The sequence below is a fragment of the Rattus norvegicus genome, chromosome 4 (assembly GCF_021556685.1).
Source record: "Rattus norvegicus strain SHRSP/BbbUtx chromosome 4, alternate assembly SHRSP_T2T, whole genome shotgun sequence".
NCBI lineage: Eukaryota > Metazoa > Chordata > Mammalia > Rodentia > Muridae > Rattus > Rattus norvegicus.
In genome coordinates, this window is record NC_141537.1 from 57,597,286 (window position 1) to 57,741,464 (window position 144,179).

A 144,179-nucleotide genomic window follows, 5' to 3' on the forward strand; every position below is an offset into this window, starting at 1 on the left:
AATTAAATCACCGCCCCATTGTTTTTCCTCAGCTAATGAGAATGGCTCGCACGTAATGGAAGGTTTGCTATGGCTTGCTCAGTGTTGTTAAGCTGTTTGTGAAGATTATCTGATTTAGTCTTCAAACGTGACCATTTTTCTGTGAGCCTCAGAAAGACTCAGGAACATGTCTGAGATGGTGCAGCTCTCAATGGAGGCACCAGGACCCTGAGGTCTTAAGGTAGGTTTGACGAGACTTTGAAGGGAGTCTCAGGGAGTTGTGTAGATTATTTTGGACTGTGGCCATTCTTGTGGGGGAGGCTGGAAGTTGAGGCTGGAAGAGCTGTCCTGTGCAGGGTAGCACCAGTCCCTTTGATAAGGAATTCTGAACTGAGTATTACACAGGCTAAGCACGAACTGCATGTATTCACTCTCTGCTTTGACTGTGAACGCTACTGGCTGCTTCCAGTTTCTGACACCTTAACTTCCCCAGAATGACGAGCTAAATCAACCCTTTCTTGTATAAGTTGCTTTTGTCATTTTGTCAAGGCAACTGGAAAGGAAACTAGAACAGGAACTAATCCCAGGGCTATGCTATCTCCAAATCTTAACTCTTGACCTACCAGCCTATACTACTGCCTACCCTGCACAGGCCCCAATCCAAGTCAGATATGTTTTTATTTCATTTACCTTCTTGAATTAGCTTTTGTTTTCATTTCAGAGTATGCACTTGCCTTGTTTTATCTAAAGAAGCAGGACAAAACTCTAGACCCTCTGAAATGCCTAGTGTCTCAGAGGCCTCCATCACAGAACCCCTCTGCAATGCTAACGCCACCACTAAAGTCTGTGCAATATGTAACACCACCATTATGTTCTGTAAGTCACTTGAAAAGGCAAGTGACCCTTGATATGAACATGAACTTCCCTTTGTTCTGTGAGACAGTGTCTTACAGGGTACTCCAGACTAGCCTGGAACTATGCAGGTCAAAACCACCCTGATTTTTGGTACTTGAAATAACATTATAGAAATAATAAAACTCAATGAAACTGAACAAAATACTCTGCCATAAAATCCATTTGTGTTGATGTTTGCTTAATAGTCCATGTTTGAAATAATGTCTAATGTCAAGCCCCCTAAAAATCCAGCTGGAAGTGGTTAATTGTTACTATGTGTTACTAGATGTTACTATGTGTTACTAGACGTTATTATGTGTTACTAGATGTTACTATGTGTTACCAGACGTTATTATGTGTTACTAGATGTTACTATGTGTTACTAGACGTTATTATGTGTTACTAGATGTTACTATGTGTTACTAGATGTTACTATGTGTTACTAGACGTTATTATGTGTTACCAGACGTTATTATGTGTTACTAGATGTTACTATGTGTTACTAGATGTTACTATGTGTTACTAGACGTTATTATGTGTTACTAGATGTTACTATGTGTTAACTTCACTTTCCTGCACTGCCCACCTGTTGATGCTGTTTTAGCAGCCGTTTATTCAGCCATCAAAGTGTAGAAATACTGTAAATCCACGTGAAATGCTACATACCTCGTTGTTAAAATGTGCACAGCTCATTTTAACATACGAATGGATCTATGAATCTAGTTAGATATTTAAATGTTAGCTTAATCATGAAGCAATCTTTGGGGTTCTTGAAAATGATTACATGACTATAATCTAATATGGCAGGGTGGCATGACGTGTCATGAGAACTGGTCAAGAATCCCACAGAATAGACAAAATAATTTTTTTTTTCAGAGTAGGGAAGCAAAGGAGCAGGCAGCAGGATGTGGAGTCCCGTCTTCCTGCTCCCTTGCCGGTGCTGAAGAAAATGCCAGGGCCACATCACATAGCCGAGGCATGATTGAAAAGGGCCAGGAAAGATCTAGACACTTAGGGGACACTGGGGATGTAGATGTGTATGTGACGGCCTTGTTAATGTGAGCTAGGGAGACCGTCCCACTCAGCCACTGGGATAGACTACTTTTCCATAGAGAACCTTTTTATCAAGCTTCTTCAACAGAAGGAAGAAATGAGCCTAGAAAAGTCCCTGGATTTGTATTTCTCTGGGGTGTCAGCCAATATTTTTAGCTTGTCCTTGCTTCAAAGAGAAACAACTTCAACTCCAGATGTATCAAAAAGGGCACAGACAGCAACTTGGAGGGATTCCCAGTGGCCATAGCTAAGACAATGTAAATAACAAGAAGGAAGAGGGGGGAGAAATGGATCATAGCCCATGGACTAAAATACCCCACTACTTAGAACAACCAAGCACACGAACCTTCCTTATAGTAGATCTCCAAGGGATACACGTGAGGGATAAAGAATGATTGAAACAGAGACTCAGTTTGGCAAAGGATACAAAATACAGTGTTTTGGACAAGCTTCTCTGTTAAAGCCTTAAGTTTGTGGATGAAAGTTTGATGAGAGACAAGACAATTTCAGAGCCCCAAAGTATCTCCCCATAAGATGAGTATTAATTACAGTAGAGAAGAGAGTAACTTTCTGATACCTCCCTAAGGAGTGGCTGAGATTAACACCCACAGCGAAATGGAATAAATGTAACCACATGGCTGTCAGTATGATGCCTGGATTTTCATTTGTGTGGCATTCTTACCAAAAATACTATATAACCTAAACCAAGCACGAACTCAGATCAGAGCACGAACTCAGATCAGAGCACCAACTGAGTGTTGTTCTTTTTGAGAACTGATCAACACTCTTCAACCATGCCAAAGCCAATGAAGCCAGAGAAATGGCCTAGGTTTAAAAAAGAAAAATCCAGGACGTGTGATTAAAATGTAACATGGCGGGGTTGAGGATTTAGCTCAGTGGTAGAGCACTTGCCTAGCAAGCGCAAGGCCCTGGGTTCGGTCCCTGGCTCTGGAGGGGAAAAAAAAAAAAAAACGCAACATGGAAACCTGGATTAGCTTCAGACCAGAAAGGTATTGCTAGAACAGTTAATATGGTTATATCATTTAATAGTACTAATCGCAATATTAATTTCTTGACTTTTACCATTGTACCACTTTGGCATAAGGTACAAACTGTTGAGAAGCTGGAAGAAGGACTTGCAAGTGGACTTTGTAGTTAAAAACATTGTTTTATAAGTGTATAGCTGTTTTTAAAGTATAACAATTGTTGTCAGATCCTAGAAAATTTACAAGAAATTCTAGTAACTAAAATATCCCTTTTCTCGTTGGAAATTAGAAAAATATCAATTTTCACAATTGTACATTCACCTCCATTAATTTTAGTTTTGAAATATTCCCCTTTTTCGTAATATTTTAGAAAATGCCAGTTTTTATAATCACATATTTATGTCAATAATAAAGTTTTTCTTTAATTTTACTCTCAAAGCAATTTTAAATCTGAGCTTACTTTATACACACTTACAAAATAAAGAAAAAAAGGAGGGGACATGAATTCTTGCCACTGAGGAATATGGTGTCCTTTCGTTTTTAAGTGTCCCTGACAACAGCTTCCTTAGGGCAACATGCCAGTCTCATGGATGTTCATGACCTCATTGACTCTTCTATATCCAAATGTTCCCCATCTTACAGACGAGGTATAGCTGATATTCCCATCCCACTGACTCCACTAGTCTAGAAAATCCTTTCTTAAATGTGACCAGAGATAGCTAGCAACTCGACCCACGAGCCTTTTCTTAGCCACCCTGCTCCTCCCCATACAGCAGCCTTCGACCAGGAGCTGGGCATCTGCTCTGCTCTTTTCAAAACTGAGCCATCAATTCTCGGGTCATATGTTTCCCACCTCATCTTGTGTGTTATTTTGAGAATAACCTGAGTCCTCATGCTGTTCATTCGTAACTATTTCTTTGTCTTTCTCTAAAGATAGCATTACTATAATGCCTCTATCATTTAAATATAAAACATATTGCCTAATTACACATATTCCCCATCTTGTTTCATTTTATTCAAATAAACCCATGGATGTCAGTCTGTCGATACTGACGTTAGTAATAGCCAATCCAAACCCAAGTAAAACCAAGCTAGCCGTGCCCACGGATTCCACTGAGCAGCCCTGTAGGTCACATGACTGCTCTTGTTCTACAGGTGACCGTTACAAAGGAAATCTCTTTCTTGTAAAATAGTCATCGGACCTCAAGTTCCACCTCTTAGTCAGTAGCTGACTTCCAAGTGTCCTTTCAGTTTTACAGTTCTGCTATTACAGCATCTTGAATGAGTCAGCATTTGGAGATTTTTTTTAACAGCAAACCACACTGAACTTTGAATTAGGTTTGTTTGGGTTTTTTTTTTGTTTTTTTTTTTGTTTTTTTTTTTTTTTTTTTTGCCTGTATTATGGTGTTCAACTGAAGCTTTCTTCAAATCAGAATTCTCCTAGTTCTTGCCCATCTCTCTCGCTACCGGACCATGGGCCTGTGGCAGGCAAGGATGTGCCCTGTTCCCATCTCACCCTTTCCAGCCTGTAATGTCTCCGAGACGATAGACACATCTCACTGCATCAGAATAAAGTACAGGACTTGAGGACCTTACAGTCTTAAAAGGCTCATTTATGGGATGAATTTCCCGGATTGTACCAATACAATTTGAGGTAGACCCCACCAAACCAATTTAACCAGCAGTTTCCTTGCTAATAGAAAGAAAGAGCAGTGCACCGTATCCAATTTCAAATTAACCCTTGAAAAATGCTTTACGAGGTCTCAGAGAAGCTTTCATTAAAAAATGTTAGTAACCACCTTACTTTGATTTTCTTGAGGAGGAGAGAGAAAGAGACAAAGGCACAAATAAATAAGGGGATAGAAGCCGCTTCTGGCCAGAACATTGGAAATCCAGAACCTACAGATTGCATAAACCTGCGGTCACATAGGTTGACCTAGAGGCTAAGAGCCGTTGGTTCTAAGTTCTTGTTTCCAGACACTGACATAAGGAGGTCAGCCTCCGTGCCTTGAGGCTTTGGTAGAGCAATGTGTGGCAGTGCATGCAGAAGTGAGACAGGTCTGTGTGGGGTTCTGTTCTGCTCAAGGTCTTTACATTTGTACTCCAAGAGCATCATTTCTTCCTTCTGTTATAAGAAGGAAAGTGCACGAATACCAATGTTAAATTTAGCTGCCATCAGTGCATTCAAGACTGGCTAAAGCCATATGTTAGTTATTTAAATCAAGCAGGAGGCAATAAAAGCATTCAGCACTTTGTTAATGAAGTGGCTTATTCGGGTATCCCAATGGTTTGTGCAAAGATGTGCTGGCCCCGCTGTCACAAAGCAGGGTTCTTCGACCCTGGCACATGGTTTAAGAAGGATGCTGGCCAATTAGTGCATTAAACATATTCTACTTTTCCTTTTTTAAATTTAAGAATTCTGCTTCTGGGAATATGAGATAGACATACATTTCCCCCATTCCTCCAAAAAGAGCTATGAAAAAAATCCAGAAGTTATTTATGGAATGAACACAAGAAACCTCTAAAAGGTCAAGAGATGAAGCATGCTTCTTCGGAGAATTTTGAAACCACATTCCATTACAAGAGTCTCCTCACAGAATCTGCCCTTACATAGTAACTTGATGTGTCTTAGTTATGCCCAGATAACAGACTTGGGAAATGACTCTTCATCAAATAAATCAATAGAAAGGCTTTCACCCTCACAATCCCACTTTCTAATCTCTCCTACAGTCTTGAACAAAATCAAAACAACCTCAAAAGCACCTGAGTGGTAGTTGAGTCATGGTCCCAATTAGTTACACGTCCCCAGTGTGGCCTGATCACTGCTCTATTCAGAGCAGTCTCAGAACAGCTTTTGGTTTGTCACAAGTTTAGATGTTAGCACTATATGGAAGATGCATTAAAGATTTGTTATATAACTGGCATTCTTACATACAAGGAAAGGTTAATGCTCTCTCTCGCTCTCTCTCTCTCTCCTCTCTCTCTCTCTCTCTCTCTCTCTCTGTGTGTGTGTGTGTGTGTGTAAACCATTGTGCATAAATGGTTTATTTCCATAAATAAACAGAAATAAAACTTGTAGAAATCATAGCTAAAATATTGTAGGCTTTCTGCTACCTTGTTCTTAATCTCCATGTTTTTAGAAAGATTAATGTGGACTCGAAGCAGACCTTGGTGCGGCACAGCAGGATTTCCTGTACCTTCTCTGCAATTACAGGTAATAATGAGGTCCCTAGGCTGGTGTGGAGGTGGCCTAGCAGAGGATGCCGCTTAGCTGTGTGAGTTGGTGGAGAAGTGGGAGAGAATGAACAAAGGAGCGAGAGTGTATAGGACGGAAGCAGAGCAAAGTTTCCACAAACAGAGGCTAACAGTGAGGCAACTTTCAAGTGTTGGTCCTTCTGCAAGGATATGGTAAGAAGGCTATTAAACCACACCGTTCTCCTCTCTGAAGAACAGCGGGCAGTGTGGCTTCTGATGGGGAAGAAGAAAATCAAAGGTCCCAAGCTTCCCGCTGCCTGCACAGTCCTCTTGGTATAGTTAATGTGAGCCTTGCTGAGCCGCGGGCACTGTAAGGAGCCCTGTCTATTTCTGCTGATGCCTATTCCTCCATGGGCCTCTCGCCCTGCTCATTCCTGTGAGGAAAGACAGCCTGCTTCTTCTGACCATAGCCGTCCTTACGAAGCTGTTTCTTCTACGCCAATGGTCAAACTGTAGGACTTGGTGAACGTAAAGACGATGTGGGAAATGGGGACTAGAGATTATCGAGGGACTTTGTGCAAATCCATCCCACTTTGAATCAGCTCTGGTGAGCTACGGCACACAAGGGCCCCGTGGCAGTAAATACACAAGTCAATGGTGCCCATGATTTAAATAGTAAGTGTCCTCTTCCTCTTCGGTGTGACACACTGTTGTGCAGTGGGCCCTGGGGCACACACACCTTCTGTGGACTGCCCCCATGGGTAAAAGCCATAGAGGGAAAGGAGTTGAAGTTCTCTGGGAGCCTGGGGGAAGAAGAAAACTGGGTCTTGGCTGCCATTACAGACATCAGCTCTAGGGAAGCTGCCTTAGCAGTCCCCCCACCATCATAGATGCATCAACTGACCCTCAAAACAGAGACAGATTAGAAATGGGTCAAAGGTCGCAATACTTGATGTCTCTAAGATATCTAGGGAAGCTTTGAAAGCAGCTAAACATTGGGAGCCAGCAAAAACTGTGGTTCCAGGTAAGGCGACTAATCTGCTAAAGTCAGTTAGATACTTGGCTACCTTAAGAATGCTTCCTCAGAACTGGATCTGGTAGTACATACCTTTAACCACTCAGAAGGGAGAAGCAGGCAAATCTCCATGAGTCCAAGACCAGCCTAGTCTCCGTATTATGCTTCCAGCCAGTCACCGCTACATAGCAAAACAATGCCTCAAAAAAACAAACAAACAAACAAACAAACAAAACCACCCAAAATCAACAGCAACGGCAGCAACAACAACAAGACAGACAATGTTTCAAAAAAGAAAAAACAAAAAAAAGCCCTCAACTGATTATCAGGAATGTTCTCCTTCTTCCTGTATGGGGGAGTGGGAAGGTCTCTCAAAATACAGCCATCATCACCTGGGTTCCTGGGTAAACCATTAAAATGGACACACCCCTGCTTCCCCACCCCAGCTTATTGACTGATGGCCTTCACCTATATAACAAGGAATTCGAAGGAAGTGTAGTAATAGTAGCATTTCAAGTCGCCCTTTCCATCCGCTAGCACACGGAATGCAGTTTCATTCATGACGTACTAATGCAGCTTCAGCTGCTGCGTTTTAGCTGCCACTGTTGTCTCCGCCCACTTCCACATCTCCTCTACGTCCGAGTGTGGTATGGTGATGGTGTGCTGAAGAGATTATTAGGGTCTTAGCACCCCCAACGTTAAAATACAACCACACTCCCAGCCAAGAAACATACATTGCAGCCCGAAGAGACCTTAGAAATGGCCTAGTAGCTTGAGACCTTCCTACTCAGGTATGGTGGTAGGCGATCGAGAGGCTGAGGCAAAGGGACCGTGGATGCTCAGCCAGGCTGGACTACAGAGAGAGACTCTACTTATAAGGTTTCTTTCTTTGCTGTTGGTTATGGAACTTGAGAGTTGAAAGAGAACTTAAAGGAAGTAGCCCTCGGTCTGCTGTTGCTTGCACTTCTCAGCTGACTCTTGTCCTGATCTTCCACTCAGCTTTCATATAACGAACGGCTGGAGCCAAAGTTTAACGAGTGTTTATTTCGTAGGCTTCTCCCCGCTCTCTACCTGTATCTCCACGAGTTCCTTGACACACCGGCAAGCTGATTTCAACACAATATTTACATCGTCTAGGGATTCTGATCAATACCTTATTTCAACTTAAGGTTCACAAGCCCCAAGCATTCTATAAGTTTATCATTATTACATTAATAAACATGATGTAACTGTTGGAATGAAAGTTGTATTTTCTGGCTTTTAAAGCCTCTAACTAGGTGTTTTAATTAATATAGATTATTGGATGGCTTTAAAATATTCAGTATGTTGGGGCTGGGGATTTAGCTCAGTGGTAGAGCGCTTACCTAGGAAGCGCAAGGCCCTGGGTTCGGTCCCCAGCTCCAAAAAAAAGAACCAAAAAAAAAAAATTCAGTATGTTATGCTAACATTGTCTTAAGTGTGCTGCACTTACATAGTTCAGCTAATATCCTTAGTAGTTGTGCGGTGGATTTTGAGGGGAAGGTAAAAGGGTCAGATCCTGAGGGCTGAGGCAGCTGAGAAGGGGCCTGTATCTCCACAGCTTGGTTCAGATGGGTATAGGCATGTTTATCATCCCCAGCCCGGGGTGATGGCTTGGTTTTTAGTAGGTGACTAACGGCAGCTGCAATGGTTCCATTGATCTCCTGCTCACACTCTCCTTAGCCTATTCTTTACTTCTTAATAACAGTCCTTTTCTCCTTTCTCAGGAAGAATCGATTTTTCAGTTTAGCCCTTCTGATTCACAGAAGAAAGAATATGAAGATTGTTCCCTTTAGAAGATGGAAGATCACAAGGCACATGTGGAATTAGATCCTCACTTTTAATATGACATCCTTTCTGGAAAAATCAACGCGGCTTAGGAAAGAAGGCACGCGCCCCTTACTGTTATTGCAAACGCAACTCACAGTTCTAAGTCGTGGAGATATGTATCTAAGTTAACTTTATTCAAATTGAAAAGAAGGATGGTAATAAAGTTATTTCAGAGAGAGAGAGAGAAACATGGAACCCTTGGGGGACTTTTGCTGCTAAGTATACTCATGGTGGCTTTACAGCTTTCCCCAGTGCAGGAAGGACAACAATGAATACAGCATAATAAAACAAGGGTGGTGACAGTGATGGTGGCAGCAGCTCCCTCACCATGTGCCAAGAACAGGTATGAGGTCTTCATGTGACTTCCTTCATTCCTTAAGGAAACTGAGATCAATACAGTGCTTCTCCACTTGTGATGGGGATACACCCTAATAACCCATTGTAAAGTGAAGATGCCATAAGTTGAAAACCCACTCTACAGGCTGGTTCTGTGTGTCAACTTGACACAAGCTGGAGTTGAAGAGAAAGGAGCCTTTCTCGAGGAAATGCCTCCATGAGACCCAGCTGTAAGGCATTTTCTCAATTAGTAATTAAGGGTGGGAGGGCCCATTGTGGGTGGTGCCATCCCTGGGCTGGTGATCTTGGGTTCTATAAAAAAGCAAGCTGAGCAAGCCAGGGGAAGCAAGCCAGTAAGAAGCATCCCTCCATGGCCTCTGCAGCAGCTCCTGCTTCCTGACATGCTTGAGTTCCTATCCTGACTTCCTTTGGTGATGAACAGCAATGTGGAAAGTGTAAGCTGAATAAACCCTTTCCTCCCCAACCTGCTTCTTGGTCGTGATGTTTGTGCAGGAGTAGAAACCCTGAGTAAGGCAGCCACTAAATATATCTACCCTCCCAAACATGTAGACTTAGGAACACAGGTCGTTGTAGGGGAACAGTTGCTTATCTTTGCAACTGCCTGGGAATAGCAGTTTGCTGTCGCTGCCTGGGAGAACCAGAGCACATCAACACATGCTGGGAGCTCAGAGGTAGGTCAAAGTTCAGAGCTCGATGGCTCAACTTCATAAGACCGAAAAACTGTAATTTAGACCAAGAACAACTGAGTTATGGTGACTAAGGTCCCCTGAAACAGGAGTTAAATGGTCTAAGGGACAGCCACGAAGCTGAGACTCTAGACAGCTAGAACTGGACAGTGCTGCGGAGTACGCTGCATGTCCAGGAGTCGAGCGCCACAAGCAAAACTCAGAAGAGAGGGCCAGGGCTCAGCAAATGTAGCGATGTCCCTAGACACATGAAACTCCCAAGTGCTCATGTGTTCTCCAACCTTGCGTTATGGAACCTTTAAAGTACAGAAAAGTTGGGAAATACTGCAGCGTACCCCTGAATTCTCCCAGGTTTCTCATTCCTTATCTGACAGTAGTTTACATGACTTACAACATTTTTTTCTTTTTCTTTCTCTGCAGTGAGTATTAGCTTCAATTTGCTCCTCTTCCATGGTTTCCACTACGTTCATGCTGAGGCAAAATTCAGGTCAAGTGGTGTATCATTAATAGTCCTTAGTTCATGAATAAGATTCATACAGAGTAGCACAGCCCCCAAAGAAATGGGCCTCGAGAAATGAGGACAGACAGGACTCAAGCCATTAAAACCCAAGGTTGTCTTCTCTCTGTTCTCTGAAGCAGCATCTTTCTCATGACTAACTCAAGACCAAGGTGCTCCGTGACAAAACTTCCTGGGCTCATGCAACACACACACACACACACACACACCCCACATACACATACATATACACACACAAACACACATATACACACACATACACACACAAACACACATACACACACACCCCACATACACATACATGCACACACACATACACATATATACACACATATTCATACTCTCACACACATGCATATACACACAAACACATATACACACATACACAAACACACACATACACATACACACACACACAAACACACATATACACACATACACAAACACACACATACACACATACACAAATACACACATACACACATACACAAATACACACATACACAAACACACATACAAAACATACACAAACACACACATACACAAACAAACACATACACATACACACACACACACATCTACTCACCCCAAATACTGTGCATACCATCAAGCAAAGTTCAGTGTTTATTTCTAGCTCTTTAATCTTTTTGATAATAACTTTATATACAGTAGAGCATAAACTAAGACATTTATTATGTATTGACAAATGTATATACCTGTCTAATTGAAACCCCAAACAAGTTATGGAACACCCTCATTTCAGAAAGTTCCTTTCGGCTACTCTACAGCAAAGGTTCTCAACCTCTCTTTGCCTCTCTGGCAAAACTCTACCTCCCAAAATATTTACTCTACAATTCATAACAGTAGCACAATTACAGTTATGAAGTAGCAACAGAAATGATCTTATGGTTAGGGGTCACCACAACATGAGGAAGTGCATTTTAGGACCACAGCGTTGGGAAGGCTGAGAACCATTGCTCAACAGCCAACCTACTGACCCCATGTGAGAGGAAAACGCTCTTCTGGGTTTTTCACTGTATGCTAATTTTACATATCAAAAATTTTGCTGAGATGGAGTCATGCATTGCAAAACTTTTTCGTGTGAGGTTGATTTTATATCACACAGTGTTTTGAGATTGATCCATGTTTGGTGGGTATCATCCCTGACTTATTTCTTTTTATTGCCAGTGGTTGTCTACTACATGTATTACCGCAGTTGCCCATTCTCCTCTCGATGCCTGGGTGGTTTCCACTAGTTTTAGCCATTATGAATAAAGCTGATGTGAATATACTCGTTAAAGTCCTAACATAGGCAAATGCCTTGATTTCCTTTAAGCAATTACCTGGAAATAAAATTTCTAAGACATCAATGTTTTTATATTTATAAAATTAATATACTGATGTAATATAAATGTATATGTTGAATTAATATTTAATTTTATAAGGAACATTTTAGAAAAAAATTTTAAATTATTATCACACTTTTGCAGAGAGCACAGCCAGTGAGCTATGAATCATTGGACAATTGGGATGTCCACCTGATATCTGCCTTTTGAATATGCTCCATTTATCGACACAAACATTCCTTATAATGCCATGCTATTATAAACGTTACGGTATGCTCAGTTGAATAGGCTGTTATCCATACAGAGGAGCTTACAAACTCAATCTGCATTCACTGTGAGGTCCTTCAGATGTCACTTTGTCGGTCCCAGAAGGTGTTTGAGCACCTTGGGCACACAGGCGTTATGCATGAACTCAGCCATGGTGCCAGAAGCCACACAGTGCCAGTCTCAAAGTCCCTGTGCTGATAGGCTTCAGCACAGATGTCTTGGGAAAATGACAGTACAACTCTAAGGGCCTTCTCCAAAGTTCCAGTTTCTGTATTATTCCAACGGGCATTAGTTTTGTGCTATGCTATCAGGGTTCACTGACATAGCAATGCCAACCTTGGGGTTTGTTTGCTAGCATATCGAAGCCTGCCTTAGGCTTGGTTCATATCAGATCTGCCTTGTGCAAGCCTTACATTTTCCAAGCCACACAAAATGTGTGTGCGTGTGTGCGTGCGTGCGTGCGTGCGTGTTGGCATGTGCCCACAGAGGTCAGAAAGGGCCATCAGTTCCTCCAGAGCTGGAGTTACAGGGAGTTGTGAGCCACCTGACATGGGTGCTAAAAATTGAAGGCCCAAAGTCTAGAAAAGCTTTGTGCTGGTTAGTTTTTCCTCATTTTGGCAAAAGCTACAGTCATCAGAGAGGAGGGAACCTCAATTGAGAAAATGCCTTCATAAAATCAAGCTATAGGCAAGCCTGTAGGGCATTTTCTTAATTAGTGATTGATGAGGGAGGACCCAGCCGGCTGTGGGCGTGGCCACTCCTGGGCTGCCAGAGTAGCCAGAAAAGATGGAGTCCTCAGATAAATCTGAGGATTTATCTGATTTATCTGAAACTTGGGGTGTGAATATATCCTCTTCAGACACCTGCTAACCCTACTAACAAAAACCGGCTCAGGGCGTTCAGCTAATCATTTGCCAAAAATGTAATGTCTACACAGCGACAGTTATGAAAGCCATCACCTGTGAAGTTGCTAACTGTTTATCCCTTTTGGTTCAGGAATGGCGTCGAAGTAAAACTGCAAATTTAAGATTTCTAATTTAAGGGACCTTCGTAAGTCAGCTCAAAATTAGTAAACTAGTCATTAAGCACCGGCGGGTAAAATCTGGGCTTTATTTATTTTTTTAACCTCACAAACAAGCAATAAAGCTGCTTATAGAGGAAGCTGAGGAGGAGGCAGGCTTCACGCTGAATGAAAGCTGAAATCTGACTTACGTGTCCCTTAAAGAGGCCACCCAGACCAATTGTGATATTTGGAGCTTCAAGTCTGCGGCTGCATTCGGTTTGGGGCTGACTTTTCACTAACATTTGGTTCCTACTGCTGCTAGAGCTAATTACCACAAAGCTAGTGAGTCGGAACAGCACGAATTCCGATGGTTCACTCAGGAAATCTGAAGGTTCGTTAGGCAAAAATCAAGATGTCAGCGGGATGATTCCTCCAAGAGTCTCTACTTTCTCCCTCCCCTCCCCTCCCCCTTCCCCTCCCCCTCCCTCTCCCCCTCCCCCCTCCCCCCTCCCTCCCTCTCTCCCCCTCCCCTCTGTCTTCCCTCCCCAGCTCTCTTTTCTCTTCCTTCTTTTCCCAGCTTCTGCAGCCTGTCCACACCAAGGAGGGCATTACAGAGACCTCTGATTCTCCTGCCTCCTCTTTGGATCTCAGGCACCCTTATGATTACGCGGAAACCACCCGGATAATCCAGCATGCTCTCCCACTTCAGGAAGCTTTTTCGACTCCTAATGACATTCTGCTCTACTCAGATCAGAGCCCTGCTCAGCCTCCTTTGGGTAATCCCTGCTCCAAGACTCTGCCAAGGCAAAGGTTGCCTTGCTTATCACGGAGAGGGAGCGGAGGCTGTCAGGAAATGGGGGATGGGGAGCGAGATTAAGTCTCTATCAGGAAAGCCAGCTTCAGAGAAAAAGAACACTGCTGTTCAAATGTTGCTGTTCCCCAGGGAATGAACAAGCAAAATGCTGCTAGACCCTTACTAGGTACACGGGGTCAGAAGGATGATGTTGATCCATAAACTGTTACTAGTATGAAGTGGAAAAGCACAAAAATTCTGTACATTTTAGAAAGTTTTGTATCTGTTCGATGGGTTGAGTTTCGCCCGTTGAGTGTTAACATTTCAAATGTGGGATGTTTTGTTTATGTCCCCTTTTTGTCTTCCTAATAATTCCTTTTTTTTTAATTCTCTAATGTGTTAGTTTATGGCACCTTGAAATTAATATAAAACTAATATTGTGGCTTCTCAGCTCCCTCCCCCAGGAAACCCCGAGCTACAGGAGAGTGTTGGGCTCCTAAAGGAACAATCTGGCGGAAGATCTAAAGATAATCAAGGAGAGAAAAATCAACTCTGAATATCTGCCGGCCCCAGCGGTCCCCAAACCAGTTCACTACACTGCCTGTCCACTATGAACCTTCATGGTCCCTTTCTGCTCATTTTCCAACCCTCAGCTTTGGAAGGGAAACCCTGGCACACCTTTCTGCAGCTCAGAGGAGACTCAGCTTCAAGTTGAGACTGGAGTTTCCGTTATGACAGTAAAACAAGACATTATTTACTTGGGAATGTACTGTGTGGTTTTAAATGCATTGAGAGATTTTTGTTTTGCCATTGTATAACAATAAGCAATGTTTCATAGGGTATGAAACCCAAGTTTTCATACAGGAACAGGGAAGGAACAAGCCTCCATGGAGCCATTTTAAAAGGAATAGTTGAATATCGCAGTAGAAACTGCTCTATGATTTCCTACCTCAGGTGCCGATTACACTATGTAACTCTTAGAGATGAGGCAGGGCTCCTTAGAAAAGACACCAGCGAGCTCTGAGGCAGGCTTCCCCAACCTTGGGTTATTGGTACATTGGACTAGCTAGGTCTTCACTGTGCAGAACTTTCTTTTCCTGTCCTGTGATTACAGAGCAGTAGTCGATAAGACCCCTCACCTCCAACCCATCCCACTCCCACCTCATCACAACCAGCCCAAACGATCTCCAGACACTGCTCGGCTCGCACACCCAGAGTTGAAAACCCCTCTTATAAGGAAAGCAGTCCCCGCCGCGCAATGCCTAATCCTGATGCATTCCTGCAAAGATCCAAACCATCCGAAACTCCGCTTTTGAGTACATTTATTGCTCATCCCATACCCTTTAAATTGAGAGTCCTCTGGTGGGGGAAAGACGGGCCATCACTAGTCGCTAATAATCAGCATCATCAAGAACGGTATCCGGGTTTGTCGGTCTCTTACAGCATCTCAGTTATTAACCCACGGGTCATCAGAGGCCAAAAGGTCACCAGAGGAACAAAGATTTTGGGGCAGCCTGTTGGTTCCTTCATTACCAAAACATACTTTGAGCCCATGTTCTCTCCAGTCCCCAATACCATTCTCTTTCAATGATCCGACCCTCACCGTATATGGCAGTAAGCATTTGGCGGTCTTCCTGTGTCTGTTTTATGCCCTGAAAACTCATCCTCTGCATTATTTTAGTTATCTTTTTCCTAAAATCTTACAAGGTCCATCACTAAAGATAAAATAATCCACAATTTTGCACCGTACTTAGGCCCGGCACTCCATCCATTCTATGTCATTTCTGTGCCCAGACTCGCTGCCCCTTTCTCTTAGTCCCACCCTTTCATTTACTATCAGAGCCCCTATTCAACGTGCAGTGAACACACACTTTGGAAGCTCCTCTGTGGGTCCCTCAGCAATAGTTACATTCTCCTTCCACACTGCTGACAGCAGGACATGTCCTTACGCTAGCTGGCACTTACCTCTGGGGTTTCTGGAACCGGGTGCTTACGGACTTTGTATCCACAAGCCCATGATCCCATAGAAGGTAGAGATGATGTTTTGTGGCTCTCCTGAATAGCTTAGGACTGGCGCATAGGGCCAAGGCCCTCGGCCCCTGCATCCCTGCCTCCCTTATCCTCACGCCGTGGTTTGCTTTCAGGCCCCCCTCTCCCCCGGGCCATGCAGGTTCTATCTATCAGGCTCTACCTCGTCACGTTATCTTCCACTTCCAACCCCCTTGTGAGGTCTTCTCTGACGTTTGTAATGTTTTTCCTTTCTCCTCCTGGAACTCCGTCCCTGCAAATTCTTCTCGTTTTCTCTTTCAAATAAAGGATACTTCTCTCTCTCTCTTTTTTAATATTTATTTAAGTTTTTCATAATTTCAAATGAGTGTCATATTTATATTGCACTCTTCCCTCTCTCCACTCTAAATCCTCCAGCGAGCCCCAACTCCCTCTCAAGTTCATGACCTTTTCTTCTTTAATATATGCATAGATATTTGTACATGTATGTATATATACACATATACTTACATATAAAAATACAACCTGCTGGGGTTGGGGATTTAGCTCAGTGGTAGAGCGCTTGCCTAGCAAGTGCAAGGCCCTGGGTTTGGTCCCCAGCTCCGAAAAAAAAGAAAAAAGAAAAAAAATACAACCTGCTTAGTCCAGTAGCGCTGTGCCAATGTCTGTGTGTTTAGGACGGGACACTTTGGGTTGGATAATGTATGAGGGATCTTACTCCTCAAGAAGAAGGATTCCCCCTCTTCGAAGTAACCACTAACTGCCTGTTGTCTTCATCTAGGTGCGCGACCTTGTGAGATTTTCTCCATCCGTGTTGGCATATCGCTTGGTGCTGTCGTTGTGCAGGTCCTGTTTAGGTCCCACATTGTTGGGATTTCATGAGCGTTGCTTTGCTGTCATATGTACCTTGCAGCAGACTTCCTGGGCCCCTGGCTCTTACAATCCTCCACCCCCTCTTCTACAATGTCCCCTGGGTCTTCAGTGTTGGGATGGTATTGTAGATTTACCAACTGGTGTTGGGCACTCCAGGACTGACCGTTCTCTGCATTTTGACCAGTTGTAGTTTTCTATAATGGTGTCCCACTTGCCGCAAAAAAAGAGGCTTCATTGATGAGGAATGGGAGCTACAGCCCTCTGTGGGTACAAGGTAAGTATTTAGAACGCAGTTAGATGTTATGCTGGTTTAGGAAAGTGGCAGTACTAGACTCTCCTCTAGGATCCGTGACCTCACCAGCCATAGATAGTTGGAGAGATTTACAGTATCAATAATAAGTTTTCTCCTATTGAGATGACCTTAAGTCCATTTACCTTGGTTAGTTCCAAGATAAAAATGCCACTGGGAGGCAAACTGAGGGCACTGGCCTATACTGTTGGGGAGTCTTTTGTATTCCCCTGACTGACTTAACAAAGTTAGTACTAGGATTTTCACTAGTCTGTTTCATTTAGATAGGCTGTGACTCTTGGGGAGGGTAGTGTCACCTCGAGTGGTATAGTCTCATTTAAACTGTGTATACACACACGCCAATGTGTTTATACATACTTTAGGTAAACAGAAAGTGCATTTTCCCGAAACATGCCCTGGCTTGCAGACCCAGAGAAGCTGCTCCCTCTGTCTTGCTTTTTCAAGGTATCGAGCGAGCACTTCTTTTTGTACCGTTTTGTCATCGCTAAAGGCCTTATACCACTTTACAATGATATAGAAGATGTATTATTTGCTTAGCTTTCTTTTTCTTAAGATTTATTTATTGATTTTATGTACATGAGTACACTGTTGCTCTCTTCAGAAACATCAGAAGAAGGCATCCCATGACAGATGGTTGTGAGCCACCGTGTGGTTGCCGGGAATTGAACTTAGGACCTCTGGAAGAACAATCAGTGCTCTTAACCCCAAGCCATCTCTCCAGCCACTCACTTAATTTTCTAAACAAAACCTAATTCTGAACTTTCCATTTACTTGTATAGTATTTTTCTTTTTAGGAAAAAACTAAAATTAATCATGTTCTGGGAACCCTGTTAAAATACAAAACAACCCTGGAAGCTCCTGCAGTCATGTAATTTATTGTCCAATTCATGAGCTATCTCAAACCAAAGGCTCGTGCACTTCATTCTAAGCTTTGAGGGCCCATCAGGCAGTGTCATGAAACACAGGATTCTCCTTCAAGTAACACCCATGACGACCTTCCTTGGATGCTCGCAGGCTTCCCAGTATAGGTTAGGATTGCAGTCTCACTCCAAGTGTCTACAGAGTCTGGCTCTAGAGTGAAATGCAGACTTACACACCCCATGTCCAGATGCTCTCAGTTACAAACCAACCAATACAAGAAGGGTGACAGGTGTGATCAAACTACATTGTGATGTATGACACGTTCAAATGAATTCTTTACACACACACATGCACACATATGTATGTATATAAGGACATACATGTAAGGGAAGAGGTTGAGGAAGACACTCTTAACTCAACCTGTGGCCTCCACACCTGCACGGACAGTTGCACCCACAAATGCACAAGTATGAATACTACATAAATAGATAAAATATGTCCTATTAGGCAGGAGGAGGCAGTGCCCACCTTTAATCTCAGCACCAGGAGACAGAGACAGGTGGATCTCTGTGAGGTAAGCCCAATCTATATAGTGAGTTCTAGAACAGCCAGAGCTTTAAAGATCCTGCCCCCACCCCCAAAGTCCTATTTATCTATGCCTCATAATTAAGTAGGAAGCTACATTTAAACTTAGAATTCCTGAACTTCTCAGAGTCTTAGGCTGGAATACAGTAGCCTGGTCCCTAACTCGTGGCTTCATATGCATATTCCCCTTGAGAAGCCTCACGGGCAGGGCAGAACAAGGCTCCAACCTGCAAAATCAAAACATGACCAAGCTCAGCAGATAGCTCTTTTTCACACACACACACACACACACACACACACACACACACACACAATTTTGCCTGCATATATGCCTCGTATCACATATATGCCTGGGATCTGGTGCCTACAGAAAGCAGAAGACCTGGAGTTAGTTTTAAGGCGCTGTGTGGGGGCTGAAAATGAAACCACACTCCCCCGGAGGAGCGGGCAATGCTCTTAACCGCTGAGCTCTCTCTTCTACCCCAATAGATTGCTCTCTTTAGCCTCACATTGGGTTGACGAGTTCTTCTGGATAGGCTGGAAGGTGGTGGGTGCTATTAGGGAACACTTCATTGTGGGTGGCAGGAGCCCACAGCGTAGTCTAAAGAGGGCTCGGGTTGCAGGGGGGAGAGTTCCTCTTGAGCGACATCTTCACACCGTCACCAAAGGGCCTCGATGATGCCCTATACACTTGGGATCCAAAGCATGGGCCTCCCTTGTCTGCAGGCAAGGCAGGAACTCCTCAGTCGGTGTACATCCCACATAAGTTTTTTCTGCGTGTTTTACACCACTGAGAGTTCACTACGTTTTGAGTTACTTAGTTGATAAAGCAAACCATTGTTTTTCAAAACCGTACAAAAACTACAAACAAGGCCGAGCGATGCCAGCTCTGTGGCTTAAGGATGCTTCTGTTCTCCCAGAGGACCGGAGCTCGGCTCCCAACCCCACCTCAGGCAGCTCACACCCACCTGTAATTCCCCTTCGGGGATCCAGTGCTTCCTTCCAGCCTCCACAGGCACCTGCACACAGGTGAGGCACTGACACAGACACACACATACGAGTAAAGAGACAAATTTTAAAAACTCCTAACGTCTTACTAAAATAAAGTGTTGTGTATGAAAAAGTTTGAAGTATGTATTTTAAAACAAACTTTCCTCTTGTAGTGCAGAACTTCTAAAGGGCTTGTCTAAAAAAAAAAAAAAAAAGCAGCCCGTGAGCCTCCAGCTCTGCAATGAGTTGCTACTTTCCAAGTTTAAGTGGTATGTGTGCATATCAATATATTTATTGGCCCTAGACGTCTGAGAATACTATCAGTGAAACCAAACAAAAATCACTGTTCTCAATCAGAGTAGTTCTGGAATATGACAAAGAACTTCTGAGCAGTTTAAGGAACAGCGAGCGCAGTTGGGCTAAAAGAGCAGAAGGAAGACTCACGCAGGGTCACGCGTGAGGTCAAGGGTCGGGTCAAGCAGCACAAGACCACGCCTGAGGACTGAGCAGCATAGACACCAGCAACCAGAGTTCAGGGAGGCCCCTCTGTATTCTGCTGCTACTGAGATGAACTTTACCCCACATCTCCACTTCTTTACGCTTTGAGGAAATGCAAGCGTCACAGGAATAAACAGAAGCGGGTGCAGAAGAGTAACAGCCGAGCTCTGCCCCAAAGAAGAAGTGTTTCTTTAAATAATGACATTATGGGCAGTTTTTATTTTCTTTATGGACATTAATTATATTTTTTAAAAAGCATTTTAAAACTACTTTGGCCAAGTCTAAGAGAAAAGTTTTCTAATAAAGTTTGAGACAACATCCATATTAAAAATCTTCAATTCTTCCTGAGTTCATAAATTTGAATGGAAATTTTCTAATTATTACATGACCTTTTAAATTTCATATTACTTGATGGTTGCTGACACCATAAACAATTTCAAGGTCTTTCTTGGCTTTTATATGAGTGACTTGAACAGTGAAGAAAGCTATGTCAGTAAATTACAGGGAGTAGTGATATCTCAGAACTCTGCTGTCATTAATTGGAGATGACACTAGCCTGCGAGGGGAAATGTGTCTTCCGAGGAAGAATTCTATGGTGCTTGTACGCTGCTCCAGAATAAATCATCTCACAGTTAATCTTACTTCTTACAAATAAAATTGGCTCTTTATTAAAAATAGCAACATAAATATTAATAAACTTACTTTTTATTAAAGAAAGCAGGATTAACAGGGGAAAAGACTCCAAACACTATTGTAAATTACACAGTTAAAAATGAAATAGAGACAGCTACTATAATAGTAAGAGGCTACAAAACAAAGTGGTGCCCAGAGGTAAGCTATGGTTTTATGTCCTATTATTAAATAAGAAATTTTAAGATGATCTAAGTCAGCAATTACAAAGAAACATTTGTAAAACAACTAGGCATGAAAAATAAGGAGAGATAAATAATTATATTGATATGAACAGAAAAACTAGAGATTAAAAAAATACTTAAGTATTGATTTCTTAAAGAGACTGGCAAGACTAGTTAAAAAAAATACAACTAAAAAGTTCAGAAATAAGAAAAACACTACAATCACAGATACAGAGAAAAATATTTTTAATTATAAGATAAATATATGCAGAAATCTAACAGTTTTAAATTCTATGAAAATGCATGACTTTTTTTTAAAAAATATAATTTTAAAGTTGCTATTCAAGAAGTATGGTTGCCTATATAGGACAAAACCACAGAAGTTTTCAAATTTTTCAGAGGATTACCTTTTATCTTATAAACAGTGTTATGGGGGTTTTCTCTACCCCATCGAGGAAGGGACAGCTTCTACAGCACTAATTTATATCATAAAAACAATAGAGAGATTCTCCCTTCTGAAGCTAAGAAAGAATATAAAAATATGAGATTACAATCTAGTCTTTTTCATGAATATAGGTGTAATAACCCCATTTAAAATGTAGGAGTTGGATTTAACATTATTATACTTTAAAATGGGGGCAAGTCCACCATGACTGCAGACTGTATCTTATGCAGAAAGAGCCCGGTGTTAGGAAATCTTTTAATAATAATAATAACAATTTGTGATATTAGGAATTGTATATTATGGTTATAGACAACAAAATAAACTATATGACAAATCTCCAGATGTCTAGAATGTTTAATGTAATTCAACATGGAATTCCAAAACTGTTTGGTAAAATTGAACCAGAAAACCATGTCCTTTGCCTGAAGGTCTGTATTTCAGTTCCGTAGTTAATATTAAAATCTGATAGGATACTGATGTAGGCATTCCTAAAAAGTCAGGAATCAGAGCAAAGCTATTATCGTCACATATTTGATGAGGTATAAGCACAGCAAAAGAAACAAGAAATTAGCATGAATTTTGCTTAAAGTGATTGGCTATGTAGAAAAGATAGGGATTAATGAGTGTTCTGAAAAGTTATTAGACGAAAAAAATCAAGTGACCCTGCAAGGAACAGCTTTTATAAAAACTCTTAGAAATGGAAAAATGGTCACAGTCAAATAGCAACAAAATGTAAAATATGACCAATAAGTTTGCAACACATTAAAAAAAAAAAAAAGAAAACCTGAATGATACGCAGGGTGTCATCGGTGACCCTGATGCATGGCAAGTGCCTCAGGAGGAGGAGTACACACTTCACAACTATTTCTCAAACAGCCATAACCTTAAAGCAACCCTAAACAAAACAGCAGACTTCCTTTTGGACTTTACCAAAACAGAACTAAAGCTTATTGAGGAGAGCAAACGCAAAACCAGCCAAAAGCCAAAAACATGTTTCTAAAAGTAAGAGCAGTATTATTTCATTGTAAACAGACAATAAAGCAGCCAATGGCATGACAACAGTTCAAATAACAGGCGTCAAGAACAACAAGCACGTAATGAATCCAGAAACCATTCTAGGTGTAAGATTTAATATCTGATAAATGCGAAATATTCAAAACAGTAGAAAAAAAGAAAATTTTCAGTAAGTGATGACATAACAACTAAATAAATACTTAGGCCCTTAATCACATCTATACCAAAAATAAATTCCATTTAGAGAAAATATTTAAATCTAAAACATTAAAATGAAAGGAAACAAATACGCACGTTAACACTGACATGGAGACCTTTTTAAATATATCACCGGGTGCAGATTCATAGAGGGTATTTATTGTTGTGAAAATAGAGTATTTCTGTACATCATAAACATTAATTAAACTGGCACATATTGGGGTTGAGGCAGAAATGTCTGCAACAAACAGAATAAACAAATGATTAGTGGTTTTAATATAGAAACAGCTTTTACAATGTCAATAGAAAGTGAATCCCCAACAGAGAAATCAGCATATGTAACCATGTATTCCTTCAACAGACATTTACTGTGCACCTACTATGCACCAAACCTGCTATGGACAGAGAATGAGGTGTTAAAATGGGGATAAGACAGACTCAATGAATAAGATTACAACTCAAGAACTGGGAGAGGCAACGATTGGGAGGTCACGACTACTTCAACATGGCACTCCAGGCAGGCCTCTCTCACAACTCTGCACCCATCTAGAAGAGATACTATGATGGAGGAGAGAGAGGGTGGCCGTGAAAAGCAGCTTAGAAATAGTAGCATTTAGCAACCTCCTGAGGTACAGAAAAGATCTTGCTTGGCATGTTGCATTGACACACAAGGTAAACAGTAAGCGGGTAACAGCAGAGGCCGTTAGAGAACTGGAAAAGGGTCAGATGGTGCAGGGCTTTGTGAGCCATGGTAAGGGGTTTCAATTTTACTCTATCAGCAATAATTTATTTCATTTAATGGGAGAGAAAGGTCACTATTACCAGGTTATAAAAAAGATACTAGAGTAGGTCAAGAGTGGTGCCTGAGAGAACAGGCATGACTAGCTGATGGAAGTCAAGTGAGAAAAAATGTTGGTCATGGCGCTGAATTTGGAAGGAGGTAAATTAAAGATAATACTAAGTCAGGCATGATTGTACACACCTGTAATTCCAGGGCTTGGGAGGCAGAAGCAGACAGATCGCTACAAACTCAAAGTTAACCTGTTCTACAGAGTGAGTTCCATGCCAACCAGGGCTATGGGCTATGTAGAGATCCTTTCTAAAAAAAAAAAAAAAAAAAAAAAAAAAAAAAAAAAAAAAAAAAAAAAAAGCATACTGCTTTGTAAGAAACTAGTCACAAAAGAAGCCAAGATGGCCCCCAGACTTCTGACTATAGAAACTGGCTAAATGGTGATACCCTTTACTGCAACTGACTACTTAAGAGATGGGGGGAGAATGATGGTACAGAAGAGAAAAAGAGGAGAACTTGAAGTTATTCAAAAAGCAAGAGGGAGTGAGACCCACAGCGCTGAGAGAAGGGGCTTCTTTCAGTCACAAAATAGAAGATCAGTTCCGAAGCTGAGGAGCTCTGTCTGCAACTCTGATTTCTCAGGGAAATATAAAAACAAAGCAGACATTCTGGGGAGACACATGCATAGAAACACTAGGTCTAGAAGCAGTGCAGGACTGAGACGACCACAGGAAAACCACCAATTTAGGATATGCAATAATGTGTTGGAAGTAGAACAGGTTGGTTGGTTTCATGATTTTCTTAAAGGAAATGGTCATGACTTTATTACAGTCAGGCTAAAGCAAGACAGAAGTTATCTACACCCAAGGTTGGATTTTCTGCTAGGAAAATAACGTAGAAGAAACCAAGGTTTGAGAGTGCTGAGAGAATTCATTTCGAGGCATGCTATAATGGGCTGTGGAATCTGGGCTAGTCAAGGAACTACATCCAAGACAAGACCTGCTCAACAGTAGAAAAATGAGGTCAACGAACAAAAACTCAGTATATGGGAAGGTGGTGGTCAGAGACTGGAATGCCTGATGTGTCCGTTAGGGTCCTAGCAGCAGACACCAAGACAAAGGTCACTGTGCAGCAGTTGTGTTGAGGGGACACCTGAGAAAGACAAAAGAAAGCAAGAGGGGAGAAAAGAGCCTTCATGCCGTAACGCAGGTTTGAGGTACCTATGAAAGGCAAGAGGAGCTACAGACTGAAGCCAGCAGTCCAAAGAAAGCTTCAGCCAAGGGTTGAACACCCCAAAAGAGTTCATCGAGGGACAATGTATGTCACATGAATGGGCCACCATGGCTACTTTGGCTGTGTTCAGTCACTGGGATAAGCCCAAGAGAAGTCAGACCTCAAAGTAAAGCCAAGGGCGGAGGGCCTGGGAAAACAAGAGGGACTCAGCCAACCAGCCTTCCTGGAGCAGATATGAAAAGGCACATTCCTGTGATCACTAGTGACATTATTCTAGAGACGATCCAGTTTCTAAGGATGATAGGCTAAGGTCCTTGGAAACAAGGACTGAATCCACAGGGAGGAAAGGCTATTGGAGCTGAAGTTACAGGAAGGGGAAAGCCTAACATTTGAGTTCAATTACAGATGTGCATGATACAACTCTGGGTTTGTTAGCCACCCCAGAGAATTTGGACAATTAAAATCTTCTGGCAGATGGGAGTGGGAAGTGGAGCTTGCTGAGAACTTAATGAAGAAAACGAAGCTGGCTTTGAAGAACTAATTATGGAAAGAATCTGAGTGGGAACAGAGTCGTTACTAGAAATAGGGAAACAGAATCTTGTGAGGTGAGGTTGTCAAAGAAGCCAGGATTTTGCACGCAGGCTGAAGAAACGCGCTGCACGGAGCAAGGCGTCCGGAGAGGCAGGGCAGGCTGCGGCAGCGGGGGCCGGCTGAGGAGCTCCGACCGGGGAAGACGCCAAGGCGGCCGTGGATGCAGGGTCTGCAGACGACCTGGGCGCCCGAGGTACGGCAGTGCGCGCGGCCGCGGGGGCGCGCGGCGGCGTCACGGGGCGGCCGACCTGCCGAGGGCGCGCGCCGCGTGCTGGCGCTCCCTGGCGGCGCCGCGGAGCTTGGCGCGGCAGCTGGAGGCGGCCTGGCGCGTGGTGACGGCGCCCGCGGGCGGGCGCAGGATGGCGGCGCTGCGGGGCGATGGCTTCGCCAGGCTTCGGCCCGCACGGGCGCAGCGTACCCCAGGGAGGAAAGACAAAGACACGCCGGTTAGCAACGGGCGGGAACCGTGCAGCCCGGGGCCGAGGCACCGCGTCCCCCCCCCGCACCCACCAGGTAAAGCTGCGCCCAGAAGCCCGGCATCCCGCGGCACTCCACAACAGGCAGGGTTGCAGGCATCAAACCCAAAGTTAGCTGATAACCCGACCCAGGAAGTCTTGTTTAAAATGTTCCCTTAACGCATAACTATGAGTGCAAATAAAATTTCAAAGAGTGATCAATGCAACATAATAAAAAAATGGGAAAAGAAGAGGAAGAAATATTGGAAATGTCCATCTCCAGTCATAAAGTATTATAATTTTATAGTGCAAACTAACTTGCTAATAAAATGTTGTGAGATATAGTTTAACAATAGGAAAAGGTAGTCAAAGAAAAACTCCATTTCACCGGCATTTGTAGGGTGTAAGGGTAATGTACTTCCATATTCAGACAACATAAATTTATAAAATGATGGAGGAAAACCACAATAGTGTGGTATTGTTACCTGTGGGCACTGCAGATAATCTTTATTTTCATTTTGTTTGTAACTCCCAAATGTATACAATAAATGCATTCCACTATTAAAACGTTAGTGATTTTTAAATTTTATCCCACTTATGAGATTATAAAAATAAAGTTATATAGGGCAGCAAAGTGGTAGGCATAGAGATTTAAAGGATTTGGTCCCCTGGGGTAGCTTATCTTTATTCTAAACTCTGTATAAATCACAGTATTACAGAGGATTTCATCCCTTAAAACTTTGAACAGTGAATCAAAACCACTATCTTTTGTAAAATTATACTTGAGAAAAATAAAAGTTTTCTGGGCTTTTGCAAAGTTAATTTCAACTTGTAATTTCCATAGACTCGGAACATGGTTTGCTAAAATCAGAAAGACCTACCATGCTTTTAGAACAAACATTTTAGTGAATGCCAGTGTTTCAGTTTCAGCAATGATCCCTGTATCTGAAAGCATTCAAACTGAGAAAAACTAAAATATTACTTTGGTCTTTCAGTTATAATGAATGCATTTTTTTTTTCCAGAGCTGGGGACCGAACCCAGGGCCTTGTGCTTCCTAGGTAAGCGCTCTACCACTGAGCTAAATCCCCAGCCCCATGAATGCATTTTAAATTTTAAGTTAATACTCAGAGAATCTATTTTGCTAAGTTATTCCAGGAATCTGCACATGGGACAATAACATAGACAAGTGCCAGGGCTTTGTTATTAGATAGAAAATCCACTGTAATGTAAGTCTCGGTGGTCAGATGGCTTTTATTCAGTAATAAACAAATCAAAGATTGGGTGTTTGTGGGAATGTGCCTTGTTGCTTAAGTTGATAACATCATTAATCATACCACACTGCCAGTTTCCTGCCTTCTGAAGGTTTTGGAAAGAATCATCATATCCAGAGGTACAACGTTAAAAAAAAATATCACATGCCAGAAATAAAATTTACAAAGTGAACAAATCCTAAGAAACCAAACACTTGTTAACTTACTTCTTGAGCAAAATAAAGGCTGTAGGAGCTTTTGTTAAAAACACCAACTCTTAAAAAGTCTAACCATCATCAAGTGATTCAAGTTAGTTACCTTTTAATCTTTAAGGAATGTTTCCTGTATGTATATATTCCAGGGCATGTGAAGGTTGAATAACAACTTATGGGAGTTGCTTCTCTCCGGCCACCACTGGGCTCGGAGGACTGAACTCAGGCTGTCAGGCTCAGTAGCAAGCACCTTTATCCAGAGCCATCTTGCCAGGCCTGGTTTCAATTTAATATTTTGGAATGTGCATTATGACTTAGGGGCCTTCCTTAGACAATTAAATAACATAAGGTTCCTCTCTCTGAGAAGGACCATCTAGAAAATTGCTTTCCCACTCTTAGGATGAGTCAGAGCCCCAGGCTAACCCGAATCCGTGTCACTGCACACGGGCCAGGGCCTTGCTTCTCACAGTTTTCAAATGTGCTTTTTCATTTCCTGTCATCCCTCTGCCCAGACACATAAAAGCATCCCACCGTCTGCACACTAGATGGGTAAGTAGTTGTTAACCTTTGAGGAGAGCCAAAGACTCGTCCGAGACTCTGCCTAAAGATGTGGTCACCTTCCAGAGCTTGTGCAGAACCAGCCTAGAAGCTGACTTCCTGAACGTAAACATGTAAGGACAAACATGCCTCCCCTGCATTGCCACTTTTCTTAAGTAGATAGCTGATGCTTCCTGGGGCAGAGGCTGGGGGTACCCTGCAAATTACAAAGTTTTAACTGCTCGGTAGTAACTCTTGATGAGATTTGATTTATTAATTAAATCTGATCCGGCCTTTATCACAGCAAAATGTCCTTCATCTTTTTTTTTCTTTTTAATATGAGGAATTTATTGCTCCTAGTTCTAGAGTCTGGAGGTCTGAAAGTTGTGTGGGAAGGCACAGTTCATTCAGAAGCCACCAAAGAAGGAAACTCTCCTGCCTCTTTCTCCTCTGGCAAGTTAGTCATGCAGGCTTTCCTAGGTTGCAGTGGCCTACTCCATTTTTACCTCTTTTTCCCCATGGGGTTTCCTTGTGTGGCTCTCTCTCTCACATAATGTTTTCTCATAAAGGCTTCAGTCACACTGGATGAGAAATTATACACCCCATCAGGTACCCATTTTCACACAAAATACTTTCAAAACCTTGTTGGCCAATATGTCCTTCATCTTTATAGTCCATTGGGCCATTCTCTCTGAGGCAACAAGTCCACACAATGTTTTTGCAAGGTGACACCAAATTCCTCCAAGACTCATATTAGAATATATGCACATTATATCCTCTCCCATCAAGTTCAAATAAGCATGCTGCTAAGTCAGAAATTTTCTGTGTGGTACAGAGAAAATGTATTCTGTCCTGTTTTTTCGGCAACTCCTCTGGGAAAGACAGTGGCTGCTGCTGATATGCAAAGTAATGAGGTCCAATAATGTGCGCAGTCCTTTGCTCAACAAACCGGAACCCCATGCTATGTGCCCGATATCACAGGTGCACCATCTGCCTTCCCTTTGCAGCTATGTCTTCTCCCTTCCATTGGAGTAGTTATGTAAGTGGGACTGAAGGCTAGAGCAGAGATAAGCGTATCTGAAAATGCCCACAGTCTTTCTGATTCCCACAGGTCTGAGATGGATTTATTTACTGATACTAAATACTAAACAGCACGGAAACAGGTATCAGAAGTTGCGTGCTAAAGAAAAGCATCACCACCGCCTGCTTTTTCCGAGGTATTGAAAGGCCATGTTTTCTTTCATGGACCATATTTTAGAAAGTTGAGCTAAAATATTTAACTCTAATTTCCTTTTAAAAAGAAAACAAACAAAAACAACTGTTTCCCATGTGTGTTCTTCTTACCACTTAACTCATTAAAAAGGTTTCCCCCTCCAACCAACCATCCCAGTTCTTATTCTACACACACACACACACACACACACACACACACACTTTCTGATTGCTGGAGTCTGAAATGACCTGCTCTTCTTCTGCTCTGTTTCTGTTCTCCCTCTGAGACCATTGCACACTGATGGGTAGTTTTGCAAGGTCGGGGACAGTCTATAGTGACCTCTCCACCATTTCCCACTCTGACAAGCCCACCCTGAAGAAGGGTGGGGAGAACACTACAGCGTTTGTCACTGACAGGCTGACTGGCTGACTCCTGAATCATCTTCTGTGTATTCACATTCATACAGCCAGTTCTCATTTGCCCATTGTGTTTGTCACATCAGCAATGGCATTGCTGCCTGCTGGATTAAGCAACATTGTGCCTCTACTCTTCATTTTCAATCATAATCTCCCAATACTAGGCCAACTCTCTACTAGAACACACTGCCACCATTTTAAAAATAACTTCCCACTGAATAAGAGAGGATTCAAGCAAGGCTTGAAATAAAAATGAGCACAGTTAGCTGGGGAAGTCACAAGTAGCATCTACTCAAATACGACACAAATCGAATACATTATGAAGTCAAGCGTGACGTTAAGACCACGTATCCCAACAAATTAATATTACAGATGGGAGACACTGGAGAATATAGTATTTGGATACAAGAAACTAAAATTTTAAAATAACAAATATCTTAAATATAAAATGTAAAATAATGAAGAATGAAATATTGCCTTAATTCAGGTAGTCAACATTAAGGATAAGTTAAGGAAGCAAGTGAAAAGAATGAGAATGAAAATTGCTCGTGCTCTCTCTCTCTCTCTCTCTCTGTGTGTGTGTGTGTGTGTGTGTGTGTGTGTGTGTGTGTGTGCTCTTCCATCCTGCAGGTAACAAAGGGAGGTAGACCCAGTGGTGCTTGGGACATTGGTAGTCACCATTCACTTGCATGGTGACAGGCACCAAGCTAAGTGTTTTGATATACATTACCTCAATTTTTTTTTTATTAAACTAAGTTTTGTAAAACTCTGGTTTGGGGGCTGGTGAGATGGCTTCCAGAGGTCCTGAGTTCAAATCCCAGCAACTACATGGTGGCTCACAACCATCTGTAGTGGGATCCAGTACCCTTTCCTGGTGTGTCTGAAGACAGCAACAGTGTAATATAATAAATACATCTTTTTAAAAACAAAACAGAACTCTGGTTTTTAAACACACCGTGCCCAGCGAGGTCTGCACCTCCGTACGTAAAGAATTCAGGAAAACAGAAGTATTCATTGTGCGTGGCCTAGTGTGCTGGAAGGTTTGCCGGAGTAACAGTCGTGTTCCTGTGAAAAGACGTAGCACTAGGCTGACTGGTGACTGAGACCCTCGGCTTACACTACCAATCGTTATTTACCTGAAGACCAACTCCATGAGGTGGAATGCATACCCAACACTGCTTGTGTAACCAAGAACCTACGTCTGCACAGCCCAGGGGCCTACGGTAAAATCAAAGCAAAGCAAAGCAGAGCCCTGTGGCAATAAAATGGCTCCTGGTGTCACTCTGCTCTACTCAGACCCGGCTGGGCCATCTCAGGGCAGCTTCCCCCTAATGCAGTGGAGCAAGTACAGAGAGCACAGCCAGACTTACACAGAGAGGCAGAACCCTCAGTCCTAATGGGATGACTCTTTCCAGTCTCTCCCTAGGGGCTCGGGGCTCGGGGCTCGGGCCCCCTCTAAAGTACACATGGGCTCAGACTGAGGCAGCGTGCACAGGGCCTACTTGGGTCTGAATCAGATGGGGTCCTAGAGCTGAAAGGAGAAGCAGGTACATGCCTGATTCCGGAAGATGTCTCCAACTGATAGTCACTTGCAAATGAAAATTTAGTTTTTTGCCAAGGGAGTCTCACTGGGCAAACTATCTTTCAGGGTAGGCTGTGTGCCCAACAGAGAACAACTCAGAGGCCTCTCTGAAGGTATCTGGTCTCAATGTCATAGCAGGGGGGTTTCTCTCCTTCCGTTTTTTATTTCACTCTTCATTTTTTTTCTCCCTTTTTACCCTGCGGGTTTCATACATATTGTGGCTTCTAGCACTGTATTTTTATGGGACTCCTGAGTGTGCAGATGAGGGGGTCTCTACATCTGTATCTGTATTTTTGTGCCTTCTCTTGGGTTCTTTTCCTTGTTTGTTTCTTCTGTCAGATTCCAGTGTACTGTTTTTATTTTTATCTTATTTTATTATATCTTGTTTTATTATTATCCCTCCTTATAAGCCATTTTGTTTTCCAATGAGAGACAGAAAGGGGGTGGATCTGGATAGAAGAGGAATTGGGAGAAACTGCAAGGAGTAGAGAGGAGAAACTATAATCAGAATATATGAACAAAATCTGGTTTCAATAAATGGAAAAGTATTTTTTTAAAGGAAAAGAAAAGAAACTCTGATTGTAATTTGCTCTCCCACGTTTGCCTACCTGGGGAAAATGTATAGACTAGGAGAAGCCACTCTACCTCGACTTCCCAATGTAAACTGAAGAAGTGGCACTGGGCATTCACACACAGTGAATAGTACTTGTGAGGCTAGAGGAGCCCACACCGGATGGCCTGTGAAGGCTGTGTTAGGATTCCCAGCAGCCATAGGAGGCTGGAAATAAGAGGATCCCTGGAGCTCCCCAGCTAGGCCAGCCAGCTAGCCCACCACTCCAGCCAGTGATAACTCCAAATTGAGGGAAAATCCCTCTAAACAACAAAGTGGAGAGCAGTTTGGACAAACAGGCAGTGTCAACCTCCATCTTCCACATACGTGCTTCCACATAAACATATCCACACAAATACCTGCATTTACCTCCCGAAAACGCACGCACGAACGCACACACACACACACACACACACACACACACACACACACACACACACACACACACACACACACGGCTTAGTATTTATAGTAGGGTTGCTTCTCACTGGCCCTAAGAGTGACCGTTTGTACATTACCACTTAGACTATTATAAAAATCTAAAAGGAAATGAATTTCCTTAAAACTCCTGTCATTTCCTTCTCAGTTTTTGTTCTGTTGTTATTTTGTTCTGAACAGGGCCTAAATTACTTTAAGCAAGTGCTGCACCACTAAGATGCACCCCCTGCTTTCTGCTTTCTTTTCTTCTTTAAAAAGAAAAGCAAATGTTCTAATTTCTCTCTTTGGTAACTAGCAGTAATTGCTGCTGTGTAAATTTCTCTAAATAATTTTTAACATCAGCATGATTCATTAAGAAATATCAATGTCCATGGACGTTTCTCTCTAAAAGAAATGTGAACAGTATACTATATTAAACAGAAGGTTATTCCATATGATATACAGGAAATAGGGATTATTTTAAAAATCTGCCCATTTGGGTTAACAAAAAGCAGTTGCCTAAGTGATACATACGTAGAAGTTCCTGGATGAAAACATAAAAATACCTGGATTCTACAACTTTGATATATTATTGAAGACACTTTTTAAAGATACCAAAACCATGAATGATATGCTGCAATTTGCATTAGGGTAACGTATAAATGTATATGATTGCATATACATAAAACAGCCCAAGTGTCTTAAAAGCCCAAGACACTGGTAACTGCCTACCTCTAGGGAAGTCCAAAAGAAAAGGGGATGTAGTAGAGAGAAAACTAGAAGACCACAGCACCACGTTCTGCAAACAATCCTTATGAGACAGCTTTGTTCAGTTCCTCAGTGACTACACATGACCTGGCCAATCGTTTTTCTCCATTTTGAAAGGCAGTTACACTAAGTCTCTCCATCTCCATTTCAACAGAATTATGGCTCAACAGGTGTAAATAAAAAGCCAGCTGGCAAAAGAAAACCATAAGCCCTGCACTGTAGCAGCTGACATCGCAGTTATTTACACTTCTGCCTGCAGGTTTCATGAAGGCTGTGAACAGCAGTGTCATCAAGAATTTGGAACAAAATCCAGGTTTCCAAGCTTGACAGAGTTTCTCGTCTTTCTGTTCTGTACCAAGCGCGATTCTAGTTAACAACCAAACTACTGCCTCCCATACACATCCCAATAAATGAACAAATCTCAGATGGACACACAGAGAAGGAACGCAGACTTCTAAGACAGTGTAAAAGTAGATCCTGAAATAAGAAAATGCTGAAATGAACCCTTTGATTTCCATATCCCCAAGAGAAAACAGCAAAAGAGAAAAGGATACAGAGAGGCCAAGAGGAATGGCATATAAAGAAACCAAAGCTCAGCTGGCTCCTTACAGGACAAGGGAAATGGAACAGGCCTAGTGACTTGTTCACTGATAACCTCATATGCCATTGCGTTAAACCGATTAAAAGCCTTGGTCTTCAAGGGCTAGATTTGATTCAGGAGAACAGAAAAATTAATATGAATGCAGTATCACAAAGAATAAAAGTGAAAATGAGTAGAAAGGGTGGATGTTGAAACCTCACTGGAGGAAGAAGTCTCTGTGGGCTAGAACCACCAGGGATAGATTTACAGAGGGCAGGCTCTAAAGTCTGTATGACCAGAAAAGGGACAGTGAGGAGATCAACAGGAATCTCTTTGAGTTGGAGGGTGACGATGAAAGAAGGCAGTTAGTTGGTAAGGTCGGCTTTTATGGCTTGCTTCTAAGTAGTAAGTCCATTAGAAATGCTCAAAATTATTTTTTTGAACACTGAGTTGCCAAACCTTCTTTAGAGAATGAGATACACGGCAAGGAGGGCATGCTGCTAATACGTCCAGACTGACTGGCGGAAGAAATGGCTGACAGGCACTTGCTGCTCTTCCAGACTATCTGAGTTTGGGGCCCAGGGCTGCACACATTGAGCAGCTAGCTCACAGCCACCTGCAGCCCCAATTCCAGAGCATTCTACACCATCCAGCCTCTGCGGATAGGTGCATGCATGTGTGCCTGAGCACATACACCTAAATACAAATAAACTTATACCTAAATACAAATAAACTTATACCTAAAAACAAATAAACCATTTTTAAAGGAGCTGGGTGAGTAGGCTCAACGACAAGATCAGCATGCACCTAGATGCAACCTTTTTTGTAGGCAGGGTCCTGGGAATGAGAAAGGTTATTGTTACACAGAACATCTGGCAACCATTCCCAGTGTTTTCTTGCAGGTACCTCATATCATTTCCTGTCACAACCTTCAAACTCAGAAATCAGCTCCACCCAAAAAGCACAAAACCAGGAAATAAGGGAGCCAGCTTTCCTTTAGAATTATGCCCTGGGCCTGCTGAATGAAATAAACTCTGAGTTTTTACAAGAAAGTCATCTAAATTAAGATAAGAGGGAAAGCATCTTTGTAATCTACTGATTAATCTTTGTAATGGGTGAGCTATTATTGATAACATACTGATAAGTCTTGCAACATCTTTTCAAGCAAAATCTCTCTCTTGAATGTTGGCATATAGGCAAGAAAGAACAACATGTATGAAAATTCCATTAAACAAGTAAGGTCTTAAGTCAGAGAAAACATTCTAAAATTCTACTCTGTCTTTATTATTCACACACCTAAGTGTGCTAGCACACATATAACCCTCTCCTAGTGCTATGCCGGAGTATGGGTTGCTTTGTGGAAAACTACATGTTGGGACAGAATCCGTGTTTACAAAATTAAAAATAAATGTTTAAAACACTAGTAAAAGCTAATCGTTATACTACGATTCTGTGACGCAGCAGTCTGTTTTGTATTGTTTGATGGGAAGGCAGATCTTCTAATATTTAGTGATTTGTTCACAGTTAAAACATAAGAGGAAAGAAACTATTTTTAAGAAATTTGAACAAAAAATGATAAAGCCCGCCCCATTCATCTATAGATCCTGTAAGAACAAAGGCATAGCTTACTCTATCTCCTTCTAATTCACGTCTGTCAGCATTCTATTGTTGAGCTTAAGCTGTAGGGTCAGACTTGTCCAAACTTTACTGAGAGGACACGTGGTCTCCTGGGAATTCTTCCCTTTAAAATCAGATTTTAAAAGACAGTCCCCAAAAGTGGACAGCTCAAAGGGTATGCAGACTTACATTTCTGTACTGAATGTGTGGGCTCAATGATAAGTAGTGCTGACCTCCTAAAAGCTGCCTGGTGAGCCTTCCTGAGGACACCTCGGTGTACAGTAAACAAGTGTCTCCACATCTCAGGACAAAGCATTCATCTGAACCCTGGTGATGGCTCAGATCCGAAGTCAAAGCAAGTTCTATTGCTAGGTTCTTCCTTCGGGCAGGTAAAACAATGAAAGAGCAGTGAAGTTCAGAAGAATGTATATAACAATGTTCTAACATGGGATCTCATAAAACTACAAAGCTTCTGTAAGGCAAAGGACACTGTGGTTAGGACAAAACGGCAACCAACAGACTGGGAAAAGATCTTTACCAATCCTACAACTGATAGAGGGCTCATATCCAAAACATACAAAGAACTCACAAAGTTAGACAGCAAGGAGACAAATAATCCTATTAAAAATGGGGTTCAGAGCTAAAGAAAGAACTCACATCTGAGGAATGCCGAATGGCTGAGAAGAACCAAAAGAAATGTTCAACATCTTTAGTCATAAGGGAAATGCAAATCAAAACAACCCTGAGATTTCACCTCACACCAGTGAGAATGGCTAAGATAAAAAACTCAGGTGACAGCAGATGCTGGCGAGGGTGCGGAGAAAGAGGAACACTCCTCCATTGTTGGTGGGATTGCAGACTGGTACAACCATTCTGGAAATCAGTCTGGAGGTTCCTCAGAAAATTGGACATTGAACTGCCTGAGGATCCAGCTATACCTCTCTTGGGCATATACCCAAAAGATGCTCCAACATATAAAAAAGACATGTGCTCCACTATGTTCATCGCAGCCTTATTTATAGTAGCCAGAAGCTGGAAAGAACCCAGATGCCCTTCAACAGAGGAATGGATACAGAAAATGTGGTACATCTACACAATGGAATATTACTCAGCTATCAAAAACAATGACTTTATGAAATTCGTAGGCAAATGGTTGGAACTGGAAAATATCATCCTGAGTGAGCTAACCCAATCACAGAAATACACACATGGTATGCACTCATTGATAAGTGGCTATTAGCCCAAATGCTTGAATTACCCTAGATGCCTAGAACAAATGAAACTCAAGACGGATGATCAAAATGTGAATGCTTCAGTCCTTCTTTAAAAGGGGAACAAGAATACCCTTGGCAGGGAATAGAGAGGCAAAGATTAAAACAGAGGCAGAAGGAACACCCATTCAGAGCCTGCCCCACATGTGGCCCATACATATACAGCCACCAAACTAGATAAGATGGATGAAGCAAAGAAGCGCAGGCTGACAGGAACCGGATGTAGATCTCTCCTGAGAGACACAGTCAGAATACGGCAAATACATAGGCGAATGCCATCATTAAACCACTGAACTGAGAATGGGACCCCCGTTGAAGGAATCAGATAAAGGACTAGAAGAGCTGAAGGGGCTCGAGACCCCTTATGAACAACAATGCCAAGCAACCAGAGCTGCCAGGGACTAAGCCACTACCCAAAGACTATACATGGACTGACCCTGGTGACCCTGGACTCTGACCTCATAGGTAGCAATGAATATCCTAGTAAGATCACCAGTGGAAGGGGAAGCCCTGGGTCCTGCTAAGACTGAACCCCCAGTGAACTAGATTGTTGGGGGGGAGGGTGGTAATGGGGGGAGGATGGGGAGGGGAACAGCAATATAGAAGGGGAGGGGAAGGAGCTAGGGGGATGTTGGCCCGGAAACCGGGAAAGGGAATAACAATTGAAATGTAAGTAAGAAATACCCAATTTAATAAAGATGGAGGAAAAAAAAGTATATAAAAAAAGAATTCACCAGCCCAAAAGCTGCAGCTCTGAAACCTAAAACTAACACACTTAAATCATGTGGCCTTTAATAGCATCTTTTCTCCCTTATACTCTGGCTAAGGATGCTTAATTAAGTTAATCACATGGACTATACCCTACTTTTTAGGGTATATTGACTTTTTATGTATGGTGTATGTCGTACGTGAACATGAGTGTATAGGGGCATGTGCCCATTCATGCCCATGCAGTGACCAGAGGAGGACATCAAGCATCTCCCTCGGTTGCTATATCAGCTAGACTGGCTGGCAGCTTCTGGAATGAATCTAGCTATCTCCAAGATCCTGGGGTTACAGGTACATTCAGCTGCTCCCAGCTTTGCCTGCATGGGTGCTGAGATTCAAATTTAGGTCCCTGTGCCCTGGCCCCTACTTTATGCTGTCTGAATTAAAACACAGGCCATTCCTGTCTGGTCAGAGGCATAGCGACTGTTCAAAAAGAATGCCTTCACTTCGAAACTATGGGACTCAACAAAAGAAAATCCTGTTCACTCCAAGAACACTAACAAATTGTTTTGTCCAAAAATAAAATATTTATCTTTAAAAGATTGATGTGTTAGGGCTAGAGTGATGGCTCAGTGATTAAGAGCACTGATTGTTCTTCCAAAGTTCCTGAGTTCAATTCCCAGCAACCACATGGTGGCTCACCACCATCTGTAATGGGATCTGATGCCCTCTTCTGGTGTGTCTGAAGACAGCTACATAAAATACATAAAATAAATAATTCTCTAAAAATCAAAAAAACAAAAAGAAAAGATGTCTTTTAAATTATCACAGATTTATCTCAGATGCTTTCTGAGTAAGTAAAACACATCAATGAAGTCCCATTTCCTCATGTTATTACAACTCATGTGCCACTTCTGAGGTAATATCAAATGCTCTGTTACTTAAGGAGAGGCAAAGCCACAGAAAACCAGTGCAAGCCAGACACCATTTCTCAAATGCGCCATTGAAATAGAAACATAAAACCTAGGCATTACCCTAAATTACCAAATAAACCAAAAGAGTGCAAGAAGTAGTAGTTACATTGACTCTATCGTTCTGTCTGGTGACTGCTTTAAACCCTGTGGCTTCCACATCTGCATCAATACTAACAGTTCTTAAATGGCTACCAAGGGCAGTTTTTCTCCTGACTGCTGAACCTGAATGTTCTTCTCCTGTTGAGTATTTCTACTTAGATGTGGGGCGAGCACCTCAAACTCAACACATCTAAAAGTTAATTCATTCACTCTCCTTCTCCTCAATTCCCTACCTTGGAGAATTCTGCCCAACTAGAATGCCTGAAACTGGAATTATTCATTTCTTATCTCCATTGTCCAGAAAATTCTACTCCTGAAATTGTGTTGGCAGCCTTCTCTAGTCTTATGATATCATGTAAATTCTGCCATTTACATGAATTTCAGCTCTGTCACTCTTACAAGCTGATGTTGGTTCCTAATTAATTTTTCCACCATTCACACCTTTTTACTCCATATATGTCTCCTCAGAAACATATGAGAAAACCCATTTAAAATTCTTCAGTGGTTACTCCTAATCTTGAAAATATAATTCAAAGTATTTACTGGGTCCACTGTCTAATCTCATACTCCTTCCCTTAATCTAATGTTTCTAGTCTCTGAATCTATCTGGGAATTTTTTGTGCCTAACTTTCAAAACTCAAGGATGAACTTAGGAATTAGAAGTGGCTTGCCCCCCCTGTGTGCCTTAAGAACACACCTCTGTGTCCTTACAGTGCACTCCTCCCACAACAGTTGAAAGCAAACCTGTTTCCTAGCACCCAAGCCACGCACACACAAAGCTGAGCTCAAATGTCTATAGAATGGATGATACAGAACAGTATGCAGATGAGTGACAGAACAGCGGGAGCTGCAGAACGCATAGTCCATGAAGTTCTTAGGCATTTGATAGCTGAACAAGTGCTATGTGGGGGTTGGGGGATATTTAATCAAGACATATTAATATAATACCAGCATGGGAAAGACTGAGGCAGGAGGATTTGTGTTCAAGTCACACAGTAAGTTCCACACTTGTCTGAGCTATATTACAAGACCTTGTCTAAAAATCAACATAAAAACGTTTAATTCACTTATGACTGAAATACTAACTTCTCCACTGTTATTTTAACATTTCTTTCATTTTCTACTCATTAAAGTTTAAACACATTTTTAATCTCTAAAAGGGACATAAATACCAAACTTCAGATACAACTTGTCTCACAAGTAACAAACTCTTTCATTAATATGTGATACAAAAGTGTGATTCAGTCAGGAATCTGGGCTAATGGGCCTAGCAAACACCTGCTTGACTACATGCCTAGGACACCACCCATGCACCACCCTACAACCCCCACTGTCCTGCAGTCATATTGGTAAACTTCCTCTCACGCATCACAGCCCCAAACAAAACTCGGTTTTGGTTTTACTTCCAGGTCTTTTGATGTATTCACTATAGAAGTAGACAGTTTCATAGTCTTGAAATAACTAAATGATCTGTGCTGATAAGAATTTAAAAGAACTCAATTTCACTGGAGTTGATGACAGGAAGCTAAAGGATCTAAGGCTATGACACATGACAGGAAGGTCACACATTTTTAAACATGTAACAGGCATACTGATCCAAAATTCTGAAGTCTGAAACTTTTTGAATGCCAATGACAACACAAATAGGAAATTCCCAACCTGACCTTGTATGGTAGCTCATAATCAAGTGCAGCCACATTAAAGATACTAAGTAAAACCTTCAGACTGTATGTGGAGTGTCTACAAAACAAAAATGAACTTCACTTTTCATGTTAGATCTTATCAGGTATCCTATTAGTTTATATGTAAATATCCGAAATTCAAAACCATCCCAAATCTGAGATAATTCAGGTCTCAAGCAGTTCAGACAAGACATAACCTGTCCATAGGGTTAGCTGCCACCACCAGAAACTACAGTCTATACACAAGGAGACAGCCCAGCCCAGACACCTTTACCCAGTTTCAGATTTCCATAGGCAATTCAAGTTCATATTCTGGCTGAACAACCACCCACTAACATAACCCAAGAACCCGGCCTCACAGAACTCCTTTAAGAACCAAACTCCTCTTGTACTTTGAAAGTAAGAATTGTCATAAAAGCCATGTAACCCAAGTATGCAAATGTGTTTTGAGTCTAAATTAAGTCATAAATACAGATTAACAGTGAGAGTCTCTCAATAAAGAAATGGCCATGGAATATTTCTAGAGAAGTTTTAGAGAACACTAAACTGACAGACTCTACTCAAAACTCATTTCCTAAGCAAATACTATTTACTGGTTACATATTGTGTAGTGGATGCTGTGCTGGGCATGAAGACACAGGACAAATGGATATGCTTCTCTTAAATGGTCTTCCTAGTTAGGGAGACCTCACCATAAAATAACACTGAAATAACTGCTAAAAGGGAAAAAATGTAAAGTGGGACTGATATCCTGAAGGGACAGCGACAACTGCCATGGAGACAGGGAGAGCAGGTCCTCAGTAGAGATGGGAGGTAATACAAGGGAAACTTCAAATGAGTCTACAGTTCCTTGTATGAGTGTGAGTGACTCAGGCTTTCCACTCCAGAAAGCCTCTTGCTCCACCTGAGGTGACCCACCATGTAAGCACAAAATGGTTGGTTAAGACGGTTATCACCTTCATCACTATGCTGCTGCAGACATGACACAGGTGATCTAAGTCAAGAGAGGACAGAGGTCAGGAAAGGTAGGGCAGAACTGAAATGGTAGGGGCTGAAAGAAGAGGGCAGGCTAAGAGAAGAATGAGATGCTGGTTTTCAGGTAGGAAGAAGACAGGCAACTCTCATTGCTAAGGTGAATAATCAGGAAGAATATCTTTGTAAGAAAAATATAAAACTAAATAATGTCCTAAAGGGAAGAAAATTTAAAACATGTCTTATTGACAAGCAACATTTAAGCTGATTCTTGAAAAATGAGTAAATTAGTCACATAATGAACATAGGAAATCAGCTCTGGCAACAGCATGGAGGAAAGGGAGGAAAGCGAGGGAACAAGGTTGGTTAAAAGACTGTTACGAAAGGGAATGTTAGAGACAAGATCTATACTGAAATACTAATGGAAGCAATAGCAGGAGTCAAACATGAAACTTTCAGAAGGAGGATACACACTGATCAGCAAGAGTGTAGGGAAAATATCAAGATACTTTCCACAATTCTGATTAGCCAGGTAACTGGAAGGGCATATATGAGAACTATTCAACAGGGAATACAGAAAAGAAAGGTGAGTTGGAAAGGATGATAATTTATTGAAAAGATGAGTTGCATTTTATAAAATTCAGTGGGTATGCATTAAAGGTCAATTAAAATTTATCAAAGATCATTAAAAGCATATTTGTACAATATGCAATTAGTTACAGAGCAATAGTCAATATAGCACTTCTGTAAGTTTGAAATTGCAAGCACTACTTAATAGCAATGTCACAACTGTGAGACCCACACAGAGAATATAGGTACAAGCCATAGTAACAGACCTAAATAGCAACTCATGATTAAAGGCTATGCTCATTAGACAATGAACCCAAAGCCAGGATAGACTGTGGACTACTGGTAAACCTGAAACTGATGTCCTGTTCTGTTCCTCCCTTCTTTTAACAATCTCCTATAGCACAAAGCACTGGCAGCACTTGCCTATAAGTTGTTCTTATAGCCACAGCCTAATGTTCACCAGGAAAAAGGAGTGGAGAAGATGGGTAGAAAAAGAGAGGGATAGGGAAAAGAGAGATAGAGGAATGGAGGGAGTGCTTCCCTGAATTTCATGACTTAGAACTATACATTGTTGAATAAGATACTAACAGTTAAGAAACTATTAAACTATTAAATGGTTCTGCCAAAAAAGGCATCAAGCTCCAATACAAATTAAAGGCCCATAAAATAACGGTTTGCTCTAACTTAATAAACTGCTGTGTATCTTGGCTTTATCTTAGATGTTACATCTGACTTTACATTAAACAGTTAGAGTAATGCCCCCTCAAAAGGCCACAAACAACATATGGCCAAGCAAGATAACCAGAAACTAGGTGCTAGAAAGTCCTTCAGCAGTTACTTGATACCAACTTCACTGATCACTACAAGAGTCACTGGTGTTCTTGGACTCTTAAATGAGGGGAAGAAGAGCAAGTATATTAGGCACCTGACTTTCCCGGAGTAACCACATGGCAGGACCAGCAGAGAAAACCTGCCCAAAGACTACTACACGACAGACACGCCAGCAAGCTCTGACGCCTAGCATGAAAGAGAAATTTGCTCAAATATACCCAATTCAGTTAATCATATTTTCCCTTAAGAGCCTGAACCTAAGCTACATGGGGGAAGGAAAGCAGATAAAAGTAACAGGAAAGGCAGGGAGTATAATTGATGGAAGTAGTCTCCAACTATATTGAGAAGACAGTGAGATATCTTTTTAAAGTAGTCTTAAAAGAGCTAGAAGAGAAACAATACATCTTGTCGCCAAGACAGCAATACCCAATCACTAGAGTTGCCTCGATTTCCCCCTTAGATTTCATATCGCCTACCTAGTGAAAATCTAGTGAAGCCAAAGTGATGGGATTTCCACAAGGCCTGGCCACTTCTGTCTCCCTTACGTTCCTCACATAAAACTTTCAGAAAAACCTCCTCCGCCTACCAGATACAAGTTAAACAAAATTATGTATTTGCAACCAAAAAAGGGGGGGGGGGGATGAAAGATCCTAACAGCTGCTTTTTGAGCACATGTACTCACACACCAACTTTTAGATACTAGACAAGCTAGGTGGTAGCCAGCAATCCAAGCCTTCTCATTCTCAAACTATTTTATAGTATCTGTGGTTTAGGTATAATGTTAACGAACCCTAGTTACCTAGCCTAGAGAGAGGAGCTCAGAAAGAATGATAAACCTTAAAAGTTAACAACTTAGGTCTGAGGAAAGGAGTAAAGAGCCTATTGTGAGGACCTGGATTTGGATCCCCAGCATCTACATAAAAAGTTAGGCATGGGAGCCTGTGTATGCAACTCTCGTACAGGGATGGGAATTTGGGAAAAACAGGTAGATTCCTCCAAGCTAGCTTCAGTCTAAACAAGCAGTAAGAGCCAGCTTCTGTGAAATACCTGTCCGAAACATAAAAGTAGAAGGCAATCATGCAGGACACCTGACGTCAACCTCTGGACTGCATATGTATGTGCACAAGTAGGTACACACATATCTGTGTGCACACATGTGCACACACAAAAATTAACTCTTCATTACAAATTCCATACTTCAATATTAACAAGAGCACCAGAGTCTTTATAAGAAACAAACTGATCTCGTTTAAAAGCTCCTCATTCTGTGTGTGCATAAATGTTTGTGTGACGGGCTGGGGATTTAGCTCAGTGGTAGAGCGCTTACCTAGGAAGCACAAGGCCCTGGGTTCGGTCCCCAGCTCCGAAAAAAAGAAAAGAAAAAAAAAATAAATGTTTGTGTGACAATTTTTGTGGTAAATGAACTGACTTTCTTAGCATTCCATTGAATAAATGTTGATTAGTCAAGGTGGTCATGCCCAGAAATGACAATTGGAAAATATGAAGATGCTTTATGAAAAAGTGGCGACCCGCTGGCCTATCTCACACCCTGAACCTTGCCCACAGAAAAGATAATCATCAGACATTCTCAACATGAACCCATGGATGCCCAGTGGGCAGCATACCACAGAACTCCATATATTAATAAGCAAAAAAAAAAAAAAGAAGGAAACAATTCTCCTACAGAGACTCCTATTTCTCTAAGTATCTCTAAATAAAAAAATTAGAGAAAGCTTTCCCTAAATCCCCCAACTCTCACCTGACCCTGTAATTCAATTTCTTGTGCAACTGTGCCTACTGCTTCATTCCTATTTCTCTTAGAGGTATTCCTTCCTTTTCTAGTCCCATCCTAAATCAAAGCTACCAGTCAAAGTTAACACATAGATTTGAGTTCAGGGCTACCAAGGCACCTTACTAGCCAACAAGAATCTCAATTATTTCTTAAAAACATTTGTACAGCTGAGAACGTCCAACTGAAAGATATGATTCTGTTTCTCACAGCTAATATATTTTCAGCATATTCTCAAATAAAAGGGATCAAAGTTCCTTATTCAAAACCCTAATCATAAGGAAAATTATACTCTTAAGGTTATTTCTTACATAGTAATATCTCATCTGATCATAACATTATTAGATATTCTAAAAGTGTTATCAGACTATACAGAACAGTAAAGGCAGAAGGCTCAAGCATCCAAACAGGGCTTTTGGAGTTTTTGAGAGGTAGATAACTTAACCATATCCTTCCATCACTTAAACATTACTTCACTTGCCAGAAATATGCCTCAGGTACTAGACACAAGCATTTGAGTACCAGATCATCATGAGGGGCATAAGGCTGTAATCTCAGCACCCAGGAGGCTGAGGGGTGGGACCATCTTGAGTCCAAGTTCATCCTAAACTATATATATAGCAAGTTTCAGGCCACTCTAAGGTACATAGTGAGACCCTATCAAAAGAGAAGGGGCTAAAAATGCCATTCAGTTGTAGAGCACCTGCTTAGTATTCATAAAGTCCTGGACTCAATCTCAGCACCACCACAAAAAAATAACAAAAGCAGCCACATTTCTTTAAGATTTCAATGGTTCACCCAGGTCCACAGAGATGCAAACTCAAACAACAAAAGTTCCAAGGCCAAAAAACAAGATCAAGAATGGTCAAGTTTGTAAGCAAACTCTCCCGGCAGGTAATTTTAACCGCAGGACCTTAGCTGAAATTTGGAGGGCTGCCATTACTGACTACTACTGAACAGGCTTCTGATGGGTGCCATTTCTTTATCTCTCTGTAACGTGTCCATCAGACACTCCCAATTCAGGCAGAGTACTCCTGAAGATTCTATTCTGTCCACAAGAGAATGCCTTCAAATAGTCGTTTTTAAAAATCCAACAATGTTTTTCAATTAGTATTTGTTCCATGTCAGTATTTTGCATATGACCAAAAATATTTGTGTGTCAGAACAGATGCCAACAAGATTTTTGAAACAGATGGATGGTTATGGGGGAGGGCCATAAAAACAAAGCTTAATTTACAATGAACATTCTTTTCTGAAACTCCCTAGTATCTTTTTAAGAGCAATGAGAAACAGTAACTTTAAGAAAGATAAGCTGCTAACATCTGATTAGAGGATAATTGATAGCAAATATGTTGTTACTCTAATTAAGTACAAAAGCAACAGAACTGGTGTGCAACAAAGTTCTTTTCCATCTAAATTTAATTTAGTAGTAATAATAAAGTTCTCATCTGCTTGTGCCATTCAAGTCTTCTCTAAAACCGATTATATCTAACATTTATAATAACATGCCAGGCACTGTTCAATCTGTTTTAATCTTCTGCTCAGGGGGGAAAAACCCATGAAGTAAAATAAACTGGTCCAATTTCATAGGTGAAATAACTAAAGTAGAAAATGTTGAGTGATTTGCAGAGCTCACATGGGAAGTGATTTGTGGATCCAAAATTTTAACAGCTAGTCTAGTTCCAGACCATCATACGCTACCAGTAAGATAACTATGTAGTGAACTGTACTGCATTTGATGAAATGTGCAAGCATGAAAGTTGGGTTGACTAAGAGTATATACACTTTCTTAGTAGTCATGTGGTTTGAAAATGTTTCTGAACTTCCCCAGGCTTCAGTTTCCTTTCTGTACACTAGCACTAATGAAGAAGCAGGTATTACTCCCTAGGTCTATCGGTAGGGCTTAGAGGCACGCAGTGTTAGCAGAGTGCCTGGCATCCAAGTACTGCATCCATACTGTTAGCTATCACTAGGACTTCTCTTTATTTTCATAAACTCCTCTCAGAGGCAGTAAGCAAAATCAGCAATATTGACATAAGAGAGAGAGAGAGAGAGAGAGAGAGAGAGAGAGAGAGAAGCAGATACAGTAACACACACCTGCACTCCCAACACTAGGGAGGCTAAGATAGGGACTGTGAATGTGAGGCCAGCATGAGCTACAAGGCAAACCTTAGGGGCTTAGATATACAGGAGAATGAGTTAAGTTCTCAAGACACAATCAGTCCCAACATCAAAAATATACAGTCAAACCAACTGGCTACAGAATAAACAAACACCAAAACTTCTATTTGGGCTTTCTTCCTAACCAGATGCACAAATGGTTTCTACATTTCCCTTTGCTTCTGAATACAGAGTATCAAAAGTAAGCAAAGAAGCCAGATAACACTCCTCCCAAATCCAGTTGAAAATAATGAAGATTCAGAAGAAAAAGGGCTGCATGCTCTTATTTCTCCAAATATTTTTACTCTCTGGGACTAGTGATCACTTTTAATCAAACTGAAGAGAAAAGACAGACAGGGTGAGAGCTAGAAGCTAGGAAAAATGATACAGACACAAATTAGATGGATGAATTAGAAAGGGAAATTACTAGTTAGTAAGTTTAAGGAAAGCACGTCTTATTCTACAGTTTGCCATGTGCCTAGTGCCTCAGAACCAATCAATGGGCTGCTTTTAAGATTGCCTATCTTTACATTTTAGCTTATAAAACCAGGATGTATAAAGAAAAGCACAGAGCATGGGAGTATTTTTGTCTAAGAGCAAAACCAACATTATTCTATGTATCCTATGTATACTATGTAGAGTTGGCTTCAGATCAACTTTTATAACTATGGCTAAATCATAATCCTCATAATGGACTATGAATTCCATTAGAGAAGTAACTTTGACAACTTCAAAAGAAGGATCTAAACTATTCCTGTGGGCCACTGCAGGAAACCCAGCAGCCTAATTCCTGTGTGTGTGTGTGTGTGTGTGTGTGTGTGTGTGTGTGTGTGTGTAGTCATATACCAATACGATAAGTCTCTGCTTTACAATATAAAGTCATAGCAAACCACATAGCTTTCCGCTACTACATCCATACTTTTAAAGCATAGTAGAATTTATTGCCTAGAAATATATTTTTTAAGTGTAAAGGTACTTTTCAACACCAAAGCAGCCTGTGCAAACCAAAACCTCAGTTTCATACAAGCAAAACTATGTTAAAATTTAATAAATAATTTGTTTTCCAAGAGGTTCTTCTTAAAGTAAAGGATGAACAACAAATCCACCTGTGTATTTATTCCATTGTCAGTCTGTACATTCTGATGAACTCTTGTCTACTCTCAGCCAGATCTCCCCATCCAGTTCTCACCTGTACTATCCAATCCAAACAAGCTGAGGTATAAACTCTATCTGCTACTGTTTCTGTTCTGGCACCACACTTAGGAAGAGAAGGTGTCTTTAGGAAAGAAGATAAGTTATTAAGAAATTTTATTTTAAAATTTCATAAAGATATATTTCTCTTTTCTGAAGTCTTGACTACAAAAGAGGCACAGGAACTCATTACTTTCAGCTTTACAGTGGGAGTCAAATATTATCTAAAGTGTTCATTTAATTTCTCCTGCCTCTGCTTCCTGAGTGCTCGGTTATAGACATGTGCTATTATATCTGCTTAGAAAAAAAAAAAAAAAAAACGCTGGATTAAATAGTACCTAAAGTGGATATAATTTTATAATCAAGGACAGATCTAAATATAAATTACCAGTTTCAGATGGCTATCAGAAAGTCATATGAACATTTGTTCGTACAGACTGTGTGCAGAAAAGTTTCAGCACAATAAAGGTCAAAAAGGAACAAAAAGACCAAATACTTTCAAATACCCTTGGTTTGTTCTAAACCAATCCCAGTTTAGTCTCTGTCATGTCTACTATGACAAAATGCTACCACCTGGGTGCTTCTAATTCAGGCGAGTTATGACACAGCATTCTCTTTTCTATAATGGCCTAGACAAACATCTTTTGAGGAGGACATAGGAACATGTGTTTTCTTCTTATTAGGTCCTGTTCTGTGGCACAAGAATGATTAAGGAGGAGACGTACTGTGAATAGTCCTGTGAAGCCTATGAGTGGAGAGAAGGGATCTGGTGTTCTCTTCCCTCCTTCAACATCAAGCTATCTTTCTTACTTTCCTACAATAATTAACAAGCAAAACAGACTGGATTCGGTCAAGAGGATATATTGTGTATAGGAATGCGCAAAAAGATAACACTTTGAAAATGTCAAAAATACAGGTTTAATAATGTGCAACTAATGAAGATGGTTTATAAATTAAATGCCACCTACTACACATTTGGTCCCTAAATATATTATGCTATTAGTCATTAACGTTAGACCTATAAGTACAAATTTTCCATCTGTGGAAAAGTAATCTGTTTTAAATTAAAGAGAAATCATTACTTCTTAAAAATAAAACTATCAGAATATAATTCAAGTGTAGCTGCTCAGTCACTGAGTAAGTTTGATAATAAAACATTTAAGTTTCAACCAATGTACCTGTGTTGAAGCACATTTAGCTGAAATAACTTTTAGTCTGGTTTATTTCATCACATATAGTACATTTTTCCAACATAAACATGTACATTCAATATAGAACATTTCCAGCAACAATTACAGTCTTTCTAAATTCCTTTCACAGTATATTTTAGTGCAAAGCACTGAGAAGGATAAATGTTTTTCTACCTATAGAAGCATTTTATTATGACCTTCTAGATCTTCGACATTTAAAAATTTATACAAAAAGGACACAGATGGACAGGGTCCATTTTAAGTACAGCTGTGAACCTATATAAAAACATGGTATATTTTCTGCGGTACCTTTTAAAATAATTTGACACAAATTACTAAAAAATAAAATATTCCCTAAAAGTACAAAATATTAATACACAAAAACCTGTCCAAAATTTCATAAAGATAGATGTATTTCTTTTTTTCCTAAAATCTTGATTACAAAAGATGGACAAGAATTCATTATTTTCAGCTTTACAATAGGAATCAAATGTTATCTAAAGTGGTCATTTAAAATTTTTGCTTGGGAGAAAAAAATTAAGATGGGCACCCCTATCTTCCTTTTCCAGCAACATTGAAAGAAATAAAATAGAAACATAAGCAGTGGTTGCACGTGGATTGTCTGCATCTATAAAACACCAGGAAACTATTTATTACCTTCATATAAACAGTAGTAAATGTGTTCTTTAAAAAAATAGGAACTGAGAAGTAAGCTTGCATCTATCATTAAAGTGCTTTGTATAAAATTTAAAGAAAAATAGGGGAATGTTTAATTTTCATAAAAACGTTTACAAATGATAAATGTAATAATGATCTATGCATAAGATGAACTGGAACTTTTTGTAGTATATACTTTAGAATAAAACTTTCAAACATTTAAGTGCTAAAGAAAAACTCAATTTAAATGAATTCAAAATAATTATAAATATTCAGTAGGCTACTAAATATTCATAATGTATTGATACTAATTTGTCTTTTGATCCTACTAACATACTTTCTACAAAAATCATATTTTTCTATACAATCTAGATAAAATTTTGCATGTAGAGCGAAATAAACTTAAACCACTAAAAATACGAAGTTTATATCAGTTGAAAACTATTATTTCCTTCAGGTTGTTGATCATTTCAATCAACATTATTTGGAAAGTGAAATTCCCAACACTTTTGTAGAAACTGTAGACCATATGTTCAAGGTCTATGAAGACAATGTATAATATCACAGCTACTCGAAAGTGCTGGAATGGGCATTGTCTCAGAAACTGGTTAGATGGTTATTGTTTTAGTCAGAAATCAGCAGTTACAGTTGAAATTTTATGAAAATGTTCTTTTTTTTTCCTCATAGTACCATGTGAAGACGTTTAGTGGTTCTAACAACTTAAAGTCTTTCCACAAAAATGAACTCCAAACCTTTTCGTACATCACTTGAAGTTATCTGAGGAGAAATAGGAATAAATGAACACTTTTGAGTTTACCAATAAAACCTTGTCTTAAAATTACACAACAGAAATGACTTCTAAAGGATGGGTTCATCTTAAGTTTTCCACACAAGTAAAAACAGTGTGATAATAAAACCACTTCACATTGACATACTAAGCACTCACACTAAGAACTTTACTTTAGAGGCTGTACCTCAAACTTACATAATAGTAGGGCCATTAAATGTCTAATCACAAGGGGCACAGGTGCTGCAAGCACTTACGAACAACATATAGAGGGTCTGCTCCCTACTTTACATCATAGTTTATAGTATTTAATTTGCTCCAAAATTTCTGAGGGACTTTGCTTTCCTTTTGTTCACAATATCCCCCTACACACACACACACACACACACACACACACACACACACACACACACCACCACTTACTGAATAATACTAACTACGTTGAAATGATCACTTATAAGTTTATTAAACAGAAAGGGAAACAAGAATATATGTACCTAAAAAATCCTTTCCTATAGATCAAAACTTAAAAACTCACTAACATATACCCCCCCCCCAAAATAAAAATCAAACTTGTGTTTACTAACTTTCGCCCTTCCTCTGGAAGCAATGTGCTAAAAGTAAATAATAAATGTTAATTTTTCTATATTCCATCTGGGGATTTTTTTCTAAGTACTACACCTTATTTAACCATTAAAAATTTTTACAGTAATGACAATGCCTTAAAATGTTTTTCCTATAAATATCTCCTTCATAAAGTCATTCTAATATATTTAACTTTCCTACAATACATTAGAATAAGTAGACTAAATAAAATTAGTAGACTAAGTCAAATTAAACCTGGGCAAGTTAGTTAAACATGAGATTTCTATGTAAACATAGACCAAAATAACTGTATATATTTTCCAACATTAAAACAAAGACAAAAGCTCTGACCCTGTGTCATCTCCCTATAGCTACATTGCATTGTCCTGTGGAAGGCAAGTTCTAAAATCAACTTTTGTTCCCAAGCTACTGGAATAAAGGTCATAGAGATAAAGGCAATAACCATCCCTCTTGCAGATCCTACTGTTATATCATTTATGGAAGAAAAATATGTTAAAATGGAACCAGCTATAAATTATGGCCAAATGACTTTGTTTAGTTCCATGAGGGGGAGGGGAACAAAACTCTGTAATGTTCCTCACCAGACAAGAGCCTTAGATCTTGTACTTCGGCCTTTGGTTTTGTTTCCTTCAGGTGAAGTGGTAGCATTTGCCTTATGAGTTTTCTTATGATGTTCAAGGTAAGTCTTTTTGGCAAATGCCTTTCCACATTTATTGCATCTGTGAAGAGAAAAGTTTTTTGTGACTTTCACTTCAATACCGACGTCAGCTACTTCATACTTTTTACTAGGAGAATTGGAAGTGCCATCGTGTTTTGAATCATTATGTTTTGCTTCATCCCTTGAAGGGCCTCTTTTCGCCACTTTGTTTAGAACAAAATCAATTGGCTTTTTTATAGCTCTGATCTCTAAACTGGCTGTTATTTTCCCAAGGTAACGAGATGACTTTTTATGAACCACAGTTATATGTCTTATCACATCACGTTTCCGACGAGTTTCATAAGTGCAGAGAGGACACTTATAGAACTTGACATAAATGTTATTTCCATCTGTGTGCAACTCAATGTGTTTAGTCAAGTTCTGCTTGGAAGTAAACTGGCGTTTACAGAGTTTACAGTAAAGTTGCTTAAAGTCAAAGCCAGCTGAAAGTTTTGGTTTCCTGGTTTTTTGCTGGCCACCTGCAGCTGAAGGACTAGCTGATTTAGGGCTTTCAGAGTCCTGTTTAACTTTATTTTTCTGTGTTGCCGGTGTGTTCTTTTTTTCATTTGAATGATTTGTTCCCTTTAGTTCATTCTGTGGAGAATGGGTAATGGAAGGGGGCGAAGACTCTACAGAATCTCCTGGCTCGACTTTAACTTTTACTTCTGAACTGTTGGCAGTATTATTAGGGCCTTTCTCTCTTTTAGAGTTTGCTCCAGAAAGAGTTATCTTGTGAACAATTTGCATATGTCTCTTAAGCATTATTTGTGAACTGTATTTCCTCTTGCAAAGGAGGCATTTGCATGCAGTTAAATTGTATTCAGCCTTTGAAGACTTTTGTTTTCGAGTCTTAAAAGATTTTTTAGGAGAAGCGGAATCCAGGAACAAAGGTTGCCCAGGCTTTGTCGCTATATCAGGAGTAATTGAATCCCTCCTCAGTCCTCTGTGAACTTCATCAAAATGCCTCCTTACATTCGCTTTTGTAGCAAATGATTTACAACAAACTGGACAACTCCTACTTAATGAAACTAGAGCACTCTTACTGCGTCCTTTGGAAGACTGGTTTGGAGTCTTCCGGGTCTCGATGTATTTTTTTAGTTCCTCCATCTTTTTCTTGTGTACTTTTCGAATATGACGACGTACACCTCGTCTAGAATTGAATTCTTTTCTACAAAGACAACATATCAACTGGTGGCCAAGGTCAGAGCTGTCAGATGTCTCCAGGTCAGCCTGTGATTCCTGAGGCTGCTCCTCGGTGGGGGCTGTGGCTTCATCGGCAACAGTCTCCACAGGAGGAGGCTCTATGGCCTCCTCCACCTCTGTGTCTGCCTCGGGCACTGCTTTCGGCTGTTCTGAGCTTGTCTCCTGTATTTGAACTTCAGTTTGTTCAGGGGTACTGCTCGACTCTGTCACTTCAGCAGGATTATCAGTCCTTGAAATATATTGAAACACTGCATTTTGGTTGGTTTCTATGGGTTCTAGCTTAATAATATATTCTCTCTTGTCCACTCTTGGATATATGGCTTCTAGGAGATCACTTATGGCTTGGCTTTGTTTATCATTTACATCAGGAAGATCTGTTAAGGGGGGAAAAAAACAATTGTTTTTAACCTGAAAAATTAACTTGTTTTAACCCTCTAATATTTTAAAATATATAATGAAACATCTTGTAGGAATACATGTATCTTTTATAGCATTATTTACTTTTCAGCATTTTGTGAACATAAAACATTAACTAAGTTAAAACTTTGCTCTAATTTATCAAATGAGAAAGGTATAATCTGAAGAAATACTTCTGTTTCTAAGTTCCTTTATTATAAAATACACAAGCACATGGATCACCCTAAACAATAAGAATACTATCATTTTTTTAATCTGAAAATTTTAGAGTACCAAAGCCAACTCAAATTGTTATAACCCAGAATGGATAAAATACCAGGAAGGATGTTACCATACACATGATCTTTAATACAATATTGTAGTGCTCTAGTTAATGTAAGACTTAATCAACAATGCAGGTTACTTCCACTGGGACAGCTGAACATCTCACAGAAATAAGAAAATATTTGCAAGTCAACAACATAAATGGCATGAGGCATAAAAACCCAGTCTTACACAATTTTTCTCAACATGACAATATTTTAATAAAACAAGTGGTTAAAAACTATCCATTAGTCTAGTGTTGTTTATTTAAGCAATAGCAACCCCTTCAATAGGCAACCAAATAAGTCTCCTGCAGCAAGGCTGGCTGGCATTGGTTTTGGTTCCATAGACAATTCTAAAGTCTAGTTACACTGAGAGAGTGAACCTCATAACTACTTAGAAACCACAACACAATCCATGGTAATTCTTCTCATCCTCTCTCCTTTTCCTCATTTTTCATACATGTGCTTGGTGTGTGTATGTTTACATATGTGGGTATTTAGGTATGGGTATGTGTATGCATTTGGAACCCCAGGTTGATGTTGAGACTTATTCTCCATCACTCTCACCTAATTCATTGTGGCAGGTTCAAAACTGGAACTCACTAGTGGGTCTTGATAGTCAGCTTGCTTTAGGGATTCCCCCTGTCTCCACTCTCTGAAGTTGCAGTTACAGACAGCCCACCACCCCACTCTGCATGTGTGTGGGGGGGTTCTAGAGACAAACTCTGACCCTCAGGCTTAGGTGCCGAGTCTTCCAGCCCTCATTCATTTCTGTGACCAGTAATGCAGTGAGATGCTACCTTCACGAAAGCGTATGCAGAACCACCACCGAGAATGCACACCAACCCGCCAACTCCACGATCAACTGCACTGTGTAAATTACCTCTAAACCTCCAGTGAAGAACACCAAGAGATCGAATATACTTTAATTAAAATGTTAGATTTTAAACTATTTTCTCTAGATTACCTCTTAATTTACAGCTCAATAATAAAAAGTTCAATACAATCAAATATAAACACATGGAATACCTTAAACACTGAAAATGTTATTACTTTTAGTCTCAAAGTTTTAGACGAGCAAAACCAAATCAATCCAAAGATTCCATAACCCAGGATGGATAAGGCACCATAATATCAGATGAATATTATCTTAAATTCCCATAAAATATGACCACAATCTTTATGTAAAAATTTCTAGATAAATTTGAAATATTCATTTTATCTATACCCTAATACATTTTAGCATAATTTAACAATAATTAAATAACTTATTAATCAATTTTTGCATTATAGCTCCCTACCAAAAACTTAGAAAAAAAAGTGAGTTTAAGTTGAAAAATGCAAAAGATCCATAATGTATCTATGGTATCAGGCTACTAAAATAAGTATCTCATTTTGTAAATCCACAAAGTTTAAGTTCCTGAGCAAGAAATAATGAAGTTACATAGTACTGCTATGTTTTAAAGAATTTACAATAATTCTTTAAAACAAGAAAAATAACACTATACATATCACTTATTCAGACAAGTACATTACATTCAAAAAACATTTGGTTCCACAAAGACTATTAGCATGCTATTTGCCTTTAATCACAAAAAGTAATAATCTTGTTTGTCTATATTCAATCTAATACTGGTTATGTTATACCTAAATTTCACTAAGAACAAATATAATCTTCATATTAAAGTCCAGAAAACACTAAAAAGTTAATAAATATTTTTAATGCTCGTAACTCACTCATTCTCTGCTGCTTACTTAGAAGCATTCTCATTTACTTAAGGAGAGTCTGAGTAGGTAACCAATTATAGTTAGCAAAAACTGGTTAAATTAAAATAGTTTACCGTTAAATTGCTCCCTTAAAGACAGCATTAATATACTAACTCTCAAATATTAACTAAACTATATATGAACCATACAAGCATTCAAAAACAATCCTCACTATTCCAATACAAATACATAGACTCACAGATTTAAACTCATAGATTAGGAAAAGAACAAATGAAAAACAGTGATACAAAATAGTATCCAAGAAACTTAATACAACAATGTCAAGTGCTTCATATTCTTAATCACCAAATTATCATTAACTAGATATCAACTCCATTTTAATGAAAAATACATATACATTTAACTCTAAAATGTATAAATAAATATATGAATAAAACTTACTGTCATCCATTTGGAGACTTGGTGGGCAGTAAAATTTTTTATGGGTAATTAAATTTGGTAATCCTCTAAAGAGACTACGGCATAATTTACATTCAAAAATAGTGTCCACATCTTTTAATAAAATATGTTTAAGTTGTTTGGTTCCTGGAGGGAAAAGAAATATATAAAAATTAATTCTGACCTACACTTTTTAAAAAGGAATTAACTTGATAATCCAAAAGCATATTTACTCTGAAAAAAAAAAATAAAACACAGATAATGCTATTTTCTACCACAAAATATTTATTAACTAAGTGATAAATTTCAAGCAAATATTATACGATTTGGCAATTGAGACAGCCAAACTGTGATGCCCTTCTCCTACTTCAGTGGTCAATCAATTCAATGGCTATTCCAAGGCAATGGTTTTGACATCTGGTTGAGCACTAAAAATAAAGATATGCATGAGCCTTCCCTAGAGATCATGACTTGGTAGATCTGGAAACACAAAAGATGTTCCTCATCATTTCTTTACATTTCTGCTGATTCTGCCAGCTCTTTTCTAAACATGGAAGTAAAAAATAAAAGGGTTTTGGTTTTTTGGGTTTTTTTAAACACATTTCCCAATTCATTAAAGGTCCAGCTTTTAACACATGATTATATATGACTATCCTTTTAAAATTCAGTTTGTATTACCTCAGGCTCTGGGCCAACATGGAATTGTGCTATTTGGTGATAAACCAGAGAATCTTTTCCCCTACTGAGACAGAATTTTGAATTTTGCCCAGGCTTCTTGATAGCACTATCATTTTATATATCTCAAGCCTTTATCCATGAAAAATCTTGCCCCAATTCCAATTACTTATCAATATAATTACTGTGATCTAATATGGCTTATCCATTAGATTATAAATCCTGGAAGCAGCCAAGGCCAAGTTTACCATTTATAACCACAAGTGTTCAGTTCTAATAATAGAGAAATGCTACTGATCTAGGGAATCTAAACATTGTGGTGGAAGGTCCAAAGACACAGAATAATTGGCAAAAAAAAAAAAAATCAAAACTTTAAAACATCCACAAGGAATAGAAGCACAAAACAAATTCTTTTGTTTTTACTTCCTATAGTCCTTGCTATAGTACCTCGCTAATACCCTTAAGATCACTTAAGTCCTGAATGTTCTGTCATTTAACAAGCATTTTTGCCTGTCTATGAAGCTCTGATACTCTTGAAGAATACTATCTTACCATAGTATAATTAAAATTATAGGGTCTACCATACCCAGACATTAGTTGGAGTTCAGGGAAGCCTGCAGAAAAGGGGGAGTAAGAACTGTGGGAGTCAGAGGTCTCAAGGACACCAAGATACAACCCACAGAATCAACTAAGCAGGGCTCACAGGGGCTCACAAAGACTGAACTGTCAATCACAACCCTGTAAGGATCTGCGCTAGGTCTTCTGAATACATGCTACAGTTGTTTAGCTTGGAGGACTCCTAACAGTGGCCGGCAAGTGCCTGCTCTTGGGGTCCTCTTCCTCCTACTTGGTAAGGGTTTGTGCCCAGTCTTCTTGCATCTTATTAGCTATGTTTGGTTGGTATTACTTCAAAGTCTGCTCTTAAATCATAGGAAGAACAATATCAACCAGCCAAACCCCACCAGAGCTCCTGGGGACTAAACCACCAACCAATGAGTACACATGGAGGGACCCATGCTCCAGCCACATATGTAGCAGAGGATGGCACTGTCCAGCATCAATGGAAGGAAAAGCCCTTAATCCTGTGAAGGCTCATTTCCCCAATGTAGGGGAATGCCAGGACATTGAGGTTGGAGTGGGTGGGTGGGAGTGGGAGCATCATCCTAGAAGCAGGGGGAAGGGGGAGGGGGTATGGGAGAGGGGGGAAATGGAATAACATTCAAAATGTAAATATATAAAACATCAAAGAAAAATAAAATTATTAAAAAAAAAAAAAAAGAAAGAAAGAAAGCCTGCTCTTTTCTGAAGGGAAACAGAGGCAGTGAATCTGGGGGAGAGAAGCAGTAAGGAGTGTGGTAGGGAGTCTGGGAGGAGTGAGTGGTAAGAGGAGAAGTGAGTGAGGCTACAGCTAGGATGTACCATATGAGAAAAGAATAAATAGTAAGAAAAATGTAGGGTCTATAAAAGTTGAATGTTTCTAACCCAACCTTTAGCAATTTACATTTAACTTTTAAGAGTATATTTTATCATGTTAAAAATAGGCCAGACCTCAATATTCTGTTGTAAAAAGATAATATAGCTCGATAAGTACAGCCAGACTTTGCTATTTTGTACATTATTCTTTTTCCCACTCTTTATCCCACCATTCCACTTCTGGTTTCACTCCCTTTTACTACTTCACTAAGATAGGGCAGAAAGGAGGAGAAAGAAGAAAGAGAAGACAGGGGAGGGGAGGGAAGGGGAGGGAAAGAGAGGAGAGGAGAAGACGGGGAGGGGAGGGGAGGGGAGGGGAGGGGAGGGGAGGGGAGGGGAGGGGAGAGGAGAGGAGAGGAGAGGAGAGGAGAGGAGAGGAGAGGAGAGGAGAGGAGAGGAGAGGAGAGGAGGATCCTTGAATCTAATTTCTTTTTTCTTGTTAGTACAACCACTAACAAACTACTACCAACACCTCTAATGACCAGCTTCTTGGGGCCCTAGCATTTATATACCCTCTGAAAAGTTCCCAGATTTCCAAACACCACACAATCACAGAAACTATCAGCAGTTGGCAAAAACATGCCACTGCTAGAGCAGGAGGCAAAGCATAGAAAGTTGTTTTGAAGCAGCCCCATATCCCCACACTGGGATTAAACCATACACATAATATTTCTGTGTTTTTTTTTTAAAGAAACACAATTCCCAGAATTCTCACTATAGATAAGATTTGTTAACCTAATCTTATCTAGTTGTATTTCTTTTCTGTTTCTGTTTCTGTTTCTGCTGTTGTTTTGTTTTTTGAGACACAGTTTCTCTGTGTAGCCCGGCCGTCCTGGAGGTAGCTCTGTAGCCCAGGCTGGCCTCAAAGTCACAGAGATCTGACTGCCTCTGCCTCCCACGTGCTGCGGTTAAAGGCATGTGCCACCACCACCTGGCTAGTTACATTATCTTAACAAGCTATATAATATCTGTGGGAGTCTTTTTTTAAATTTATCCATCTTGAATCATAGAACGAAACTAACCAAAACTAGTCATTCCACATTACTAAGGAGTTCATGATAGTCAGCTGATATATTTGGTTCATATCTAGCCCCAAAGTGATTACCAAACTATGAAGGATTGAAATATTTCAGCTAAGCCTCTGTAACAGATAAACATTTAGCTTCATAAAGTGTAGCTGAATATAAGGAGGGAATAAAAAGGAAAAATTTATGTGTTGGTTCTAAATTAAAAGAACCACTATACCCAAAATAGAAATTGAATCTTGCCTTTAAAAAATAAGGAACAGAGCCTATTGTGGCAAATATCCCTGCAGATACAGCAAAGAAGCAGAGGCCGAGATCACGAGTGAGGCCAGCCTGGGCTACACCTTTGGTTTTGCAGTTAAAACCACATACTGCACATACTCAGGAGACCTGAATTCAGTTCCCATCACCCACAGAAAGGCTCACAACCGTCCATACAGACAATCCAGCTCCAGGGGATCCAACAACCTCTCTGGCCTCAGCAGGAAGCAGGCATGCATATGGTGCACAAACGTGCATGCAAGCAAAAGACTTGCACACATAAAATAAAAATAAATAAATCTTTAAAAAAATAGTTGACACTGAAGGAAAAAAGATTGAAGAAAAATAAAGAAATCTATTTAACTAAAAAATACAGCTAAAGGGGTTAAAAAGATGGCTATGTGGGTAAGATGATGCTCTGCTCTTGCAGAGGGTGCAAGTTTGGTCTCTGCACCCTCATCTAGAAGCTCCTAACTGCCTTCAAGTCCAGGTCCAGAACAACAGCATCTACAGAGTACATGTTCACTGTACTCACATTTTACACACACACACACACACACACACACACACACACACACACACACAGATGTAATTAAAATAATTTTAAAATTAGCTTTTAACTTTAAGTTTAAATAAGCAAATAGCAACATATTTAAAGCATTACCAATCTTCTATAAACATGAGGTTATAATTAATAAACAGTAAGGTATAAAAGTAAAAGACTATTTCCTTAAATTAAGTTACTTTGTCCACTAGGATCTCTTGATCTTTAAAAAAAAAGAAAGAAAGAAAGAAAGAAAAACATCAATTTCTTAATTATTCCTCTTAAATTCTATTTAGTAGTGAACATATTTTTTATTCCCAGTAAGCATTTAAAAAAGTATCTTCTCTATCCTATCAGTTATAAACACTTTCCTCAAAATACATGTGCACATGCCAGTTAGTATTGGCAAAGGCACACCAGTTTCTTTTGGGTCAAATACAGTGGACGTTCTCTGGTTCCTCTGTCCTTTGTGTGCCATCACCCCCGTGACTAGTACTATAACACCTCCTTCCCTGTTCTGACTTAGAATACCTTCAGATCCCAGGTCAGATGTCACTTCTACTTCGCTGAGCTTCCTACTAAGAATCTATCACTTGCACTCTTAATGCACCTTCTCATCTCCCCAGCTGCCCGACTATCTTGCATTTGGTCAGTGTCTGTGTACCCACTATGCTACTATATCTAGGAAAAGAGTTACCTTTGATGCTCAGCGCCGTACTCCTATCTTCAGGACAATGCCTGAATGACTTCATTAACAACTCTCTCTACATGTGGTTGTTCTAATGCTACAGACTTACAAATGAGAACACTAAGCTGTGTCTTGTTGCACAAACAGATTATTAAAAGGTTTCAACCACCATTTAAGATGCTATATTTTTCTATCATAACAGAATGGATTTATTAAAAAATCAGCTACCACTTTTCTGACTGCTTTGTCACAAACAGACTAAAACTCCTTCTCACCTGAGACACAAGCATGGTAATCTAGAGCATAGCATACATAAAGTTCATCCATGCTCATAATCCTGAGAAAGAGTCGTGCTGACTTTATCCAAATTATTTCTTTTTTTAAAACAATTACTCTCCTTTTTGCTTAGCTTCTTAAATTACCTTAGAACTCACTGCTTATCAGATCATCAACCAGGATCTTAACAACAACAACAACAAGAAAAAAGTCCACCAAAGGGTAAGAGTTTTGGCAGTAGAAAACTGATACATACAATATTAACTTACAAGTAGGATAAATTACTTTAAGACTGTGCTTACTTGATGAATCTTTCACTTTCCCTTAACAAACACTTAATGTAGCACCTATTAAATGTCAGATATAAGACTATTCAATTCACTGGAAATGTGTAAGTAAAGGATATGGTTCCACAATATGGAGAACTTCAAACTTGTAAATACCTGCTCTCAAGAACATAATCCTACAAGACATGTTTGGAAGATGAAAACTAAAAAAATTAACCCAAAAGATATCTAGTCACATTTTAAATTTCCTATAATTGCTATGTAACAATCGAAAAAATTCCGTCTCAGGCTGAAGAGAAAGTTCCTTCCCTGAGAGCACTTGCTACTCTTCCAAATGACCACAGTTAAGTTCCCAGCACCCGTATCAGTCGGCAGCACCCATATCAGAGCCTATAACTACAGCTCCAGGGGACCTGATGCCTTCTTCTGGTCTCTTTGAACATTGCATTCATGTACACAGGCAAATAACTGTGTATAGAAACAAAAGGGGGAAAAAAAAGAAAGGAAGGAAGGAAGGGAAGACAGGAAGGACGGACAGGAAGGAAGGAGAGAGGGAGGGAAGGAGGGAGGGAGGGAGGAAGGAAGGAAGGGAGGGAGGGAGGGAGGAAGGGAGGAAGGAAGGAAGGAAAGAAGGAAGGAAGGAGAGGAAGGAAGGATGGACAGGAAGGAAGGAGAGAGGGAGGGAGGGAGGGAGGGAGGAAGGGAGGAAGGAAGGAAGGAAGGAAGGAAGGAAGGAAGGACGGACAGGAAGGAAGGATGGACAGGAAGGAAGGAGAGAGGGAGGGAGGGAGGGAGGAAGGAAGGGAGGGAGGGAGGGAGGGAGGAAGGAAGGGAGGGAGGGAGGAAGGATGGATGGAAGGAAGGAAGGAAGGGAGGGAGGGAGGGAGGAAGGAAGGGAGGGAGGGAGGAAGGAAGGAAGGGAGGAAGGAAGGGAGGAAGGAAGGAGAGAGGGAGGGAAGGAGGAAGGGAGGGAGGGAGGGAGGGAGGAAGGAAGGATGGACAGGAAGGAAGGAGGGAGGGAGGGAAGGAGGGAGGGAGGGAGGGAGGGAGGGAGGAGGGAGGAGGGAAGGGAGGGAGGGAGGGAGGGAGGAAGGAAGGATGGACAGGAAGGAAGGAGAGAGGGAGGGAGGGAGGGAGGAGGGAGGAGGGAGGGAGGGTCACAGAATTGCGCTCTCTGTTATACACCCTTCACTGGCCTTTACTTCCATGCTAAGTTTAAGTAGAATTAAAAATACAGCATCAAAATTCAATCATGGCTTACATTAATTAACTTCAATTAAAATTACTTCAATCAGAAATAAGTTTGAGATGATAAAAATCTAGGAGATAAAGAACCATTACACAAAATACTTGTTATTTTTCACCAGCATAACCGTAATTAACAATTTATTCTTTCCTGGGGAGAGGAGGAGGGACTCTCTTGTATATAGTAGTATAGTATATTCTATATGTAAGGATCCTTTTTATTATAATTTTGTATATTATTTCTTTATATAATTGTAAGAAGTTAACATGTCAATTTCACTCTAAAGACTAGTGTGAATGCTGGGCACCTTCCCTCATTTTGTTTCTAGCTTTAGTGCGTTCTACAGCTTCTTTCCCTCTGTAAAATAACTAAAAGACTAACAGACTAATCTCAACTACATCAATATAACTACCTAAAATATATTGTGATTTTCTTTTCTTCAAAATTCTGTTTTGAAGGAGTAAGAGAAAAAGGAAGGTCAACTGAACATGTTAAGAGAAAGGAGGGAAGTCCAAAGGCGTCACATAACAGGCAGAATCCTAGAAGTATTTGCTCAGGCATGAGAAGACTCCAGGAAAGCCAAAGGCATGGTGGAGGTTGTGCCAGAAGCTGGTATTTGTAGCAAACAGCAGGTTTCAAGTCATCCAACCATCAGGGTTCAGGACAGAAAAATCTATAGCCACATCTAACTCTACACTAAATTCAACAACCAAATTTATCCACAAAGTAAAGTGCAGAAGAATGTCGGTCTGCTACCATTTCTACTGGGAGGAAACCAAGGATACATTTATGCATGGATAAAAGATCCCATAAAAGAACACAGCATGCAGCAGCACTCACTCTCATAAAAGGGGCCGTGGGAAGCTTAAAGGTTTGCTCTATAAACTGTAGTCACAATCATTTTCTCCTCCTGCCCAAAAATCTTAAACTGTTTTACACATTAAGCAGTTAGAAATAAATAGCAGAGGTAAGAAAGAATTTTTAATTTAAAGCCAAGAAAATAGTGCAAAGCTAACAAACACTGAAATTTAAGGCAGTAAGAATGGGTTAAAATTGTCAAGCAGTCAGTCTAGCACACAGAGCTGATGAAGAGGAGTCAACTCCTTCCCCAGACACTCTAAGAGGCCTTTATGAGCATCCCGCTTGGGTAGGAATTAGTATCAGCTCAGACAGTCCACTGTAGGAGGAAGAAAGTCGGAGCTCAAAGATGACAGTGGTTGAAGGCAGCTACCTGAGCTTGAAGATGAAAGCAGATCTGACACCAAGCACTACTAACCAACCTGACTTCCCCTGTCTCTTGCTAAGCAGACTCATGGACTTCTCAGAGGTACTGCCCAGTATCTATCAGATACACAGTGCGACCAGGATAGGCTTTTCAATGCAGTGTGTGACCTAGTTACAGTGGAAAGAGACTGGAGAGAGATGAGTCTCTGAGGGTGTGCTTATGGAAGACTGGGTCAGGGAGGACCCTAAGTCATATGGCCCATTCTCCTGAGGTTTACTTTAGCCTGAAACACCTTTGTACTGCATAGTGCTACTTCAATAGACTTTAGATTTGCTAGAGATGTGAGATTACTGTCTTGCAATTAAAGTTTCTGATTTATAAGACACAATAATGAAGTGATTCTCTTTTAATTCAAAATTAGTTTCTCTGCACAACTTTGCACATTTCTATATCACCTTTAATTTAAATTATAGCATTTTCAGAACACACACACACACATACTCCAAGGCTGATGTACTGGAGAGAATTTCTAAAAGAATACTTCTGGCTAGTTTTATATCAACTTGACACAAATTAGTCATTTGAGAAAAAGAGAAACTGCCCCACTAGACTGGTCTATAGGCATCTCTGTGGGCACTGTTTTGATTAATGAGTGATGTGAAAGGGCCCAGCCTATTGTGGATGGGCCCACCTCTGGGCAAGTGGTCCTGGATGGTATAAGAACGCAGACTGAGAAAGCCATGAGGAGCAAGACAGTAAGCAGCAGCCCTCCATGGCCTTTGCATCAGCTCCTGCCTCTTGACTTCCTTCGATGATGAATTGTAATATGAAGATGTAAGATGAGGTAAACTCATTCCTGACCAAGTCACTTTTGACTGTAGTGCTTCATCACAACAATGAAATCCCTATGGAAAACAACCACATTTCAAAGACAAACAGCTGTGGAATGACCCCAAATCAGAATACCTATCCCACTGCCCCATTCTTTAGCTTACATAGTAAGAACTGCTAAACCCAGAGAATCAATGACTACAGTACTCAAGAGAATTCATCTTTAAATATTTTTCTTCTGTAGTGGTTTCAATGAGAATGGCCCATATAGGCTCATATATTTGGACACAATCACCATGGAGTGGCACTATTTGAAAGGATTACAAAGATTAGGAAGTATATAGCCTTGTTGGAGGAGCTTTGGCCTTGTTGGAGAAAATCTATAGCTGGAGGTAGGGCTCTGAGGTTTCAAAAGCACAACCCAGGCTCAGTTGTCTCTTTGTCACTTTGTCTCTCTGTCTGACCATCCATCAGTCCCTTCCCAGCCCCTCTCTCTCTGCCTGTGGAGCGGGAAGCAGCTCTGAACCACTGCTCCAGTGTTATCCATCTGTGCTTCCTGCCATGATGATAATGGACTAGACCTCTGAAACTGCAAACAACTCCAATAAAACCTTACTTCTGTGAGAGTTGTTGTGGTTTCTCTTTACAGCAAGAGAACGCCTTCCAAAATTTAAAAAACACATGAACTTTGTATACATAGCATTCTGAAAAGCATTTTATAAGATAAACCATTTATGAGGTAGCAAACTCTAACTTAATAATACTAATACTAATACTAATAAAGCTTAGTTTATTAATACTGTAATAAACTAAGGCAATATAAAATAACCTTAACTCTAAATTATGAATTCTTTAAAAGAAACCAAATTATACTGCTAAATGAGAAAAACTATTATTCTCATTTTTACTACAAAGAATGAAAAAAATCTGTTTTAAAATTGCTAAAACAAATAGAAATAAACTACTATTCTCTTAGGCAAGAAATATAAACTGCCCCTAACAAGTGAAAGTTATATATGTATTATAGGAGACTCTAACTTACAAATTATTCTGTTAATCAAGGTTGAATATCAACAGTAAAAACAAATACTGAAAGTTAGGTAGACACCTAGCATAAGGATAGGTATGTGACAGGCACTGAAACACTTATTGTAGTAAAGACAACAGACATAAAAGCAATGTCTAAGTCTACAAAATGGTTCTTGGAGGTCAGATAAAAAAATTAATCTGAGGATACCCTATTTCTTTGAATTATAAAGTAAATGTCTAATAACCCCTTTATAATTTTTCATTAAAAACAATTTATGTATTTTATATGAGTGATTGAATGTGTGTGCATATATAGATATATGTGCATGCATACATACATACATATCTCATGCATGAGATCACTGAGGACATGAGAAGAAGCTGTTGGATCCCCTGAAACTAGAGTTACAGGCAACTGTAAGCCACTATGTAGATAAAGAAAACTAAACTTGGGTCTTCTACAAGGGTAATAGGCATTCTTAACCTCTGAACCAACTCTCCAGTCCCTCTTCTGTAAAATTTTAAAACAAATGCTTCAAAAAACTTCCTGCATGGTTTTATATAATCATGCTTTCCTTTAGACCTCAGACATTTTTCATTAAGATAGTAGCTTTAAAATAATGATAAGACCCTACCATTCACTAATCAGGTCCCCATTCATTGTGCTTACTGATGTTTGACTGAACAGTAATATCAGAACATAAATCTATTAAAGACAGATAAAGGAGTTGTAAGAGTTATAGCAATCTGTGATCTCACTGTTAACACAAGAGCTCTAACTTCTCATTGCTTCTATGTAATGAGTAACACCGATTTCAAAGCACTGAACTGTAACTACACAAATATAATATATAGCCAATTCCTATAGTAATCTACAAGAAACAGAAGCTTGGGGTTGGGGATTTAGCTCAGTGGTAGAGCGCTTGCCTAGCAAATGCAAGGCCCTGGGTTTGGTCCCCAGCTCTGAGAAAAAAAAAAAAAAAAAAAAGAAACAGAAGCTTGGGTTTGGACAGGTGGCTCAGAGGTTAAGAGCATTGGCTGTTCTTCCAGAGGACCCAGGTTCAAATCTGAAACACTGACATGGAGGGCCACAACTGTTTGTAACTGCACCCCAAGATATCCAATGCCCTCTTCCAGCTTCTCTGGGCAACAGACATGCATGTGGCACATAGATAAACAGGCAGTCAAAACACTCATACATGTAAAATAAAAATAAAAATAATTTTTAAAAGAGAAACAAAAGCTTAATAAATGTATCTGAAGATATCAAGGTTAGATATGTCTTTTTTCTATCCTATACTCTGCTGAAGATACTGAAAACTCAAGAGTTTGGCAGGAGGTGAACCTCCAAAACAGAAATGATAAGAAAATTAACACAGAATGATATCTCACAAATTGTAATATAATTTACACCAAAGTTTATAAAGAACTAGAATTGAATCTTAAGAAGTAACAGCATTTTATCTTAAACTATAAGAGTTCTCTAAATTAAAAAAAAATTAAAGTAATATTTAGTAAGTAACATTGAAAAAGAATATCTAGACCAAGTCAATGTTGATTCATTTGTCTTAAAAATATGACAACTCAAAATATTCTATAAAGAAAACCAATATACAGGCTTTCTAGAAAGTTTTTAATTACTGTGATTATCTGAAAAATATAACTAAAATGTTCATACCTGATCGAAAGCACTCAATTATTTGCTGAATACCGGATTTGGATGTCTGTACTGGTTGCTGTAACAAAGGAGGATCTCCAGGCTCCAGGATATAAACTACATGAAAGACAAACACAAACCCCAGCCCACACAAAAAAATCAGTAAGTTACTTAAATCACTTACTACTGGATTAAACAATAGTTTGCTCAAATTATGTTAATAATGAGAATACCTCCATATACATTCATATATATAAAATTCATCATCTTTAAAAGACAAATCAAGCAATGGAGGGGAATCCTTAATCATTCCCAATATTAAAGACTCAATCCAGGCCAGTTAGTGGGTCTAACAGCAAATACTGCTTTGGCATCACTCATTACATACTGCTTGCCTCTTTGTTTCCTTAGGTAAGAATTACATTTAACAAAAACTCTTAACTACACACAATAAAGCCTTAAAAATAATCTAATCAAGCACCCTGACCAATCATGAGAATAAAACTCAAACTCAACATCTGAAGAAAGAAAACAGACAAGTATACAAGGCATTCATTGAAGCACTCTGCAATTCAACTGAGAAACATTTCAAATTTCAAAGTCTCTTTATAGGAACCAAACAGGGTATAGACCATGACCTTATTTACATTAATACAGAATATACAGATACAGAAATACATAAATTTAGTTGATATGACCATGTATACAGATGATAAGAGAAAGTTATCTTGGCAGGATACCAACAGAATTGAAAGATCCTGTCAGAGTAGGTTATCAATTTCTAAAACTAAAAATTTCACTTTCGTATCCAGTCATCATTATCACCTCCTTCCCTTGCAAAATTCTCAGATAAGTGGAAAAATAATTAGATCATGTGACACAAGGTAGCTGCAAAAGACAACTGTTTTCTATGAGCTCTCTCAAATAGCAAGTTGTAGTAAAGAAAAACTAACCACTTAATTTTTTATTAGACATATTTTTTTACTTACATTTCAAATGTTATTCCCCTTCCCAGTTTCCTGTCCATAAGCCCCCATCCCATCCCATCCCCCTCCCTCATACCGGTATTCCGCCCATCCATCTCCCTTACTGCCCCCCCATATTCCCCTGCACGGGGTGTCCAACCTTGGCAGGACCAAGGGCTTCCCCTTCTCCTGGTGCCCCAACAAGGCTATTCTCTGCTACATATGCAGTGGGAGCCCTGGGTCAATCAGAACAAAATGTCAAAAAAAAAAAAAAAAAAAAAAAGAAAGAAAGAAAAGAACATAATGTCTACCTAATTAATGTTATCATAAGCCAGTCCATTCTCTTGGTGTGGGGTTTGGGGGGGCAGGCTTCCTTCAATTGGGTGTGCTACTACTGCTCTGCACCTTAGACCTGGATAGCAATTCCAGTTTGGACCGAATAGCTGAGGCTGTTGTGCTGTGCATACAGATGCAGCCTTAGAGTCTCCTTCCTACCAAGTGCTCAGTGCACACAAATAGGAGAACCACATCTCAGAACCTTATATTTCATCAAACAAAAGCTTAAGAAACACTCTAGGTCCATAAACAGAATATACACGGACAACTAACTCAGTTTGAGAATTGACAAGCACTGCAGGAATAAAGAATGTAAGACCCCAGATGCACACTCCCTGCATGCCAACTGTGTGGCTGTTCACTGAGGTATAACTAGGACAGTTAAAGGCTCAGATCCCATCCTCTTCTCTTATCATAGAGCCAACAAAGTTTCCAAAAAATCAAAAACAAAACCTTTGTAGTTATTAAATACTATGTTAAGAACTAATCAAAACCTAGCCTGGGACACAGCAGGTGCTCAGTGAACATCCCGGCAGTGTCAGTGTTCTCATGAACCAACAGCTGCTTTCTTGACACCAAAAACAATCTCTACAAAATGTAAGTCCAACCTGTAGGAGAAACAGCAGCAGGTTTATTAGCAGGCTGTTCGTGGTGAGACAGAAAGATCTCTCTTCAGTAGCTGTATATGATAGCAATTGATAACTATAAAAAATATAATTAGCTACGAAGACTGGAAAAAATCTCAACTGTAAAGAACTAAGGACTGGCTTTATAGGGGGCAAGAAGTAGAGAATAAAGAGAAAGAAATATACAAACAATAAGAGAGAGCTATGTGGAGAAACAGACTCTGTCCAAGAGTTCCTCCTTCAGGTATATACTCCAAAAACCTTTCTGTAATGTAGCAACTTCCACTTCCACATGAGAATACCCAACTTGAGAGCTAGAGCGGTCTCTTACCTACCATCCTCAGACCACTTCCACTACAGCACAGACACCGACGCAGCTTTACCTGGACACATTTACTTAGGAAACATGTCTATGTAGCTCGAATTATTAAAATACACTTTTTCATTTGAAATGTACACAGACATACTTATATATACATACACACATATCTGTTACTTTCTAAACTGTCCTCTTACACAGCCTGCCATCCTTTCCAAGATCAAATGATCAGATCTACTCAGGTTACAAATGTTACAATTATCTCTCCCAACTAAAAACACCCAAACCCTGGGACTAGCTTACTTTGCTCTCTTCCAAGAGCACATACCTATTTTTGTAAAAGTCTCTCCTGCCTTAAAAACAAGTTCCTTAAAGATCTTTCTAACCATGATGTCTAAGATTTGCTTTCTATAAAATAGAAGTTGGAGGAGAAGTTGGAGAGCAGGAAAGGAAACTGTTGGGAAAGGGGGAAGATTATGGAAAACAGACATTCCATGGAATGATAATGATGTGTCTGCATGATGGTGACATCAGATCCTCGTATTTTGAACTTCTGAAAACTTCTATTTAAAAAAAAAAGTTGTTAAAACAAGAATAATGATAAGACTTCTAATAACACTCCTTATTATAAATTGACCAATTCCATCAAGACATAATGGTCTCTTCAGGAATATTCTCATCTCAGGCCTCACCTTCTGTCCATAATCCAAATGACAACAGACCCCTCATGAAAGCCAACTGAAGAATTTCTCAGACACCGCACCCTTATCCGTCCATCTAAGGACAGCTTCATGACTACCATAGCATACCTCTGTCAGGCCTATAAGTGTCCTCTTACTCAGCACATACCTTCCCGGCAGTAATGACAAGAACTAACCTAAAAGTTATCCTAAAAGTCTAGCTTTCCATTGAAATAAAACCCCAAAGCATTTACTTCTAAGGAGTCATATAGTGGTAAGCAGTAACTTTTCATTTTTAATTAATGATATTTAATAAGATTTCTTACTAATGGGGAATAAAAAAGTCAATTCACATTTAAAAATTAAAATCCAGAAAGCATCTTTAAAGGCATTAAATCTCTTAAATGCTTAATTACCAACATGTAAATCATGTTCACAAATTATATTGTTTAAATCTATCTCTTACCACTCAAAAACTCTATGAAGAAAATTATCCTTTTCACCATTTATATCCCTACTGCCTTGGACAATACCTGGCACCTAAGAGATGCTCAATTATAATTTGTTTAAAAAATGAAAAGGCAAACTAGTAAAGACCATTCAACTCCATAATAATGTGAGAAATACATCTTCACCTCAAATATACAAAAAGTGCAGTATAAAAGGTGCTGAAGTTAGATTGGTCAGGGATGAATGACCGAAATGAGGCCCCATCCTTGAGGTACCTGCTTTATTAGGTTAAAGTTGATCCAACCAAATCCAACAGACTTAAGACTGGAGTCAAAGGTCATTGTAACAAAGAGTTTCTTCCCCTTTACTGTTACTGTTTTCTCCTACTCAAAGACAGTAGAGACAAAAATCTAAATACATGAGTGTAATTAAATATTTCAATTAAAGCAAGCCAAAACAGGGGGGGAAAGTTACCAACCCTGGGGACTGTAAAAAGTAGTAAACACCTGTCTTTGAACTAGAATAGAAAAGCCCTTATTTGCAGTTGACTATATGTTTTCAACGATTCCCGTTTTAAGATAAGGCCAATATACAAGTACAATGTCTATCAAATTAAAATTCGCTAATAAATTCTTCAAGGGACTCAAAAACGTTTTAATATCATAAATTTAACTGAATCTGCTCAACGCAATAAATACCTTAAATATTCTAAGTATTCTAAGCAATCTGCAAAAATAAATTCCATCCAAAACATTTAAGATGATTTTTAAATTCAAAGAGCCCAATTTTCCCTACACATTCAATCAACCTTCTTGACCCAAATTAAACTTTTGACTTTGTTTGTTTGGGGGGAGTGGTAAACATTATCCTACGGTTTAAAACACTTCACGGGAAACTTACTCTACTGATAAGCTATTGTCACCAAGATGAATGGTAGTGTCCCAGCACCTATCTTTGCCTCTTTCTTCCATTTTAAACATTCAGAGCATGGAGTAAACCACTAACAAAGCTGCCTTGAAAAAGAAGGGAAAGGAGCTGACCGATCTTGTGGAAATGATTGACGGTGACACTTGTGGCACTTTCTCTAGGGGATCAAGCAAGGGCGATCTCTAGTTTGTACAGGCTTTTGGCATTATGTGAGTAGTTTTACGCTGGGGAAACCGAGTTACTTAGGAAAGACTTCTCAGACACAACACAGAAGACACAGTAGCTCTGGTAGAGGAGAGCAAAGACACTGGGCAAAAACAAAAAAACAAAAAACAAAAAAACGGACTTACCTGGTTCGCAGCATCCGTGATGGTGGTGGTCGGTTTGACAGTATTTGTCCCTCAAAGGCATTTTTAATTAATGGGTGCGACCTATTTTCCTTTCACTGTGAAAAGCTCTTCATTGCGGCTTGGCTGTGGACAGAAGCACAAACCCATCACTGTCCCTGAACTTCTGGAGAGGTTGTGACTGAAATCGCCACAGACCATCCCACCATGCGCTCTCTGCCCTCTCACCCCGGGCCCGCACCTTCCGCTCGGAAAAGAAACCAACGCTCGCCCGGCCTCCAGCCCCACGTCCCCGCACAGGTTCACCGCCCTACCCGGAAACGCAGCGTCCGGCGCGCAGCGCAGCGCAGCGCACGGCGAAGGCCTGGCGGGCTGCGCAGGCGGCTGCGGCCTCGCCGTGCTGGGCGGGCGGGCAGGCGCGCGGAGAGCCTGGCGCGGGACCCGGGGTGCGACGAGGGCCCCTGCGCGGCCAAGGAGCGGCTCGCGCCCTCCCGCCACGCACGTGCGTCCGGGGTCTCCCTGGAGCAGGTCGGGTCCGCGCCGCCAAGTGCGCCCAACTTACTCAACTCCCGGAGCGGCCGGCCGGCCGGCCGCGACACCAGCCGGGCGCACGACGCGGCGGAGGGCCCCACCTGGCGCAGCCCCGGCGCACCGCGTGAAGCCGAGCGGGCTGCGGCCCGGCGCGCTCCCAAAGAGTCCCCTGCGGCGCCGACGCGGAAGCGCCACAGCTCACCACGTCCTCGGGCCGCGGCGGCGGCGGCGGCGGCTCACGGCAGCCCTCCGCGCTCCAGGCCGGCGAGCTGGCGGCGCGCGGGCGCAGGCAGTTGACAGGAGGAACCGCCGGGCGCAGCAGCCGAAGGAGCTGGAACCGGAGCGAGCAGGACTGAGGCGCCCCTCGCCAGGGCAACGGCCGCGCCGAACCCGGCTCCCCTCAGCGCCGCTCCACCTGCAACGGTCCCCCGGGCTTTGGAGAGGGGCGGGGAGCTGCGCGGGTCCCCCACCTGGGGCCTTTCGGGTAGCAGATGCTTCGGGAAACTTTATGGAAGTCAGTCCCGTTCTCTCTTGGCCGCCCCTTCCCGGGACAGCCCGAGCGACCGCCGTGGAGAGGGTAGGAAGGGGGAAGCAGAGAAGTCTCCGGCTGCGACAGGGAGCGACTGACTGACCCCGGACGGAGATGGGGCGAGGGCAGGAAGTGACAAGCTCACGGAGTGGGTGGGGGGAGTGTGGCCGGCACGCCCGGCAGCGCGGCGCGCATGCGCTGGGCGGGCAGCCCCGGTGGGGAGGCGACGCGCGGGGCCGGCCTCGGGGGGAGACTGCGGGGCTGGCGGCGCTGAGGACGGCGGGGGAAGCTGGCGGGCCTGGCTGGCGCGCGCCCGTGCGCCCTCCCGCCCGCGACTGCGGAGCGCCTGCCGGAGGCTGCGTGCGCCCGGAGGTGTGAGAACCGCGGGCGCCTCCTGTCCCGGGCACGCGCCGCTCGCTCAGGCACCAAACTGTTGCTCGTGCTGCTGCGCTTCGGCGGACCCGAACCAGGGAGGGTTGGGGAGGCGAAGGAGGAAAGTAGCGTGAGCCCGAAGACGACTGGATCGGGGAAAGCTGTCCGGTGCTGACTTTCCAGCGGTTATCTAACTGCACCTCCCGGAACTTGGAAAAAGAGAGTCTTCATCAGGCTCTGGGGGAAAAACGATTGGCGAGCGGTTGCAATGTTCTGGTGGTGCAAACCTGGAAGTAAAGTCGGGTCACATGGCTAGCATGCACTTTCCCTCTTTGGCACGAGCATCCAGCTTGGAAAATCCCTGAAGATCGAAGATGACCATCATCTGTCAAATCTGCAAACCTTGAGCTGCTTCTCATATCCAGTAGCTGCTGCCTCCACCTTCTTCCCAACTCTGAGAAGGAATTCTTGCCCTCTCTAACTTCGTTCAAATAGGTGTCAGCTATTGGTAGGGTATTTTAAGAAAGCCCATTTGACCTTTTTATCTTGAGATTAATGAAAACCACAATTATCTAACTTAAGCTTCCAGTTTTGGAGCTTCTGGGAAAAAAAAAGTTTAGGAAGGTAGGCGCTATGTTTGGTATTTTGGTTTTTGAGATGATCTTGCTCTGTAGCTCAGACTTGCCCGTAACTAGCTGAGTAGCCCAGTTTGACCTTGAAATCAGGATTCTCCTGCCTCTGTGCACTTCCCTTCTCAAAGCTGGGGCTACAGGCTGGCCACCACACTCAGCTCTGTTTGTGAAGAGAAAATCACCCAAATCAATTTTCAGAATTCTAAGAAAGTAAACGGATTTGAGTTGTTACTGCAGGACTGTTAAGTGGAATACTTGCATAGGTCTGGGATAGTTGGAGCAGAATAGAATAAACGAGCTTGTTCTCTGTCCCATTGTTAAGAATCACTACCCACATGAAGCAAATGCAGATTATAGGTCAATATGCTATAAATTGCTACTTCTATGTGGTGGTATTATGCAAGCACTAGAAATCTTATTTGGGAGTTGGGGAGATGGCATTGTCAGAAAAGTCAGATCAAGAAGACCTGAGTTTGAACCCAGAACGTATGTTACAAAAAAGTTGGATGTGGCAGTGCACCTGCAATTTCAGTGCTAGGGAGACCAAGACAGAAGAATCTCCGAGGCTTGCCTGAGCTGGCACAACCAAATGGATGAGGTCCAGAGACCCTGTCTCAAACAGTAAATTGGAGAGAAATTGAAGAATACATACAGCATGGACCTTTAACCTATCCACATACACAACATTATCTTGTGTACTATTAGCTGTATGGAATATGCCTAAACCAAAAATATATTTTTGAAATGTGAGAGATGCTATAATTGGAATTATAGATGCTTTTTTCTGAATGAAGCATATGTGATTTTAATAAAAAAATTAAGTCTCTATAATTTATCTTTCAGTGTCCTGTAAATAAAATTAAAACTCTGTTCTTTACAATGACTGTATTATATGAAATGGTATAAAATAATGAAGCACAAAAAAAAAGATACAAAAATATGAGCCACTCAAAATGGCAGTGAAAAAACTGAAAGGAGAGAAAACTACCAGCATTGGGTGATAGCTGAATGGTAAATTTTTAAGTTAAACATTTTTTCAAAGAATATTTTCCTTAATTTGATACAATAAGTGTATTACATGTATAAAAATAAATATAAAATTTTATAAGCCAGGAAAGTGTTATTTGTGAGAATTTTAGTGTTTGCTCACCAGGTACTAGTTTTAAACTTGTTTTATGGAGGATGGAGATTTGGCCAATAGTTAAGAGCACTTGTTGCTCTTACAGAAGATCTGGGCTTGGTTCCCAGCACCCATATGATGACTCACAGCTACAACTCCATGAGACTCTAAGCCCCTTCTGATTTCCAGAAGCACCAGGTTCAAGTAGTGAGCAAAACACTCATGTGCGTATAAATGTTTTTAAGGAAATAGAAATTGCTTTGTAAGTGCAGTGTTACAAATAACACATCATTACCAGAGGGCCCTCAGAATTACAAACATTAAATTATAAATAATCTGAAAAACACAGACAAAATTGAGATATGAATAGAACAGCTACCAAACATTGAGTTTTTAAAATGAAAATAAACCATGGAGATAACCCAGTAAACCTTACTTTATACCTGAGAAAACAGAGACCCAGAAATATCGAGTGACTAGCAAAAGCTGCTTTCCAGACCTAGGTGGCTTCCTACTATAATGATGGTACTAACATCTAAGATGCCTTTCATCCTTTAAAAGGTGTTTTCATTTCAATCCCATCAGCTGCCCAATGATGTTTCTCTCTTCTCCCACTCTATAGGTGGTAAAACTGAAGCCAAAAAAACTAAATTTGCAACTGGCAGACAGTTGAGCCAACATCTGAAACATTTTAACTAAGAAACTCATGAAATTAGCTGGGAACAATGACATGGGGTGTGAAAGATGAACCAGTAAATCCTGCCAGCTGCGAATGGTAGGTTGTGTCACCATACTCTGTATACAGTGAACATGGTGACATCAGGAAGGAGGAGGAGGAGTTCAAGGCCATTCTTGTCTACATAGCAATTTGATCCCAACCTGAGCTACATGAGATGCTGTCACAACAAAACAAAACTAGCGTGTCTGTACATGAAGTCAAAATGGAGTTGCTAAATCACAAGAACTGAAATTTCATGATGCTCCAGAACTTAAAGAAAGTTTGGATATCTAGAATTATCACCTGTGTTTATAAACATTGTTCAACAAACCATTCCAGGCAACCTAGGCAAACAGGTTAATGCTTGTTAAGGCTTGAATGTAAAATATACCCCACAGGTCCGTATGGTGAACTCTTTTTCCCAAGCCGGTGACACCATTTTGGGAAGTGTGGAAATTTTGGCATTCAAGGCCTGTCTTGGAGGAAGATCACTGGGGACAAGACACTGGTCTCGGGTCCCCTTCTCAGTGTGTTCTTCCTGGCTACCATGAGATGAACAGTTCTGACATATGATTTTGCTACTGTGTTGGTCTGATTCCCTTTGGGTCCAGAGCCGACAAAGCCAAGATGTGGAAACCTCTGAAAACATGAGCCACAGGCTCTGAATGTTTTAAGTCATATCAGATATTTGTTCACAGCAATGAATGGTCTGGCTAACAAATTGTTATGGCCTTACCTTTTCTGAGATAGAACCTCACTGGCTGAAACTGGTATTCTTTCTTAAATGTCTAAAAGTACATGCTATTGAACAGCCCTAGTTCCTACTTTATGATTTAAAGTTCCTCTTTGCTAGTGTCAGTGTTAGAGACTAACATGCATTTACACATATAATTACTGCATACCAAGCCACCACTGGAGCATCAAGCCATTGTAGATGCTCTCAGTTTGTAGATCAGTAATTTGGGCTGGTGTTGTCTGAGTCACCCATCTGGAAGCTTGACTGAATGCATCACATAGCTGGCAGCTACTGCTGTCTGATGACTGGAATCCCCTCAGTGTAGCCTTTCATCCTTAAGGTGAGTAGCTTGGAGTTCCTCATGCAGTAACAGCATGCCAAGCAGTCTAGTGAGAGCCGTAGGACCTCTAAGTTGCATCATATCCACCACATGCCTTTAGTCAAAACAGGTCAAAAGTCCAGCACTCGTATGTTAAATTCCCACTAGCCATATGAGCGTGTCTCTGTTTCCAACATCTTTTTTTTTTTTTAATGACTCGTTCTGATTGGTGAGATGAAACCTCAGTAGTTTGTATTTATATTACCATGGCAACTGTGAATGTTCTTTGTGGATTAGCCATCTCATTTCTGCTTTTAGAAGTATATTCATTCTGTTTTTCCATTAATTAACTGGATTATTTGGGTTTGGGCTTTAGGGGGATTATTGTTTATGTATTCTAAACACTAGTCCTCCCCATCAGATATATATAGCTGTAAAAGATTTCTTTTTCAATAACACAGCTATCTCCACTCTGTTCATTGTTTCTTGTTGAACAGAGGTGGTTTCATTTTTTTTTATGTAATCCTATCGGAATTATTTCCTCGGGCTTTGGATCCCTTCTCAGAAAGGTTTTGTCTATCCTTGCACCTTGAAATGTTTTCCTCTGGCAGTTTGATAGTTTCAGATCTTTCATCTAAAGATCTGTCCCATATTTGAGCTTATTTTCTGTACATAGTGAAAAATAAGGATTTAGCTTCATTCATGGATATCTAGATCATCTATTAAAATCGCTATGGAAGTTCCACAAAAACTAAATATGTAGCTATCATCTGATCCAACTCCACCATTCTTGGAAATATATACAAAGGAATCATAAGCCAGCATATAACAGAGACACCTGTTCACCATGTTTCTCATGATACTGGTCATGATAACTAAGTTATGAAATCGGCCTAGATGTCCATCAACAGATGGGTGAAGAAAATGTGCATAAAAAAAAAGGGAATGTTATTTACCTTTAAAGAATGAAATGACAGTTGAAGACTAAAATGAGTAGAACTGGAGATCATCATGTGAAATGAGCCAGATTTATTCAAATAGCACATGTTTTCTTAGGTGTATAATCTAGATTTAAATATATACATACACAGAGATAGGTATATAGTTAAAAAGATAGGCAGACAGACAGAGAGACAGACAGACAGACAGGGAAGAAGTCCTAAAGAAAAGGGACTGGGGAAATGAGAGGAAAACCTAATATAACATGATAAAAGCAGAAGAGGGAAGGAGGATGAGGAAGGCAATAGAGATGAACAAGAATAAAGTTTAATATATTTATGAACATACCATAGTGAGGCATTGCTTTCATATGATAACATTACAGAAGAATAAATGCACATTCTCCACTCTCACACTGCTGCTGTGCTTATCTGCCACCTGAGGACCCCTGGTCCTGAGCACCACCCCCAGGTAGTCGCCCCCACCCCTGTGCCCGAGTGCCATGCATCCTCAGCTTCTCCAAATAGGAACCCTCAACTCTGCTGCAGTCCACCCCTGCACACCTCCCCCGGGTAACACCACTTATTCCTGCTTGGACTCTGTGCCCTGACCTAAACACCACCTATAAAAACTCTGAGCTTCAACAGACTTCTGAGGATCTGCAGCAAGAACCTTCTAACTACAGAGAGTTTGCTCTTGTGCTCACAGACTGTACCCAGCTCTAGGTGGATAGCTTCTCATTCCATATGTGCACATCAACATTGAGTGGCCCCAAGACTGAATCCCAAGCACCATTCAGCTGGTCCATAATCTGACACTTCATAACAGGAAAGATCCACTCAACAAAGGCAGGACAGATGAACTAGTGACCTAACTCCAGAAGTCTAACTCTCATCACAAAAACAGAATATGAATAACTAAAACAGTGTATCCTCCTAAAAAAAAAGTAGTACTCCTGTAGTAATGTCCCAAAGAAAAGCAAATTAGATGATTCATTAGTCCATGGTTTCAAAGTAGCAATTATAAATATATTCAAGAAACTCAAAGAGGACATGGTTGAGTGCTGGAGTGAACACAAAATGATATGAAAATAAAATTTAATAAAAGAATTTTTGATGGAAAGACTAAAATAAAATTTGAAAAATTTAATAAGTCAGAAAGCTCAGTAGAGAAATTCACTAACAGAATGACCCAAGTGGTCGATTAAATATGAGGACTTGGAGAAAAGGCAGAGGAATTGGATCACTCATTCAAAGAAAATGATAAATTGAAAAAAATGGAGTGTGTAGAAACTCTAGGATGTTAGAAAAAGAATTAATGAAGAAGGGACCCAGATTATGTCAAAGACAAAATATTTTCAACAAAATCATAGAAGAAAAGTTCTCAAATCTCTAAAGAAAGAGTTACATGTCAAGACTCAAAATGTATACAGGACACCAAATAGAAACTTCACACATAGAGTAGCCAAAACATTAAATGGAAAGAACAAAAGGAGACATAGAAAGCTGCAAGACCTAAAGATAAAGTCACATCATCAATATAGCAGCTGGGTTTTTTTAAATGCATCTCTAATAGAATTTTAAAGCAAGGGACCTTTGATTGATGTTCTACACACTGAAAGACCACAGATGCCATCCAGACTCCTATACCCAGCAAAATTATCAGTCATAATGGAGAAATAAAACTTCCCACGATTAAAACACATTAAAGGAATTTATGCCCACTAAGTCAGCTCTATAAAGGATACTGAAAACATTAGTTGGGTCTGAAGAGAGCGATAAATAAACCCAAAAGGGTATTAAGGAACGAAAACCAATCCTAGACCCATTAATCAAAAGAGGTCTAAGAAAATAACACAAAACAGAATAACAAGAATTAACACATTGTTCAGTGATAACACTAATGGTCTCATACCCAATTATGTTGAGACCCACCAGGTTGGGGGGCGGGGACTAACATTGGATTGGAATACAGAACTCATCTTTTTGTTCCCAAACAAAACACACCTCACCATCATGACAGGCTAGACACCACCTTAGGGTAAAATGATGGAGGAAAAGAGTATACCAAGCAAATAAGTATAACTATTCTAATATCTGACAAGACAGACTTCAAACCAAACCAAGAAGAAATAAGGAGGGTCACTTTATACTGATTAAAGAAAAAAATCATGAGGATATTAAAGTTTAAAATATAGATGAATCAAACATAAGTACCAAATTTTATTTTAAAAAATTCTATTAGATCTAAAAATCATAGATTATACCAAAGCCAGTGACAGTGGGTGGTTTCTATAACTCATCCTCACTAATAAGTAATCTGGGGGAAAACATTGGAGTTATTTCATTATAAATGAAATGGCTCGGGCATTAACAGAATATTCCACCCAAATGCTAGAAGTATATTCTCATCAGCCATGGAACTTTCTCAAAAATTGACAAAGTGTTAGGAGTCAAAACAAGTCTCAACAAATACAGGAAAGCTTAAGTAATTTGCATTCTATCTGATCACAGAAGAAAGCTGGATAGCAACAGCAATAAAAAGGCACCCAAACTCACGGAGATTGAGCGATATTCTACTGAATGATAATTGGATCAAATAAAAAATAAGAATTTTTCATTGATAAAACAATGCATGCAATATATTAGATCACAGTTTCCCCTCCAACTCCTCCCACACCATCCCCACCCACCACCCAACTGCACTCCTCTCCCTCCTCAAAAAGAATAACAGATTTTAAAAAAGCTACAAACATGCACACTTATACACAAAACAAAATACATAAGAAAACATAAATCAGACTCTTAATATACAATAAATAGGCCATTATGACAAGGAATGCCCAAATAAAGCAATATAATACTAGAAAAGGTCCACAAAATACCATTGAATTCATTTTCTTTTGAATGAATCTCTCCTGGGCCTGGGATCTAACCTTAGCTGTGGTTAACTTACCCAGAAAGACGCGATTGGAGAAAACTAATGGTTTTTGGGGTTTTGTTGTTGTTGTTTTGTTGTAAGCAGATGTCAATTGAAGATAGCTTCTTGGTTATGTATGGCAGCTCTTGTCCACTCCCCACCTCTCAGAGCTTGAACCTCATCTGGCTTGAACCTGTGCGGGCCCTGTCCATGCTGCCAGGTTCTGTTGGTTGATATGTGAATCATTCCTGTTGTATCTGGAAAACACCGTTTCCTTGGCGTTACCCATCTCCTCTGGCTCTTCTGATCTCTCTGCCTCCTCTTCTGCATAGCTCCCTGATCCCTGAGGGGAAGGACTAGATGCAGATATCCCATTCAGGACTAAGTATCCCAAAGTCCCTTACTCTCTGCACATTGTCCAGATATGTGACTATGTCCGATTCCATCTATGCAAGAGGACGCTTTTCTGAGGGTAGCTGAATTAAGCACTGATCTATGAGTCTAGCAGAATGTCACTTTATTGCTATGTTCCTCTAGCAGAACAATAGTATTTGGTTTTCCCCTAGGCCCATGGCCTACATATAGTTCCGGGTTCCCAGCCGCACAAGCAGGCATGGGGGTCCCTCTTATGTAGTGGGCCTTAGATTCAGAGTGTTTGGTTTCCTCCACACACTTGTGTCACTGTTGCACCAGCACATCTTGTAAGCAAGTCACCGTAGTAGATCGTAGGAGTTGTACATTGGTTGATGATTACCTTTTCCTCCTGTAGTGTGCAAAGGAAATTCCAGCATCACGAACACGTCAGTAGGGTAAAGCCTCTAGAGTCTCTGTGTTCCATGAGATATGTGTTATTAGAAGGAAATGTTTTAATTTCTTGACATGAATGAAAGTGAAAGCACAACAAACCAAAATCTGTGAGATACAGACAGTCCTCAGAAGAAACTCTGCAGGCCTAACTGCCTAGATCTCATAATGATGCATGTGTAAAGACCTTGTTAAAAATAAAAACAAGTACCAAAACATGTAGATGGGGAGGAATCAAAGTAGGGCTGAAATTGGTGAAAATTTAAAAAAAAATTACAAGGAATGAATGAGACAAATTGTACCTTTGATTTCAAAGAAAGTTAACTAAATTTTAGCCAAAATAAAAGAAAGGAAATATCCAAATTAATGAAATTAGAAAAGAAAAGGGAGAGATTACAAAACCATTTCTCAAACTCCTGAGCTACAAGAATTTCACACCGTACAGCAGACACTGAGGGAATACTGAGAATCATGAGAATAAACTTACAAAAACTGTTCTACTGAGCTGGAAAGTCTAAAAGAAATGGATGGATGTATAGATGTATATGACCTACCAAGTTAAATAAAGATCAAAAAATAATTTGAACAGATACACCCAACAAGATAGGAGCAGTATTCCTGTTTCTCCTCCTGGGCTACCTCACCAGGCCTGATATGAGGGTTAGTGCCTTCTTGTGTGTTGTGATGCCATGTTTGGTTGACATCCTTGAGAGCCATGCTCTGTTCTGAAGGGAAATGGAGGAGGAGTGGATCTAAGGGAAAGGGGAGGGGAAGATTGGAAGGAGTGGAGGGAAGGGAGGATGCTGATAAAGACTCCCTCAAACAGACCATACTTCTTTTGTGACCATAGTAACAAAAATTCTCAATAGGTTGACCAATGGAAAAGAACTGAAGACCCAGAAATAAAACCACACACGCACACTTGATCTATAAAAAAGAAGCCAAAAATATACAGTGGGGGGAAAGGTATCTTCAATAAATGGTGCTGGTCTGACTGTCTGTCTGTATGTAGAAAAATGAATATAGACCCATATTTGTCACCATGCATGAAGCTCAAGTCCAAGTGGATCAAGGACCTCAACATAAAACTAGATATACTGAATCTAGTTGAAGAGAAAGTGGGAAAGAGCCTTGAACTCATTGGCTCTGGGGGAAATTTCCTAAACAGAACTCTAATGGCTCACGTTCAAAGATCAAAAATTGACAAATGGGACCTCATGAAACTGGAAAGCTTCTGTAAGGCAAAGGACAAAGTCAATAAGACAAATCGGCATCCTACAGATTGGGAAAAAAATCTTTACCTACCTCACATCTGATAGAGGGCTAATATCCAAAATATATAAAGAACTCAAGGGGGTTGGGGATTTGGCTCAGCAGTAGAGCGCTTGCCTAGCAAGCGCAAGGCCCTGGGTTCGGTCCCCATCTCCAGAAAAAAAAAAAAAAAAAGAAAAAGAAAAGAAAAGAAAAAGAAAAAAAAGAATTCAAGAAGTTAACCACCAAAAACCCAAACAGCCCAATCAAAAAATGGGGTATAGAATTAAACCAAAAATTCACAGCAGAGGAATCTTGAATGGCTGAGAAGCACCTAAAGAAATGTTCAAAGTCTTTAGTGATCAGAGAAATGCAAGTCAAAATGACCCTGAAGTCTTCACCACCTTATATCAGTCAGAATGGCTAAGAATAAAACCTTAGGTGATAACACATGTTGACAAGAATGTGGAGAAAGAGGAACACTCCTCCATTGCTGGTGGGATTGCAAACTGGTACAACCACTCTGGAAATCAATTTGGAGGTTCCTCAGAAAATTGGAAATAGACCCAAAGACCTAAAGACCCAGCAATACCACTCTTGGGAATATACCCAAAAGATGCCCCACCATGCCACAGAGGCACATGTTCCACTATGTTCATAGTACCGTTGTTTGTGATAGCCAGAAGCTGGAAACAACCCAGATGTCCCATGACAGAAGAATGGATGCGGAAAATGTGGTTCATTTATACAATGGAATACTACTCAGCTGTTAAGAACGAGGACATCCTGAATTTTGCAGGCAAATAGATGGAACTAGAAAATATCATCCTTAGTGAGGTAAGTCAGACCCAAAAGGACATGAACAGTATGTTCTCCCTAATAAGTGAATATTGCCAAAAAAAAAAAAAAGTACAGAATACCCAAGATAGAGTTCACAGAACTCAAAAAGGTCAAAAAGCTGAAGGGCCTAAGTGAGTATACCTCAGTCCCACTTGGGAGGGAGAAGAAAACAACCACAGGGGGGAGAGGGAGGGAGGGAGGGAGGAAGGATGGGAGTGGAGAGAGAGGGGAACATGGTCTGGTATTGGGTGGGGGAAAACAACTGGAACCCTGAGGGCCAGCAGAAAGAATGGGGAAACAGGCAACCTCAGGAGGAAGGAGATTTGGAGGACCCTCTAGAATGTACCAGAGACCTGGGAAGTGAGAGACCCTCGGACTCAAAGGGGGAACCCTAGATGAAATGCCCTACAGTGGAGAGAGGGAACTTATTGAACCCACCTCCAGCACAAAGACAGGGCATCAAGTGAGGGATGGGGTTGCTATCCCACAGTCAAAGCTCTGACCCATAATTATTCCCGTCTGAAAGAAATGCAGGAATGGAAATGAAGGAAGAGACTGAGGAAAAGAAGGCCCAAAGTGACATCCAGCTCAAGGGGAAGCCCCAAGACCTGACACTATTACTAAGGCTATGGGGCATTCACAAAAGGGGACCTATCATGACTGCCTCTGAAAGACCCAACAAGCAGCTGAGAGAGTCAGATGCAGATATGTGCACCCAACCCATGGACAGAAGCTGCTGACTCCTCTGGTTGAATTAGGGGAAGCTGGAAGAAGCTGAGGAGGAAGGCAACCCTGTAGGAGGACCAGCAGTCTCAATTAACCTGGACCCCCAGGATCTCTCAGACTGGATCACCAGCCAGGCAGCATACACCAGCTGAGATGAGGCCTCCAACACATATACAGCAGAGGACTCCTGTCTGGGTTCAGTCAGAGAAGATGCACCCAACCCTCAAGAGACTGGAGGCCCGAGGAAGTTTAAAGGTCTGGTGGGGTGAGTGGGATGGAGACATCCTTGTGGAGACATGGGGGGGAGGGCAGGAAGGAGGTGTGGAATGTGGAACAGTCGCTAGGGGGTGAACTGGGAAGGGAATAAAATATGGAGTTGTTAAAAAAAATTAATACATCAAAAAGATCATCTATCACATCTGAGCTTTATTACAGAAATGAATGTTGATTCAACATATGTAATGCAATAAATCACATAAAAGGATTCATGGGCACAAACCACATGCTCATCTCATTAGATACAGGAAAGCCTAGAATGAAACCCAGCATCCTTTCATGGTAAAGGACTCTAGAGAATCTAGAATATGTAGAATATAGTGATACATATCAACAAAAAAGGCAATGTGTAACAAGCCCACAACCAACATCATACTAAATGGAGAAAAACGTGAAATATTTCCACTAAAATTCAGAACCAGACAAGGACAACCATTCTGCCCACTCCGGTTCAATATAGTGCTTGAAGTCTTGGCTAAAGCAGTAAGCCAAGTGAAGAAAACATAAAGGGATACAGATAGGAAAATAAGAAGTTAACTTTTTTTTTTGGTTCTTTTTTTTCGGAGCTGGGGACCCAGAAGTTAACTTTTTTTATTTTACTGATATTATTCTACACATTAAAGCCTACCAGAAAACTTCTGCATCTGATAAACACATTCAGCAAAGTAGCCGTATAAAAGTTACTAAAAAGTCAATAGGCTTTCTACATACAAACAAAAAAAATGTATCAAAAAAGAAATCAAGGAAACAATTCCATGCACAATAGACTTTAAAAGTCTAGCCAAGCTCATACAAAGCAGACTGCCGGCAAATCCACTTGTGGCAAAACACCCAGAAAACAACTGGCTACAAAAACCGCTCACAAGAGTACGACCTCTACTGGAGGGGTAAAGAAACCTCATCATTACAGGCCTGGTACTGTAGCACTCCGAGAAATCAGACGCTATCAGAAGTCCACTGAACTGATTCGCACGCTCCCCTTTCAGCGTCTGGTGCGAGAAATTGCTCAGAACTTCAAAACAGACCTGCGCTTCCAGAGGGCAGCTATTGGTGCTTTGCAGAAGGCAAGTGAGGCCCATCTGGTTGGCCTTTTTGAAGATACCAGCCTGTGTGCTATCCATGCCAAACGTGTAACAATTATGCCAAAAGACATCCAGCTAGCACACCACACACGCGGAGAACGTGCTTAAGAGTCTATGAGGGGAAACATTTCATTCTCAAAAAAAAAAAAAAAAAGTCTTCCTCTTGTTCCTATTATCAGTAGTTCTGAATGTTAGATAATTTTTCCATGGAGTCAAAGGTACCTAAAAGTCTATGATTGCGGGTAGAAACATAGGGGACAGAATCAGGTATTGGCAGTTTCTCCACATTCATTTGTGTGTGAATTTTTAATATAAATGCAAGATGTAAAACATTAATGCAAGCAAAGTGTTTCAGTGAACTCATTTCAACAGTTCAACTTCATAACAATTATAAATAAACCTGTAAAAAATTTTTGGAAAAAAATTAGCCAAAGAAGTAAATTATTTGTGTAATAGAAACTTTAAGGCATTGATGAAAAAAATAAAGATACCAGACAATGGAAAGATCTCCCAAGCTCATGGATTGGTAAGATTAATTTGGTGAAAAAAATGGAATCTACAGATTCAACATAATCCCCATCAAAATTCCAATGCAGTTCTTCCCAGGAATTGAAAAAAATCTGAAATTTAATATTGAAGTCAAAAAAATCCCTGCTGGCTAAATTAATTCTGAACAGTTAAGGCACTGGTGGGGGCTCTGCTATTCCATACTTCAAATTATACCACAGAGCCTTGGTAATGAATATACAACGCTGGAATAAAAATAGACACATTGATCAATAGAATTGATCACACACATTAGATTAGAGTAGAATTAAGGATACAAATATAACACCACATACCTAAGGCCATCTGATTTTTTTTTTGAAAAGGCCCAAAATATACACTAAAAAGAAAAGAGCTTCAAAAAGAAACTTTCTGGTCAAACCAGCAACATGGAGAAGAATGAGACAGTATCCTTACCTCTCACCTTGAAACTCAATTCCAAATAGATAAGGACCTCAACATAAGGCATACAACACAAATCTGACAAATGAGAAAGTAGGGGACACACTTCAACTTACAAACGTAAGAAATTACTTCCTGAATAGGACCCTAATAGTACAGGCATTGAGACCAACAATTGATAAGTGGGACCCATGAAACTGAGACCTTATAACAAAAGACACCATTATTTAAGTGAAGGTATGACAGAGAGAGTAAAAATTCTTTACCAGCTACACAGCTGACGAAAATGTATCTAAAATATAAAGAAAACGGAAATAGGGCACGGAACCAAACAGTTCTCAAAGAAAAACAAATGACTGGAGTATTTTGAATATTCAAAATCCTTACCCATCAGAAAATAAAAATTAAAACCACTTTGGCAGTTCTGCCAAGAAAGCAGATAGACTAAGTGTAGATCATCACCCTGTCTCTTCTCTCCTCCAAATCTAATTCCCCAGTCCCAACCCTAACTGTGTAGCAGACCACCTCCTACAGTCTCCCCATCCTCCTAGAGTAAAAGCTAAATATAAACAACAAAAAGCTTACAAACTCATGGAGACCGAACAGCTCCCTACAAAATGGATCAAGACAGAAATTAAGAAAGACTTTCTAGAATTAAATGAAAATGGATATCCAATATATTCAAACTTACAGCTTACAGTGAAAGCAATTCCGAGTCAAATTCATACCACTAAGTGCCTACATTTAAAAAAAAATGGAGAGATCTAATACTAGCAACTTAACAACACATCTGAAAGCTCTAGAAAAAAAATCACACCCAAAATGAGTAGATGGCAAAAATTAAACTCAGAGGTGAAATCAATAAAATAGAAACAAAACCACAAAGAATCAATGGAGTTGATTCTTTAAGACTATAATATTGTAAACCCTTACCAAATAAAAGGTCGAGAAAGAGAGAGAACTCAAATTAACAAAATTAGAAATGAAAAGAGGCCATAACAACAGTCAGTGAGGAAATCCACAGAATCAAAAGGGCGTACTTTAAAACCTAAATTTCACCAAATGGAAAATCTAAAAAAATAAATAAAATTTTCTCAATATATAACATTTGGCAAAGTTAAATCAAGTTCAGAAAAGTAATTTGAAGAGACCTATACCATTAGTGAAATAGAAGCAGTCATTAAAATTCTTCCAACCAAAAAAGCACAGGACCGTGTGGCTTTAGCACAAGATTTTAAGACTTTCAAAATAGAATTAATTACAATACTCCTCACATTATTCCATAAAACTGAAACAGTAGGATTATTATCAAACTTGTTTTATAAGGCCAGGGTTACCCTGATACCCAAACTATATAAAGATCCAAAAAAGAAAATTACAGACCAACTTTTCTGTAAATTTCCCCCAATTTACAGCAAGCCTAAAACCAACACCAAATTAAATGGAGAGAAATTCAAAGCAAGTCCACTAAAATCAGGGATCAGGGAACATGGTGGAAGAGGGGGCAGAAAGAGGGTAAGAGTCAAAGTGGATGGAGGAGAGCAAGAAGACGAGACCCTCTAAATCATCATGATCCCTGATCTTTAAGGAAGAGACCCTTGAGAGGCTACCCAGGCTCCAGCAGATGGCCCTGTGTCTACATACATACTGGGAGCAGCTAGTGTACTTAGGGGAGTTCTAAAGAAAAATACATAAAATTGGGAGAGAAAATAGTGGTTGTGGGTTATCAGAGATATGGGAGAAGGGAACAGTGAATAGATTTAATCAAAATACATCATATGCATGTAAGAAATTCATAAGCATTTTTTAAAAATTGAAAATTGTTACAATGGAATTTTTTACAAGTATATCTACCATTATCTACTCATGATATGTAATGATAAATTCATCACCAAATTCAGACATTATGCAAAACACTTTACATTTTTCCTCCCAAACCCCACAATAATACTGGGTTGGATATTATCCATTTTACAAATAGAAACCATGTCTGAGCTAGCATTAAATCCCAAGTTCAGAGGCAAAAGTTTCCTGTAATCTGTCAGTTTCTAAAATTTTAGCTACAGCTCAAACTTGCCCTTGGAGCCAATAAGCAGTGTTTTTTAACTGCCCGTGAAACAGATTATGTGGACTTCCCCAAGCATCTCAAAATAAACACAGCCAGAACTGAATTTATCTTCCCACCAAACCTGTTCTCCCCCTTCCATGTTTTAATAGCAGTGCTGTTATCCAGTCAGCCACTTGAGGCAGAATCTAGACTCCAGGGAGCACTGGAAGGCCGCAAAGCAATCAATATTACAGATACAGGATCTCTCTTCTACTAATCCCTGACATCTAATGTGCAAAGAACCATAAGCTTTTGGTTATAACAGTAAGTTTCCTGCCCAAATATGCACCATCAATCTTTGTTTTACCCAAACTTCATTTCTAGGCCACTGCAATGAAAACCTCTTTGATCTGCTAACCACCAGTCACTGGAATACTTCACCATGTAACGTACACAACTACAGACCAAAAGGAGTCTAATGTTACTGCCCGATTTCTTTTTTAAGACAGGATCTCAGAATGTATCCCAGGGCAGCTTCCAATTCACCATCCTCTTGCCTTGGGCTCCTGAGTGCTGTAATTAAGCCTGGCTTCGAAATCCGTTTTGACTGCCAACTGCATACATATTTAAGGCAGATATTGACAAGAAGCATTCGTTGAAAACAGTAATTGTTTTGAAGGCAATAAAGCTTGGATCTATCTCCATCACAAGTTTTCGGGATGGTTATGGAGTTTGTTTGTTTGTTTGTTTGTTTGTTTGTTTGTTTGTTGTTCTAAGTAGGTGAGAACTTTTCTTGAGCTCCAGTGACCTACACTAATTTTAGGGTTGTGTGAAATCAGAAAAGCTTGACCATCGGACACACTGCAGAACAGTGTCTAAATGAGGGTTCACCATCTAGTCCCTGAGCTTCACATGCTCTAGCTTCCCAATGCACTAGCTTTCTTATCCATTGAAGAACTCAGAGTAAATACTAAACTGGGTAGGAAAAGAAGGTGGGATACAGAAAATTTTAAAGGACAAAAAAAAAATGATAGAGGTATTAGTTATGTGAGTGCATCTGCCCAGATTGTACCATTAATTTTCAACGTGTGCACATTTACAACAATAAATAAGTGGGGCCTTACAAGATTGAAAAACTGTATGGCAAAGAACACCGTTATTCAAACAAAATGGCAGGTTACAGAACGGAGAAAAGATATTTCACTAATTACATATCTGATAGAGAGCTAATATCCAAAATATATAAAGAACTCAAAAAACTGGACATCAAGAAAACAACCTAATTAGAAAATAGGGTACAGATCTAAATAGGATCCTCAAAAGAGCAAAGAAAAATAGATGAGAAGCACCTAAAGAAATGTTCCAGATCCTTAGTCATCAGGGAAATACAAGTGAAAACCACTTTGAGATTTCATATTATGCCAGTCAGAATAGCCAAGATCAATAAAACAAATGGGCCCGTGCTGGCAAGGATGTGGAGTAAGACAAACAAATATTCATCCATTGTTGTTGGGAGTGCAAACTTGTATAGGCACTGAGGAAATCCACAGTTTATAATGCTAGGAATAGATCTACCTAAAGATTCTTCTATACCACTGTTGGACAGATACCCAAAGAACTCTTCATCCCACCACAAAGACACTTGCTCAAGCATGTTCATGGCTGCTCTATTTATAATAGCCAGAAGCTGAAAACAACTTAGATATCCATCAACAAGATGAATAGACAAAGAAAAGGTGGAATGAATATAAGTCAGCTGTTTAAAAGTGAAATACACAGATATGGATAGAGCAAATGAAAAATTAGTCTATCCTGAATAAGGATAACCCAGCCATTAAAAAGACAAATATGTTATGTATTTGCTTATATGTAGATATTAGCTGTTACGTCTTCAATGAATACGCTACAATCTGTATAACCACGAGGATAGATGTAAGGTAAGGGAATGTGAGAGATGTGTGGATCTTCCTAGGAAGGGGAAATCAAATAGTTATAGACAGATTGGGAGAGGAACAAGAGGATCAGACAGGGAGGAGAAGGAGATGGGGGGGCAAGAATGGTAACACAGGAAGGGACAGCTAAAACTAAGGGCCATTTGAGAGGTTATATAAAAACTAATAGAGTAGAATATTACTAAAATATATACATGTATGAAAACAATCTAAGTGAAATTACCAAATAACAGGAAATATCTCAACACCAAATGAAGCCTTCAGTGCTGGGAATGAGTTACAACTATTAAGGTTGTTGGTCAAAGGGGTCCCTTGGGAACCCCCAAACAACCAAAGGCATTGCCAAGGCTATTGGTTGCCCATGACGAAGTGACAGTAAGGTCTTATTGCTGAATACAACACTTACACAACTCATTGAGCACAGAGAAGTCAAGCTGGTGACTATATAGAGTCTTCACCCCTATAAACTAGTGTTCATGCTACTGGACCATAGCTACCTACATGCTACCAAAGGTAAACACAAGCCCTACAATAGTGGCACAGGGTTTATGGAAGTAACCACTATCTGATTAGATTTAAGGCCCATTCCATGAGGTGGAACCCATCTCTAACACTGGCAAGATGGCCAAGAACCTGAGACCAGACAGACCAGGGACCTAGGGGAAAACTAAACACTATTTTCTGCTAAAGGAACGTTGCCATACAATGATTCCTAATGACATCCCACTGTACTCGTAGACCAGTGCCAAGGTCAACTATCATCGAAAAAGCATCCTTCTGTAGTAGACAGGAGCAAACACAGACACCCATGGTCAGACCATGAGCAAAGAGCGAGAGACCTTGGTACACTCAGTCCCACATGAAATGTCTCCAACAGATCCCTCCTCTCAGGTGTCAGGAAACCCTACTAAAGAGGATAGAAAGAGTGTGGGACCCAGAAGAGATGAAGGACAGACATCAAGGAAACAAGGCCCTGTCAATCAACAGGAGCAGTGCACACATGAGCTCACACAGACTCATGCACATGGCTTGCACACGTCTGCGCCAGATGGATCCCAGCTTAGCAGGGGAAGTGGAAACAAGCCCACATCCCTAACTCATAGCCTATCTCCAACTGATGATGGCTAGCAAATGAAAAATTAGCCTCACTGTTTACAGAAAATTTTCAAGGCCAGGCCCCAGGCCCAGAAGTAGATGGCCAACACAAAAGCAACTTAACAGCCACTGTGGTGGCACTCTACCTCTCAATTTTTTTGTCAGGGCCTTTTCCCTTCTTCTCACATTTCAGATTCTTTGCATATATTTTATGACTTCCAGCCTTGTATTTTTATGGGATTCCTGTGAACATGTGTGTCTCAGTTTTTGTGTTTCTTATGGTTTTCATGCTTTTTGGATTTGGGGGAAGGATTACGGGGTTGTTTTGATTTGTCGTTTTGGGGAGGGTTGTTGGGGGTTTTTTTGACCTTGCCCTGTTTTTCCTTTATTTTACTATTATTCTTTAGATAACCTGTTTGTTTTCTAACAAGAGAAAGAAAGGGTGTGAATTCAGATGGGAGGAAGGTGGGAGAGTTGGGAGAAGGGAAATCAGAATCAGAATAAATTTATGAAAAAAATCCATTTTCAATAAATAGAAAAATAGAAGATGGGGCCTAGCTGGAGGACGCTGATGGTTGGAAGCAGAGCTTTGAGGACTATAACCTGTTCCTTTCTCTCTGCAACAAGGTCTCATTATCAGAGTTCTGCCTCAGCATAGGCCCAGAATCCCTGGAGCGAAGGTCTAGGGTCTGTTAGCCACAGTGACAATAGACCCCTCACTACACACCTCCCACTGGGACTTCAAACACAGCAGCTCTCCCTGCACCCCACCCCGGGAAAGGAGATTGTGTTCTTGTTGTTCATTTCCATGTGTCTGCACTGAAAGAAGGGATGGTATTTGCTCGTATGTAATGGCGCTATCATCAAATTTAGGAAACTTAACATTGGTGTAGACCTGTTATTCAGCCTGCAGTCTGTATCATAATCATGATGATGCCTCTTGACCTTTTTCAGGGTTTGCTGTCATTCCTGTTGTTGTCCTTTTGATGGAAAGTAGAGACCCTGCTGTTACATCTGCTGCCCTTGAGCCCGCAGCAGTGTTTTGCCCTTTCTTCATGTTTGAAAGAATTGAAGCAAACTGTTTTACAGGATGTGTCCCTTTGTGTTGCCTGTGCCCTGACCGACACCTGACCCTACCTGCCCTTGGGGGTTGGATGTGAGGTGACACAGAGTCAAGGACACAGATTCTGGGAACAGGTGAGAAATACTGCAGCAAGCTCTCGGAACACTGCTGCAAGCTGCTTTAATACGCTCCACCCACGCCCCGTTGGTCCCAAGAAAGCATCTCTTCTAAGCAGTCGTTCCCAATGTGCTGGCATCGTCTAAGCCAGCAATCCCTTGTCTCTCTGGCAGTCCTCAATTAGGTCCTACTACGAGAGATGTTTCTGCGGCTGCGTAGTCCCTGGCGTTTACATAGAGGCGGCCCTGCTTTCCTGCTACAACTTTGGATTCATCTGATTTTCCTTGTGTCTAGATCAAGCTTATGCACTTTTAATAAAGTGGAAGATAGATCTCCCGCAGGTTGTCACATGCAGATGCAATACGATATCTGTTTGATAGTAAATCTTGATCACTGGCTCTAGGGCAGTGGTTCTCAACCTTCCCTCATGCTGTGACCCTTTAATACAGTTCCTCATGGTGTGATGACCCAGAACCAAAAACTGTATTTAGTTACTACGTTAGAACTGTAATTTTGCTACTATTATGAATTGCAATGGAAATATCTGATGTGCAGGATCTGTAACATGTGACCCCTGTGGGGTCATGGCCCGCAGCTTGAGAAAAACTACTCTAAGGGATCGGTCATTCAGCCTTCTCCACTGCATGTTTATTAGTTTTTCCTTTTGTTATTACTAAGTAATTTGTGAGAAAGAACAGTGCTTTTATCTCATAAAGTCCTTTTTCAAATGTTTGTAAGGATGCTACTTAGATCTTACTAAGTATCCATGTCAAAGAAGTTAAAGAAGAGCGAAGTGGCTGAATTAAACGTGTAATACTATGAGGAATCATTGCTAAGTCTCATGGTGGAAAGCTGTTCTCCAGCAAATTCATAGAACATGAAGCTATAGAAGTTTACTTCTACCACGGGAACTACATCACTATCAGTAGATCCATTTTATCAATATTCACTGTGTCATATTCTAAATGCCATGGCCAGACTGAGGACGCAGTAAGACGTAAGACAAAGACTCTTCAGTAAACAAGAGCTCACTTAGCGTGCGTGTGCTAGATCCTACAAACATATCCAAAAGTAAGGGGGTTCTTTATTCTTAGAGATCCTAACAGAATGGCTGCGTAGCTCCCAGCCTAAAGATGATGGTGAGTAAAATCGCATGCTTTCCTGATAATCACATAGCACGGGAGTGAGAGAGATGGCTGCCGCCGTGGAACCCAAGGCGCCTAAGAGGTTGATCATGCAGCAGAGAAACAGAAGAAAAGGTGCAACACTGGTCTTCAACTCACTTGAATCAGAAGAGAGGTAATAACAGGTGACGAAGACAATGTGTTATTTCCAAGTAAATGTTAGGTTAGCGAGATGTGTTTTGTAGATACCTGACTAATAATCTGAGCTGTTGTTATAAATTAGGGGGTAGTTGGCCTAAAGCATACATTAGAGATGCTGTGATTCAAGTTGAAAAGGTAATCAGTGCAGGGCTTTGTATCCCACAACATCACAGGGGTTTGAGCTTTGCGTTCGTTCTCCCAGTTGCTCCTCCCCGTAGCAAGGAGATCCGTTTGCAAAGCTGATGCTCAGGAGTGTGGAGCAGAAGGAAGTTGGCCCTTACATGTGTGTCACTCTAATCTTTTCTACCCTCTAGATGCACTTGCCAGATTTGAGCTCTTCCTTAGAAAGTGGCGAGGATACCTTTTCTGCCCTGACGAATAGTTGGAAAAGACGTCCGTCCTTACGTCTTGTCAAGTCAAGATTTAAAAATCCATTACCAGGTCTCAAATCCAGTAGAACGCATAGACTGTAATAAAGCCACAATTTACAACAAAGCTGTACACTAACAGAATGTTTCACTTTGACGATGATAATTTCTGTTTTTAAAAGTTTCCATAAATTGCACACTGGTTTGCAAAATGACCAGAATTTTATCTCTTGCTTTTTTAGTTCATATTTCCAATTCAAACTTTCCCCTTTTTCTCGAATTAAATACGGACATGGATGTAGCTGAGCGTTCTAGAATAAAAGCATAGGGAGACATTTTATATGTGGTCGGAAGGCTTGCAGGGCAGTTCTTATACCTGAAAGTCATTAGCTATTGACAATCAACATCCTTCTGAAACAGCAATTTCAGGGTCACAATTGCCATCACAGAGTTAGAGATGAGGTCAGTGAAGGATTGAGAATAAGGGGACAGGGGAAGCAGCAGTGTGGTAACTTCTAGGTAGGAGAAAGTCCCTTAAAGTGATTGTGGGATCCCTCCAAGTCTTACCCCATTAGCATTCCTTAGATTTGAAAGCCCCCCCCCCCATAGCCTTGGCTTACATCCCAACCGGCAAACATTTAGGAAACAGGAAGCTTTAGGGGCAGGGCCTGGCTGGCAGAAGTGAGCCACCAGGGGAAGGCCTTTAACATCCTAGCCCCATGCTCGGCCACTCAACCTCCTAGTCTAGCCTTGGGTAAGAAGTCTCCACTGAGTTCCTGTCTCTGCGAACTCTCCCAGACCTCTGCCAGGACAGAGTGAAACTTAGGAAACCAGGAGCCAAAATCAGCCAGTGAGTTATTTCTGATGGGTGTTTTCGGTCAAACGTCTGAAGGCAGAAGTAACAAATACTGTCAGTCAGCACTAAATCACCTAGGGATACCGAGCTGCGGGGGTTTGCGGACAGCACCACTATTTTCAATGAGGCTTAAAGACTCTTGTCGAGGATGTCTATATGAGGATGTCTGTTTTCTTTTTTTTTTTTTTATTATCTTGAGTATTTCTTATATACATTTCAAGTGTTATTCCCTTTCCCGGTTTCCGGACAGACATCACCCTCCCCCCTCCCCTTCCTTGTGGGTGTTCCCCTCCCAAACCTCCCCCCATTGCCACCCTCCCCGCATAGTCTAGTTCACTGGGGGTTCAGTCTTAGCAGGACCCAGGGCTTCCCCTTCCACTGGTGCTCTTATTAGGATATTCATTGCTACCTATGGGGACAGAGTCCAGGGTCAGTCCATGTATAGTCTTTAGGTAGTGGCTTAGTCCCTGGAAGCTCTGGTTGCTTGACATTGTTGTACTTTTGGGGTCTCGAGCACCTTCAAGCTCTTCCAGTTCTTTCTCTGATTCCTTCAACGGGGGACCTATTCTCAGTTCAGTGGTTTGCTGCTGGCATTCGCCTCTGTATTTGCTGTATTCTGGCTGTGTCTCTCAGGAGCGATCTACATCCGGCTCCTGTCGGTCTGCACTTCTTTGCTTCATCCATCTTGTCTAATTGGGTGGCTGTATATGTATGGGCCACCTGTGGGGCAGGCTCTGAATGGGTGTTCCTTCAGTCTCTGTTTTAATCTTTGCCTCTCCCTTCCCTGCCAAGGGTATTCTTTTTCCTCATTTAAAGAAGGAGTGAAGCATTCACATTTTGATCATCCGTCTTGAGTTTCCTTTGTTCTAGGGATCTAGGGTAATTCAAGCATTTGGGCTAATAGCCACTTATCAATGAGTGCATACCATGTATGTCTTTCTGTGAGTGGGTTAGCTCACTCAGGATGATATTTTCCAGTTCCAACCATTTGCCTACGAATTTCATAAACTCGTTGTTTTTGATAGCTGAGTAATATTCCATTGTGTAGATGTACCACATTTTCTGTATCCATTCCTCTGTTGAAGGGCATCTGGGTTCTTTCCAGTTTCTGGCTATTATAAATAAGGCTGCGATGAACATAGTGGAGCACGTGTCTCTTTTATATGTTGAGGCATCTTTTGGGTATATGCCCAAGAGAGGTATGGCTGGATCCTCAGGCAGTTCAATGTCCAATTTTCTGAGGAACCTCCAGACTGATTTCCAGAATGGTTTTACCAGTCGGCAATCCCACCAACAATGGAGGAGTGTTCCTCTTTCTCCACATCCTCGCCAGCATCTGCTGTCACCTGAGTTTTTGATCTTAGCCATTCTCACTGATGTGAGGTGAAATCTCAGGGTTGTTTTGATTTGCATTTCCCTTATGACTAAAGATGTTGAACATTTCTTTAGGTGTTTCTCAGCCATTCGGCATTCCTCAGCTGTGAATTCTTTGTTCAGCTCTGAACCCCATTTTTTAATAGGGTTATTTGTTTCCCTGCGGTCTAACTTCTTGAGTTCTTTGTATATTTTGGATATAAGGCCTCTATCTGTTATAGGATTGGTAAAGATCTTTTCCCAATCTGTTGGTTGTCGTTTTGTCCTAACCACAGTGTCCTTTGCCTTACAGAAGCTTTGCAGTTTTATGAGATCCCATTTGTCGATTCTTGATCTTAGAGCATAAGCCATTGGTGTTTTGTTCAGGAAATTTTTTCCAGTGCCCATGTGTTCCAGATGCTTCCCTAGTTTTTCTTCTATTAGTTTGAGTGTGTCTGGTTTGATGTGGAGGTCCTTGATCCACTTGGACTTAAGCTTTGTACAGGGTGATAAGCATGGATCGATCTGCATTTTTCTACATGTTGCCTTCCAGTTGAACCAGCACCATTTGCTGAAAATGCTATCTTTTTTCCATTGGATGGTTTTGGCTCCTTTGTCAAAAATCAAGTGACCATAGGTGTGTGGGTTCATTTCTGGGTCTTCAATTCTATTCCATTGGTCTATCTGTCTGTCTCTGTACCAATACCATGCAGTTTTTATCACTATTGCTCTGTAATACTGCTTGAGTTCAGGGATAGTGATTCCCCCTGAAGTCCTCTTATTGTTGAGGATAGCTTTAGCTATCCTGGGTTTTTTGTTATTCCAGATGAATTTGCAAATTGTTCTGTCTAACTCTTTGAAGAATTGGATTGGTATTTTGATGGGGATTGCATTGAATCTGTAGATTGCTTTTGGTAAAATGGCCATTTTTACTATATTAATCCTGCCAATCCATGAGCATGGGAGATCTTTCCATCTTCTGAGGTCTTCTTCAATTTCTTTCCTCAGTGTCTTGAAGTTCTTATTGTACAGATCTTTTACTTGCTTGGTTAAAGTCACACCGAGGTACTTTATATTATTTGGGTCTATTATGAAGGGTGTCGTTTCCCTAATTTCTTTCTCGGCTTGTTTCTCTTTTGTATAGAGGAAGGCAACTGATTTATTTGAGTTAATTTTATACCCAGCCACTTTGCTGAAGTTGTTTATCAGCTTTAGTAGTTCTCTGGTGGAACTTTTCGGATCACTTAAATATACTATCATGTCGTCTGCAAATAGTGATATTTTGACCTCTTCTTTTCCGATCTGTATCCCCTTGATCTCCTTTTGTTGTCTGATTGCTCTGGCTAGAACTTCAAGAACTATATTGAATAAGTAGGGAGAGAGTGGGCAGCCTTGTCTAGTCCCTGATTTTAGTGGGATTGCTTCAAGTTTCTCTCCATTTAGTTTAATGTTAGCAACTGGTTTGCTGTATATGGCTTTTACTATGTTTAGGTATGGGCCTTGAATACCTATTCTTTCCAGGACTTTTATCATGAAGGGGTGTTGAATTTTGTCAAATGCTTTCTCAGCATCTAATGAAATGATCATGTGGTTCTGTTCTTTCAGTTTGTTTATATGATGGATCACGTTGATGGTTTTCCTTATATTAAACCATCCCTGCATGCCTGGGATGAAGCCTACTTGATCATGGTGGATGATTGTTTTGATGTGCTCTTGAATTCGGTTTGCCAGAATTTTATTGAGTATTTTTGCGTCGATATTCATAAGGGAAATTGGTCTGAAGTTCTCTTTCTTTGTTGGGTCTTTGTGTGGTTTAGGTATAAGAGTAATTGTGGCTTCATAGAAGGAATTCGGTAGGGCTCTATCTGTTTCAATTTTGTGGAATAGTTTGGATAATATTGGTATAAGGTCTTCTATGAAGGTTTGATAGAATTCTGCACTAAACCCATCTGGACCTGGGCTCTTTTTGGTTGGGAGACCTTTAATGACTGCTTCTATTTCCTTAGGAGTTATGGGGTTGTTTAACTGGTTTATCTGTTCCTGATTTAACTTCGATACCTGGTATCTGTCTAGGAAATTGTCCATTTCCTGAAGATTTTCAAGTTTTGTTGAATATAGGTTTTTATAGTAAGATCTGATGATTTTTTGAATTTCCTCTGAATCTGTAGTTATGTCTCCCTTTTCATTTCTGATTTTGTTAATTTGGACGCACTCTCTGTGTCCTCTCGTTAGTCTGGCTAAGGGTTTATCTATCTTGTTGATTTTCTCAAAGAACCAACTTTTGGTTCTGTTGATTCTTTCTATGGTCCTTTTTGTTTCTACTTGGTTGATTTCAGCTCTGAGTTTGATTATTTCCTGCCTTCTACTCCTCCTGGGTGTATTTGCTTCTTTTTGTTCTAGAGCTTTTAGGTGTGCTGTCAAGCTGATGACATATGCTCTTTCCTGTTTCTTTCTGCAGGCACTCAGCGCTATGAGTTTTCCTCTTAGCACAGCTTTCATTGTGTCCCATAAGTTTGGGTATGTTGTACCTTCATTTTCATTAAATTCTAAAAAGTTTTTAATTTCTTTCTTTATTTCTTCCTTGACCAGGTTATCATTGAGTAGAGCATTGTTCAATTTCCACGTATATGTGGGCATTCTTCCCTTATTGTTATTGAAGACCAGTTTTAGGCCGTGGTGGTCCGATAGCACGCATGGGATTATTTCTATCTTTCTGTACCTGTTGAGGCCCGTTTTTTGACCAATTATATGGTCAATTTTGGAGAAAGTACCATGAGGAGCTGAGAAGAAGGTATATCCTTTTGCTTAAGATAGAATGTTCTATAAATATCCGTTAAGTCCATTTGGCTCATGACTTCTCTTAGTCTGTCTACATCTCTGTTTAATTTCTGTTTCCATGATCTGTCCATTGATGAGAGTGGGGTGTTGAAATCTCCCACTATTATTGTGTGAGGTGCAATGTGTGTTTTGAGCTTTAGTAAGGTTTCTTTTACATATGTAGGTGCCCTTGTATTTGGGGCATAGATATTTAGGATTGAGAGTTCATCTTGGTGGATTTTTCCTTTGATGAATATGAAGTGTCCTTCCTTATCTTTTTTGATGACTTTTAGTTGAAAATTGATTTTATTTCATATTAGAATGGCTACTCCAGCTTGCTTCTTCTGACCATTTGCTTGGAAAATTGTTTTCCAGCCTTTCACTCTGAGGTAATGTCTGTCTTTGTCTCTGAGGTGTGTTTCCTGTAGGCAGCAGAATGCAGGGTCCTCGTTGCGTATCCAGTTTGTTAATCTATGTCTTTTTATTGGGGAGTTGAGGCCATTGATGTTGAGAGATATTAAGGAATAGTGATTATTGCTTCCCGTTATATTCATATTTGGAGGTGAGGTTATGTTTGTGTGCTTTCATTCTCTTTGTTTTGTTGCCAAGATGATTAGTTTCTTGCTTCTAGGTTATAGCTTGCCTCCTTATGTTGGGCTTTACCCTTTATTATCCTTTGTAGTGCTGGACTTGTGGAAAGATATTGTGTAAATTTGGTTTTGTCATGGAATATCTTGGTTTCTCCATCTATGTTAATTGAGAGTTTTGCAGGATACAGTAACCTGGGCTGGCATTTGTGTTCTCTTAGGGTCTGTATGACATCTGTCCAGGATCTTCTGGCCTTCATAGTTTCTGGCGAAAAGTCTGGTGTGATTCTGATAGGTCTGCCTTTATATGTTACTTGACCTTTTTCCCTTACTGCTTTTAATATTCTTTCTTTATTTTGTGCGTTTGGTGTTTTGACAATTATGTGACGGGAGGTGTTTCTTTTCTGGTCCAATCTATTTGGAGTTCTGTAGGCTTCTTGTATGCCTATGGGTATCTCTTTTTTTAGGTTAGGGAAGTTTTCTTCTATGATTTTGTTGAAGATATTTACTGGTCCTTTGAGCTGGGAGTCTTCACTCTCTTCTATACCTATTATCCTTAGGTTTGATCTTCTCATTGAGTCCTGGATTTCCTGTATGTTTTGGACCAGTAGCTTTTTCCGCTTTACATTATCTTTGACAGTTGAGTCAATGATTTCTATGGAATCTTCTGCTCCCGAGATTCTCTCTTCCATCTCTTGAATTCTGTTGGTGAAGCTTCTATCTACAGCTCCTTGTCTTTTCTTTTGATTTTCTATGTCCAGGGTTGTTTCCATGTGTTCTTTCTTGATTGCTTCTATTTCCATTTTTACTTCCTTCAACTGTTTGATTGTGTTTTCCTGGAATTCTTTCAGGGATTTTTGCGATTCCTCTCAGTAGGCTTCTACTTGTTCTCTAAGGGAGTTCTTTATGTCTTTCTTGAAGTCCTCCAGCATCATGATCAAATATGATTTTGAAACTAGATCTTGCTTTTCTGGTGTGTTTGGATATTCCGTGTTTGCTTTGGTGGGAGAATTGGGCTCCGATGATGCCATGTAGTCTTGGTTTCTGTTGCTTGGGTTCCTGCGCTTGCCTCTCGCCATCAGATTATCTCTAGTGTTACTTTGTTCTGCTATTTCTGACAGTGGCTAGACTGTCCTATAACCTGTGTGTCAGGAGTGCTGTAGACCTGTTTTCCTGTTTTCTTTCAGCCAGTTATGGGGACAGAGTGTTCTGCTTTCGGGCGTGTAGTTTTTCCTCTCTACAGGTCTTCAGCTGTTCCTGTGGGCCTGTGTCTTGAGTTCACCAGGCAGGTTTCTTGCAGGGGAAAAGTTGGTCCTACCTGTGGTTCCAAGGCTCAAGTTTGCTCGTGGGGTACTGCCTAAGTCCTCTCCGCTGTGGCAGCAACCGGGAAAATCTGTGCCGCTCCTTCCGGGAGCCTCCGTGCACCAGGGTTCCAGATGGCGTTTGGTGTTTTCCTCTGGCGCCTGGATGTGCACAGAGTGCAGTCTCTCCTGGTTTCCCAGGCGTGTCCGCCTGTCTGAAGGTTCAGCTCTCCCTCCCACGGGATTTGGGTGCAGAGAACTGTTTATCCGGTCTGTTTCCTTCAGGTTCCGGCAGTGTCTCAGACGCAGGGGTCCTGCCGCTCCCGGGCCCTCCCCTATGGGAACCCAGAGGCCTTATACAGTTGCCTCTTGGGCCAGGGATGTGGGCAGGGGTGGGCAGTGTTGGTGGTCTCCTCCGCTCTGCAGCCTCAGGAGTGCCCACCTGATCAGGCGGTGAGGTCTCTCTCCCACGGGGTTTGGGAGCAGAGAGCTGCTGCGGTCCGGGATCCGCCGGTGTGGGACTTCCGGTAAACACAGGAAGTGCCCGGCCTTAGAGGAATTTTGCCTCTGTGTGTCCTGAGTTCACCAGGCAGGTTTCTTGCAGGGGAAAAGTTGGTCCTACCTGCAGTTCCAAGGCTCAAGTTTGCTCGTGGGGTACTGCCTAAGTCCTCTCCGCTGTGGCAGCAACCGGGAAGATCTGCGCCGCTCTTTCCAGGAGCCTCCGTGCACCAGGGTTCCAGATGGCGTTTGGTGTTTTCCTCTGGCGCCTGGATGTGCACAGAGTCGGATGTCTGTTTTCTAAAGTATAAGCCTTCACCTGGAACAAACCTGCTTTGATGTTCAGTGCATTTTTAATGATCTTGTTCTTGGAAGAGCTGCCAGAGCTTTGGGGAACCAGGTTTCATTTCTGCAACAGGAACAAAGTTGCTTGCTTGCTCTCTCTCTCTCTCTCTCTCTCTCTCTCTCTCTCTCTCTCCCTCTCTCTCCTTCCCTCTCTCAGAAGTGAAACAAGTACAGTAGGATGTTCAAAAATGCTCCCCCAGCATTAGTCCTCTTTTCTTAATCTCTTGTTAAACTAAGAACTTATAACACTGCAGCGGGGTAAGAAAAGACACCATTGGGACCCCTCGAATCTTGTTCATCCTCATTTAAAATGCACAACCCGCCAGAGAAATGAAACTGCGCTGGTGCGTCTGTAGGAAGCAGCAACAAGCAGTCAAAGGGGTCGAGCTTGGTGACTGGTAATGCTCTGAAAATATTCAGACACATCTTGTTTTGTATTAATCTAGCTGTCTCTAAGGATTCTATTTAAAGAAAACAAAGGGCTGCCGCTGCAGAGAGCCCCTGGGCAGCACCCCACGAGCGAACCTGAGCCTCGGGACCACAGGTAAGACCAAATTTTCTGCTGCAAGAAAGCTGCCTGGTGAGCTTGGGACACGGAAGCAGAATTTCTCTAGGAGGCACGGTCTGTGTTTACCGGAAGTCCCACACCCGCGGATCCCGGCCCGCAGCAGCTCTCTGCTCCCAGACCCGGTGAGAGAGAGACCCAACCGCCTGGTCAGGTGGGCACTCCTGAGGCTGCAGAGCGGAAGAGACCACCAACACTGCTCACCCCTGCCCACATCCCTGGCCCAAGAGGAAACTGTATAAGGCCTCTGGGCTCCCGTGGGGGAGGGCCCAGGAGCGGCAGGACTTCTGCGCCTGAGACACCGCCGGAACCTGAAAGAAACAGACCGGATAAACAGTTCTCTGCACCCAAATCCCATGGGAGGGAGAGCTAAACCTTCAGAGAAGCAGACAAACCTGGGAAACCAGAAGAGACTGCTCCCTGCACACACATCTCGGACGCCAGAGGAAAAAGCCAAAGACCATCTGGAACCCTGGTGCACTGAAGCTCCCGGAAGGGGCGGCACAGGTCTTCCTGGTTGCTGCCGCTGCAGAGAGCCCCTGGGCAGCACCCCACGAGTGAACCTGAGCCTCGGGACCACAGGTAAGACCAAATTTTCTGCTGCAAGAAAGCTGCCTGGTGAACTCAAGACACAGGCCCACAGGAACAGCTGAAGACCTGTAGAGAGGAAAAACTACACGCCCGAAAGCAGAACACACTGTCCCCATAACTGACTGAAAGAAAGGAAAACAGGTCTACAGCACTCCTGACACACAGGCTTATAGGTCAGTCTAGCCACTGTCAGAAATAGCAGAACAAAGTAACACTAGAGATAATCTGATGGCGAGAGGCAAGCGCAGGAACCCAAGCAACAGAAACCAAGACTGCATGCCATCATCGGAGCCCAATTCTCCCACCAAAACAAACATGGAATATCCAAACACACCAGAAAAGCAAGATCTAGTTTCAAAATCATATTTGATCATGATGCTGGAGGACTTCAAGAAAGACATGAACAAACTTAGGGAAACACAGGAAATCAATAATAAACAAGTAGAGGCCTACAGAGAGGAATGGCAAAAATCCCTGAAAGAATTCCAGGAAAACACAATCAAACAGATGAAGGAATTAAAAATGGAAATAGAAGCAATCAAGAAAGAACACATGGAAACAACCCTGGATATAGAAAACCAAAAGAAGAGACAAGGAGCTGTAGATACAAGCTTCACCAACAGAATACAAGAGATGGAAGAGAGAATCTCAGGAGCAGAAGATTCCATAGAAATCATTGACTCAACTGTCAAAGATAATGTAAAGCGGAAAAAGCTACTGGTCCAAAACATACAGGAAATCCAGGACTCAATGAGAAGATCAAACCTAAGGATAATAGGTATAGAAGAGAGTGAAGACTCCCAGATCAAAGGACCAGTAAATATCTTCAACAAAATCATAGAAGAAAACTTCCCTAACCTAAAAAAAGAGATACCCATAGACATACAGGAAGCCTACAGAACTCCAAATAGATTGGACCAGAAAAGAAACACCTCCCGTCACATAATTGTCAAAACACCAAACGCACAAAATAAAGAAAGAATATTAAAAGCAGTAAGGGAAAAAGGTCAAGTAACATATAAAGGCAGACCTATCAGAATCACACCAGACTTCTCGCCAGAAACTATGAAGGCCAGAAGATCCTGGACTGATGTTATACAGACCCTAAGAGAACACAAATGCCAGCCCAGATTACTGTATCCAGCAAAACTCTCAATTAACATTGATGGAGAAACCAAGATATTCCATGACAAAACCAAATTTACACAATATCTTTCTACAAATCCAGCACTACAAAGGATAATAAATGGTAAAGCCCAACATAAGGAGGCAAGCTATACCCTAGAAGAAGCAAGAAACTAATCGTCTTGGCAACAAAACAAAGAGAATGAAAGCACACAAACATAACCTCACATCCAAATATGAATATAAAGGGAAACAATAATCACTATTCCTTAATATCTCTCAACATCAATGGCCTCAACTCCCCAATAAAAAGACATAGATTAACAAACTGGATACGCAACGAGGACCCTGCATTCTGCTGCCTACAGGAAACACACCTCAGAGACAAAGACAGACACTACCTCAGAGTGAAAGGCTGGAAAACAACTTTCCAAGCAAATGGTCAGAAGAAGCAAGCTGGAGTAGCCATTCTAATATCAAATAAAATCAATTTCCAACTAAAAGTCATCAAAAAAGATAAGGAAGGACACTTCATATTCATCAAAGGAAAAATCCACCAAGATGAACTCTCAATCCTAAATATCTATGCCCCAAATACAAGGGCACCTACATACGTAAAAGAAACCTTACTAAAGCTCAAAACACACATTGCACCTCACACAATAATAGTGGGAGATTTCAACACCCCACTCTCATCAATGGACAGATCATGGAAACAGAAATTAAACAGTGATGTCGACAGACTAAGAGAAGTCATGAGCCAAATGGACTTAACGGATATTTATAGAACATTCTATCCTAAAGCAAAAGGATATACCTTCTTCTCAGCTCCTCATGGTACTTTCTCCAAAATTGACCATATAATTGGTCAAAAAACGGGCCTCAACAGGTACAGAAAGATAGAAATAATCCCATGCGTGCTATCGGACCACCACGGCCTAAAACTGGTCTTCAATAACAATAAGGGAAGAATGCCCACATATACGTGGAAATTGAACAATGCTCTACTCAATGATAACCTGGTCAAGGAAGAAATAAAGAAAGAAATTAAAAACTTTTTAGAATTTAATGAAAATGAAGATACAACATACTCAAACTTATGGGACACAATGAAAGCTGTGCTAAGAGGAAAACTCATAGCGCTGAGTGCCTGCAGAAAGAAACAGGAAAGAGCATATGTCAGCAGCATGACAGCACACCTAAAAGCTCTAGAACAAAAAGAAGCAAATACACCCAGGAGGAGTAGAAGGCAGGAAATAATCAAACTCAGAGCTGAAATCAACCAAGTAGAAACAAAAAGGACCATAGAAAGAATCAACAGGACCAAAAGTTGGTTCTTTGAGAAAATCAACAAGATAGATAAACCCTTAGCCAGACTAATGAGAGGACACAGAGAGTGCGTCCAAATTAACAAAATCAGAAATGAAAAGGGAGACATAACTACAGATTCAGAGGAAATTCAAAAAATCATCAGATCTTACTATAAAAACCTATATTCAACAAAATTTTAAAATCTTCAGGAAATGGACAATTTCCTAGACAGATACCAGGTATCAAAGTTAAATCAGGAACAGATAAACCAGTTAAACAACCCCATAACTCCTAAGGAAATAGAAGCAGTCATTAAAGGTCTCCCAACCAAAAAGAGCCCAGGTCCAGATGGGTTTAGTGCAGAATTCTATCAAACCTTCATAGAAGACCTCATACCAATATTATCCAAACTATTCCACAAAATTGAAACAGATGGAGCCCTACCGAATTACTTCTACGAATCTACAATTACTCTTATACCTAAATCACACAAAGACACAACAAAGAAAGAGAACTTCAGACCAATTTCCCTTATGAATATCGACGCAAAAATACTCAATAAAATTCTGGCAAACCGAATTCAAGAGCACATCAAAACAATCATCCACCATGATCAAGTAGGCTTCATCCCAGGCATGCAGGGATGGTTTAATATACGGAAAACCATCAACGTGATCCATTATATAAACAAACTGAAAGAAGAGAACCACATGATCATTTCATTAGATGCTGAGAAAGCATTTGACAAAATTCAACACCCCTTCATGATAAAAGTCCTGGAAAGAATAGGAATTCAAGGCCCATACCTAAACATAGTAAAAGCCATATACAGCAAACCAGTTGCTAACATTAAACTAAATGGAGAGAAACTTGAAGCAATCCCACTAAAATCAGGGACTAGACAAGGCTGCCCACTCTCTCCCTACTTATTCAATATAGTTCTTGAAGTTCTAGCCAGAGCAATCAGACAACAAAAGGAGATCAAAGGGATACAGATTGGAAAAGAAGAGGTCAAAATATCACTATTTGCAGATGATATGATAGTATATTTAAGTGATCCTAAAAGTTCCACCAGAGAACTACTAAAGCTGATAAACAACTTCAGCAAAGTGGCTGGGTATAAAATTAACTCAAATAAATCAGTTGCCTTCCTCTATACAAAAGAGAAACAAGCCGAGAAAGAAATTAGGGAAACGCAGCAGCTCTCTGCTCCCAGACCCGGTGAGAGAGAGACCCAACCGCCTGGTCAGGTGGGCACTCCTGAGGCTGCAGAGCGGAAGAGACCACCAACACTGCTCACCCCTGCCCACATCCCTGGCCCAAGAGGAAACTGTATAAGGCCTCTGGGCTCCCGTGGGGGAGGGCCCAGGAGCGGCAGGACCCCTGCCACAGACACCGCCGGACCCTGAAGGAAACAGACCGGATAAACAGTTCTCTGCACCCAAATCCCGTGGGAGGGAGAGCTAAACCTTCAGAGAGGCAGACTGGCCTGGGAAACCAGAAGAGACTGCTCCCTGCACACACATCTCGGACGCCAGAGGAAAAAGCCAAAGACCATCTGGAACCCTGGTGCACTGAAGCTCCCGGAAGGGGCGGCACAGGTCTTCCTGGTTGCTGCCGCTGCAGAGAGCCCCTGGGCAGCACCCCACGAGCGAACCTGAGCCTCGGGACCACAGGTAAGACCAAATTTTCTGCTGCAAGAAAGCTGCCTGGTGAGCTTGGGACACACGGAAGCAGAATTTCTGTAGAACCGGGCACGTTCTGTGTTTACTGGAAGTCCCACACCCGCGGATCCCGGCCCGCAGCAGCTCTCTGCTCCCAGACCCGGTGAGAGAGAGACCCAACCGCCTGGTCAGGTGGGCACTCCTGAGGCTGCAGAGCGGAAGAGACCACCAACACTGCTCACCCCTGCCCACATCCCTGGCCCAAGAGGAAACTGTATAAGGCCTCTGGGCTCCCGTGGGGGAGGGCCCAGGAGCGGCAGGACCCCTGCCACAGACACCGCCGGACCCTGAAGGAAACAGACCGGATAAACAGTTCTCTGCACCCAAATCCCGTGGGAGGGAGAGCTAAACCTTCAGAGAGGCAGACTGGCCTGGGAAACCAGAAGAGACTGCTCCCTGCACACACATCTCGGACGCCAGAGGAAAAAGCCAAAGACCATCTGGAACCCTGGTGCACTGAAGCTCCCGGAAGGGGCGGCACAGGTCTTCCTGGTTGCTGCCGCTGCAGAGAGCCCCTGGGCAGCACCCCACGAGCGAACCTGAGCCTCGGGACCACAGGTAAGACCAAATTTTCTGCTGCAAGAAAGCTGCCTGGTGAGCTTGGGACACACGGAAGCAGAATTTCTGTAGAACCGGGCACGTTCTGTGTTTACTGGAAGTCCCACACCCGCGGATCCCGGCCCGCAGCAGCTCTCTGCTCCCAGACCCGGTGAGAGAGAGACCCAACCGCCTGGTCAGGTGGGCACTCCTGAGGCTGCAGAGCGGAAGAGACCACCAACACTGCTCACCCCTGCCCACATCCCTGGCCCAAGAGGAAACTGTATAAGGCCTCTGGGCTCCCGTGGGGGAGGGCCCAGGAGCGGCAGGACCCCTGCCACAGACACCGCCGGACCCTGAAGGAAACAGACCGGATAAACAGTTCTCTGCACCCAAATCCCGTGGGAGGGAGAGCTAAACCTTCAGAGAGGCAGACTGGCCTGGGAAACCAGAAGAGACTGCTCCCTGCACACACATCTCGGACGCCAGAGGAAAAAGCCAAAGACCATCTGGAACCCTGGTGCACTGAAGCTCCCGGAAGGGGCGGCACAGGTCTTCCTGGTTGCTGCCGCTGCAGAGAGCCCCTGGGCAGCACCCCACGAGCGAACCTGAGCCTCGGGACCACAGGTAAGACCAAATTTTCTGCTGCAAGAAAGCTGCCTGGTGAACTCAAGACACAGGCCCACAGGAACAGCTGAAGACCTGTAGAGAGGAAAAACTACACGCCCGAAAGCAGAACACTCTGTCCCCATAACTGACTGAAAGAGAGGAAAACAGGTATAGAGCACTCCTGACACACAGGCTTATAGGACAGTCTAGCCACTGTCAGAAATAGCAGAACAAAGTAACACTAGAGATAATCTGATGGCGAGAGGCAAGCGCAGGAACCCAAGCAACAGAAACCAAGACTACATGCCATCATCGGAGCCCAATTCTCCCACCAAAACAAACATGGAATATCCAAACACACCAGAAAAGCAAGATCTAGTTTCAAAATCATATTTGATCATGATGCTGGAGGACTTCAGGAAAGACCTGAACACACTTAGGGAAGCACAGGAAAACATTAATAAACAAGTAAAAGCCTACAGAGAGGAATCGCAAAAATCCCTGAAAGAATTCCAGGAAAACACAATCAAACAGTTGAAGGAATTAAAAATGGAAATAGAAGCAATCAAGAAAGAACACATGGAAACAACCCTGGATATAGAAAACCAAAAGAAGAGACAAGGAGCTGTAGATACAAGCTTCACCAACAGAATACAAGAGATGGAAGAGAGAATCTCAGGAGCAGAAGATTCCATAGAAATCATTGACTCAACTGTCAAAGATAATGTAAAGCAGAAAAAGCTACTGGTCCAAAACATACAGGAAATCCAGGACTCAATGAGAAGATCAAACCTAAGGATAATAGGTATAGAAGAGAGTGAAGACTCCCAGCTCAAAGGACCAGTAAATATCTTCAACAAAATCATAGAAGAAAACTTCCCTAACCTAAAAAAAGAGATACCCATAGACATACAGGAAGCCTACAGAACTCCAAATAGATTGGACCAGAAAAGAAACACCTCCCGTCACATAATTGTCAAAACACCAAACGCACAAAATAAAGAAAGAATATTAAAAGCAGTAAGGGAAAAAGGTCAAGTAACATATAAAGGGAGATCTATCAGAATCACACCAGACTTCTCGCCAGAAACTATGAAGGCCAGAAGATCCTGGACTGATGTTATACAGACCCTAAGAGAACACAAATGCCAGCCCAGATTACTGTATCCAGCAAAACTCTCAATTAACATTGATGGAGAAACCAAGATATTCCATGACAAAACCAAATTTACACAATATCTTTCTACAAATCCAGCACTACAAAGGATAATAAATGGTAAAGCCCAACATAAGGAGGCAAGCTATACCCTAGAAGAAGCAAGAAACTAATCGTCTTGGCAACAAAACAAAGAGAATGAAAGCACACAAACATAACCTCACATCCAAATATGAATATAAAGGGAAACAATAATCACTATTCCTTAATATCTCTCAACATCAATGGCCTCAACTCCCCAATAAAAAGACATAGATTAACAAACTGGATACGCAACGAGGACCCTGCATTCTGCTGCCTACAGGAAACACACCTCAGAGACAAAGACAGACACTACCTCAGAGTGAAAGGCTGGAAAACAACTTTCCAAGCAAATGGTCAGAAGAAGCAAGCTGGAGTAGCCATTCTAATATCAAATAAAATCAATTTCCAACTAAAAGTCATCAAAAAAGATAAGGAAGGACACTTCATATTCATCAAAGGAAAAATCCACCAAGATGAACTCTCAATCCTAAATATCTATGCCCCAAATACAAGGGCACCTACATATGTAAAAGAAACCTTACTAAAGCTCAAAACACACATTGCACCTCACACAATAATAGTGGGAGATTTCAACACCCCACTCTCATCAATGGACAGATCATGGAAACAGAAATTAAACAGTGATGTAGACAGACTAAGAGAAGTCATGAGCCAAATGGACTTAACGGATATTTATAGAACATTCTATCCTAAAGCAAAAGGATATACCTTCTTCTCAGCTCCTCATGGTACTTTCTCCAAAATTGACCATATAATTGGTCAAAAAACGGGCCTCAACAGGTACAGAAAGATAGAAATAATCCCATGCGTGCTATTGGACCACCACGGCCTAAAACTGGTCTTCAATAACAATAAGGGAAGAATGCCCACATATACGTGGAAATTGAACAATGCTCTACTCAATGATAACCTGGTCAAGGAAGAAATAAAGAAAGAAATTAAAAACTTTTTAGAATTTAATGAAAATGAAGATACAACATACTCAAACTTATGGGACACAATGAAAGCTGTGCTAAGAGGAAAACTCATAGCGCTGAGTGCCTGCAGAAAGAAACAGGAAAGAGCATATGTCAGCAGCTTGACAGCACACCTAAAAGCTCTAGAACAAAAAGAAGCAAATACACCCAGGAGGAGTAGAAGGCAGGAAATAATCAAACTCAGAGCTGAAATCAACCAAGTAGAAACAAAAAGGACCATAGAAAGAATCAACAGAACCAAAAGTTGGTTCTTTGAGAAAATCAACAAGATAGATAAACCCTTAGCCAGACTAACGAGAGGACACAGAGAGTGCGTCCAAATTAACAAAATCAGAAATGAAAAGGGAGACATAACTACAGATTCGGAGGAAATTCAAAAAATCATCAGATCTTACTATAAAAACCTATATTCAACAAAATTTGAAAATCTTCAGGAAATGGACAATTTCCTAGACAGATACCAGGTATCGAAGTTAAATCAGGAACAGATAAACCAGTTAAACAACCCCATAACTCCTAAGGAAATAGAAGCAGTCATTAAAGGTCTCCCAACCAAAAAGAGCCCAGGTCCAGACGGGTTTAGTGCAGAATTCTATCAAACCTTCATAGAAGACCTCATACCAATATTATCCAAACTATTCCACAAAATTGAAACAGATGGAGCCCTACCGAATTCCTTCTACGAAGCCACAATTACTCTTATACCTAAACCACACAAAGACACAACAAAGAAAGAGAACTTCAGACCAATTTCCCTTATGAATATCGACGCAAAAATACTCAATAAAATTCTGGCAAACCGAATTCAAGAGCACATCAAAACAATCATCCACCATGATCAAGTAGGCTTCATCCCAGGCATGCAGGGATGGTTTAATATACGGAAAACCATCAACGTGATCCATCATATAAACAAACTGAAAGAACAGAACCACATGATCATTTCATTAGATGCTGAGAAAGCATTTGACAAAATTCAACACCCCTTCATGATAAAAGTCCTGGAAAGAATAGGTATTCAAGGCCCATACCTAAACATAGTAAAAGCCATATACAGCAAACCAGTTGCTAACATTAAACTAAATGGAGAGAAACTTGAAGCAATCCCACTAAAATCAGGGACTAGACAAGGCTGCCCACTCTCTCCCTACTTATTCAATATAGTTCTTGAAGTTCTAGCCAGAGCAATCAGACAACAAAAGGAGATCAAAGGGATACAGATCGGAAAAGAAGAGGTCAAAATATCACTATTTGCAGATGACATGATAGTATATTTAAGTGATCCCAAAAGTTCCACCAGAGAACTACTAAAGCTGATAAACAACTTCAGCAAAGTGGCTGGGTATAAAATTAACTCAAATAAATCAGTTGCCTTCCTCTATACAAAAGAGAAACAAGCCGAGAAAGAAATTAGGGAAACGACACCCTTCATAATAGACCCAAATAATATAAAGTACCTCGGTGTGACTTTAACCAAGCAAGTAAAAGATCTGTACAATAAGAACTTCAAGACACTGAGGAAAGAAATTGAAGAAGACCTCAGAAGATGGAAAGATCTCCCATGCTCATGGATTGGCAGGATTAATATAGTAAAAATGGCCATTTTACCAAAAGCAATCTACAGATTCAATGCAATCCCCATCAAAATACCAATCCAATTCTTCAAAGAGTTAGACAGAACAATTTGCAAATTCATCTGGAATAACAAAAAACCCAGGATAGCTAAAGCTATCCTCAACAATAAAAGGACTTCAGGGGGAATCACTATCCCTGAACTCAAGCAGTATTACAGAGCAATAGTGATAAAAACTGCATGGTATTGGTACAGAGACAGACAGATAGACCAATGGAATAGAATTGAAGACCCAGAAATGAACCCACACACCTATGGTCACTTGATTTTTGACAAAGGAGCCAAAACCATCCAATGGAAAAAAGATAGCATTTTCAGCAAATGGTGCTGGTTCAACTGGAGGGCAACATGTAGAAGAATGCAGATCGATCCATGCTTATCACCCTGTACAAAGCTTAAGTCGAAGTGGATCAAGGACCTCCACATCAAACCAGACACACTCAAACTAATAGAAGAAAAACTAGGGAAGCATCTGGAACACATGGGCACTGGAAAAAATTTCCTGAACAAAACACCAATGGCTTATGCTCTAAGATCAAGAATTGACAAATGGGATCTCATAAAACTGCAAAGCTTCTGTAAGGCAAAGGACACTGTGGTTAGGACAAAACGGCAACCAACAGATTGGGAAAAGATCTTTACCAACCCTACAACAGATAGAGGCCTTATATCCAAAATATACAAAGAACTCAAGAAGTTAGACCGCAGGGAAACAAATAACCCTATTAAAAAATGGGGTTCAGAGCTAAACAAAGAATTCACAGCTGAGGAATGCCGAATGGCTGAGAAACACCTAAAGAAATGTTCAACATCTTTAGTCATAAGGGAAATGCAAATCAAAACAACCCTGAGATTTCACCTCACACCAGTGCGATTGGCTAAGATCAAAAACTCAGGTGACAGCAGATGCTGGCGAGGTTGTGGAGAAAGAGGAACACTCCTCCATTGTTGGTGGGATTGCAGACTGGTAAAACCATTCTGGAAATCAGTCTGGAGGTTCCTCAGAAAATTGGACATTGAACTGCCTGAGGATCCAGCTATACCTCTCTTGGGCATATACCCAAAAGATGCCTCAACATATAAAAGAGACACGTGCTCCACTATGTTCATCGCAGCCTTATTTATAATAGCCAGAAAATGGAAAGAACCCAGATGCCCTTCAACAGAGGAATGGATACAGAAAATGTGGTACATCTACACAATGGAATACTACTCAGCTATCAAATACAACGAGTTTATGAAATTCGTAGGCAAATGGTTGGAACTGGAAAATATCATCCTGAGTGAGGTAACCCAATCACAGAAAGACATACATGGTATGCACTCATTGATAAGTGGCTATTAGCCCAAATGCTTGAATTACCCTAGATCCCTAGAACAAAGGAAACTCAAGACGGATGATCAAAATGTGAATGCTTCACTCCTTCTTTAAATGAGGAAAAAGAATACCCTTGGCAGGGAAGGGAGAGGCAAAGATTAAAACAGAGACTGAAGGAACACCCATTCAGAGCCTGTCCCACATTTGGCCCATACATATACAGCCACCCAATTGGACTAGATGGATGAAGCAAAGAAGTGCAGACCGACAGGAGCCGGATGTAGATCGCTCCTGAGAGACACAGCCAGAATACAGCAAATACAGAGGCGAATGCCAGCAGCAAACCACTGAACTGAGAATAGGTCCCCTATTGAAGGAATCAGAGAAAGAACTGGAAGAGCTTGAAGGGGCTCGAGACCCCAAAAGTACAACAATGCCAAGCAACCAGAGCTTCCAGGGACTAAGCCACTACCTAAAGACTATACATGGACTGACCCTGGACTCTGACCCCATAGGTAGCAATGAATATCCTAGTAAGAGCACCAGTGGAAGGGGAAGCCCTGGGTCCTGCTAAGACTGAACCCCCAGTGAACTAGTCTATGGGGGGAGGGCGGCAATGGTGGGAGGGTTGGGAGGGGAACACCCATAAGGAAGGGGAGGGGGGAGGGGGATGTTTGCCCGGAAACCGGGAAAGGGAATAACACTCGAAATGTATATAAGAAATACTCAAGTTAATAAAAAAAAAAAAAAAAAAAGGTAAAAAAAAAAAAAAAGAAAAAAGAAAACAAAGATATCCCATTTTCTGGGAAGTGAAAGAGAGCCAACAGGAAATCATCCCAAAATTACTGTTCTGCTTGAGAAGAGGCAGGAAAAAAAAAAACCAATACAAAAATATAAAGAGGTAACAAAAGGAAAAGAAAATTGACTATGGTTTAATGACTCATTCTTATGCCACACAGCAGGCTGGACACGTTAGACTCATAATCCACTTACAAGCAAAGGGACACTCATTATCAGGCTTTATTTTAACCGTCACATGACCTCTGAGCGTGTGACAAAAGGAAACACATGCTAACTACATCTCTTCCACACTTTGTTCTGAGACCTGAACTGTTGCCGCTCTGATACTCCATGAGAGACAGAGAGGCAGAGCTTGGTAGGAACTGTTACTACACTATCAGGGGAAAATTTTCCTAGGACACCCGTGACTCTCTACAAAGTCAGTAGACCAGATGCATAATGACGACATATAAACCACGCTAAAATGCTGGCATCCATGGGGGTGCCACACACTTTTTAAAAAGTATAAGCAGAAATACAATCCCCAGAGGGAGCTCAGAAAAGGGAAGCACGGAAACCATTCTCTACTTGTAATATAGAAATGGGGAACGCTACCTATTTGGTAAGAATTTCGAATACATAGGCGGGGTATTCAATGCAAAACCAAACAGGTATATTTTAAGTATATAGTCTCAATATGGTTGAGAAGCCTAGAAAGAGGATGCTGGGTAAAATAATTGCTTAACCAAACAAAACTGAGTGGACTCTCGTGGGAGGTAGTAAGTTCCCTTTCAGTTGAAATCAGTACACTCTTGGCAAACTATTACAAAAATTAGATGGGCAGTTGTGACGGGGTGGAGGGTTCCAGGGAGCATTGAGATTCTCTATAACCCAGGAATTACACAAAAATAAAAGGAGCAGACTGGTACCAAGTCTTAATCCAAATCTCCAAGATTCTAAATTCACAGGTAAAAACACAGTAAACCTGAACAGGCTTGTCTCACATAAACTATTCTATAAGAAGACAGATTTACTGTTTCTTCTGTAAATTAAGACACAAACCAATCATTTCACCCATTGATCCATGCACTGGAATCAGGCATTGTTATTGTAGCCTCTGTAGGTGTCAGATATGCCATTTAAAACATCTTCATTTGCATAACGAATTTATTGAGCACTTGCTACCTGCCAGTCATAGGACTACACATTCCACAAAGGGATAGAAGCTCCGCCTCCCAGAGTTTATAGTCTGTGTTATTTGCTGTCTCTCCATAGATTATACCGAGGCTGCTGGTTTCCGGGCATGCGTTCATGCTTTTGTTACCTTGTTCTCCGACTAAAAGCACCAAACTGAGTGAGAAAAAGAAATAAAAGGATGTGTCTGATCCTAGGTGTGGTGGAGGAGAAACTCTATCAGATAAAAGGGAGAGCATAGCCAGAGGCAGACAAGTCTGGGAGAGTCCAGAGTGCTCAAGACCCTGGGGCAGGAAAGGAAGGGAACCAGGAGAGAGGGGAACCAGGGGCAGCAGCCAGGAGGCCCAAAGGTACAAGCAGGGGCAGGTAACCAAAACGGGGTTGGATTATATAGGGAAAAGCAGCCCAGCCCTCTGGACTGGAGAGTTCAGGGTAGGGGGTAGGGAATGCCAGCCAGGATGACCTCTTAAGAGGCACCCAAAGAACTGAGAGCAGGGTTCGCTTTGATATGGTAAATAGGCACTTCAGCCATTTGTCCCAGGGTTTGAAACTTAATACAAATTCACTTTTTTTTTTTTTAAGGAAAAAGCAATATTCTTCCATGATATATTCAGCCAAAATGATACTTATCAGCTTGGAAGAACCCAATTCACATAATTTGAAAAACATGTTTATTTAGAACAAAAATATATTACTACTTATACTTCTGGAGTTAAACGAATGTCATTCTTTTCTACGTTCAATACATATCAACATTAACTTGCTTTAACTTCATTCGTTAAAAGAATACAATTGCTTAAATGACTAAACATCATGAAAGCTGTCTTTTGGCAGCTTCAGAAGGGCAGAGAATGTCTAGAAACACTCGTGGGTACTATGTCTCCTTACATGTACATCTGACTTGATGCAAAATTAAATTTGCAGTTGAGCTGGAATTTTAACAGTAGGATTAGGTGAAGACCTAGAAAAGACTTCAAGATTATGCTACGTTATTGAATGGCTGACCTTGTCAAAATAGTGTACTGAAGAGTCCCCAGGGTCTAAGGGCTGGGACGTTGATCAGGGGAAGAACGCTAGCTCAGCGCGTGTCAGGTCCTGGATTCAATCAGCAGAGAGACAGTGGGGGGTGGGGGTGGATGAGCAGGGTTGGGGGGTGGGAGTGAGAATGATGTAGGGTAAGAATTCCTGTATTCTTGCTGGGATCCATTCAGAATCCTCTGAAGGAAAAAAAATGGCTCCTTCTCTCTAATTGTAGCTGATTGTCCCATTATCATTTGATGCTCGGCACACGGTAAACAGTGAACGTTTTGTGAGGAACCGAATGGGAAGTACTAGGCATGACTTTGCAGGGGACAGAAGAAAAGATCTACTTCCTTAACTCATTTAACAGATATGAATTACGACACATCAAAAAGGACTGGATGTTAGGTATCGTAACATATACAGGGATCATCAAAACCACTAGTCATACTAGCCTTCAAGGAGTTTATAGTCTAATTGAAAGGAGAGATGAGATCGAACAGCACCACTAAGATGCAAATTTAATGTGCACAATATGTTAAGTGGTGTGATAAGACATGCAGCCTGTGAGAGTTATAAGAATTTGCCCTTGGCAGGGAAGACTGGAGAGGTGTCCTTAAAGAAGGCACAAGAAAGCACAGGAAAACAAAGTGAAGCGGGAAGAGATACGGACGGTTCAGGTCAAAGATCTCCGTGGGTTCGTGGGTCATCTGCAAAGGGGCCAAGTGTGAGAGGAGGCTAGGGGGTCACGCAAAGGCGTCTTCAGACTGACCTTTAAAAAAGAACAAAAGAGGGCATAGCTACTCCTAAAGTGTGGCGAAGAATGTTACTGTAGGGATGAGGGTGAAAGCAGGCAGAGGGAACAATCCAGGCTGAACGCAGCTGGCAGGCTAAACCAGACCTGGAGAGAAGCGCCGCGGAGGGAGAGCAAGAGAGGAGCTGCTGCCCAAGAGGCCGCCCAGGCCAAGAGGCCAAGAAACCGGCTTAGCCGCAGTGGCTGGATTATTTAGGGATCAGGCTGGGGGAAGGGAAGTGGAAGCCCAGCGTCTGGACTGGAGAAGTTTAGGGAAAGGAGAAGGTAAGCCACCACGCAGAGAACTGAGGGATGCTTATGCTAGATCCGCTCTGATAAGGTAAATAGGCACCTCAGCCATTTGTCCTGGGTTTGAGACCTAACAAAAATCAAAATGGTAGCAGCAGAGTATGTAGTAAGGAATGTATATATTCAAAACTATACATTAGGTATAACATCATTTTGCTATGTGTAGATGCGTTCATATATAAATATCTCTTTATTGTAATATCATTGGCATACAATAAAATTCGCCGTTCGAGATAACAATCTATTCCGTTTTATTACATTTTTTCCACTTTATTGCATTTTCTAAACTGTGTGTAATTACAGAAACTTCTAGCTATGCCCCAAAGAAACCCATACTCTCGAGCAGTTACTCCCCTTCTCCTCCAGGCCCTGGAAATCACTAATCTGCTTTCTTTCCTCTGTGATTTGCCTACTGTGGACATGTCACAAAAACCATAGATAGGACTTTTACTCCTTTTTTTTTTACTTACTTTTTCTTTCTTTCTTTTTAAATTAAGTTAGTTCCTTGACAGTTCTGTGCATGTATATGATGTATTACTGGTTACTTCCACACATTTTCACTTCTCTTCCTCCTGTTCCGGTCGAACCCCAGTCTACCCTACCTGTCCACTTTCCAGATTCATGACTTCCGGTATTACTGTGTAGCCATTGGTTTAACCAGAGCCATGTTTGAGATTATCCATTAGCGCCTAGTAAGGTCATCTGTTTGCACACAGCTGAAGGCCATTGCCCTTTTCTTGAAATAGTTCAGCTGTGAGGAGTTGGCCCCTGAATCAGTCCTCCATCTTTGTCTGGCTGTTAAAGGGCTCATTCTAGGGCAGGCTTATCCACAGTTGTTGAGTGTGTGACTGCAATGTCTGTATCTGTCCAGAAGATGGCGTTTCACTACCCTTCTCTGTACTCCAAGCTCAGTCTTTCTGCCCCTTCTTCACCAGCAGTGTTGCCTATGCCTTGGACAGGACGGTTTTGTTTCTGGTTTCTTCAACTTAGTATAATGTTGTCAAGATTCATCCAGATTGTAACATATACTTTATTTCTGTTGAATGACAAATGCTATTTAATGGTTTGAATATAGACCATATTTTGTTTATCCTTTGTTGGACATTTGGGTTGTTTCCAATTATAGACTACTATAAATAATGTTGGCAAGTTTCTTTTAGAACATATATTTTAATCTTCCTTGGGAGCTTTCCAAGGAGCAGAATTCCTCGGTCAGCTAATATTCTACTACTGTTCACTATTGACATGTGGGAGATGAACTTCTGACCTGCTCTTCACCCCTCCCAGAAATTTGTGAGAAAGGATGACGATTTAATGCCTGTGGTCCTCACCCAGCCTCTTTTGAGATCACTGGAGCATCGATCACATACCCCGTTCAGCCATTTGTCTACCCTGTATACTGCAGCTGCCAATATTAAACTCAGTATCCACATCACATAAGAACTGAGAGAATCAGATTGTAAGCTGTACCTCTTTCTCACTGACCTCACAACACCACCCTTTTGCTGAATATGGCATGGTCTTGCCCTGAAGTTTCCTCCATGTATCTTCACGGTGAATCTGAATCAAAGAATGATCCATTCATTGTTGGGACACCTCCTCCTAATCTAATACTGGGGGAGCAAAGAGCAAAGGCCAGCATCTCTCATCTTTCCCGTAAGGTTTTAAAACTTTAGAATAAAGAGATGAGAACTTGTTCAAGAATTTTTCCATCCTTTTCTGGTCCATCAAAATGGGTAGATTTCTCTTTTTTCAATTTTCTTACAACTTGTCAGTTCTCACTATGGAAAGTTCTGGAATAATATAGAAGAGCTGTTCGTTGTCACAATGGCGGGCAAAATATGATTAGCATTCAGTTGAACAGGATAGGGGATATTAGGTGTCTCTCTTTGTTTAAAGCATCTTTTGCAATATTATGCTCTTTTAGTAACAGCTCTATTGACAAATAACTCACATCACTATGATATTCACCTCTTTAAAACATTGTTCAAGCATTGCATTTTATGCAGGTTTAACAGGGTATGTATCGGTTTTAATATAGCTATTACAATTCTCCCAAATATGGCAAAAAAGATTTTCAATATAAAAATGCTTTGAGTAGCCAGGCATGGTGGCTCAGACCTTGAATTCTAGGCAGAAGCCAGCAGATCTCTGTGAGTTTGAGGTCAACTTGGTCTGCATAACAAATTCCAAGACAGCCAGAGATATACTGTGAAACCCTGTCTCAAAAACAAACAAAACATTTTCTCATGGTTATCTGTGATGTTCTATTTTATTATTTGTTTAGTTCAGGTTTCTACTGCTGTGAAGTGACACCATGACCATGGCAACTCTTATTAAGGCAAACATTTCATCGGTGCTGGCTTACAGTTTCAGAAGTTCAGTCTATTCTCACCATGACAAGAAGCACTGCAGCAAAGCAGGCCGACACGGTGCTGGAGAAGGAGCCAAGAGTTCTAGGTCTGGATTGGCAAGCAGCAGTGAGAGAAAGAGTCACTGAGCCTGGCTTGAACATTTGTAACCTCAACGCCCGCCCTCAAAGACACACATCCTCCAGCAAAGCCACACCTCCTAACAGTGGCACTCCCTGAGCCTGTGGAGGACATCTTCATCCCAACACCACAGTATTACATTATGTCTGTCTGTCTGTCTGTCTGTTTTATTGGTGGTGTACACACCCATGGTACTCATGTAGAAGACAACCTGTGGGAGATGATTCTCTCCTTCCGTGGTGGAGATCCAAGGGATCGCACTCAGATCATCAGGCTGGGCAGCAAATGCCCCGATCAACTAAGCTACCTCTCCAATTGCCTTCCAGTTTTAAAAAAATGCGTTATTAGTAGTCATCCCACTATGCAGTATAACACCATGTGGTGGTTTGACTATGCTCAGCCCACAGGGAGTGGTATTGTTAGGAGGTGTGGCCTTGTTGGAGGAAGTGCATCACTGTGGGGGTGGGCTTTGGAGGCCTCCTCCTATGCTCAGGCTCTACCCATCACAGAATCGAGCTTCCTGCTTGCTGCCTGAGGATGTCAGTCTCTCTCCTGGTTGCCTTCAGATCAAGATGCAGAACTCTCAGCTCCTTCTCCAGCACCTGCTTGCTGCAAGGCTTCCTGCTATGATGATAATGGACTAAACCTCTGAAACCGTATTGCCTTGGTCATGGTGTCTCTTCATAGCAATGGAAACCCTAACTAAGACAGAAGTTTCCAATCCCTGGTGCCCATAGGTTTGTTCAAACACACGAGTCTGTAGGGGGCCACTCCTAGCCTTAGCATAATGCAAAATACATTTAGTTCAAATTCAAAAATCCCAGTAGTCTATCACAGTCTCATCAATGTTTAAAAGTACAAAGTCTTTTAGTCCCCAATAAAATCAAAAAGCAGATCACATACTTTCAACATACCATGTCATAGGATAGACATTACCATTCTAAAACATCATAGTGAGAAAATATTGGACCAAAACAAGACCAAAAAACCAGCCGGTCAAACTCTAAACTTCTTGTCTCTGTGTCTGATGGCAAAGTGCCCTTCGGATATCAAGCTCTCTCATCCTTTGCTGATCTGGTATTCAGCAGCAACAAACCGTTTTCTTGGGCTGGTTCCACTCCCTGTTAGCAGTTTTCCTCAGCAGGTATCCCCCAGCTCTGGCATCTCTAACATCTTGGAGAATCCACGTCAACTTCAACTTCACAGCTTCTTGTTCTAATGACTGGGATCCATGCATGATCTTCTAGGTTCCTCCAAAGGGCTCGGGTCACTTCCCTAGCTCTGCCCTCTGTAGCAATGTAGGCTCTGGTTGACTCCATTCTTCTGTGACTGCTCTTCTGGGTGTTCATCCCATGATACTAACATCTCCAATTTGCTGGAATCTTCTGATGCAACTAGGCTTCACCAATAGCCTCTCATAGGCTCTCTTCATGGTTCCAAGCCTCAACTTCTTTGTATGACCCCTTCAGGCCTGTGCCATCAACTGCAACTGAGGCTGTACCTTCACTTACGGCCTTCCTGGCCTCCCACAGTGCCCAGCCTCAGCTGCTCTCCATGATCCCTTCATGCCTTCAAAACAGGTATACCTGGATGATTCTAACACATTACCAAGTCTAGGTGCAGCATGAGGTACAAAGGTACAACCTTTGCTATTTCTGGAACACAGGTTTTGTGCTCTCAGGAAACACTTCCCAGAAGATTTCACCTCAGTGATGCTTGTCTCTTCTTAATCACTGCTAATTTCTTAGCTCCAGCACCAGCATCAATCGTCCCAGTAGTTCCTTCTATTCTTGACTCTAAATCCATAGCCAAAGCTTCAAAATTCTGCTGTTTACTGGGGCTGGAACATGTCCCCTCGTTCTTGCTCTGTAGGCTCACCTTGAACTCATAGATGTCCATGGCTCTTTCTCCTGAATATTGGAATTGAATTATGCTCAGACTTAAGGTTTTCTTTACCTGGAACTGGCTCTGTCCCAGGCTACCCTGGAACTCAGAGATCTGCTTGCCTCTGTCTCCTGGGATTAGTGGTGTGTACCACCATGCCTGGACCTAAGCTTTTCACTATAGATCTTAAGTTGAAAACCAAGAATAGTCATCACAATCTATCCCTTGTCAATTTGACACATAATCGCATCTCTGTATGTCCAAATGAAATCAATAACCAGGCCATGATAACACCTAACGTGATACAACTCTCCCTCGTGCAACTACAAATGCATAAGTTTAGCTAGGAGGAATCTTGCCTCGAGGTCACCACTCCCTTAATTCCATTTAATATCCTTGAATATGGAATTTGGCTCCACTGCACTTCCTGGTGCCCCCTTACTCTTTGGACCATACGTTTTGTATTTTTTTTTTCTTTCTAAGCTTGCTATGCTTGATCAAAAAAACTCTTCATTAGAATAAAGTAGAGGACAAAGTCTATGCTAGGCTTTTTTGAGACTTCTTTTGTCAATGTAATTAATATAAATCCCTTCACCTTAGCCTCAGGCAGACTCTTCAGACAAGGGCAAAGCTTTCTTCACCAAAACATCCTAAGAACGATCTCCAGAGTTCCAAACATCCTCAGCACTAATGTCTTCCATATTCATACTTGGATGGCCCACTTAAAGCATTCCATGGCTTTCCAAATCCAAAGTCCCCAAACAGATATTCTTCCAAATAAAAACATGGTCAGGCCTATCACAGCAACACCCCAGTCTCTGGTACCAACTTCTGTCTTAGGGTTTCCATTGCTAAGAAGAGACACCATGATCAGGGCAACATTTATAAAGGCAAACATTTAATTGGGGATGGCATACGGTTTCAGAGGTGTTTATCCATTGTCATCATAGCAGGAAGCCTGGCAGCAAGTAAGCAGTCATGTTGCTGGAGAAGGAGCTGAGAGTTCTACATCTTGATTCAAAGACAACCAGAAGAGAACGGCATCCTCAAGCAGTTAGGAGAAAGCTCTCTTCTACAATGGGTGGAACCTGAGCATAGGAGACCTCTAACCCCCTCACCCCCCAGTGACATAATTCCTCCAACAAGGCTACACCTCCTAATGGTACCACTCCCTATGGGCCAAGCATATTCAAATCACTACACATGATAACTTTTTGTCCCCAACTATAACTATATCAATATGTAAATATTTCCCCATCCCTCCCTAACATAAAAGATTTTGATTCACTCAATGTTATGCAAACATCACCATAGCCAATTTGGGACATTTAAGGAGAAACCTTATAACTTTTCATGCCCATTCCCCACTTTTCTTCAACTTCTCTATCTTTAGGCAATCAGATATCAGTTTTCTGTAGCTATGGATTTGCCTACTATGTGGATTTCACATAAAAAGAATCGTCCAGTTCGTGTCTGACTTCTTTCACATAACACAATGCTGTTCATCTATGTAGTATCATGCAGAAGGACTTCATTTTATGTCTGAATAATATACTATTTTATTGGTATAGCTCTAAGTTTCACCTACTGACAGATACTTAAGTTGTTTACATGTTGGGAATTATGGGTCAGTTTGCTCATGAAAATTAGTATAGAAATTTTGTGCGGGTAAATAGTCTTGGTTTTCCAGGATATATACCCAGGAATGTAATTGTGAGGTCATACAGTAATGCTACAATTAAGACTTTTTAGGGCAGGCTGTTCAAAGTTATCCTACCTGCCAGAATTATGTGAAGGTTTCAGTTTTTAAAGCATTGCAACACTTAGTATTGTCTTTTTGATAGCTATCGTACATGGTATGATGTAGTATCCCACTGTGGTCTGATTTGCATTTCCATGGTGACCAGTAGAGTCGGGCATCTTTTTATATGTGTTTGCCATCTTCGTATACCTTTTTGTTGTTGCCGTGGAGGTGGTGGTAGTGGTGGTGTGCATGCTTCTGTATGTGCAGTTTCTCATATGTGGCAGTACGTGTGTAAGAGGTGGTGGGGGAAGGTTGCTCTCAGGTGTCTTGCTCAGTCCCTCTGGACTTTGTTTGCTGAGGCAATGTCTACTATTGAACCCAAAGCTCACCCATTCAACTAGTTCACCCTGGAGATCCCCGTCCTGCCTCCCAAGTGCTGGAATTAGAGGACCCTGAACTGAGCTCTCTTCCCAGACTCACTTTGTACAGATCTGTTGGAGAATTATCTGACTTTGCAATATACCATTAAACTTTCCTACAGATAAAGACTTTCCTTACCATTATCTAAGACTAGCATCAAACACCGGTCTACATAGAATGATAAAAAAAAAATGTGTGCATGGCTACATGTACAATGGATTCAAGGTTATTACGTGAACAGTATCAAGAACACCTTGTCTTATTTGGAAGAACTGTTCATTCCTTAAGAACATTACACCAGCTTGACAGGCAAAATATGCTCATGGTACTGAATCACTACTGCAACATTCTTTCTCTTGTGACATGCAAATATGGCCCTGACAGAATTCAAGATTCCTTTCTAACAGACTCAGAAGCATAGAGAATGTTAACAGTGAGTTGTTTAAAAATACGTACTCATTTCTAACAAAAATATTTTAAGGTTGTTTAATGTTATTTATGCTTAAGTAGCTCACGATGAAAATTATTCAAATATATATATGAATAATATATATAAAGTCACATTCACATAAGTTTAGTGGTCTATTGTTTTTAAACGGTATTTCAGTCCTGTCCTCAGAAACCTGTCAATAATCTTCTTGGTGTTCTCTTCTATTTTGCTTTTCAATCTACCTTCTTCTTAGCCTAACCAAGGATTTAATATCTAAAATAATTTCAGAGAACAAAAATTAGATATAATGGGGTATTGAGAGGAGAGGTGTATCTTTGCAAATGCTATTTTGTCTCATTTTTCCAGTGTCATCATGGGGACTTAGTTTACAATGTATTAAGAAAAAGACCAAGTTCATTTCTATGAATCCTGTATTTCCTCATTTCCCCCTTGCAGCTCCCCGTAACGTCTCGCAGCTATTATCCACACTTCAATTACAGTCATTTCCTCTCTCACCACATTCAAATAAGTTGTTGCACATCCCAACTCTAGCCGGTGTTCTTATTTCCACCCAGGCTTCTCTTTCATTTTCTTGTACTTCTAATTCAAAGCAGTTTCCTGCCTTAAATTCAAGTTTTCCATGTATAAGGCAGACCCATCTGACTCCGTCATTATGTGTTCTAGTATGGACATGCCTAGGCACTTACTCATTGAAAGACTCATTATTTTATAACATATCACTTTACTCTTGGTTCTCGTCTTTATTAGGTTTGAGTTATATTGGTTTTCGGAATTATATGTGGAGATAATTTATATTATTTGTGACTTTCATTTGAGGGTAATAAAAGACGCTTCACAACACATTAGTTATGGAAGTAGGCCATCAGGTCTGGAAGAATAAGAGCCACTGGTCTGTCTACATTACATTTTCCTCTTCTCTCATGAAAGTGAAGGGAGCTTTCTCTCTGCAGTGGTGGGTTCTGTGGTCTTAGATGAGTGGGCTTGCCTCCCAATATGTCAAAAGATTTTAGGCAATTGTTGCTAATGCAAGCCAGGTATCAAGATTTAAAAAGTCAGGTCAACTTCAGGGTAAAAAAAAAAGTCAAAACTTAATAGTTAAGAGATAGGTTGAAATAAGTGTTATCAATGACTGCTAACTAAAAGGGCTGAATATAATCAAGTCTGATTCTATAAACTCCAGTGTATTAGTCAGGGTTCTCTAGAGAAACAAAACTTATAGAATGAAAATACACACATACACACACACACACACACACACACACACAGAGAGAGAGAGAGAGAGAGAGAGAGAGAGAGAGAGAGAGAAACAGAGATAGAGAGACTAACAATGCCTACCTACTAACAGAGGGTTCAAAAATCCAGTTGTTTTTAGCCTAGATGTCTCAGCTGGTGTTCAATATACATCAGAATCTCAAAGAAGTAAGCTGTAATTCCACTGAAGGAATGGACTTGCTACTGAGTCCTTAATTTAATGGAATCCTGGTTCAGTCCTCACGTGGTATTTCCCCTGTGTACGCTTATGACCTCACCTTGAGTCTATAATGATTCTGCAATGACCCTATTTCTAAGTAAAGTCACATTCAAGACCTGAAAATATAAAATTTGAAGAAGGGAACACAATTGGACCAATACACAATACATTCCTTTTTACTATAAGCAATAATGCTTATTGTTTGTGAAGTCAGGGCTTTGAGAAAGGACATAAAACAGTGGTGTCAAATATTAGCAGAGCAATGGCCTCTGCTCTCGGTCTCTAGCCTCTCCACTTTCCTAGTGAAGAAAATAAGTTGACTTCCATTGGTATGAGACCTAATATAATACCACTTGAAATTTACTACTTGAGAACCAACTAGCAAAGTTACCAAACAGACTGTATTAAAAAATGATATTTTTTTTAAAATCTAGACATCCTCGTTTTCAATAGTTACATGATATATTTCAAAATAACCAGAAGAGTTAAAAATTCCCATCACATGAAATGAGGATTGAGAAGAGTTGGAAATATGTAGTGTCCCAATTGGACTAATACACACAGTACATAACAGCCATACATGCACTGAGTTACTATAATGTGTCTCATAAAATTTAAAAATGTAAAGTATACTGTTACTTTTAACACACAAGTTATATGTCCATAGTTGACAAAATCAGTATGTATGCATGCCACACTCATGCCTGGTACCTATAGAGGCCAGATTAGGACATTGGATCCCTTGGAAATAAACTTAGAGATGGTAATGAACCACCACATGGGTTCTGGAAAACAAATCTACGTTCTTTTCAGGAGCGATAAGTACTCCTGACCACTGAGCCATCTTTCCAGTCCCTGTTATTTTTTAGCGTGTAAGCACTGCTTCTGTGCAATGTTGTGGTTCGCCCTGGAGTTGTCTGTATTTTGATGCTAATTCCGTTGCCCCAAGGATGGCTGCCTAGTCAGGTACTCAGGACTAAGGTGACTTCATCAGAATCTTCTCCCCATTTTAATTTGTAAAATAAAGGCGAGAGCCAGTGATTGGGCAGGGGAGGGAAAGGGGGAGAGAGAGGGGGTCAAGAGAGAAAAGGAAGGAAGATGGAGCTAAAGCACATAACATGGAGAAACCACAAGTTATAAGGGATTTCCCATCTGGGAATGGAGTAGTGTAGTGGTAGATCTGCCCAATCTAGGTGTGAGCTCGTATTCAACTTGTGTTTTCTTTGCACAGGTTTATTCCGGTTGGAGAGGTTACTGCAACAGTGCACCTCCGCCATTTTCCTCTGGATTATGAATTTTCAAAGTCAAGCCCAATGCAAGCAAAGTTGTAAAATAGAGGAGAATTGCCTTCTGTCTGTCCTGATCCATCCCCGTGCAGAGCATGATTAAAGCCTTGCTCTCTGCTTTGTCTGTCCTTGGTCAGAATCCTTGGATACTCTTACTTCTCTGCATGAGCCGCGATGTGTGACCCTTCCTGCCTCTCTGCTCAGGAGTTATTCTGAGTTCATATAGAGAAGTCAGTTGTTCTATATGTTTCTGGTATTAGACTCTTTGAGATTTTTTTTCATGTATAATAAAGCTAATAAATTGAACCAGGCTAATGTTGAGTACAGGACAAAGAAAGAACTTAGGATCTTTCTAAACCATCCAGGAAAATACATGTTGGAGGGGAGCAGGTTGGGTTTTTTTGTTTGTTTGTTTGTTTGTTTGTTTTTGTTTTTGTTTTTTTAGAGGAGGGAAATCTTATAATTCTGTTGTATAATCAAGCCTAGCAGCTTTTGTTGGTACTGTTAGCAAAGGCCAACTAAATAAAGTAGTCCAGGTTCTAATGCAAATGTAGAACCCCATTCCAGGCATTTAACTCCTAGGAGACAGGAAACTACTCAAAGGATTGTAAACTCCTTGATAAGCCTTATGCCTTGTCTTATCTCTCTGACAAATATACCCTGGTGTTATGATTCTAAAACGGAAATGGCTGACATCTTGCCCTGTCTAGAGACAATAGAGGTCATGCATCTGACTCTGGCCCTCTCTGCACCTAGCCAAGGACCCTTACTGGGGCAGAAAGAGGCAACAGTGATATCTCCCATCTGCTGAAGCAACCTGTTTGCTGACCCAGGTTAACAGTGGCAGTGGTCATTTGTGGAGGAAAGGCGGACCCAGGGCACCAAGGTAGAGAACACTGGAAAGCCTGACAGGGGACGTCATGGAGACAAAGGAAAATAAAACTTCATGTATCAGTACTCTACACTGCCTAGACATTGCTCCACCAACCTTACTGTTAAGTTTCAGGACAGAAACTACAGAGCATTAAACCCCAAACACAGGGCCCTGTAGAGAAAGGAGTAATATTCTCATCCATGCAGATGTTTACAGAGTTTCTTCAACCATGTGGCCCAGAATCACTCCTGTCCAAAGGAAATACAGGGACAAAGAGTAGAGCAGAGACTGAAGGAAAGACCATCCAGACACTGCCACTGCCCCACCTGGAGATCCACTCCACATGCAGACACCAAACCCAGACACTATTGCAGATGCCAAGAAGTGCTTGCTGACAGGAGCCTGATAGAGCTGTCTCCTGAGAGGCTTTGCCAGACCCTGACCAATACAGATGTGGATGCTCTGGACTGATCACAGGGACCCCAATGGAGGAGTTAGGGGAAGGACTGAAGGAGCTAAAGGGGCCTTATCTGGCATCAATGTGAGGGGAGGCCCTGGGTCCCTTGAAGGCTCAATGCCCCAGTGTAGAGGAAGGCTAGGGCGTGAGGCAGGAGTGGGTAAGTGGGTTGGGGAGCAACCACACAGAAGCAGGGTAAGAGGGGATGGGATAGATTTGCAGAGGGAAAACCAGGAAAGAGAATAGCATTTGAAATGTAAATACACAAAATGTCCAATTTTTAAAAAGTAATCAAAAGAAAAAAATGACAATCAAAACATCCAGCAAAAAAGCATTAGGTATGGATGAGAAGGCCCACATTTGTCCTGAATTTCAGGCTTACTAACTGAATGATGTTATCATTAAATTGTTCAAAATCATCTTATTATCAATAAGATGGTCTTTTATTAGGAGATCTACCACAAGGGTTAGAGAAGCGAGAGCAGTCTGGCTTATCCACCAAGCTCCAGTCACCTCACTTTTAAATACAGGGCTTTAGCAAGTTCCCTCTTCCCACTCACAGATAGGTGGAGCAATATGACCAGGTTCTTTCCCAGAGACTATAAGAGGTGACCTCTGCCACTGCCTGGCCAGGTCCAGAAAAAAATCTCCTATAGCCCTTTCTCGGCATATTGACTGATTACAGATGTCCAAGAGAACCAGAGAGAGGAAGCCAGATACTTGGCAGCCACAATATGCAAGTTAAAGTCAGAGAATCTATGATTTAGATTAGAAAAACTTGTAAAACTTCATTTTGACCAGCCTCTATCTCAAATTCGTTTCCTATCATTATCAAGACAGATGACCCAAGCCAATACATGAATAGAAACCAACCTTTTCAATAGTAAAAATCATCAATATTGTCATGTTTTATTATATCTATGACAGATATATATCTCAAAATACAATGTATTCTCATATTATAATACATATTAGATCTATTAGGAGATATTAGCAATAGCTAGTTCTTAATGAGTTAATAGAAATAATTCTTAATGAGCTACAGAGAATGCATATCACATAACATAAAATAGTTCTTTTAATATTTTAATAAGACAAGTTCAGTTTTTATTATATAATCACATATATTTCTATGCATTCGTAAACGTTATTCAAAGAAGAAAGTTTGGTGCTTGAGGAGAAACCTCAAGTGGTTCATAACAGACACAGTCAACTTCAGAAAGTCTGAGGGTTGTGCTCAGGAAAACGTCAATACCATCATGGGAAAGACAGATCTACAGAGACAGGAGAATACTACAAAGGGACACCAAGTGCCTTCTGGAGTAGTGCACTCATTGTGTATCTCAGATGTAAGTGGTTCCACGAAAGCCTAGATTTTTCAAAAACTCTAATCCGAACACCTAAAAATGAAAAGTTTTACTGCATAAAAATAATGTGGCTTTAAAAAAAAACCTGTAGGAGAGAGAGCAAGGATTGAGGAGTGACAACAATAAAGAAGTTGGCATAATAGTGACATGAAGGAGACTCTGGCGCCGACCTGTATGGCAGCTCAGGGCTACTATGTATGACAGAGATGTAACTGCTACTGTGTCACCATAGGCCACTCTATGGTTAACCCTTAGCCTCGGTCCTTTTTTAAAGATTCATTTATTTATTTTACGTATGTGAGTACACTGTTGCTCTCTTCGGACACACCAGAAGAGGGCATCAGATCCCATTACAAATGGTTGCGGGGAACCCCATTACCATGGGGTTGCTGGGAATTGAACTCAGGACCTCCGGAAGAGCAGCTAGTGCTCTTAACCAGCTCAGTCCTCCTTATTCAATCTCCATGTCATTACAGAGGGGAACAGTGTGAGGGAGATATAATGAAGGGACCTAAGACAGTTTCCACACTCCATGTAGTCGGGGTACAAGCCATTTCCTAACTTCATATCATTACCACCATCCAATCTAAAGTTGCCCTCACCACAGTCACCATCAGCACCACCACCAATAAACAGCAGCAGTTCCATAGCTACCATCCCCACAACCACTACCTCCATTATCATTGTCCCGCTAACACCACCAACAACAACCCCACTGCCACCATTACCACCTTCACCACCACCCTTCTGTAGTAACCCTAGCACTGCCATCAGCAAGACCAATTGCTACCACGATCAACAACAACTGCATGGCCACCACCATCGCCTCCAGTCTTCAGCAACCCCACGACTGCTACTACCACTAATATCAACAACACTCCCACTATCACCATAACCACCACCCACCTCACCACAATCACTAACATCACCATATGACTAGGTTTTACCTGTCTGTATGTGTGGCATAGAGTAGAGACTGGGACAAGTATGAATTTAAAAATTAATACTACTAAATTTTTATTCCTTTCCAGAGCTGGTAGGAAATAGCACTGAGTTTTACAACAAGGATGAGAGGCTGTTCTAATAACTTTTGTATATTCAGAGTTGTGAGGATTATACTCCCATGCATCAAAGGAGATTATTATCCAGACAGTACAATTTGAAAACAATCGAATCACTTCATGTTTATAACCACGGTGATTTGAGACTTTCTGACAGGGTGACTAATAACTAGAACATTCCCTGAACACTAAGTTCATCTGAAGCACTAAACTCGGCCTGTGTTTAAACATAATCTCCTTCCCACCTAGGAGATGTGTTACCTTGAACCAAAGTAATAGGATGCATTCTTCCAACTCCAGTGGCAGAATTACTGGTTTACCAATAGGCTGTGTCCACACATGTCTTACCAAGCACACTTACTGGCTTGGCAATCACTAATTCCTCATGCATTACGATCGCAAGGCAGACACAAGAGGTCCAGTGAATCCCAGAGCACGGCCAGGCAACAACTCACCAGGGCATTAACTTTCTGGTTAATGGATGTCCATAGTAGGAAACATGGAGTGTGGAAGCTGTTTCTTGTCACTAATGCCCTTTGTTGAACTTGAATGGTATGCATTTGTAGTCCTGAGGCATATCAGAACCAAAAGCAAAGTCACAACCAATTGCTTCCCATGGGTTTTGGTAGCCACAGTGATGAAGCGTGTGTGTGTGTGTGTGTGTGTGTGTGTGTGTGTGTGTGTGTGTGTGTGTGTGTGTTGGAGGGGGGCACGTTTGCCTGCTTGCTTACTTGCTTTCTTGTTTTGCTTTGTTGCTTTTGCATTGCCAAAAGTTCATTGTGAACTGATTCACCAAGACAGCAACTAAAAACCAAAGATAAAAATAAATGCATCATGTTATTCAATCAAATCCAGAGCATGACAAGGCTAGGACTATATCTTAGCCTTTGTCACACGTTTACCCTGCTCCCTCATCATAGGCTGAAGTTCTCAGCATCTCAGAAAGTTACTCTATTTGGAAAGAGCTTTTAAAGAACTGAAGTTGCTTGTAAGCCAGTGTTCAGGGATGACCATTTGAATTAGATAACCAAGTAATGCTCTCTTCCCTAGGGAAGACCATTTCTCCTACTCTCAGCTTTCCTTGGCTGTCTGTAGTACTTTGTATAGAATTGAGGCTTCACGGTCTTTCCACCATCCACTGCAGTAGGTCTATTGTCCAAAAACATACACACATAACATTATACAGACTGAGTAAGTGGTATTTATGTATTTAGAAATATTTATGTATATGCATATGTATATAACAACTATTAAGGGGAAAAGGGCATGAATTTGAAAGAGAGCAAAGAGGCAAGGAAGAATGTACAGAAGGGTTTGTAAGGAGGAGAGGGAAGGAGAAATAATGTAATATTTTATATCTCAAAAAATAAATAATTTATATAAAAAGTAAGTGAAAAATCCAACTTAGTAAGTCAAGGTACAAGTAATTTACAATTACTGTACAATTGATTTATTTTATCAATTGTACAGTAATTGATAAAATAAAGTGAATGAATATCTCCAAAAGAAATCCCTAAATTGGGCCCTAGTCCAGGAAGATGATATCTCTTTAGGACGGAGATATTTCTTCAGGAAGGAGAAATTAGACACACACACACACACACACACACACACACACACACACACTCACTATGAAGATACAGGGAAGTCAAGGGAGTCAAAAGGGAGGCCTCAGGAGAAAGGACACCTCTGACACGCTGGCTACAGATTTAGAGCTCTGGAAATGTGAGGCAATATATTATGATAGTTTGGGCCACATAGCGGAGTCCTAGAAAACCGACAGGGCCATCATTTATTTTCAATAATCTAGCTAACATTAAATTGTATCAGTATGGAGAAATGCCCAAGAATGCATTATTCAGCCCAGTCCTGCCTTCTATGCATAGTAATAAGAACTAGCAGTATATAGTGCCAACGGATACAGACACTGTGAGGGACATAGGATTTATATCAATCCTATTCTAAATTTACTGTTATCTCCAATGATATAGATTTATAGGCTCTGCAAACACCAAAATCTGGGATTCAAAATAAGGTCTGTCTGAAACAAAATTGCTGACCTCTAAAATGCCAACCTGGAAGAAGATAGTTTGCCTAAAATTAACAACTGATTCACTACAAACTATAGCCGATAAGGCTGGTTCCAAACCACAAATCCTGCCTCAAGTACCGTAAAGACATTTTGAAGCAAAAAATTTTAAATCTCACCAGCTGGTATATACTTATCTAGCCAAGCCTTGAGACCTACTGAATCTGCCTCTTGTCCTATAGTACGTGATGGCTAGTGTTATGTTTTCGGTTTAAATCGCTGTGCTTAAGAGATCTATCAAAAAAGAAAAAAAAAAAGCCTCTAACCTGTAAGCCCCACTTGCCCAAGGGCAGAAAAACTCCCTGGAATGCTGGGAACTGTAGTTCATGTAAGATAACAAGCCATGCGTTTTCACTTCCATTAACAAGGATGGTTGCCCAACTGCACAGGATGTGTTCAACCACATGTAGGTAGGCGGTACTAGGCAGGAGTTCATTCGATGGGTTTTACCTTTATAAGTTTCTGACAGGTGTAATTTGGTATCATACTCTGGGAATATCAGGTGTGGACCAGGCCAGTATTTAATAAACCTCACTTCAAATTTGGCTCCAAATTTGGTAACAATCTTACCTTCTCACCTGGTAGATTAATAAACATACTCGTAAACATGGTTCATAAGACCTCAGAGTTCGCGTGCTCTGTAAAGTGAATGAGGCAGCTTAGGGCCATGAGCATCTGGAGCTGGGCACCTATGGAGAGCAGAAATAACGAGCCATAGAAGCTTAGGTTTGAGGAAAACTGGAAGAGCAGTGAGATGGTTTCCATGACACCTGAGATTCCCGAGCACCTCAGATGTTACTGTTTTCCAGTGGTTTCCTCCTTCACTCACAGCTGGAATCCCAGACCATACCCAAGCACGTTTATTCTGGAGGACACACATTTTGGGAAGATGATTTTTTTTTTTACTTTTTAAAATGTAGCGATTGAACACGTCTCTGGAACGTAGTGTGGCATCTCAATGCACAGATATCATGCATAATGATCAGGTCTGGGCAACTGGTAGGATATTCAAAATGCTTTTAGAGACAGTCTATGCATGCACGCACAGGGAAGTGTGGCTTTGCAGGGCTTTTTTATTTATTTTATTTTTCTTGGATATATTATGTATTTACATTTCAAATGTTATCCACCTCCTCCCCCATACCCTGCTTCTATGAGGATGCTCCCCCTCTCACCCACCCACTCCAACCTCAATGCCCTGGCATTCCCCTACACTGGGGAAATGAGCCTTCACAGGACCAAGGGCTTTCCCTCCTATTGACGCCAGACAATGCCATCCTCTGCTACATATGTGGCTGGAGTCATGGGCTTCTCTCATTGGTTGGTGGTTTAGTCCCTGTGAGCTCTGTTGGGGTCTGGTTGGTTGATATTGTTGTTCTTCCTACGGTGTTGCAAATCCCTTCAGCTCCTTTGGTCTTTTCTTGAACTCATCCATTGGAGTCCCCTGGTTCAGTCCAATAGCTTCAAGCATCCTCATCTGTATCAGTAGGGCTCTGGCAGAGCCTCTCAGGAGACACTCATATGTAGCTCGTGTCAGCAAGCACTTCTTGGCATCAGCAATAGTGACTGGGTTTGGTGTCTGCATATGGGATGGATCCCCACGTGGGGCAGTCTCTGGATGACCTTTTCTTCAGTCCCTGCTCCACTCTTTGTATTTCCTCCCAGGAGTATTTTGTTCTCCCTTCTAAGAAGGACTGAAGCACCCACACATTGGTTTTCCTTCTTCTTGGGCTTCATGTGATCTGTGAATTTTTTCTTAGGTATTCCAAGCTTTTGGGCTAATATCCGTTTAGCATTGATTTGCATTTCCCTGATGACTAAAGATGTTGAACATTTCTTTAGGTGCTTCTCAGCTATTCGAAATTCCACAGCTGAGAATTCTTTGTTTAGCTCTGCACCCCATTTTTAATAGCGCTATTTGGCTCTCTGGAGTCTAACTTCTTGAGTTCTTTGTATATTTTGGATATTAGCCCTCTATCAGATGTAGGATTGGTAAAGATCTTTTCAATCTGTTGGCTGCCGTTTTGTCCTAACCACAGTGTCCTTTGCCTTGCAGAAGCTTTGCAGTTTTATGAGGTCCCATTTGTTGATTCTTGATCTTAGAGCATAAGCCATTGGGGTTTTGTTCAGGAAATTTTCCCCAATGCCCATGCGAGCGATACTCTTCCCCACTTTTTCTTCTATTAGTTTGAGTGTATCTGGTTTGATGTAGATCCACTTGGACTTAAGCTTCCTACAAGGAGATAAGCATGGATCGATCGGCATTCTTCTACATGCTGACCACCAGTTGAACCAGCACCATTTGTTGAAAATGCGATCTCTTTTCCATTGGATGGTTTTGGCTCCTTTGTCAAAGAACAAGTGACCTTTGGTGTGTGGGTTCATTTCTGGGTCTTCAATTCTATTCCACTGATCTAACTGCCTGTCTCTGTATAAATACCATGAAGTTTTTTTTGGGGGGTTTCTTTTTTATCACTATTACTCTGTAATACTACTTGAGGCAAGGGATGGTGATTCCCCCCCACAAACACCAGAAACTCTTTTATTGTTGAGAATAGTTTTCATTATCCTGGGTTTTTGGTTTTCCAAATGAATTTGCAAATTGCTCTTTCTAATTCTATGAAGAATTGAGTTGGAATTTTGATAGAGATTGCACTGAATCTGTGGATTGCTTTTAGCAAGACGGCCATTAATCCTGCCAATCCATGAGCATGGGAAATCTTTCCATTTTCTGAGCACTTCAGTTTCTTTCTTCAGAGACTTGAAGTTCTTGTCATACAGACCTTTCACTTGCTTGGTTAGAGTCACACCAAGATATTTTATATTATTTGTGGCTATTGTGAAGGGTGTCATTTCCCTAATTTCTTTCTCAGCCTATTTATCCTTTGAGTAGAGGAAGGATACTGATTTGTTTGAGTTGATTTTTTATCCAGCCACTTTGCTGAAGTTGGTTATCAACTGTAGGAGTTTTCTGGTGGAAATTTTGGGGTCACTAAAGTATACTATCATATCACCTGCAAATAGTGATATTTTGACTTCTTCCTTTCCAATTCGTATCCCTTTGACCTCCTTTTGTTGTCTGATTGCTCTGGCTGGGACTTCAAGTACTGTATTGAATAAGTAGGGAGAGAGTGGACAGCCTTGTCTAGTCCCTGTCTTTTAAATCCATTTGGTTCATAACTTCTGTTAGTTTCATTGTGTCACCATTTAGTTTCTGTTTCCATGATCTGTCCATTGATGAGAGTGGGTTGCTGAAGTTTGCTATTATTATTGTATGCAGTGCAATGTATGTTTTGAGCTTCAATAAAGTGTCTTTGATGAATGTGGGTGCCCTTGCATTTGGAGGATAGATATTCAGAATTAAGAGTTCGTCTTGGTAAATTTTTTCTTTGATGAGTATGAAGTGTCCTTCCTTATCTTTTTTGATAACTTTTGGTTGAAAATCAATTTTATTTGATATCATAATGTCTACTCCAGGTTGTTTCTTAGCACCATTTGCTTGGAAAATTGTTTTCCAGCCTTTTACTCTTAGGTCATATCTGTCTTTGTTACTGAGGTGTGTTTCTTGTATGTAGCAAAATGCTGGGTCCTGTTTCCATATTCAGTCTCTGTCTTTTTATTGGGGACTTGAGTCCATTGATGTTAAGAGATATTAAGGGATAGTGATTGTTGCTTCCTGTTATTTTTGTTGTTAGCGATGGAATTATATTTGTGTGTCTCTCTTCTTTTCAGTGTGTTCCAAGAAGATTACTTTCTTGCTTTTTCTACAGGGTAGTTTCCCTCCCTGTGTTGGAGTTTGCCATCTATTATCCTTTGTATGGCTGGATTTGTAGAAAGACATTGTGTAAATTTGCTTTTGTCATGGAATATCTTGGTTTCTCCATCTATGTTAATTGAGAGTTTTGCCAGATATAGTAGCCTGGGCTGGCATTTGTGTTCTCTTAGGGTCTGTATGATATCAGTCCAGGATCTTCTGGCTTTTGTAATCTCTGGTGAGAAATCTGGTGTAATTCTGATAGGTCTGCCTTTATATGTTACTTGACCCTTTTCCCTTACAGCTTTTAATATACTTTCTTTGTTTTGTGCATTTGGTGATTTGACTATTATGTGATGGGAAGGATTTCTTTTCTGGTCCAATCTATTTGGAGTTCTGTAGGCTTCTTGTATGTTTATGGGCATCTCTTTCTTTAGGTTAGGGAAGTTTTCTTCTATAATTTTGTTGAAGATATTTACTGACCCTTTAAGTTGGGAGTCTTCACTCTCTTCTATACCTATTATCCTTACATTTGATCTTATTGTGTCTTGGATTTCCTGGGTGTTTTGGGTTAGGAGCTTTTTGCTCTTTACATTATCTTTGACTGTTATGTCGATGATTTCTATGGTATCTTCTGCCCCTGAGATTCTCTCTTCTATCCCTTGTATTCTGTTGGTGATGCTTGAATCTATGACTCCTGATCTCTTTCCTAGGTTTTCTATCTCCAGGGTTGTCTTCCTTTGTGATTTCTTTATTGTTTCTATTTCTACTTTTAGATCCTGGATGGATTTGTTCCATTCCTCCACCTGTTTGGTTGTGTTTTCCTGTTCTTTAAGTGATTTTTGTGTTACCTCTTCAAGGCCTTCTACTTGTGTATCTGTGTTGTCCTATATTTCTTTAAGGGAGTTATTTATATCCTTCTTAAAGTCCTCTATCATCATCATGAGATGTAATTTTAAATACAAATTTTGCTTTTCAGGTGTATTGGGATTTCCAGTATTTGCTGTGGTAGGAGAACTGGGCTCTGATGATGCCACATGGCCTTGGGTTCTGTTGCTTAGGTTCTTGTGCTTGCCTCTCACCATCTGGTTATCTTTGATGGTAGTTGGTCTTGCTGTCTCTGACTAGAGCCTGTCCCTCCTGTGGGGCTGTAAGCAATGTGAGCCTGTGATCTTTGGAGTGAGAGAGCTCCTGACAAACCAGCCCTCTGCCTGCAGGTTTTGTGTCTGAGAGCTATGGGATAGCCCCAGCTCTGGGTGCAGATGAAGACTGGAAAGGTCCTGTCCTAGGCTGCCCTGTAGCTCCAGAACCCTGTGCATTCCCTGTGGGTCTCTCTTTCGACAGTCAGTATAAAGAAGGTGGGATCTCCCCACGGGCTGTGGGCTTAAGGGGAGTGTGCTCCTGACAGAGCAGCTCTCTGCAGGTAGTTTTTGTGTCTGAGAGTTGTGGGACAGCCTCAGCTGTGCTTTGCAGATTTTTATAGGCAGTCTGTACACACACGGGGAAGTGTGGCGTTGCAGGTTTTCCTTTGAAAGAACAGCTGTCTTCTCTACACGTGGGGCTTTCACCTCAACTCAGTTCACTCTGGAACTGGCTGCAGATGTTCTCATTAAAACCAGTGTAAAATTCAATTTGTAAAATCTTGAATAAAAACCTGCCATTACCTGGCAGTAATGGTGCCTGCCCTTATTCCCAGCACTCAGGAGGCGGGAGCAGGCTGAGTTCAAGGCCAGCCTAGTGTACAGAGTGAGTTCCAGGACAGCCAAGCCTATACAGAGAAACCCTGTCTCAAAAAACAAAAACAAAACAACAAAAAACTCCTCCAGCTTGTGTGTGATGGGAAATAGCACAGTTGGAAGATGCTGAATTGGAAGAATGAAACTCTTTTCTCAGTGGCAGGAGAAAATGCCTGTGTGCCAGACTGTGTCATGTGTTAGGGGTTCTCCCAATGTGATCCTTAGGCCCACATGGATGCCAGCACGTAAGGACAGGAAAGGGCTAGTTCACACCAAGTCAGAAATGTGGCTACAAGTGAGACGGCTCAGCCAGACGAAGGTGCTGCCTGACAGATCCCTGGGATCTGCATGTGGGAAGGTGAGAAACCAACTCCTACAAATGGTCCCTTGACCTATACATGCATGCACGCAAGACAGACACGCTCAGGACAGAGGAACCACATAGAGAGACTCTGCCTCTAAATAAATACATAGATAGATAGATAGATAGATAGATAGATAGATAGATAGATAGATAGACAGACAGAGAGACAGGCAGACAGACAGATTTTTAAGATAATTTTTAAAAATGCCAATCACTGTCCTAAAAATACCTCCAGGAGATTTAGACACACGCACACAGATACACACACACACACACACACATATTTTAGAACCACTGTCTGAGTAATGCTAGAAATGCTGTCTTTAAATGCTGAATCCAAAAGTCTTTAATAAACAAAATTATTTAAAATGGAAAATAGGCAAAAATGACCCAAACAAACTGTTAAAGCTTGTTCTATCAATGGCACTGTCACCTTTTGAAGGGATGCCTATGCCTATTTAGACATCTTAGGTGTCCTAAAACATGGAAGGGGGGTATGTGTGTGAGCATTGACAGAAAGTGGTCTTTTCATTAAATAAATGTATAATTATAAATTATAGTGCTGCCTTAGGGTTTGGTTTGGTTTCTGTTTTTGATTTTTTGTTTGTTTAGGTTTTGTTTTATTTTATTTGGTTCTGTTCTGTTTTTGAGTCAGGGTTGATTTTTTGTGGTTTTGTTGGTGTGTTGGTTGTTTTTGGTTTTGGTTTTTGGTTTTTTAAATGTGTGTAGCCCTGGTTGTTGGGGAACTCACTAGGTAGACCAGGCAGGCCTGGAATACAGAGAACAGACTGTTGGTGCCTCTGAAGTGCTGGGGTAAGGTGCGTGCCACCACAGCCTAGCCTGACTTAGGGTTTCTATTGTTGTGGTAAACATTATAGCTAACAGCAATTTAAGGAGGGAAGGATTTTATCTCACTCTTTCAGTTAACACTCCATCACTGAGGGAAGACAGGAACTTGAGGCAAGAGCCTGGAGGCAAGAGTAAAAGCTGAGCCTACAGACAAGTGCTTACTGGTTTGCTTCCCAAGGCTTCCTCAGCCTGCTTTCTTACACACACAGGACCACCTGCACAGGGGTGGCAGCACTGCCACTTGTCTGGGCACTCCCGGATCAATCACTAATTAGGAAAATGACGCTCACAGGCTTGCCTACAAGCTAATCTTATTTTTTTTATTGAAAATAGATGTTTCAATATATTCTGACATTGTAGATACAATATATCCATATGCTGTACAATATAGTCTAATTGTGGATCCCCTCCCAGAGGTGGATATGACCCCACAGACAGTGGGGACAAGCGTTGGGCATTGGTTTGGTTTGCTCCAAACGCTGCCTTAAAGAACTGCTCATGAGGTTCCTGCAGCAGTTCAAGGCTTGCACAGCCTCACCTCAGGTGGGTTGGTAAGCCTAAAGATTCCTTCAGGACTGGACAGCAGCTGCCAGTGCGTGTGAGTGTGTGTGTGCGTGTGTGTGTGTGTGTGTGTGTGTGTGTGTGTGTGTGTATGCGCGTGTGTGTGTGTGCGCGCGCGCACTGTCGAGGACTGGTCGGCAGCTGCTGGTTCATGCCTGGTGTCAGTCTGCCCAAGAGGCCTGGCCTGGAGCTAAGTCGTAGTACTTCGTATTTGCTATGGGACTGAACTGCTAACTGCTGCCAAAGAAGATCAAGCTCACCCCCCAAATCAGTGACTGTTGCTGAACAGGTCCACTTCCTCCGTATCCCAATAACTTTTCTCTTCCACTACCTTGGCTCAGTGGCGTGGGCCAGACCAGAGGTTGAACCCTTATTAAAAGTAGTTTGCAAAAAAGATTTAAGCCTCACCTCCCCCAACTCTTCCCCTCCCCACCTACCCACCCCAAACCATAACCTTTCTTTCTCTCTTTCCTTAGAAAACAAACACGCATCGATAATAGTAACAACAACAATAATAACAATAATAATAATAAAAACAAGCCAGAGAGAACAAAAACAAATAGGAAAAATGAGCCAAAGGAAAAGCACAAGAAACACACACACACACACACACACATATATATATATATGTGCAGAGACATACACACAGACATCCCATAAAAATACAAAACCAGAAACAATAATACATAAGCAAAAGACTCATAAGATTAAAAAAATTGCCCAAAGCATTATGGGACAAACCCTCCAAAAATACCACCAAGTTCCTTTAGCGTTGGCAATCTAGTGCTAGGCATGGAGCTTCCCTTAAGAGTTGTTTGCAAATGACTCCGTTAGAAAAAACTTAATTTTCATTTGCCAACAGTCATCAAATGGAGATTGCATCCGGGTTAAAGATCAGAGCTTGTGTCAGCTTCCTTCACACACTGGGACCCCATCTGTTGCAGAGCAGCGCAGGCCCTGTTGCCACTGCATCCATAGGTCAGTCTTGCTGTTTCCTGTTGACTCTCTCCATCCCAGTGGCTCTTACACACTTTCCAAGGAGGTGATTTCTTAATTAAGAGTTTTTCCCAAGTGAAATCTATCTTTCATCATGTTGACATGAAACTAACACAGATACCTTTAAAAAAAAAAAAACTTTGTATCTTCATTCTCCTTTGAAAGAGTGTTGTTTCCATGAAAATATCCCTTGGATGCTTTCTCTAGTCCACCAAGTGTTCCAAATCCTTTGGGAGGCTAACAGGAGGTGACTATGAGCAAAGTATGTTGTAAGCATCCAGAAAAACACCACAATAAAACATTGTATAATTAATATATGTGAATTATTTAACATAAAGTAGTAATGGGAAAAATGTTGACAAAATTTATCTCTGGGCAAAAGAATCCAAGTCAAAATTCATAATTTATTGTTACATTTTCGGGAGAAAATTAAGGTGAGGTTAAATAAGCATATATACATTGTATTAAATTCAATGGAAAGTCATGATTGCCATAGCAAGATCCAGTCACGGGTTAAAAAAAACAAATGTGCTTTTAAAACATTTGCATAGAAAGCATTCTTTCACAAGCAGGACGGAGCACAGCTATTTTTTTCCATTACCTTTCTCTTTTGCCTTCTAATAGGTGACGAATGGGCTGACTATGTTAAGTGGGAAATAGATGGGAGCTGCTCCAGAGTAGTCCTAACAGATTCCTTTTAATTGTAACAGAGTTAGTTCCTCTAAATGTTGCAATGTTTCCCACTTGGAGGGAAGAACACTCTAGAATCCTAAGAGAAGTTCTTTCCAGAGTCACGCCATATAACCCCAAAGGCCCTCAATTCCATGGGCTGCTCTTCTCTTTGGTTGACTGTCAGTTACATTGTAATAAAAGAAGGATTCATATTTCAGCTGTTCTTGGTTCAGGCTTTTATTTTCCTCACTGCAACTCCTTTAAATGTGTTTGCTTTAACATCAAGCTACTGTTTCCATTTTTTAAAAGTTCTTCATTTAGATTTCTTTTTAGGTACTTCGCCTGCATTTTATGAGTCTCCATCCTTTGTAGTTCTGAACCTGTCATCTCTGAAAGAAATGTGCATGACCTTTTATGGGATTGACTTGTACCAATCTAGCAAGCTGGAAGGAAAACTCAGCATTCTTTTTACAATCTTCTACCCAGAAAATGACTCTGTATGTGATTTTGTTAGATTAACATTTGAAATCCTGAATACAGTCATTTTTCCCCTTATGCTCATTTCTGTCGTTTCCCAAATACTGAGCTGTTGTCTTCCCACTATGATTTAGTGAAGTGTGGTGCAGAAGGAGTCAAAAGCCCTTGACAAACCCCAAGTTCTGCTACTTACTGATTCCATGAATCACTTAACTTCTTTGAACTCCAATTTCCTCGGCTGTAAAATGGGAGTAATATTAACTACGGTCACAGAGGTTAGAAAAATAACAGCGTTGCAGTAAAATCTGAGTGATTTTCTTTTCCTTGGGTGTTTTTTGCCCTCGCTCAAGGTAGCACGCAGTAACCAATGGAAACAGGAAAGGGAGCAATTCAAAGGAAATAGAGTCAGCCTTCCAAACAGAGCATAAAACTCGCCATTGTCCCATTCTTACTTCCACACCCACATCCCATGTTTCTGTTGCCCCATCTTTTCTCAGTTTGAAGCCTTTCTTTGGGTGCTTTGCCTGGGATGTTTTCAGTTAAGCCTGGGAATAGTTCTGTACTCAGAGTTTTTTTTTTTTTTTTTTTTTTTTTTTTTTTTTTTGCTGAGATCGAGGAGGTAATGGTGAAAATCCAAGGGGTAAGGAGTTGGAGAAAGCATGGGACCGGAGAGCTGGCTCAGTTAGACTTGACTCTTAGAGCCAAGCTGCCCTGCTGAGGTCAATACCTGAGACCTGCATGGTAAGAGAGAAAGAGAGAAGCAACTCCTCCTACAGGTTGTCCTCTGACCTCTGTAAGAGCATGCCCATGACTCTATATACATACATACATACATACATACATACATACATACATACATACATACATACATACATACGCAAACACATGCATATATATTACACACAATAAAAGAGCAAACAAACAATTTTAAAAAAAGAAATACAGACTGGCAGCACCACCATTTGTCTGGTCTATCTAGTTCTCCAGACATCACGGCATATGGCAGGAACTCTGAGATAAGGATAGAACAGATGGATAGCCTCACGGGCGCGGTCAAATGGAAGGTGAGGAACGAATGGGCTGTACAGAACATGTGAATGGCAGGATCCAGGAACAACTCCAAGGACGTTGACTACTCTAAGAATGCACATTTAGAACCCCCTGAATCTCATAAGTAGAGAAACAGAACAAAAAGCAATATTTCTAAGTCCCTAACATAGGACTTTGATGATAATAGGTGAGTTAGTGTTTAATTACAAGCCCAGGAGGTATGTAATTTAGTGACTATTCTCCTTTATGTTGTTCTGCCAAAAATTAGAAATCTACCTGGGACTGGAGAGCCAGCTCAGAAGTAAAGACTGCCGGCTGCTCCTGCAGAAGGTCAGGGTTTGGTTCCCAGAATGCACACAACCAGTTACAATGCTGATTTCAAGGGATATGACTACCTCTTCTGGTCTCCATAGATACCCATGCAGTGCATATATGTACATGCCGGCAAACTCTCAAACATAAAATGAAATCTTTAAAGCATCTGTCCGTTGAAGATACTTGAGTTTCTTTCCAATTCCCCAAAAAGATCTGCCCGGAACTTCACACAATATTACATCATTCGTACTAACTGCGAATAGCAGTGGTTGAAAAAGTGGTATTTCATCCAATGTGTGGATGGCCTCTTTGCAGCTGACACAGAAATGGAGAAATTCTTGGATGGATGGTCCATCTTTTCTTTACTCTTTCACAAGTTCATATACATAGATGATGTACTGGATGGCAGCCCCACTTTGTCCTCTTCTCCTCTTCCCAGTCAGCTGAACCCCTTCTTCCTCCAAAAGCCCCCACTCCTGCTCCCATGTCTTCTTTGTGACTGTCCACTACATTTAATTAGGGTTCCCCGGTTAATCATAAATGTCAACTTGATAGATTTAGAATCACCATGGAAACAAATGCCAGCCGTATCTGTGAGGGATTATCTA

General features: G+C 41.0%; 2 protein-coding genes across 10 annotated transcripts; one reads left to right on the top strand and one right to left on the bottom strand.

Moving 5' to 3' along the window:
- Positions 1 to 24,145: 24,145 nt before the first annotated feature.
- Positions 24,146 to 72,144, bottom strand: Zfp800 (zinc finger protein 800). 9 transcript variants are annotated; one of them, XM_087658631.1, is made up of 6 exons: positions 71,990 to 72,144; positions 70,992 to 71,114; positions 66,360 to 66,455; positions 55,125 to 55,268; positions 50,915 to 52,607; positions 24,146 to 25,580 (listed from the first exon to the last, which is right to left on the bottom strand). In XM_087658631.1, exons 2-6 carry the CDS (start codon positions 71,050 to 71,052, stop codon positions 25,421 to 25,423), a joined length of 2,154 nt encoding a protein of 717 aa, XP_087514757.1. In that variant the 5' UTR covers positions 71,053 to 71,114; positions 71,990 to 72,144; the 3' UTR covers positions 24,146 to 25,420. The 9 variants fall into 9 exon arrangements, with proteins under 9 accessions (XP_087514757.1, XP_087514759.1, XP_087514758.1 ...); XM_087658633.1 differs by having other exon boundaries at positions 71,722 to 72,144; XM_087658632.1 differs by having other exon boundaries at positions 71,551 to 72,144.
- Positions 72,145 to 74,897: 2,753 nt separating this feature from the next.
- H3f3cl2 (H3 histone, family 3C like 2) lies at positions 74,898 to 84,890 on the top strand. The gene is made up of 2 exons (XM_087659539.1): positions 74,898 to 74,947; positions 84,482 to 84,890. Exons 1-2 carry the CDS (start codon positions 74,898 to 74,900, stop codon positions 84,888 to 84,890), a joined length of 459 nt encoding a protein of 152 aa, XP_087515665.1.
- Positions 84,891 to 144,179: the final 59,289 nt, after the last annotated feature.

What these genes read in the sequence shown, in the direction of transcription:
- Zfp800 (XM_087658631.1), bottom strand. Translation starts at nt 71,052, where the DNA reads ATGCCTTTGAGGGACAAATACTGTCAAACCGACCACCACCATCACGGA. An exon ending in TCACGGATGCTGCGAACCAG is followed by an intron (nt 66,456 to 70,991) that starts GTAAGTCCGTTT and finishes TCTTTCATGTAG; the next exon opens with TTTATATCCTGGAGCCTGGA. An exon ending in AAGTCTCCAAATGGATGACA is followed by an intron (nt 52,608 to 55,124) that starts GTAAGTTTTATT and finishes CCCCCTTAACAG; the next exon opens with ATCTTCCTGATGTAAATGAT.
- H3f3cl2 (XM_087659539.1), top strand. Translation starts at nt 74,898, where the DNA reads ATGACATGGGGTGTGAAAGATGAACCAGTAAATCCTGCCAGCTGCGAA. An exon ending in AATCCTGCCAGCTGCGAATG is followed by an intron (nt 74,948 to 84,481) that starts GTAGGTTGTGTC and finishes TTAAAAGTCTAG; the next exon opens with CCAAGCTCATACAAAGCAGA.